At 53.2% G+C, this 140,735-nt stretch overlaps 4 protein-coding genes across 10 annotated transcripts; 1 reads left to right on the top strand and 3 right to left on the bottom strand.

Moving 5' to 3' along the window:
• Nucleotides 1-36,030: 36,030 nt before the first annotated feature.
• Nucleotides 36,031-37,498, bottom strand: FOXL1 (forkhead box L1). The gene has a single exon (XM_059999260.1). It carries the CDS (start codon nt 37,248-37,250, stop codon nt 36,213-36,215), a length of 1,038 nt encoding a protein of 345 aa, XP_059855243.1. The 5' UTR covers nt 37,251-37,498; the 3' UTR covers nt 36,031-36,212.
• Nucleotides 37,499-46,567: 9,069 nt separating this feature from the next.
• Nucleotides 46,568-48,373, bottom strand: FOXC2 (forkhead box C2). Its single transcript, XM_059999096.1, has one exon. The coding sequence runs from the start codon at nt 48,172-48,174 to the stop codon at nt 46,669-46,671; it is 1,506 nt and encodes a 501-aa protein (XP_059855079.1). The 5' UTR covers nt 48,175-48,373; the 3' UTR covers nt 46,568-46,668.
• Nucleotides 48,374-54,998: 6,625 nt separating this feature from the next.
• On the top strand, nt 54,999-113,067 carry MTHFSD (methenyltetrahydrofolate synthetase domain containing). 7 transcript variants are annotated; one of them, XM_059999318.1, is made up of 8 exons: nt 54,999-55,059; nt 58,459-58,562; nt 59,129-59,242; nt 61,435-61,548; nt 64,248-64,338; nt 67,273-67,385; nt 67,595-67,720; nt 111,453-113,067. In XM_059999318.1, the coding sequence occupies exons 1-8, from the start codon at nt 55,044-55,046 to the stop codon at nt 111,738-111,740; spliced, it is 966 nt and encodes a 321-aa protein (XP_059855301.1). In that variant the 5' UTR covers nt 54,999-55,043; the 3' UTR covers nt 111,741-113,067. The 7 variants fall into 7 exon arrangements, with proteins under 7 accessions (XP_059855301.1, XP_059855297.1, XP_059855298.1 ...); XM_059999314.1 differs by lacking the exons at nt 59,129-59,242; nt 111,453-113,067 and adding exons at nt 59,275-59,388; nt 73,474-78,204; XM_059999315.1 differs by lacking the exon at nt 111,453-113,067 and adding an exon at nt 73,474-78,204 and having other exon boundaries at nt 59,168-59,242.
• Nucleotides 85,455-89,738, bottom strand: FOXF1 (forkhead box F1). The gene is made up of 2 exons (XM_059999312.1): nt 88,743-89,738; nt 85,455-87,302 (listed from the first exon to the last, which is right to left on the bottom strand). The coding sequence occupies exons 1-2, from the start codon at nt 89,707-89,709 to the stop codon at nt 87,142-87,144; spliced, it is 1,128 nt and encodes a 375-aa protein (XP_059855295.1). The 5' UTR covers nt 89,710-89,738; the 3' UTR covers nt 85,455-87,141.
• Nucleotides 113,068-140,735: the final 27,668 nt, after the last annotated feature.

The following is a 140,735-nucleotide window of genomic DNA, read 5'->3' as shown; positions in this document are numbered from 1 at the left end:
TATAACTCTAGTCAAAGCATGAGAAAAGCCCAGTTGACAAACAAACTCAACCTGGGGGACATTCTACAAAACATCCTACCATTCCTCTCTGAAACTGTCAAGATCATGACAGCAAGGAAAGTCTCGGAAATTGTCACAGCCCAGCAGAGGCTAAGGAGACATGATGACTAAATGCAGTGTGGGACCCTGGATGGGACCCTGGGACAGAAAAGGACCTTGTGGGAGAACTGGTGAAATCCAAATAAGGTCTGGAGTTTAGTTAACTGTATGTATCAGTGTTGCTTCTTACTTTTGAAAGTGTGCCATTGTGATGGAAGACAGTAACAGAAGGGGAGACTGGGTGCGAAGATAGTAGCAGAAGGGGAACAGAAGGGGAGACTGGGTGCAGGGTATGTGGGAGCCCTCTGCACTGTCTCAGAAGCTTTTCTGAAAATCTAAAATTGTTCCAAAATAAAACAGCATCAAAATAAAGAAATACCCAGCATCCCTTGCAGTTAGAGGCAGCCAAATGACCCGGTTCTGGCCAACGAGATGTGAACAGATCTCTGTCCACAGACGTGGGTTTCTAGGAAAGCTATCGTGTGCGTGCGTGTTTTGCTTTGTTTTAAATAAAATCTTGGCACACATCTCTTCCCCTTTTCTTATCACCTCCTCCATGCCTGAAATGCAGGCTTAGTGCCTGTACTCAGGACCGAGGGCAGTAAGCCAGAAGGAGACCCAGTTCTTAACAAGCCCGTCAGCCACTGCAGTGTGCTGGACTGCCCATCTTTGGAACCCTTGTCGCACAGGAAAATCAAGCCTCATAGCCTGACTTCATTTGATGAAGCTGGGTTAAGTTTCTGTGATATGCAGAGTCTGCTCTAGTGGATGTTAAGTGGAATCATAGGAAGTTGCCAATAGTTGATTATTCGGACTTACAAAAATGGCAGTTACCAAGTGTGACCTACCATGGGTTATATTTTTTCCAAATGTCATTAAAACATCTTCATCAACTACAAATCTAAATAACAAGCAGTAGCAAACGCCCCTCTCCAGCATTTTTTGGGGGGTGAGCTTTTGGTCTCTTAAGAACCATAAGAATAGATCTTAAATGTCCTGTTTTACCTGGGATGCTGTCACTCTTGAGACTGCAGATGATTCAGTGAGAGATTCTCAGCCTCTTGCCACTGCATGCATTAGATGGCACTGTTGGTGTTTAGAAAAGATTCTTATCTTCCTAGCAGTTTCACTCTTAGGAATATGCCCAAAAGAATTGAAAACAAAGGACTTGAGAAAATACTTGAATATTCATAACAGCGCTATTCATAATAGCCCAAAAGTGGAAACAACTCAAACGTCCAGAAACTGATGAACGGCTAAACCAAATGTGGTCCATCCACACAGTGGAATATTATTCTGCCATATAAAAGGAATGAATTTGTGATACAGGCTACAACACAGATGAACCCTGAAGACATTATGCTCCGTGAAAGAAGCCAGACACAGGAGAACATGTATGATTCCATGTGTCCGAAATGTCCAGGATAGATAAACCAATAGAGACAGAATGCAGACTGGTGATTCCAGGGGCTGGAGGAGGGGAAAACGGGAAGCAACTGCTCAATGAATACAGAGTTTCCCTCTGGGGTGATGAAAATATTTTGGAACTTGATAGAGATGGTGGTTGCACAGTGTTGTGAAAGTACTAAATGGCACTGAACTGCACACTTTAAATGATTGATTTTATGTTTTGTGAATTTTGCCCTAGATTTAAAAAAAAAAAAAAAAAAACCTTTTTTTCAGTGCGTTTAAATACATGATAGAACCAAGATAATAATCCAACAAAATGACTTATAATTGAGATAAAAGAAAATAAGATCAAGCCAGCCAAGGGCAAAAAGCTCTCTGTGCACTGGGTTTGTACCTCCAGTGTGCCAGTTATCTCTTGCTGCAGAGCGAAACCCTCGAAAGTGCAGTGGCTTAAGACAATGACGACATTTATTTTGCTCACACATCTCTGCATCGTGCAGGGTTTGGCAGGGATGGCTCATCTCTACTCCGCTCAGCACCACCCAGGACTGGTCCAGGTGGAGGCTGGAATCGTCTGAAGGTCCTCTGGTTCACCTGGCTGGTGGTCGATGCTGGTGGGGACCTCAGATGGGCCGGGATCAGGACGCTCACATGTGGCCCTTCCGGGTGGCTGTTTGGCTTCCTCAGAGGATGGCAGCTGGGTTCCAAGGCTGAGCATCCCCGGGGGTCCAGGTGGATGCAGCATCACCTTTCATGTCTGAGCCTCAGCTGTCACACAGCATGGCTCACACTACAGTCACCAGCCTGGGCAGATGCAAGAGTAGGGGACGGTCAGCGTCTCAGTGTAGGAAGAGCAGGGGGCTGCGGTAGATGGGTGCAGCCATCCTGGGCGGTGCAGCCTGACACGACCATCATGTTGTAGGTGTTTATACTCTTGCATATGAAGGATTGCCGCGGAAAGGACCCAGAAGAAGCCTAGTTAATAACGTATAACTAGGCATCTAACAGTAGTTTGGAGCTGGTGATGGAGATGGTCTCTGGGTTTTCACCAGAGAGCTTAGAAGTCAGCCCTGCACTCTCACTGACGTTAAAGGATCATGTGGAAACAGTTAGCAAATGTCCAACACTACTGAACTCTGTCATCCGTACGTTAAAAATCTTTCTCATCGGCGGCCTCCCATTTACAGCCATAATGAAGAACCTCTGGGCTAATTATTGCCCAGAGATATTTAGTTGACTCCACATACACTGGTAACTGACTTAAAACATTAAACACATCTGTGTTTACCCCATCAATAACTTTCCTCTCCCCAAAAAGAGAGAAAAGGAGAGTAAGAAAGAAGAAAAAGAAAAAAATTGATCCAAAGTTGTTTGGGTTAAACGCCAGCATTTTCATCTTAGGGATGAAAACCACTTCCTCCGAAGGCCAGACTTCTCACAACGCGTGCTGAGAGTCCGTGGGGAAATGTTTAGGGAGGAGAGAGACCCCCAGATGCTCAGTCTCACCCCATGATGCGACATCCTTCCGAGGCACAGAGAGCGCGGTGGTCCTACTCCTCCCTCAGGATCCCCAGATTTCTGTCCTCATGAGTGGATCCCACAAATCGCCGGGGAGCCTGGATAAGGAAAGGGGTGGAGGGTGGTGCAATGGTACCATGATGCAGCTTGAAAACCCTGAAATGCTGGTAAACCCCATACGCCCAGAGCCCCGGGGCTCCCGCTTCCTCCTCCTCTCCGCAGCTGGAGCCTCAGTGTGTGCGTTTCTCATGGAAGGCCGGCTGCAGGCCGACGTGTGCATGAGAGAAGAGGAAAAGCCTTCTGCTCTGAATTCCTATTAAGGAAAACACCATCCACTTTGTACTATTTGGTGGAAGGTGAGAGGTCAGACAGGGCTCTGACCGCAGGCCAGACGCTTCGGCCGCCTCCTCCTGACACTGAAAACGCAGAGCAGCGATCTCCCCCGATGGTAACTAACCTCACAGAAGTAAGATTGTTAAAGCCCACGTGTGACTATTTCTCATGGCAGAGTGATGACCAGGACGCCCAGTCTGTTGGCGATGATTGTCGCGTGAGCCCCTAGTCTATCAGAGAGGCATTTTCCAAATCTGTGAGAGCAGAGCTTACAAGGAAGATTAAAGAGCTGCAGTGGCCCGATGGTCTGTGGCCGTGCTTACTGCCACCGGGACCCCCCAGAATGGGGGCTGACTGCTGGTTACAGAGGGGGCCTCGTGTGAGGGGAGCTACTTGGAGACTCAAGCTCGGTGCTCGGGTGCCCCCTCCTTGCTTCCTCGGGGTGATCTGTCCCCCAACCCCACCTGGAATGACCATACTTCCTATGGGAGAAACACACCCTGGGCCTGGGTGCTGACTTGGGACGGTCGGTTCTCCAGGAAAGAAGGGAATGCAGGCAGCATCCGCCACCCCCCACTTTCCCCTCCGTGATGTCTCCCAGGGGAGGGCCGCCGTTGAATCTCTCCCACGGCGGGTGATCTTGCTCAGCCCTCAGTGTTTGGACAAGCCCGCCTCACCTGTCCTGGGTTCCTTCTCACCTGTGTCATTACTGTCCAGGTTGATGGGGCTGTGGACGGCCCGAGCCTTTGAGCTCAGGCCACCGTGCCCAGCCCTTTCGTCTGTTCGATTCGATGCTAAGTCTGCCCTGAGCTAGGTTCACGGCGGGGAAAGGGGACCAAGGCAGACACCGTCCAGGACATCCGAAGGCAGGGATCTAGGGAGTCACAGAGATTCAAGCTCTTGCTGATGGGCGAGCGCGGCCAGCAAGGGAAAGGGCTGGGGTGCTGCAGGCAGAGGAACAGCCGTGGAAACTTCTCTCTCTCTGCATCTCTGAGCCTCCTCACCTGGAAAGCGGAGAACGTAGTTACCTGGTCTCCATGCTTCCCTCCTAGTGCCCTGCACCCTCCTCCCCACACTTGAGCTGCAGGGATTCTTTTAAAACCTAAGTCAGACGCTGTTCCCCTGCTCAAAACCCTCCAGTGGTTTCCCCCTTCACTTGGAATTAATGAAGTCTTTGCAAGATCCCACAAACCCTGCTCCCCTCGCCCACTTCCACCTGCCTGTCCGCCACATACCACCCCCCGACCCCCTGCCCACTCTGCTGCAACACACCAACCGTTTGCACACACAGACAGCTGCCTCGGGACCTTTGCACTGGCCGTTCCATCCCCTCTTCCCAAGACACCCTCCATCCTCACGTCCCTCTGACCATGCTCAAATGCCACTCCTCTGAGAGGCTGTCCCGTGCCCCTGTGTGACATCACTGCCCCCCCCACCACCCCGCCCCACCCCCAGTCCCTCTCTATTCCCTGGCCCTGCTTTTGCCTTCCCAGCACTTTTCGCCCCTCGATACGGTGTATCTTTTTCCATTTAGTGTAGGTCCTCCTCTAGTGTGTCGTGGCTGTATCCCCACACCTAGCCCAGAGCTGGGCACGCGGTGGCAGCCCGTGCTTCGTGTGGCCCTCATCGAATCAGGGCTGGTTCTAGATGACCCGTAGAATACTGGGAGGTGACACGGGTGGCTTCTGGACTAGGCCACAGAAGGGCTTGCAGCTTCCCCTGTGGGCTCTCAGAGCACCTGAGCCACCCTGTAGGAAAGGCGGCTTCCTCGCGGCCCAGTGAGAGCACCTACGTGCAGAGGGAGATGCCTCACCCCACTGCCCCAGTTCCCATCATGGAGACAAGGCCTCCGACAAAATGGAGCAGAGACGAGGGGTCCCCACCAGCCCCTGCCCAGTCGCAGACCCGTAAGCGAAAGAAAAGGCACCGTTGTCTTAAGCCGCTAAGTTTCGGGGTTATTTGTTCCGTTGCAGCGATGACCAGAACGTGTCCAGAGAAAGGGCTGTACTCGGATTCTTCTCCCAGGGTAGGCTTCTGGGGATCCCCCGCCAGCTGTGAGGGTCAAAGACCAGCGGGTGCCTGGCGTCCGCCCAGCGCTGCACCCAACAGTCGGGCCGGGCCCGGTCGTGCGTCCAGTTCACGCACCACTCACAGCGCTTGAGCTCGGCTCCTGCCGGCATCTTCAGGGGCCCAAGGCCGTGGGGGGAGGGCGGCTGGGAGGGTGTGGGGGGAGCAGAGACAGTGGGTCTCATCAGGCCTGCAAGATGCTCCGAGCTTCTCCTGGACCCAGGTCGGTAATTAAAATGTCACCAGGGGCGCATCCCATTCACACGAAGTGATGCTTTGTACGGGGTCACAGCAAATTGAAGTCACCTGGCAAGAGGCCCCTGGGGCTCTGGGAAGGCGCCTGTCCCCGGGGCCGCGGGTGGGGGCTCCCGCTCAGCCGTCCACGCCAGCAGCACGGCCTCTACAGAAGTGAGTGGCAGATGTGGGGAGCAGGGGGCCCATGCCTTTAAAGTGGCCGAAAAGTCAGGATTCCAACCCACAGTGGAAAGACATGCAGCAGGGGAGCTGCCAGGGTCGGAGAGTGATTTGGTTCCTTGACAGGAGGCTCCAGAGGAGAAGGCAGATCAAAAGAGGCCATGGACGCCCTGGGGATCTCGGCCTGGGAACGCAGGCGAGCCCTCTGGCATCTCCCGCCCAGACCAGCCTCTGTCTCGGGCTTCAGAGGGCACCCTGGGAACTGGGCTTTTCCTGCCCCATAGCTGACTCTCCTCGGACCCCTCAGGAGGCTTGGGACAGCACGCCCCGTCGTCCAAAGGCTGCTGTCGCCCAAGGCTTATTGCAGACGCCCCAGACACTGCCATGCTCAGCGTCTGCTGTGCATCATCTCATGGCATCCCCACGGAACCCTAGCAGCCCTGTTCCCCAAAGGAGCACCCAGCCCGAGAGGTTGAGGCTCTGCCCCCTGCCCCCGAGTGTAACCCGTGGGCCAGCCTCGGAACGGGGAGACTACCCTTTTGGGAGAAGCCTTGAATCCTGGCAGCGGTGGTGGGGAGTGGCCTGCACTCAGCTCATGACCCTCTCCCCAGACACTGATTAATCCATCTGCCGGCTCGACCTTTCACCTCCAGGGGACTTAACCTCATCTCTCTCCCAGTCCAGGGCCCCAGGACAATTTGGCAGGACCACATCTCACTCTCACGGGGGCCCCCAGGCCTCTGAGATCCACCTGTCTGTACCACATGCACGATGAGAAACACGCTTCACACCTCACCCTGGCAGAACCAGAACAACATTCCTGCTACCCCCGATGTTGTCTGGAATTTTCTATGCTATTCTAGCCTTGTTTATTTCCGTTGTTGTTGAAGTGTAGTTGATTTACAATGTTGTATTAATTTCTGCCGTAGAGTAAAGTGATTCAGTTATACATACATATATATATATATTCTTGTTCATATTCTTTTCCATTATGGTTTATCACAGGATATTGAATATAGTTCCCTGTGCTATACATTAGGACCTTGTTGTTTATGCATTCTATATGTGATAGTTTGCATCTGTTAATCCCAAACTCCCAATCCATCCCTCTTCAACCCCCCCTGCTTGGCAACCACAAGTCTGTTCTCTATGTCTGTGAGTCTGTTTCCGCTTTGCAGATAAGTTCATTTGTGTTGTATTTTAGATTCCACATATAAGTAATATCATATGGTATTTGTCTCTCTTTCTGACTGACTTCACTTAGTTTGATAATCTCTAGGTCCATCCATGTTGCTGCAAATGGCATTATTCCATTCTTTTTTATGGCTGAGTAGTATTCCATTGTATATATGTACTATATCTTCTTTATCCATTCCTCTGTTGGTAGACATTTAGGTTGCTTCCACGTCTTGGCTATTGTGAATAGTGCTGCTGTGAACATATGGGTACGTGTGTCTTTTTGACTTAGAGTTTTCTCCAGATATATGCCCAGGAGTGGGATTGCTGGATCATATGGTAGCTCTGTTTTTACTTTTTTGAGGAACCTCCACACTGTTTTCCATAATGGTTGCACCAATTTACATTCCCACCAACAGTAGACTTGTTTTTTGTTTTTGTTTTTTTGCGGTACACGGGCCTCTCACTGTTGTGGCCTCTCCCGTTGTGGAGCACAGGCTCAGCGGCCATGGCTCACAGGCCCAGCCGCTCCACGGCACGTGGGATCTTCCCAGACCAGGGCACGAACCTGTGTCCCCTGCATCGGCAGGCGGACTCCCAACCACTGCACCACCAGGGAAGCTGTAGACTTGTTTATTGATTCTACAATTCATTATCCCAGTGTTCCAAAAATATGTTCCCGGAAGTTAACATTTTCTTATTGATAAACCCTCCTTTTTGTCATGACTTTTTTCATTTGCTCAATCAATAAATATAAATGTTATTTACACTAAAGAAAGAGTCCTTTACCCCAAAGAGATACTCTGAGAACCACCTAGTTCTCAGAAGTCTAATTTAGCAGAGATTCTGAACTAGGGTGCTCCAACTTTGCAACTCATTGGAGCCACCTGGAGGGTTTTAACCCTCCCAATGTGCAGGTCACAGCCTGACCAATTAAGTCAGAGCCCAGGGGTGCGGTAGGTGGGGCAGGAGGACTGGTTGTTTCTAAGGGTGATTCCAGCGCCCAAGGCAATAGGAAAAAATATTGTTCTCACAATAACTGGGTCTGGGTGGAGCCTGAGACTCTGCATTTCTACAAGCTTGCAGGTGATACTGCTCATCCAGGGACCCCACTTGGAACATCAAGTTTTAAACCCTGGCTGAACACAATAATTACCTGGGGAGCTTTTAGACCCCATCCCAGGGGAATTGAACGTGAGCTTCTGGGTCCCAGAGGCAGCATTCCGTATTTTCCTGAAACTGTGCCCTTGATTCTAATGTGCTTGGGCCAAGGGGTGCAAACGCCTGGCTTTGAATCCCACAGCCGTGGGGCCGGGGATGAGTTCCTTTGTTCTCTGAGCCTCAGTTTCCCTATCTATAAAATAGGGATGGTGTGTGTGTCCTGGGGGCCTTGAATGGGACTTAGACTTGGCCAGGTGGTCTGGTGGGCAGGTGACACCCAACTTTTATTCACCTGGGCTGAGAAGCATGAGGAAGCATCCTGAGAAAACACAGTTCTTACAGAACCTGGAGTTCTTTCTGGAGAGGGAGAGAGAGAGAAATCAGTGAAACAGGTGGGCCACTCTGGGACTGGGCCCGTCGGCCACGTGGAGAGGGTCCTTGTCCCCATAGCATCCTTGGGGATTCTGCCAGGTTCTCTGCCCCCTGGCTCTGCCCTTCTCATGCCCCTGGGTACCCCAGGGCCTTGCCATCCAGGAAGAAACTGGTCTGATGGACAATCAGTTCCTTCCAAGCTTTGGAATCAAAAGACTTAGGCTCAAACCCCAGCCCTGCTGTGTGACCTTGGGCAAGTGACTTAACCTCTCTGGGCTCTCTTCTTCGTCTGTGTAAAATAGGAATGATAAGGATCCCTCTAAGGTCATTGTGAGGTAAAAAGAGGCGTTATGTGCACATGATAAATATTATTATTTTGAATTGTGCTAGCTTGAATGAAATAGGTGTTAAGGAATAGGTAGGATTGTGAGGTCACGTTGGAAAATGGAGAAATTAAAAGGAAAAATATTTTCAACTTTTCAGAAAACATCTAAACGCTCCCGATGGAAATCTGTTTTTCAGCTGTGACAGCACCGCCCCCAGGCTTCCAGTCTCAGCAGAAAAGGGCTGCTTTCTGGAGCTGTGTGCCCTGAAAACAGCGCCCAGGGTTGTCAGAGCCCACATGGGCCACGGGCCTCCGGGAAGTCGGGCTCAATCCAGTCTGACCAGACCTGGGGTGTTTGCCTGGGTGCCCAGGATTGTCTCGACATGGCCTGGCCATGTCCGAGCGTGCGAGGCTCCCCTGTGGGGCCTGACGGCCCCGCTTGGCAGTGGGCTGGGCCGCACGTTGGCGCCAGGACTGAGAGGATGACGAAGTGCTGAAATCTGCCCGAGACAGAGTAGTATCAGATGGTGTGGCTGCCAGCTCCACGCTCCACGCTCAGCGAGCGCATCCTTGGCGACCGACGGGGAGACAGGAGGGCAGGGCTGACAGTTATCAGCTGGGGAGCTGGCCAGACATGGCCCAGGGGCTGAGCTAGCGTGGGTGGTAGAAAGCAGCACTGGACTGGGAGGAAGGCCCCTGCTTCTGTCCGTGTCACTGACCAGGTGATGAGAGAATCGGCCGCGCAGTGAGGAGTGGAGGCCCTGATGTCACATGCGTGTGTGGGCCCTGCTGCACCCTGCCTCAGATGCATGGATGCAGATAGGTGATGGGTTAGACAGATGGATGAATAAACAGGCAATAGAGACAGAGATATATGTAGATGATAGACAGATAGATGATAGATAGGTGACTGATAGATAAATGATTGATAGGCAGATAGATGATAGATACATAGATAGGTGACTGATAGATGATAGACAGATAGATGACAGGTGATTGTTAGATAGATGATAGATAGATATATAGAGAGATGGTAGATACATAGATGATAGATAGATAGGTGATAGATATATAGATGATAGTTACATAGCTAAATAGATAGATGATAAATAGATGATAGATAATAGACAGATAGATGATAGACATATAGATGATAGATCATAGATAGATAGATGATAGAGATGGGTGGGTAGAAATGGATGACAGATAATATAGATAGATGTAGATAGGGCAACTGGGAAATTTTGAGCAGTTACTTGGTATCTGATTATTTTGAAGAATTATTGTTCATTTTTCAGGTGTGAAAATGGTCCTGTACAGAGAGTAGACCCATGGCTAGGCCTGGCCAGTCAAATTCCTGCATGAATTTTATGTATATATGCTGAGGAGAGAGCGGCTTCCACTTACCTCTTGGATCTCCAGGACCCAGCGAATAGCAGGAAAGAGAAAAATAAAACAAGATCACCGTGCAGCACAGGTTTGCTGTCCACCAGGCACTCACTTGGGGCAGAGAAACGGATGAACAAGGCAGGGGTTTGTGCTCGATGAGACTGAAAATTCCGTTCCTCAGTTACACCAGCCCCATTTCAGTGCTCTAAGAGCCACACGTGTCAACCCCTGGGACAGTGAGGTTCTGGAATGTTCCATCGTAGCAGACTGTTCTTCTGGACGGCGCTGTGTTAGGGAGTGTGAGAATAGGTGCAGCTCTTGTGAGGGCAGCGAGCTAAGAGGTGTTGCCGCGCAAGGTGGGAGTGAGCAGGGCTGTGGGCAGCGGCGACGGTGGGCAGCTCTGGCCGGTGTGTGGGCGCCCCGGCTGCCATCCCGCTGAGAGCATGCAGGAGAGTCCCTGGGCTTCCAGGCCCCGCATCCTGCATGGAGAGGAGCGTTAGTCAGCTACTCCCTCCTACTCCTTCACCACGAGGGCAGCTTTTGTTAACCCGCCCGCCAGCATCCTACTGTTTATTGGCTTCCCGAGTTAGACTCACTGTGTCCAGGGCGGCTCCAGGTCTGCATCTGGCATTTCCTCTTCAAGTTTCAGTGCGTGGCCCAGTGTCTCTCCCCAAATTTCCACCCCCAGCTGCCCCTATCCTCGTGCCCGGCGTGCAAAGCGGGCCAACTATGCCACTGGTTCCCCTCTGGGGGCTGAGAACCACGAGCAGCCCGAGCCCTGCTCAACTCCAGCCCGTCACTCACCCTCCAGACCCGCCCCCCAAGCTGCCTGGACCAAGCCCTGGCCCCCACGGCCTGCTTCTGTCCAGGACTCCAACTCCCAGATGACCTAAATCTACCCAAACCATTTTGTCGTTTTAGTACAGAGGACACCAAGGATGGCCCTTTCTACAATGAGCCACTGTGCTGCTTGAGCTGAAATGGCTCTTCTGAAGCCGAGGTGGGTCCACTCGGGAGGAAGGGAGATTTTCTGCTCAGCGTGGACTCAATGCCCACATCCTGGGCTTCACGTCACTCTCACATCATTTGAGATTTGAGGTAGTTTTTTCTCTTGGCTAAATGTTTATTGTGGAATTGATGGAAGCTGCCTGTCTGCAATGACTTCTAAGGCGTCTGGGCTCCAAATGGCTGTTGGTAAAAGATTTGTTGGGGACATGGAAGGTTTTGGACAATTCCGACTCTGTGGCTCAGTTTCTCCAGTCGCCTGGCCGGCACGGGTCTGGAAGGAGTAATGTAAATGTCAGCTGGGAGCTGTTGATGAAATAGATCAAACAAAGCCCCTGGGAAGGTTTGCCGGGGTCGGGAAGCAGAATGACTTTCAGTGGCTGGACGCTGGGTGATGCAGGTGCGACTGTAGAATCTGAGAGCGTGGTGCTGGGCAGCAGGTGGCCAGAGACCAGGAGCTCCAGCAGGTGGGCAGGGTGCCAGCCCAGCAGTAGGAGGACGGATGCCAGCGGCAGTGAGGTTTGGGTGCACCTTGCAGGGTCTCCTGTGATGCTGGATTCAGGGACAGGAGCCCAGAGCCTGGAAGGACTGAGAAAAGTCAAACAGAGCCCCAAGCCTGGGAAAGATAGAGCATCAGGCCAGGACGTGGGCTCATAGTAACAAGGCAGAAAGACACACGCTCAGTCAGGAACCCTGGTGGACCCATGGACACAGGGAAGAAGCTAAGAGCCCAGTTGCTGGAAATTGTTTGCCACAGAAAGATTCTGAAATGATTGTGGCTGCCAACTGAAGCCCTGCCAGGCTGTTTACAAACCCAGAAGTATACACGCCCCTGTGGGGCCCACACTCCTCCCTCACGGCACTGGAGCACGTGGGCTCTAGTCTCAGGCAGGAACTGCCCTCATGGAGGCAGAATGCCTGCCTGAGTACCAGGCTTGCATCCTATCTCCCTGAGCTACCCCAGTCAGAGAAATTTTTTGGTTGCCCAGTATATATAAAAGTTGTGTTTAGGGCTTCCCTGGTGGCGCAGTGGTTGAGGGTCCGCCTGCCGATGCAGGGGACGTGGGTTCGTGCCCCGGTCTGGGAAGATCCCACATGCTGCGGAGCGGCTGGGCCCGTGAGCCATGGCCGCTGAGCCTGCGCGTCTGGAGCCTGTGCTCCGCAGCGGGAGAGGCCACAACAATGAGAGGCCCGCGTACTGCAAAAAAAAAAAAAAGTTGTGTTTACACTATACCGTGGTCCATTAAGTGTACAGTAGCATTATGTCTCAAACACAACATTCATACCTTAATTTTTAAAAATTTGTTGCTAAAAAAGTCTAACCATGAACCTTCACCGAGTCATAGTAGTAACACCTACAGTCACTGATCACAACTCACCATAACAAATATAATAACAATGAAAACGTTTGAAATACTGTGAGAATTACCAAAACGTGACACAGAGACATGAAGTAAGCAAATGCTGTTGGGAAAATGGCGCCAATGGACTTGCCTGATGCAGGGTTGCCACAAACCAGCAACTTGTAAAAAACTGGAAGTGAGATAAAGCAAAGTGCAGTAGAACAAGGTGTGCCGGGACTTCCCTGGTGGCGCAGTGGTTAAGAATCCGCCTGCCAATGCAGGGGACACGTGTTAGAGCCCTGGTCCAGGAAGATCCCACATGCCGTGGAGCAACTAAGCCCGTGTGCCACAACTACTGAGCCTGTGCTGTAGAGCCTGCGAGCCGCAACTACTGAAGCCCACACACCTAGAGCCTGTGCTCTGCAACAAGAGAAGCCACCGCAACGAGAAGCCCACGCACCACAACGAAGAGTAGCCCCTGCTCGCTGCAACCAGAGAAAGCTCATGTGCAGCAATGAAGACCCAGTGCAGCCAAAAATAAATAAATTTAAAACAAAACAAAACAAGGTGTGCCTATACTGAGCAGGCAAAACAACAAATGTCGATCTTGTCCTGGGGCCAGGCCACCCTGCACTCTACTCCTCCAGTCTCTGACGTGGTGGGGGACACTTGTTCACCTTCCTGTGATGTTAGGAGCACTCGCTGGACATGTTTTGGGGCAGTGGACATGGATTCCCGCCTCGTGTACCACAGGGCTGGAAGACAGGGAGCTACACTTCTCCACAGACGAGAAGCTCTCACACAAGGTTTGGAAGGCAGAAGCCACCCGTGTTTCTCTGGCAGCCGCGGAGGATGCATCTGGCAAGTGCACGTTTTTGTAGCTGCCTCTGTGTTTCCTTGCCAGCCCGCTGCTCGGGCCCACAAGGCAGCCCTGTCAGCAAGGCCTTCCTGCAGTTTTCTGACCGCTGGGCAACAGCCCCAGCCCGTCGAGGCTTTGAATTCCACTCACAGTGACAAACCTGCAAGCTGGATACAACCTCTCCTGACATCCCTCCGCCAGGCTCTCTGAAGGTTTGATTCCCTAATGCCCTACACCCAGTCACTTCCCTTTGAAATGCCTAGTATTGCTTCAGTTTTCCTAACAGGACCCTGACTGTAACAGTGAACTCTGGTGGAAAATTTTAAGAAGCTCTCATCTACCCAAACATCTCTTTTTCTGAGGCGAAAACGGTGGTCCATGGGGAAGACATTCTGTCACAGTCACCAGTTTGAAGACTCGCTCCTTGAATCCTCACAGCCCAGAACCAGGGCCACCAGCCACGTGGCTACTTAGATGTAAATGAGTTACAATTGAAGCAGATTTAAAATGCAGCTCCTCACGTGCCGTCTCCACATTCTAAGTGCTTGGCGGCTACCATACGGGAGACCACGCACATGTATATTCTATTAGAGAACATTCCCGTCGCTGCAGAAAGTTCTTTTGGACAGTGCTGTTCTAGGCAATCATCTATAAATCTCTGCCCCTTTTGTAGAAGCACTAGAGGGGTGACTCCTTCCAAATCACTTGTGTTAAAAATGGAAAAACTGAAACCCAGATTCAGATAGTGACTCAAGATTTCCCAGGAGCCCGACAAGGCCAGATCTTACTTCCCTCCACTAATTTGAGTCATCTGGTGGTTCAAATCAAAAATGTTTATTTTCATGTCAAATACGACACTAATCCAGGAAACAATTTTCAGTCATTAAAAACACCACACAAACAAACAAACAAAAAAACCATTAAGAATGGTAAAAGAAAAACAAATAAGTGGTTATTCTTATAAATGACTCATTAGCATTGATTTTTCAATGGATTCAACCAATTGCCTTTTAAATAATATGGTGCTTGGTTTCTTTTGATCATTATTATTCCCAAATCAAACCATGTTTTGTATCTGATTCAGATTCAAGATTCTAAGTAGGACTTAATTCTTCTCTTTCGCTTTTTTTTTTTTTTTTTTTTGGCCACACCGTGCAGCCCCTGGGATCTTAGTTCCCCACCAGGGATTGAAGCCGTACCCCCTGCATTTGTGAGCATGGAGTCTTAACCCTAAGTAGGGCTTTAAATGGGATGTTGGCAACAATGTCTGTAAGAGCCGAGTGATGGAAACCAGGGTTCATTCTGTGAATCATGGCACACGTCTGTTTTCTACGAGTTGGTCACTGGGGGATAAATCCCTTCCTGATAAAAGGATTTAACTGGGTAATTTTTTCAAATCACTGTGGGAGCATGTTTTCTTGGAAGGAACCATGAGTGTTTTGTATGTAGGAGTAGTTATTTCTTAGAAGACCTTTTCCTCTTTAAGCCTTTCTGGAACAGATGTCTAGGCTCTGACCACCTGGGAGTCCAGGGGATGCCCCACTGGCAGGCAGTGAAGAATACGATGGGACACGGCGTCTGGGGTCCCTGAAATGGGAGTTCCGAAAAGAGCGAATAGAACCTTAAAGGAGAGCAATGTGCTTTTCCTCAACATAAGGTTTCCTCCCCCAAAACAGCGTCAGAGACTGTCGGAAGCTGGGCATCCTTCCAAAGGTTAGAGACGGGGCCAAAACATATCATTTTAGCCTTTTCGGATGGCCATTTCTGTCTCGGAAATGTTAAATACTGTCTCACCACGGTTGCCAAAGCCCATCCCTTGAGCACAGCCCGGCGGGTAAGCTTCTGGGGACCAGGGCTGAGAGGCAGACAGGAGTGCTCACGTGCGTCAACTCCGAGCCGGCGGTGCAGCCTGCAGGGCTCGCTGGAGGCTCAGAGGTTCAGGAGAAGCGTGCTGGGTGGGAAAGGCCTGAGCAGCAGGCCTGTATTTGCCGGCTCACGGGTAAACGTATCTGCGGTCTTTTCCTGTCTTCAGTACTTACTACGTTCCTTGCGTAGGGAATCCTGCCTCTCTTTCGAAGCATCAGATGCTTGCCCACTGAGGGAGCTGAAGCACTGCGGAAGTTCACGGCAGAAGGGCGCCTGACCGCGGAGGAGTTTTGAACTAAGCACGGCTCTTTCTCCAGCCTCTGGGGCAGCTTCCTGGCAGGGCCAGCGGCCACCTCTGCTGCAGCAGAGGCTGCCAGTGCCCTGCCCTCGCGCCCTCACCCTGCCTGAACATCCAACGGCTTCCCAGAGCAATCTCCTGAGCCCTGCCTGAAGGCGCCCCTGGCCACAGCCCTCCTCTCCGAGCTCATATCAGGCCAACCCTTTCTATCTCTAAAATGGTCACTCTGGCAACTCGTCTGAAATAGTGTTTGCTCACACCTCCTACCAACCCCGGGAGGCAAGCTCTATGATTCCCACTTTCCAGCAGGGGTGGAGGAGAGGCTTAAGGAGGTGACTTGGCCAGGGTCACATAACCGGAAGACAACAGAGCTGTGGCATCGTCCCAGGTCCCCCGGCTCCAGATGCAGCGCTCTGCTGCTCCACGCAAACCCCAGAGGGGGCGGGCCCCTAGAACCTCGTGGGCCTTGTCACCGTGACCGACAACATATGGCCAGGACTGAGTCAGGAGAGGGAACATTTGTCTGTGCTCGTCCTACAGTCACATCAGCTGCCTTGTCCTCGGGCAGTGGCTGTACCATCTGAGTAGACACAACAAACTTTTAATAACTCCACAGCTCTAAACCAGAAGTATATTTTTACTCTTGTGAGTCAGCCATTTATTTGTCAATAATGACCAGTAAAGGAAAAGGCCCAGGGGCCGTTTATAAACAGACCGTAGACCCTAGAGACCTCCCAGGGGAGCCGAACTGTCGAGAAATGCCCTGGTCCCTGCAAACGGTTCCACAGGAACAGACAAGCACTGGGAGCCGCCTGGGAAGTGGGTTGCGGGGGTGCCAGAGGTGGAGGAGATGTTCGCAGGAGACAGCTTAGTGACAGCACGTGGGCCTCGGGCAGACCTGCATCCCAGCTCCACTTGGGACCCTTCGGGCAGAGTGATTAGCTCTGCTGGGTCCCGGCTGCATCATCTGCGAAGCGGGCAAGATGATGCCAGCCTCTCAGGGCTTCGTGGAGATCAGAGATCAGGTCCATAGCGGGCAGTGCTCGAATGTCACTCGTGACGGTGAACAGGGTGCTGGCGGTGACTGGGAAGGGGGATTTGATCAGTATTCATTCTCCAAAAAGGAACCGCGTTAGCTGAACACCTACTGCGTGCCAGCTGCTCACCACGTATTGGGAGAGGAAGACGTGTGTGAATGCAGCCCCTCTGCAAAGAGTAAGAAGTAGAGGAACAAGAGTTCTGTCTCGCTGGGACGCTGCCCGGCGGGACAGAGCTCAAAGGGCACACGGCCCATGACCAAGCAATTTCTTTTGCTGAGTATATCCCCAGTTGAATCTAGGACTGTGTTCTACAAGAAGGCATGTACAAGAACACTCAGTTACTCCCAACACTCAAGAAATTCAAACAACCCAAGCTCCCACCAGCAGTAGAACGAAGAGGTCGCGGTTTCTTCCTCTAGGGGAATATTACACGGCAGTGAAAACGGACCAACCACTGCCACAAACAACCACGTGGATGAGTCCCCATCACAGCACCGAGGGAAGGAAGGCAGACACAAGAGCACATGCTGTTTGAATCAATTTATACAACAGTCGAGAACAGAAAAAACGAACTGATGGTGATGGAAGTCAAAAGGGCAGTTATCTCTAGGGTGGGGGGTGTTGACTGGGAAAGGGCACAAGGGAACTTTCTGGGTGACAGAAATATTCCAAATCGTAACCTGAGAGGTGATCAAAAGAGTGTCCACATGTCTAAAATTTTATGGATATTGTATATATATATATTTTTTTTTAAGAGTAAGATATAGTCATAAAAATATCAAGACTGGAACTAGAGAGAGCCCGCGTGCAGCAATGAAGACCCAATGCAGCCAAAAATAAATTAATTAAATAAACAAATTAAAAAAATATATATCAAGACTGGAACCTACCTAAGAGACCACCTTGTGATGCAAACTCAAAAGTCTACAAGGGCCAGGAAGATAATAAGAGTCACTGACATGGGCCAGGTGTAAGGCAACAGACACTAGGCTGCTGAGGTTGCTACCAAGGATAAGATCTGTGAGATACAGTGTGTTTTAAAATATGTTTCTTTGAACCAAAGAAAACGGCCAAGCTCTCATGCCCCCAGCCATCGGCTGCAAGTCTGAGGCCTCTGTATGCAATCCTTCACTCCCCAGTCGGGAGTGCAGGGCCCCAGAGACACCACTGGCACAGCTGAGTGGTGGAAAGAGAGTGAGCCTCTTTCAAACACTGTGAAACAGGCAGCAGGCTGCGGTGCAGGGGCCCGGGCTGGGAAGTTAAAAGGTCCCGTTTCCATCCGAAAGACCTAAGACTCCTGGAGGAGGTCGCTTAGCCTTGCTTAGTGCCTCCATTGCTTTATCAGATGGGTGGTTCTTGAGTATCACCTGCTTGGCTATAGAAACTGCATCTTACATCTTTGCCATTCCACCGGGGTGCCCAGCTCATTGTCGGTGCTCAGCAAACATTGCTTGGTCAAATTAATCAATCAGTCATTCGGGACCACATCAAAGGGACGTGATGAGAAAAAGGGGTAAATAGGAGAATACTCGGTAAGGTTATCAAAATGCAAGGCGCTAGCTGGAAGTCTGTCACAGGAAGCCAGCTGTTAGCAACAGTGATGCTGAGGACGCTTGGATTCAGATGCTGGTCTAGGACTAGAACTTCTCCCTCTGAAGCAATTCAGGTTGGCCATCGCAAAGCGATTAGACCTGTCCCTAATCTGTTTGCAGACATCCTGTTTGTCCAATATGTGCTTTTAAATGTAATTTTACCAGATGTATTTCATTAGGACTCTTTTGGTTGAAAGTGACAAAAACACAACACACCCTGGCTTAGGTAAATTGGCTTAAGAGTTTTTCGGTTCCTCTAATCAAATATCTGGGGCAGAGGGAGCCTCAGGGACTCCAAGGCTGTTCTCCCCTCCCACCCCCGACATTTTCTCTTGTTTATTCCAAGAAAAAAGAAGCCACCAAACTGATATTCTCCTCCTTGATATAGTCGAATGGTGTGGGAGAGAACTGAAAAGGGGGAAACCTTCTCACTGGGTGACTTTCGGGTCAGCTCCATCCACCCACCAAAGGTGGGAACCACATCTGCAGGCACCTCCAGGCTCCCATCTTGCTCAGAGAAAGAGCACGTGCTTCCCCGCTCCAGTGAGGAAAACCCCTGTGGTAGACTCTGATCGGCCCAACAGGAGTCACATGTCCGAAGCTGGGCCCAATCACTGTGGCCCAGAGGTGGAGTCTGATGCAGACGGAACTACTGGAGGAATCCTGGGCCGCCAGCCCCAATTATTTCTGGTCCTTCAGACAAGGATTTGTGGGGTTTTTTTTAGTCTCTACCCAAGCACCTGCTTTTCTTCCTGTTATAGTTCCAGAAGGACGGTGAGTGAATGGGGGCATCAAGAAGAGAGGGTAAAGACTGTTGAAGAAGGGGGAGAGGAGAAGAGAGAAGAAATGGTGTCTGGAGGGGTGCGAAATAGACGATTAAATTATGCGTAATAATTATTGTTTACAAGGCATCACTTTCCTCATCTCTTTGTTCCTCCACCAGAACCCTGGGAGGTGAGGCCGGGGTTCGGGGCAGGGATTGCGTCCCACTCCACGGGGGAGACAGCCTGCAGGGAGGTGAAGTGGCTGCCTGCATTTACTGGTTAGATTACGAAGAAGGGGAGGAAAAGGACCCAGAGTTTCTCGCTGCGTCCCCCAGATCTCCCGCTGCTCCTGCACTGCTTGCCAAACGTCAGCCAGCACCGGGAGTGCGAGGCTTCGCCAAAGCACAGAGCACCGTTCCACGATGTCATTAACGTTTTCCTTTAAGTCGACCCTCGCTTTTTACTGTAAAAGTAAGCTTTGAAGTATGGCTGACGATGGACAGTCCGTATCTCTTGATGTGTAGATCGTAAACAAATCAGGTACAAGAAAAGCAAAGCAATGCTGTTCGGCGCTAGCTAGATATTGTTACCTGGCCACGGCTCCACCCCCAGGCCTTCATCTGCCTTCCTTACGTGAGAAGATTGGCAGGTGTTAGAGGGAAGAAAGACCACGGCCCCACCGACTGAGACGCTCCTTAATGCCACCAAATGGCGCGGAGGAGAACGGAAAGGGGGAAAGCTTTCTCACTGGGTGACTCATGACGTGTTAACACTCAAAATCACATTTGGAAAAGCATGCTTATGATGGTTGTGTGTTCATTTTCAGGATATCTCTGCTTTCTCCTGTGCCCTCATTCCTTCCGGGTCTTAGTACATAATGGAACAGGGTCCTGCCACTGCAGCATTTGATGTCTTGTAACTGTGGCACCGAATAAGTAAAACAAAAATGTACGTGTGTGTGTGTGTGTGTGTGTGTGTGAGAGAGAGAGAGAGAGAGAGAGAGATGGGGGGGAGTAATACTCAGAGAATGGAGTTAAATATAGGGCCAAAGGGGATATTTCAAGGTACAAAAAAGGAAATATTAAGCCTATCAAAATGTAAAATATTGTTCTACTGGAATTGACTCTGGAGTTTTTCAAAAACATAAACTCTAAGAACTTGCATTTTTAGGGGAAGAGAAACTTGTTAAATACAAGAATATAATCAGAAAAATCCAAAATGTGGGAAATGCCATGTGATAGATGACCTATTTCTTCAACAAATAAATTGCCAACAGAAAAAAAGAAGAGAGAAACCAAAGGACTAAAAGCCACCAAATGCAATGGATGGCTTCATTTAGATCCTGATTCAAAGAACCCAGTTTTTCTAACTTATGAGAAAATAGGGGGAAATTAATCAGGATTTTTATGACATTTAGGAATTTATTGCCAATTTGTGATCAGGGTATTGTGGACTTTTAAAGAGTCTTTCCTTATGTTCTAGAGACATGGACAGAACTGTAGAAGAATGAAATGATAGAAAATCCAGGATTCATCTCAAAGTCAAGGTTGATACTGAGCTGATAAGGGCTGAGGCGTGGTGAGTAATACATGAGGACATTCTCTGTTCTTGTATATGTTTTAAAGGTTCCATTATAAAAAGCTTAAAATAAATCAGGCTTTATAAACATGTAAGTAAGTCCCTCCTAAGTTATATTCTCCTAAAATGTGTGGAGCCCAGTCCTCAGAAACATCTTCCAGGCTGCCCTTCTCTGGGCTGCTAGAATCAAGGTGCTACAGTAAAAGGAGCCATCATTCTTGTCCCTCACCCAGCCAGCGGCATGGCTCCTGGACACAGGCGGTGGGACCCTGGCCCTGGCTTTAGGGGAGGAGGTCCTGACCAGTCTTCAAAGGAGGCAGGTGTTGCCCGTTTCACAGCCCACTGAGAATTCACAGTTCTCTAATTGTGAACCAAACATGAACCTTTTTTCAGCTAGGGAGCTCATTTATGCTTGGCAAACGGCAACATCTCATTTCAAAGCCAGGAAGGGAGGACTTTAAAAGATTTAAAACCCAACTCCAAAAGCTCCTTGGACATCAAATAGCTTTTTTGAAACAAGGTTTTGATGAGTTAAGAGCAAATGAATCAGAAACATATGGATTAAATTCCCCTTAAAATCCACATGGGTTTAAAAAATGAAGGGGAATGGGGCTTGGCAAATATCTTTTTCAGTTTTATCAAACCCCAAGCATTTTAAAAACAGTGTGAGATGGTTGGCAAATCCAAAATGCAGCTGAATTCATCCAATGCTAACAGCACATCTTGGGAAAGGATCTGCTGAACAAGTTGGGGACGCCACGCCAGGGTGGCTGTTAGCTTCTCCTCCATCCAACGAGGACAGGCCTCCCCTCCACACACCGGAAGGCTGTGAGCTGAAGCTCCGGCTAACAGTGCCATAAAGGGGTTCTGGTCTTTGTAGCCGCCGTTCTTCTCGATAACTGCCTTAAAGGAGATGAAGGGAAATTGCAAAGGGCAGCATTTGCATACTGTTCAGGTCCCCACCCCCAATTAGAGACTCCCTCCAAACCCACCCTGTGGCCATCTATGGGGAACCCAAAGGGCGCTCAGCAAAAGGAAGTAATGTAGTCACAGCTCTGTGTCCGAGATGGGGCCTCTCCCTCAGGCTCTGGACAGAGACCAAGCACGTGTTCTTTAAGTCCCTCTAGAGCGAGGCCTGTGGTCAGGCATGTGCTCAGGGGTCCCCCTCTGCGCTCAAGTGTGGACACCCCAAGCAGGTGACAACAGGGCAGCCCTCAGCCAGCCCTCGAGGCACCTCCTTTATGTCACAGGGCACAGGGCCCCCTGGGCTCACGTGTCAGGATACCCAGCAGCAACGCAGGGGGGTGGGCGATTCCCAGGCCACACACAGGCCGCATCTCAGATCACGTGTTGCACAACCAGAAGGCATTCTAGAGCACAACTGACGATGAGAATCCTTGTGGATGGAGTCCCGAGAGGGGTGCAAAAGTGCATCGGTGGCCCCCATGTTCCTAGAATAAGCACTCGTTCTCGGCATGCACGTCAGTGCTGTCTACGGGGTGGCGCCTAGTCCATCACATTTACGGAGGACCCGCTAAAGAGGTGGGTGGGAAGAGCGGTGCGAGAATGGACTCAGGGCCGGCCTGCATCCCGCGCAGAGCCGTGCAATGCTGAGTTACCTACCGAGCCCCTCTGTGGCCCAGCTGGCTCGTCTATAAGACGAGGGTGCTCACAGCTCCCATCTGAGCGTGTGGCTGGAGGGACTGCACGAGTTTCTACACGAAGGCTGTCGGCGTTGGTCTAGCCCAGGGGACGCGTGCAGTCAGCGCCCACTGTTGTGGTTGTTACGCTGAGCCAGTCCCTGCAGATAAATGACCTCACCCCGCTCCATCCTCACCGCTGCCCTGGTGTCATTATCCCATTTGAGGGATGAGAAATCTGAGGCTCCGAGAGGCTGAATAACTTGCTAACAAGGAGCAAAGCCAGATTTCCAGTCCGGATAGGCCTGGTTCCAGGGCCATCTGGAGCCCAGAAGGCGCCTCTCCTCCAAGATGCACGGGCTGGATGTTCAGCCTTAGCTCGGCCCCTCGGCCAGCTCTGAGCAGTGGACAAGCTGCGTGACCAGTCACCACTGGCCTGTCTGAATCCAAAGCCTCCCACTCCTGTTAGCCAAGGAGAGGCCGCCCCCGCCCTGACCTCCAGCGCAGAGGCCAAGCCCTGCTCTGTGTCCTCCCCGCTGGGTAACCGTGAGCAAGTTCGTTTACTGAGCCTCAATCCCCTCATCTGTAAAATGGGCCTGTGGTTGGTATTTACATCACAAGGCTGGAAAAAATAACTGACAGAGGCCTCTGCTGCTCTCGCTTGGCAGAGTTCCCAGCACTTGCTAGCTGCCCGACAATTACGGAGGCTCTGGACTGTGTCGTCACCCACCCTCCAGCCTCCACCTCCACCTCCAGAAGGACAAGATGTCTCCATAAGAGAGTCCTTCGAAGGCAGCTTCCTTTCTACAACCCAGCATCATGCCTCCCAGAACCTGTCTGGTGTCAAGGCACAGAAACACGACGAAATGCCGGGGCTGCGGTTGTCTGCGTGTCTCCACTGACGTTTTGGGGTTGGCCTTCGTGGTCGTTTCGCTCGTGAACGTGCAGACGGCTGCATCTCATCACCTTAAGATCCAGTACCGAACGAATCGCTACAATTCTAAGACGCCACCAAAGACGGGATCCTACAGACGGCCCAGCGTGATGGGTAATGGGCTCAACCGTGGTTTTCCCATCTGCAAAATGGAGCCACTAACACCTGCTTCTATGGGACAGTACCAGGAACACAGTAAGTGCTCAATAAGTGGTCTTCCCACCATGGGAGACTCCATTCCAATCCCCAGTCCAGTTTCACGCCAAGAGCCAAGAAAACCGTAAATCAAGCCATAACCCATAGGCGCAGGGGCTGTGTCCGTCCCCTGCGCTTTCTTAAGATGAAAACAAGGCTTGCTTCGCTATGTCAGGATCACAGACCTCTTACGCTTTTAAAACCCGAAGAGGAGACTCAGGGCCTTTGAAGCCAACGTAAATACAACTGTTTAACAGCTTATTTTAACTATCCAATGGGAACCCAGTTGCTTAAATGGATTCACGTTGCCAGCAATCTCTTTTTGCGACATGGTATTTGTTAGAAATCAGGATTTTACTTAACTAAATGTCCTGCGGTCGCTCCGCTTTGTTTCTTAACAGGGCTGTCTTTATGTGAGTTTTCTTTGGCTTCCCAATAGAAGAGTAACAGATTCCTTTTGAAGTTTTTTATTGATGAATGAGCCGCTATAAATAACCCTCCGTGGCAGCCGCCCGATCTCTGAAGTTTACTCTGGAATAATAGTAGCAGAGGGAATGAAGGGCAGTTCACGGCAGCGTGTCATGAAATACTTTAATGGGCTTCATACTGTTTAACTTAATCTTTACAGATGTAAAAACAGAAATACAATTATTTTAACAACTATTATTACATATTGCTTTGCTAATGAAAACAAAGCCTGGGAAGCACTCGGAGACACCGAAGGGATCCTCAGGAAGCTGTGCTGGGTGCTGGCGGGGATCCCCGCAATCTGGGGACAGACGGGGAGTCAGTGATGGAGATTCCTGATCCCCCCAAAGGCTCTTTGTGCCGTCCCACTTGGCCACACGCAGCCACGCACACGCAAACACACACACGCACGTCCTGATCGTGTGGTCGTACAGAGTGCAGCTTCTTGGAGCTGATTTCAGGCTCGGCTCTACGGTATGAATTATGGGGCCCGTGGAGAATTTCTGTTGCTGGGAAAGACAACCGCTTGCTCTTAATGGAGCTCGAAGGGCTCTTCCTGTTTCTCACAGTCCCCAGCTGCCACTCCACCTCCTTGATCCTAGCCCTCCCCGCCCCCACCCACACAACTCCAGCTTCCAAGGAGCATCCTCTCACCAGAGGGGACTGGGATACGCCTCACTCGCCAACCCATAAATCCAGAGGTCACGCCTGCAGCTTGAACGTTCTCCCTGCTCCTCTGGGAAGTCGCGGAGATTAAATATGGAACCCCTGGGTCTGGTGCACAGTGCTGTAAAGACCGCCCCCCTCTTTGATTCTTCGGGGAGGTCTTTGCCTACAGAGGCGCGTCCAGAGTCGAGACAGGCATTTTTCTCATGAGCTGCAGCCTAAGCCCCCCTGCCCTCCAGACTGGGAGCCGGGCGCCCCCACGGGACCCTCCACTATGTAACTCTGTGCCCTGGGGAATTCACTTCCCCTCCCCGCTCCTCGGTGGGGTCCTCGCCAGGAAAACCAGGAGATTGCCTGAATTCTGAACCCTTTGGGAAATAACAGGATTGGGCCGAGAGAAGTCAAAAAGATTTATTTTGAAAGCTCAGCTGGAGACTGTGGGTTGTATCCGTGGTGAGCAACAGACTTGCCCGCTACTCAGTGGCCCCTCTGGACGCTCGAAGCTCCACCCCATAGTTGGGGTGGGGAGTGGGCAGACCCCTGAGAGCAAAGTAGAGGGCAGCTCACTCCCATGGGGACAAAGCCAGGCTGGGGCCCCGGATGCCTGCCTAGCTCTACGCATGTTTACCCGTCTGATAAGCCCCACCACCCGCCCGTCCTGGGCCGAGTGAGTAAAGGAGTAGAGAACAGTCTGGATGGAAAGAAGCATCGGGAGTCGGACGAGTGCCTTCACATTATTGTCCTACAAATATTCACTGTCTGTTACACACCAAGCACTGGGTTACAGCAAGCTGAGGGACGCCCGCTCTGGCAAGAGAGTCAGGCGTGGAAAAGGTGCAGTCCCGTTGACAGACATTTTTTGGACGCCTGCTAAGTAGCAGGCACTGGGCTGGACAGATAGGAAAAAAGGGGCAAAACAGAAAATGATGGAACCTTTGCCCTCATGGAGCACGTCGCATCGTGGGGAGGGACAGATGCGAAACTCATCACTGGGCAGATAATGACCTAATTGCAGTTGGGATAAGTAATCTGAAGAGCTGCAGAATTCTATAAAAGTGTGTGAAAGGGCAACCAAAGAGAATCTGAAGCCGTACCGTCCAGCGGGGCTGCGGCTAAGTACGCACGCGTCGCTCTTGAGTTCCAGAAATGCGGCTCATCTCAATTAAGATGTACCATTAGTGCAGGATACACACCGGATTTCCAAGACTTGGTGCCAGAAAGATGTGAAGCATGTCGGTAATTTTTTATGTTAAGTTCACACCGAAATGAGAATGTCTTGGAGAGGTGGGGTTAAATAAAATAGATTCCCCAAAATGAACTTCACCTGTTTCCTTTCCATGTTTCGTATTTAAGGTGGCTACTAAAATTGTTAAGTTAGTCTTTTTTGGCTCACTGGCCTAGAAGATCCAAATATACGTCCCTGATCAAGAAGCTTTCTATGGCCCTTTGGCTTGAAAATCCCAGAGAGATGGGAAGGAGACAGAAATGTGTCTACGCCACTAGCTCTGTCCTTTGGGTGTGGAGATCTCACAAAGGGAACAGACGGGGTTTCTCAAACCTCAGGGCTATAGAGTCGGATAATCCTCCGTTGTGAGGGGCTGTTCTGTGCTTTGTCGGCTGTCCAACAGCATCCCTCAACACCCTAGATGCCATTAGCACCCCTCCCCTGGTTATGACCACCCAGACTGTCTCCAGACGTTGCCAACTGCCCCAGGGGGTAAGATTGCCCCCAGTTGAGAACCAGCCTACTAGACCAATGCTGGACCAGATGAGGTCAATGGTTATTCCACATTAGAATCACCAGGTGGTCATGCAACCCGCCCAGGCCAGAGGCCCTAGCATCTCTGGGAGTGGAGTCTGGGAAGCACATTTTGTTAAGCTCCCTGAATGGTTCTGATGTGCAGACCTGACTGAGAACCTCATATAGGATGCTGCCTGACAGGCAGTGTGTTCCCTGCCTGCGTCCTTCACTTTAAGAGGCGAGGAGGTGTTTGCCCTGTAGGCCCACTCCTTTCACACCCGGTCAGCTGATGCTGAAGGGCAGCTGCGAGTTTTAAAGACAGGTATGCTTGGGTCTGTTATTTTGACAAGGATTCGCTCTGCGACCTGGGAGCGCACTAGTCAAATGCCACTGGTGAACTGGACACAGTAATCCCCAGCTCCCAGGGTCATCTCAAAATGAAAGAGACTGTGCACGTAGAGCCCTCAGGACAGAGCTCGACAGCTGCTCAGAGCCGGAGAGCCTGAGTCCAAGCCCAGCCCTGCCGTGTGTGGGTTACGAGACGCTGGGAAGTGACTAAGCCCTCTACGCCTGCTGCCTCACCTGTTAAGGAGGGAAAACTACCGTCCCTAGCTCACAGGGCCTGGGGAGAAGTGAGTGAGTAATAATACATGCCAAGTACTGTCCTTAGACCAGTCCCCCCAGAGACCCAGTGCTCAGCAAACACTAAATACCAGTCCCCCGCAGAGACCGAGTGCTCAGCAAATACTAAAATGATGATTAGCCCCTCGTAGGTCTTAGCACTTTTTGGGTAACTTAAGCTTTTACTGCAAACTCTCGTTCAGTTACACAGAAAGAATTTGCAAGTAGCTCACAGGATCTTTGCAAAGTGGATTCCAAGCTGAGTTCCCAGGAGCGCATCCCTGCCAGTACGGCAGGGCTGGCCACCACGGAAGCGCCCACCTCCAGTAGGATCCAAGGGCTTCAAGTTCTGGGCGGCTCTCACGGCTCCAGGTCCCAGGACCACTCCCGTGGTCCGCAGCATCGAAGCAGGTACACTACGCCCTCCTCCCTGCCCACCTGGCCCCCAAGGTCACACCCGTGTGTCTGGTGGTGGGCCCCATCCTAGCACACAGACGAGTGGGGGGTTCCTTCTTTGCTTCTTATATTTGAAAGACCGGCTTGAAAGAATGGGGATCTCTCAGGAAGTGGAGAGTGTTTAAAAGATTTTGAGTAACCATAAATGTCAACAGTGCATCGGCTGGTGCCTGTCAATTTGCTTTGCTGGTCTTCCCCACCTGAGTATAAGCCCCTCGAGGACGGGACCGGGGTCTGGTCCACTTGTATGTGGCTAAGGTGTGTCGCACGCCTGGCACTTAATGACTATTTGGTGGATGGAGAATGACAGGCTGTTCTGATGACAGAGGCTCTTGGAACAAGTTCCCGATCACGGGGAAACAAACGCTTTTACTCCTTCGTGCGTATCCTTAAATGCATGTGCTTCCTTCACCCCAGGCTGAACGTGGGGGGAGATCTGTGAGACGCTAGCTTGTGCAGCGAAGATGTTGCGAAAGAGAGCCGGAGCTTAGGAACAAATGACCTGAATGTTTGACTCGGGTTCTCCCATCAACACCCAGCCTTGATGCCTCCTCCAGCAAGTTGGGAGACTCAAGGCAGCCTCACAGGGTTGCTGAAATGATCCAAAGCGGTGATGTGCTCAGTACCTTCTCCCCAGATGGTGTGCGAGGAGGCAGGGAGGCCGTGAGCCCTGATGAATGTCAGCAGCTGGGCTGCCTCATTCAACCCGAAACCCACTTCTCTGTTTCTTCTTGCCCAGAGGTTTTTCTGAATAATCCAGGCACTTGACCTTAAGCCTTCCCTTACTGATACCAAAACCACTGCTTCCCGACGCCAGCTGCACACTAGGATTATTGCGGGGGGTGGGGGAGGTCATCCTAAAAAACCATCTGGGGCTATGACCCGGCCGTCAGCATTTTTTTTAAAGACCCCCTGGGGATTCCGGTGCTTAGCGCAGGTAGAGATCCACTCGTCCAAACAGACAGCAGAAGTCGAGTTCTCACTCGCAGCTCTACCCGTAACTGCTGGAAGCATGAAAACCAATCAAAGAATGGATCTTAGGTGCTGGCGTGGCTCCCCCATGATGGGGAGGGAGGGGACAGCAAGAGCGCAGATTGGGTCTGTGGACCAGCGGTCATGTGGTGGGAGTCTCTGTCCCCATCCTTGGTCCCGACCTCATGGCAGGGGGTCAAAAAGAACCTCGGTGCTGGCCATGTGCTCCAGGACTAACTCTGAGCCTGACTAGCCAGGTGCCTTAGGACAAGACACCTGTCTCTCTGAGAGAGTGTGTGTGTGTATACGTATCTGTGCCCTTGTGTGTGTAAACAGAGATCGTGGTGGTGCCATAGGTGGTTAAATTTAAATGAGAAAAGGGCTATAAAAATTTTTGCACAAAATAAGTCTCTTTCACCTCCCTGTGCATTTCTTTGCACCTTCCCATGAATCTATAATTATTTCAAAATAAAAGGTGTTAATAAATAAATAAACAGATCTATTTTCACCTCATCTTGGTGTGGCCAGGCTGTCAGCAATTAAAGGAGCGTGGCGTAAGAGGCCTTACAGCACCTCCCTGGCACTCTGCGTGTGCAAAAAAGCTCTATGGTGATGGCGGTGGTGATGATGATGGTGATGGTGGCAGCAGTGATGAAGTAGAGAACAATTTGTATATATACATACCGATCTAATATCACTGGTATATCTATGGTTGATACAGATATATATATATATATAGTCTAGGGGGTAAGTACCAACCATAATCTCTGGTGGTGGGATTATTACAGGTGGTCATGGGATCACACATTGGTTCTCTTTTTAGTACTCTTCTAAATATTCCACACTTCTTGCGTGAACACATATAACTTCTACGAGTGTTTTAGTGGAGGCAGCTCTACCCGAAGAAATAGAAAAAGGATGCTTTCGTCCATGGAGAGAAGCCGAGAGTCTATTTTGACCAAGTGGAAATTGAGTACAAATGTGGATAAATAAGAAGAAAGAGTAAGAGATGAACAACCTGCTTTGCACGATTCCTTCACGCCCAGAGACCCGCCTGATGACGTCGGTACCTCGCTACGGTGGCTCGCAACCCTGGCTGCAGAGCAGACTCCCCTGAGGAGCTTATAGAAACACGCCACCTGGTCCCACCAGAGGCCAACGGAATGGGAGCCCTTGGGAACAGGACACAAGCACCGGGACGTCATCCTGCAACAGAGGGGTGGGCACACGGCCCCCTGGGTTTGTCCTCACCCCGTGTGGAAGGCCAGTGAACCCCCGGAACAGACAGCAGAGACAAGAAATGAAACGCACTGGAAATAGATGTATTTCTCCTTAATCCCGTCTTCCTTATGTCACTGAGTGGCCCTTATTCAGATGCTGAGCTGTCCCTAGCCTGACAGTTTCTCCCATGCCCACCCCACCCCCGTCCTAGAGCCCCATGCCCAAGGAAGGGAAGGAGAAGCCACTCGCAGGGTGCTCCGGGCACCCGCAAGAGCCCAACGTGAATTATTCATCACCCCCACCTCACATCATGCTCTCAAGATGGAGCCCGCAGAGCCGACACAAAGTCCAAAAATGTGGGAAAGTTTATTTATTTCTCTAAAACATTCCTGATTTGTAATGTGCTTTCTAAAAATGTTCTCGCTGACCCAGCCCCTGCTATATTTAGCCACAGCATTTAAAGAAATGTTCCTTACACTTTATAAGGCGGGCTATGAGACTCATGAATTTAGGAAAAGCTGCTCCCCAGTCTGGTCCCTTTGTCCCCGGGAGAGGGGTGGAGCCTCTCCTTCATCAACAGGCGTGGTCTTGGTGCTGGGGTGGGGGGAGGGCAGAAATGAAGAGTTTTATTCATTCCCAAGGCCCCTGAGTTCACTGTGGCTGGACGGCCAGCCCTGGGAAGCTCCTTGTAAGCTCCTGGGCAAGGCGAAGAAACACCAAAGGACTCGCCCTCCCGGGCTCGTGAAAATCGCCCTCCTGTGGTTTCCTAGGATCCCCTGCCGCGTGTGGCGGCTTACTTTGCTTTTGGTTTTGTGTTCAAACGATTGGATCATCTCAAGAGATATAACACTGCGAGGAAGAGACGAAAATGGCTGCCAGCCTGCCCGGGAGGAAGAGCTGAAGAAGTTGGCCCAGGAGGAGTGACGGGATACGAGCCGCGTTGTGGGCTGGCAAATGGGCTTGTAAAACAAGAGTGTTTAGATTAGAGGCTGCGTCTATATACAGAGACAAGACCTCCCATTGACCGAATGCCTCCCACAGGCCAGATATTGTATGTGTATATATTAACTAATTTAATTCTGACAGCTGCCCAATGCAGAAGGCATTATGATTAGTCCCATTTTGCAGACGAGAACTGGGTCAGGTGCTGTCCTAGGAATTTACACCCATCATTAAATTTACTCCTTTCAACAGCTTGATGAGGCAGTTACTAACGTTGCCCCCATTTGTACAGGTGAGAGAGTTAAGGCACAGAAGGGTTAAGTCATTTTGCTGATGTCACACAGCAAGTCAGAGCAGAGCTGGGTTATTATTCTCTGTCTGGCGGGCTCACTCTTGACAAGGCTAACGTACCCCTCCCCACCTTCATCTGAACTTCAAATTACTGAATGGTAATGAGTCAATAAGACATTAATGAGAGGGGGTTTCCTCACTAGTAGGTGTGTCTAGAGAGACCTGTGGAACAGTAGAAGGTGGCCACTACCTGGGAAAGAACTGTGGTCCCAGGATGCTGGGGAGACAGGACATGTGTCATATTCACCTTGCACAGTATGAGGACCTGAGTCAGGCTTTAAACCTGGTGTTGTCCAAGGTGACATGGTCTTGTGGACAGCAGGGCGTCTTCCCCACTCTTCCCAGAGTGCCTGACCTTCGGCCGAGACACTTCCTTTGTGTCCCTTCCCTGGACTCCGGCTGGAGGACGCCCTCCCCAGCGTGTGGGACACACATTCTGGAAGAGTAACACGGCATCAGTTGCGCTCCTCGCACTAGCCAGGAAGGAGTAACTTTGTTTTAAATGCTCAGCAAATGGATACAAACTAGGTGCAGTCATCGCAGCCCCCAGCAACTCAGCAAGTCCTTTCCAGGCTCAGAGGTGAGAAGGCGGAGACTGTACGGCCAGGGCCAGGGCCCTCAGGAGCTAAATCCAGACTCCGCCCACCCAAGAGGCTCTCAGGCGAGGGTCTAGAACCACCTTCTCCCGGAAGCTTGCCAGACGGGAGAATCCAATCTCTGAGAATGCCAGGTGCAGCCGCCGGTATTGTCCCAGACATCCTGGTCTTGGCCCTTGGACGTCAACAGTGTGGTCCGGGCAGCTGCCCACCAACTGGCCCCAGAGGCAGGACCCTCCACTGTGCTGGCTGTGCTCTGTTTGCCTCGGTCCCAGCCTGGTGCGTTCTCTACCCCTCTCTGCCCCAGCAGGCTGAGCCCTGTGGACTGTATCACCTGGGCTCCCTGTAGGCTGGACTCCTGTAGGCTGGACTCCTGGTGGGGTTTAGCCGATCAGAGGCATCAACGTGAGGCTGGAAGGCAGAAGAGGAGAGAAGTCGGGTCATTCTCCTCAGCTCCTGCCCGCACCAGCACTGCGGTCCCATCTACACTCACTCCACCTGCTCCCCTGTAAGTAGTCCCTCCAACCAGGTCTTTTCCAGTGGTTCATCTAAGTAGGTTTCTGTTTCCTGCTGGAACCCTGGTTCACGCCAATGGGAAGAGGAGGTTGAGACTGAATCTTTGCCCCAGTGCCTACCCTTTGCCCGCCCCTATCACTGCCAGGGTAAATAAAGACACCTGAGTTGATAATGTCCCCCCAACCCCCAGTACTTAGGATAGGCCCTCCCACCTCCCTCTCTCCAGCCACCTTCCAGGGGAAGAAGTGAATTTTCCACTTGGTCTGCCCACCACAGTGTACACCCTGGGTTTGAATCCACATCTGGCCTATGAGCCACTTGTGTGGTTTTCCCAGGGCAGTTGGCAACTGGACGCCACTGGAAGAGACAGACCCTCCCAGTTGGGCCCAGGCCCCACCACTCCCTGTGGACCCCTCTAGGTCACTGTACAATCTATGGGATCTGTCTGACCCTGCAGAACCCCGAGTCTGGGGCGTCTGGATAAAGACAAGTGTAGACGAGAACTTGACACTTGGCTATTCAGGCATAAAAACTGCTTGAAATGTGGATAAAAAGAATTTTACTTTTCCAACAAACTCATGTTCTTCAATTTTAATAATAAACTTGGTTTATTATCATGTGGGTTTTTTTGTTTGTTTGTTTGTTTTTTTGCAGTACGCGGGCCTCTCACTGTTGTGGCCTCTCCCGTTGGGGAGCACAGGCTCCGGACGCGCAGGCTCGGTGGCCATGGCTCACGGGCCCAGCCGCTCCGCGGCATGTGGGATCTTCCCGGACCGGGGCACGAACCCGCGTCCTCTGCATCGGCAGGCGGACTCCCAACCACTGCGCCACCAGGGAAGCCTCTCATGTGTATTTTTGACTCGATGGAACAACCCCTGCATCATGGAAACAAGACCCCAGCCGCCATGAACATGGGAAGTACACCGAGTCGTGGCTCTCACATGGGTGCAGCCCGGGCGGATGGGCTCTGGCCTTCAGCTGTAACAATATCATCACATGTGGCTAATTCATTAACCCACACATGCATAGACGCTGACCACTCTTCACGAAATGGTAGAGACCATGGGGTGGGCCTCTTTCCAGAGAGATGTGGCTGTATTGGAAAATGGCAAGACACATCCTGTTCCAATTCTGGAAAACCTTATGGGGCGTGTAAGACCCAGGAGGCCATCAGCCTCCACAAGAGCCAGGTAACATCCATGAGCAGACAAAGCAAAAGGCCTCTTTGAAGCCCCTTGCAAAAGTTGGGAAGGTAAAGGTCTCAGGTGGGTATGTCTTCCAAGATTCTTTTGTAAAGTCCTTGTTAGTTTCACTATGATAGTGCAAAAAACTAAATTATTCCTTGTTCAAATTATATAGAAAAACAAAATCTTTCCCAAAGTACCAATACTTGTGTAAATCTAAAGGAATTCAGCACTTGATCTGAGTTTATCTGTCCCAGCTATGCAATGAAGGTGAATTTCTGACCATTTGTGTGTGTAGAACATATATACACACATGCATGTATGTATATACATACACACATGTATACATATATGTACACATACACATTTATCACTGCACATACACCTGCCATATCCCCTATTATGATCAGTGTACTCATAAGTGTGTGTGTTTCTGTGTATGTATGTGTGTGTGTGTGTGTGTGTGTGTGTGTGTGTGTGTAATCAAGGCTTAAACCAACGATCATCTACAGGAACCAGAATCTGTTCCCTTTGTTTAGAGAACACTGAGGCATACTTCAGATTGCCAAAGAACAGAATGATTTGGTTGCTTTTAGTTTACTTGAAATCTAGGTGATTTTGTTTTTATTAAGAGTAGAAACCTTGCCTTGCTCTCATTGATCCGTAATTTGGAGCACATGACTAAACTGGAACATTAGAACAGCTGTTTGGATTGCTAAGTGCCACAGCCCCTCTCTCTCTCCAGTAGGAAGGAAAACACATGGAATTGTAGAGAATCCACAGAAATGACCCCCCTGTCCGTTTCTCTTTGCTTTCCTAAACCAGATGAATGTGGGGATTAGGTAACAGAATTCCTCTTTATGTATGTATAAACACCCTTACAAAGTAATACATACTCCTGCCTTTTTTTTCTTTGCCATAAAAATAATGTTTGTGGAACTTTTTGGAACTGTAACTCTAAGATAAATGACAGTATTTTTTAAAATGACAGTATTCGATTATTTGCTTCTCCAGAAAACAGGCATCATAACTTAACAAAACACACGAGATCTCAAATCAAACATAAAAAGAAAACATTAAAAATACATCCTACACAGCAGAATCTTCATCTTATTGCTGACATTCAGGCAGCATCCACCAGTCCTGGGGTTTTCAGCTCCTACCCTCCAGTGCATGTTTGTGTACCCTCCCTCGGAAGCCAGAGCCTCCAGAGACACTGTTGGGGTTCCGAGATATAATCCCAGGCTCCCCTTTCTTATTACACTGTTTGTTTATCCCCCCCCCCCCACAGTAATCCATTGAACCAGTCACTGAGAGGTTAATGAAAAAACAACTTTATTCACAGAGGCTGAGACTTCGGGATAACAAAATATCGAATGACGGCCCTTCCACCACATTTTAAGTCAATCACAGTGATCCTGGATCTCAACAATAGGATCTCATCAAAGTTCTTCACATCAAGGACCCTGAAGCTCGGCCGCCAAAGTGTTCCCACCAGCCCAGGCAGAAAGCGGTCGTGGATGCACGTGTGGGTCGGTAGCACACGCCTTCAGGATGAATTCTCAGTAAGTCGGCTCTGTGCCTACTAGTTACTAAATTATTCTGCCTGTCCAAAATATCCAACATATTAACCAACAGGCTCTCCTGATGTAAAGTTTGTGTTCATTTTTATATGTCCTGGAAACTGCTCTAAAAAATGCAGAGACTGTCTCCACCTCCCTCCAAGAACTCACGGCTTATTGTGCTTTTCCCACATCAGATAAAATTAAAGTAACTTGGAGGTTCAGGAAATCAAGTTTCAGAACCACCAAAACAACCCAAAGAGAGATACCATAAGAGGTTAGATGCATTTCCCAAAAGTTTCAAGCTGTACCGGGCTGTGAAAAATCTCAATTTTCGTAACCAGATCTTTGTCTCAGCCCCCTGCCTTCCCGCCCACCCCTCACACCAGACTTCCAGTCACCTCCATAGGTGTTTATTTAGCTGCAAGCTCTGGGCCTGCCTGGTTGGGGCTTAGAGGGAGGAGCCAGTTGCAGTCGGCTGGGAAGCCTCCCACCAAGCCTCCTGTTCCTTGGGGTCCAGAGAGCCGCCTCCACAGACACCAGTGGGCTCCCTTACTCTTGCTGGCACTAACCCATCTCTCCCTCTACTCGCTTTCCGTGTGTTTGTTTCACCCAGCTCTTTTGATTAAAAGTAGTCCTTCACTACACAATTCTGGAAAATGTAGCAACGGTCAAGCCTAGATCTTGAAAAAAAAAACATGGAAGTGGAAAATCTTCCGCTGTCTTAGACATCTTCGCTCCCCCTCACACACTTCCGGTGTCTCCAAAAATCTTTCGACCCTTAAACAAAAAAGCAAAGAGATAGGAGGCTGGCTATTGCTGGTAACATGCGTTGGAGAACATGTGTATTGATTAACAAGCTATCATAATGCAACAAAATGCTAAATGATACAGAGTGCACTTTCGTAATAGAAGTTGTTAATACAGATGTTTTCAGAGGGCAATCCTTACAGTAAGAATAATCAAGCATTTTAGCCAAAGAATATAGCATGTTCCTTTTACTATCTAGAAAGGAAAAGAGAAAAATTCTCCCTGGACTTCAGGGACAAACCCAGCTGTGAACACCCATCACCCCGACGAGCTCAAAGCCAAGGCCCAGGCCACAGTGACAACCGAGCCGGTGATGGTCAGACCGTGGCTCTCAGATAGGAAGGACCACACTGCGGCCATGTATCTGCCCTCGGGTTGTCTGCGCCTTCCCGTTCCCCAGACACGCAGGGCCTGTCTGGGTAGCCAGTGGGACCGACCTAAGGTCAAGGCATTTTCCTGCTCCCACAGTAGGAGGTCTGAGATGCCCAAGTCCCAGCGTGGGCAATGTCTTTTAAATCTCCGAAGCTGCTCCGGGTTCTGGGAAGGTCCGCCTTGCAGGAGGCAGGGGAGTGTGCCCATCCCTGCGCAGAGGTTGCTAATACTTCCCAGGAGTCGGCAGAGGAAATCATTTTTTAAAAAACACGCGACTTCTTCCTCCAGCGGTGGGAGTCCTGGTTGCTCACAAGAAGCTCAGACCAGGGCAGGGGAAAGATCAGGCACTGTTTGCTTTACTGGAAATGAAGCACCGTGTCGGGGAGCTGCAGAGGGAAATAGGAGAGGAAAGGGATCCCGAGCTGGTAAAAGCCGCCCTGGACGTGCGGGTCGAGCATCAGGGAAGCGTTGAAAGGTGGACGGAGGCCGGAGGAGGTGGCCAGAAGCGAGGCGCCCAGACAGCCGCCGGGCCCCTGCTTGGCGCCCCCCGGGAGCTCGCCCCCTCCAGCCGGCTTTTGCCCCTGCCGTCCCGCCAGGATGCTGTCTATGCTGAAGCTCTTGGACTTGTCCGAGCTCTTCGGAGAGCTGCGGGAGGCGGGGCGCGGAGGGGACCGCGAGCCATCCACCGTGCGCGCGGGCTGGCTGGCGGCCACGGCCGCTGCGCCCTGGAGCGCGTCGCCTGCGTCCCCAGAGGGCGACGCGGGCCTGGGCCAGTGGAGGGACGCCGGAGGAGAGGAGCCTTCCCGGAGGGGCGAGGGGCGCGCAGGCGCTCCCTCGTGGATGGGGGTCGCGGAGCGGGGGCGCGCTCCCCCTCTCCCCACCTCCGGCTGCGCTTCTGCGCCGCGCTCCTGCAGCTCGGCGCGGGCCCGCTTGGCCTCCGGGGCTCCGGGGCCCGGCTTGGGCTTCCTCTTCCGGCGCCGGTAGTTGCCATTCTCGAACATATCCAGGCAGCGAGGGTCCAGCGTCCAGTAGCTGCCCTTGCCGGGCCGTCCTTTCTCGCGGGGCACCTTGACGAAGCAGTCGTTGAGCGAGAGGTTGTGGCGGATGCTGTTCTGCCAGCCCTGTCGGTTATCCTGGTAGAAAGGGAAGCGGTCCATGATGAACTGGTAGATGCCGTTGAGTGTGACCCTCTGCTCAGGCGCATCCTGGATCGCCATGGCTATGAGCGCGATGTAGCTGTAGGGCGGCTTCTGGGGGGGCTCCACCCGGCCCGAGGCCGCCAGAGCGGCCGCGGGGGCGAAGGCCAGAGGCAGCCCGGGTCTCTCGGGGCCGTACAGATAGAGCATGGGAGAGGCGGCCAGAGCAGGCAGCCGGGGACTGAAGAGGTGGCTCATGGCGAGTGGGAGCCCGCGCTGCGCTCCGGCGTCGCAGGCGACCCAGGCGGCTTAGGGACTGTGCCCCGCGCCGCAAGGGCCCTCCAGGGGAGCCTGCCCTGCGCCTGCCTCCCGCTCTGCCGCTCTCCCCGGCGGCTCGGGGCTCTGTCCCTTCTTCATGGCTTTAAAAATGTTAAATAATTGTTGTAAGTTTGCTATTATATGTTGACTTAGCGCTGGAAAATAAATTGTCTATGATAAACAGTCGCTGTGTTCTCAGCCCACCCACATTAATTAAAATTTCATTGCTGAAAAACTCCAAGCTTTTCCCTCCACGTGTCTTTTTGATACCAGCCAATCGGTTTCGGGGTTATTCCTTCATTTGTTTATAGAATTAGTCTGTTGATAAGTCCGCCCACCCAAGTTGAATCAAGCTGTGTTTATTTGGAAAAATTTCCGGGCACCCAATATATAAACGCACTGATCTGATGTTTGAAATATCACGTCCACCCCTTGACGCTGTAAGCACACACAGTCAGTGAGGCAGGATGTGGATAGCGGTGGCTCAGAGCGGGGTCTGCCAGGCCAGGAAGGAGAGGTGCGGGGGGAGGGGCGCAGGGGTGAGTTTTACCTCTGGCCTGGGGGAGCCCCGAAGTCCCATGGCCTCCCACAAAAGATCTTTTCTTCTCCCAGGCTTAGTAGGAAATGTAGAGATGACACAGTCTCATAAAATGCCTTCTGAGGTCTTTTAAGAGCTCTTAGATATTTTGGCGGGGGAGAGGAGATAGACGGGAGTCTGATTAGAAGAGGATGCAGCCCTCCTTGGAGAGATCCTTGGGATGCCCCAGAGGAGCTGGGGGGTGGAGGCGTACTCCCTGGGGGCCTAGCATCCCGAAAGGGGCAAACCTCGGGGCTCCCTGGGGACCTGGGGAAGAGGACTCCAGGAGCCCAGTTTCTCCCGAAGCCAGTGGCACAGGGCACTGAGAGTTGGAGAGGGCGTGCAGTACCAGGTCCATAGCTTAGTTGGGGAGGTTTCAAAGTAAACCCTTTTGGAGAGCTGAGGGGGAGAGACTAAGATCTTTCTGATGGGCCTGAGATTGCGAGGAGGAGCACCATAAAAGGGGAACTTGGCAGCTGGTGCAGCAGAGCTGGTATTTGTGAATGCGGGTCTCTTGCTTTATATTCTGTGCTTTCCTGTTTATAACAAGGAGGGGGTTATAACAACTTTACAAGTGCACGCAGCTGGCCCGTGATTACATTAAGCGTTTGGGAAGCCTGCTCGCTCTCCCGCCGCTCCCCTCCCCACTCACCCTGGGGTGTAAGCACTCCCCACCCGGTCTCATTTTACATTTAGCCACGTCCCGGTTTGAATCAAAAAGCCTGAATGATGCTGACTTAGAAGGAGGTGTCTCCCCCTACTCCACCGCCTTGGAGGGGTGGCACGTAACGTGACTAGTGCCTGTTTTACGATCTTTGCTGAATATATTTTAAAAGAAAGAAAGAAAAAGCTTGGGATAACTGAATTAACGTTTCTTGAGTCAACCGTGTGGATGCCAAAGAGAAGGCAGAGGAGTGAGGACGGCAGGTGAGGGTTGTAACGGCCCTCGAGGCTCCACGGCAATTGGGAAGACACGCACTAAACCTGCGTTAATGAGGGAGGGGCCTGTCTGCTGCTGCTGTCACAGAGAGGCGACCCTATGCTGGGGACCGGCTGCCACTGCTCAGGTCACCCCTGAACACGGAAAAGCAGGGAGAATCCCACTCTGAAATGCGGAATCCAGAAAGTAACCCATGTGTTTGGGGGTTCCGAATAGACTACAGGGGACCCGGTACGTTTGAAATACCAAAAAGGAAGTCACGGTCAGGGTCGAAAAACCGGTTTGGGGGCAGGCGGGGCTTGAGGGACAGCCAGGTCAGGCCCTGGGACACAACCAGGCCTCCGTCCCCAGCGCTGCAATTCTAACTTATGCCCAGTGTCCCGCCTGGCCTGGTCCCGGCTTTGGTCTTGAGGATGGCCCTCTAGCCAAGAGGGGGCGGGGCGCTACCTTCTCTCTGGATCCCTGGCTTTCCTCGGAGCCCCCCTTTCAACCCTGGGATGGAAAAACAACCTCAATGTCGGCGCTTTTGCAACGCACGGGTACCACAGTCCCCGGAGTCACCCAACCCCTCCAGACCAGAGCGCCCCCTGCAAGCTCAAGTTTGGATCTAGCCTCGGTGCCGGCTCGAACAGACCCAGAGCCAGACCCAGAGCAAGAGACAAACCGGTGTTACTGCGCGGAGCCCCCACCTCCGCTCCCGGAGCCCTTCCTGGAGTTTCCCAGGCACCCAAAGTCCAGCACGTACATCCTTGCCTTTCCGGAAAGGCGCGCCACCGCAGCGCTCCTTCTAAACTCTAAGGCAAATCGGAGCTTGAATTCGTACAATAATAAACACCGACCAATTTGGGCATGGGCGGGACGCAGGCGGAGACACGCGCAGCTGGTGGGCAGGGCACTGATAGTAAAGAAAAAACAACCCCAGTTCTAGTCGCGGTCTGGAGAGGCGAGCCCCACGTGCTTGCAGCAGTTAGCAACCTCTCTGAGAGGTTTCAGCCGCAGGACTCCGGCAGGGCTCCCTAACCCGGCTCCGGCAGGGGGAAGAATCCTGGGCTCTCAGGTGAAGTGTGTAACTTGAGCTTAGGAGGGGACGCTGCAGGAAGGAGCCCCGCGCTGCGGCTTATTTCCGGGGAGCGCAGGGAACAAGCACCGAGTGTCCGAGTGTGGATGCGCCCTCGTGCGGAAGCTCTGTCGGGTGAGGACCTATCGGAGGCTCGGTGGGGGGACCAGCTGAGCCTAGGAGACAGCCGGGCAGACCGGGTGACTCAGAGAGCCAGATGGAGACGCCGAAAGTTCCCTGCAGGTTCATAGGTCTTCACATCCCAGAAAAGCACATTCATCTCTGAAGTCAGTGGGAGTGCGTCTTCCAGATTGCACGAAAGCCCTGAAATCATGCTTCCGGAAGGACCGTGGCAGTTCCAGCTCTGGGGCCCAAGCACAAATTGGGTTCAGTGTGGGATGAGGGCAGAAAGTACCATTCCCAGCCCCCTGGCAGAAAGCCTGCTCCTTGGGCAGGCCAGGCACTAGCCTGGACCAAAGAGGCCTCACAATAAAAGTCTTCGGAGGAGAGACAGGAGTTCCTCCCATGCCCCGCTCCCATCTACCCTTCTTCTGCTTCACCGGTAAATAAAGAGCAGACATTCAAGCTAACAATGATCTGCGCCATATTCCCAAATATCTGCCTCACTTTTCTACGTGTGAAGATAGTTAACGAATTGTATATATATTTGAATGAATGAATGATTCACTCATTCAGTTGAATGAACGAATGATTCTACCATATGTTTGAGAAGAGTGAGGATGGAAGGATGCAAGGTCACCTTAATGACAAAATGTGGGCGAGGATGATGATAATAAGGGTAATACGAATAACTAACTATGTCTTGAACACTACTGTGTGCTGGCACCGTTCTAAGTGCTTTCCTTGTATTGTTACTCCATCCTCACAGTAACCCTAAGAAACAGAAACATTTATCGTTCCCATTCTGCAGATCAGGCAACTGAGGCCAGGAAGTTAACTCACCTCAGGTCTCCTAGGAGGAAGTGTTCCAAACACAGGAAGACAATCGCATTATAATAGCTACTGTGTGTGGTTCTTGAGAACCCTGGCAGCATCTATGGAAGATGCGAGGATGGATTCACCCATTTTACAGATGGTGAAACTGAGGCCGGGCACGGAACACCGGAAAACAACGGAGGTAGTAAACGGAACAGGGATTGGAACCCACACGGTGTCCTCCAAAGGGGGATTCTCTGAGGTCTGACACCCTCAGGTGAGCACAGAAGCTGAGTAATGTGTGTCTGGAGTAATCAAAGGGCAAGGGGACCCTCTGGAGAGGAGGGATGAGTGCCCCACCTCCAGAGCTGGGAGATTTGGGGCATTGTAAGTAGGAGACCCAGAGTCCTCACATCCTGCCAAAACCCAGGACACCCTCTCCTTCCCTACCCTCCTCTTCCACTTTGAAGGAATCTTAGAGCAGTGTCTTCTGCTTCTCTCAGGGGAAGTGAGCCATAAAGGTAATGGTTGGCCAGTCAGCTGATGCTGATTGAAGCCCAGAGAAAAGGGGCAGTTAGGGCCCGGGCACCACCCTGCCCAAGCACATCAGCATTTAGCCTGATATATGCAGTTAAGTGAGACCAAAGAATCCTTGCTCTTCTGTTATCCAGGTAAATCCTAATAGCTAGCAGCCCCTACCATGGACTGGGTGTTATCGAAGCACGTTCCCCAGGGGTGTTGGGTTCCTTAATCCTCACGATAACCCTATTTGATGATCCTGTCATTTTTTCAGTTGAGAAATGGGCTCAGAGAGCCTGAGGTAGCATGCCCCAGGTCACGGGCACCCTCAGTCGGCCTGTGCGCGGTAGGGCCCGAGGTGGTGCCTGTGGATTTGGCTTAGAGAGAAAATCTCCATCGGGGAACCCACCTGGAAAAATAACATGAGGGCAGAGAGAGCGCCCAGAGGGGCTGCTGGAAAGGGAAGGTCCAGGATCAAGGGCCACCGAGCCTCCGTGAGGTCAGAACGGCCTCCCTGGCCTCCATGACCTCCCAGCCTGGGTGGGCCTATGGAGTGAGCACAAAGCCCTCCCTGGGCTCCCCAACTCCATTCCCTTAAAGGGACCATCAATGCCAGCAAGTCCATCGAGCTGTCCACCCACCCCCTTCCCCTGTTCCAGCCTTCACACACTCACAGCCCCAGCATAAAGTCCCCACGGACCTGACCCAGGAAGAAACGCAGCGCCAGAGAGGCACCTTCAAGAATCCACCTCTACCCAAGCTATGTCTGTCTGCTTCTGCTGCAGAACAGAAACGTTGCAAAAGCCAGAGAGGGAAAGGCTTGCATAAGTGGAGGCGGTGGCGTCTTCCCAGGTGCAGCCGCGGCTGCCCAGCCTTCCCAACTCCCTGAAACTTTCCACCCCCTTCCCTACATGCCTATGTCAAAAAGCAAACATTTCAAATGCCTTGGTGAGCTGAGGCCGGGCAAAGAAGGAGGCAGGCAGGCAATGCTTCTCAGCGTTTGGGAAAGCATTTCAAGTATGTGGTGCTAACAGGCACTGGGGGGTGGCTCTGACCAGGGGGTCCCGCTGGCCTGGAGTCTGCCCCCCACTCCCCAGCCACCCCTGGCCTGGCTGCACCCAAAGGCGGCCCTACTCTCCACTCATCCACTCCCACCACGCCCTGACCGACTGGCACGAGCACGTGGTCCCGAGGACGCAGGCACACATCCCCTGAGACGCCCGCCCGGTGCGGGCTCGCAGACCCCAGTGCATTCTACTTATTCGTCACGGGAGTCTCTTCTCGGTGTCACTCTCTGCACTCACCTCAGCTTTATGGTTATCAATAAATCTCCATTGGCCAACCTGGCCCAACACCCCCGTCCAGATTTCTGGATTGGGGCTGGGGCTGAGGATGGAGGAGGCGAGTCCTCGGCCACTGGGGACCTGGGAGCTCTGCTCTGTGCTTTGAGTGAAGCTCACAAGCCTCTCCCAGGCCCAGAGGTGATCCCACCCACCCCCCAGGCAGTCTTGGGGTAAAGGGCAGGAGATGGACCTGGGAAGATTTATGAGCCAAATGCTGAAGTTCCCAGGACCCTGCATGTTCTTCTCCCACTAACTTCTGATATTCACGTCTTGCGAGCAGAGCAGGGGAGTGGGGATAAGCGAGGGCCCATCGCAGGAGCTGGCGATGCAGGAAAAAACATGCCCGCTGCCCTGAAATGCCCTTGCACTCACCTGCTCATTTTAGATGAGAAGGCCAAGGCGAGGGAGGGAAGGACTTTGTTCACACAGCGAGATGTGGTCCTCTAACCCCTAGCCCACTGCTCCAGCAACTCGAGGATGCGTGGCGCTACCGATTTTGGCGTCCTCGAGGACAAGCCACTTGAACCAGAGCAGTGAGGGCTGCCGGGCCACAGACCCAAGACTGGCCGTGGGAGAAGCCCAACTTTCGGCCTCTCTCCCTGAAAGCAGTGAGCCTGGGTGTCTCTCCGAGTCTTACAAGAAGCATGGCTCCTCCAGTTGCGGCCTCTCCAGGGCTAAGAACAACGTGCAGGATGCCCAAAGGCCACTGGGTCTCTTTGGCGGCCTTTATCTGTCAAAACTGGACCCTGGTTAGAGACACAGTCCACCCAGCCAAGGCCAGTCGGGGACGCAGGGTTATCTCTGTGGGAAACGGCCTCTGTTGTAGTGGTCGGGTCACTTCCATTTTATTTGCTGTATCTTTGAGACCTGCCCGGCTGTATCTTACTGGGTCAGGAAGAAACGTGGTTATCAGACGCAGCTTCACGCAAACTGCGTTCGGTGGACCACAGAGCCGCCTTAGCAAGGAGTCCCGGCAGACCTCAATCCGGCCCTTCCAGCCCCGACCTCCTTTCCCCTTTTCCTGAAAGGCCCTGGGCCTCCCGAGGAGAGCGGCGGAGGAAGGAGCGGCGAGCGGATGGAGACGTGGAGCCGGGACACCCCGCGCAGTCTCTGCGCGACGGGGGCAGACGCGTAGGGTGGCGCGAAGACCAGCAAGGGAGCCGGCGGCGCCTGGCCTCCACGCTCAGTCCCGGCGTCCGGTCTTTCCCACTCCGCGGAGCAACGGACGCCCCAGGCCACTGAGTCCCGAAGCTTCTCGGGCTGCTGCAGGCCGAGACTGAGACTGGCTCCGAGCGCAGGGCCTCCCCCCCCCACCGCCCACCCCACACGCGGCCGGCCTCCAGGCGCTTCCCGAACTCCCGGCCTCCTCGGCCCAGGGCCTGACTCGCTTCCATTCTGCCGCCTCCACAGGCCTGGATAACTCCTCCAACAGTCCCCAGGTGGCCACGTTCCCCGGGGAATGGAAGGGCCCCTCGCCGTGGCCTCCGTGAGCTACCCGCTCAGGTGAGCGGCCCACGCACAGCGGGGACTTCTTTAAGAGGCTTTCCCAAAGTTAGGAGACCCCAGCGCCCTGTCAAGGGCAGATCAGATCTCTGACCCCGTGGTTCCATTTCTCTCTCCACTGTTTTCCATGTGTCTCTGAGACCTCCTCTGAGTTCTAAATCTTAAGGTGAGGGCAGGCTTTCAGGGAGGACTCTGAAATATCTGGGGAAGCAGAAAGCCAGCTAGAACACTCTCCTCGAGGGGAGCAAAGTGAAACCCCAGTGCCCGAGTCGGCAGTGAGCGATCTGCAGCCTCATTCTGCAGCTCAGAGAATGGTCTCAGGGGTCTCTCCCTCCCTCTCTCTGGTGCATCCCACTCAACTGAGCACCAAGGACCCGGGGGCTCACCACTCCTACGGTCATGAAAAGGAATAAAATGCAATCTTTAAGTCTTAGCCAGGTGCCACCTCTGGGGCCACAGATTGAAAGAAGCTGTGTTGCACATATGGGGGAAATTATTATGCTCAAACTTCCCCCAATTCGATTTCAGCATAACACAGAGACAAACTGCCGTGTTAAAAACAACATAACGCCCAGGTTACATTCAAGGCTACTGCATCCAGCAAGATCACCTTCTGGAAAATCATCATCTCCTGAAGTGGTAAGTTCACAGGAGCTGCACTCTAGGCAAGGTACAGAGTGCCTTCTCACCTGCTGGGCTGGGAAACTCATTCCCAACTTGGAGCTCTGGACCCCAAAGTCACACACAGAGACCAAGAGGGGAGTTGCGTGTTTTGGTCAGTGAAACAGAGAGTGACGCCATGCCCCCTCCCCTGCGCAGCCGCACCTCACAAAGGCTGCATGGCTATTTAAAATTTGAAGGACAAGGTATCAAAATTGGAAAGAAAAATAATCTATTATTTAAAGTCCTGGAAAAGTTGACAAATTTAAAACTCTAAAAGCACTGTAAATTATTTTTGAAGTGCGACGAGGCTTGAAAATTTTTCACTGCAGTAGGGTAAACATTTAGAAATCAAATCCAGAAGTGAAGAGGTCAAAGATTCACCTCTGATCTGGTCACCGCCAGGGATGGTCATTAAATGGTACAGAATCAATCCCCTTTGGATTTCCGCCATCCGGGTTCAAATTCTTTTCTGGAGAACTATTAAAGTGGGGAAGGAAGTCCGTATTTTAGGAAACTGAGGAAAAGCAGGACTCCCCCTGGTTTGTTGTCAGCGAATGGAAAATGTTTATCCTCCTCTCCCTCACCTCCTAAATTGGAGATGGCTGGACACTGGGATGGAATGGCACTGTTTGTTTTGACTATTGGCATGTCTTTCTGCGTTTAACAAAATGCATTACAGCAAATGTCATTACGGCTCACAGCCCTTCAGGCAGCAACGTCCAAGCAGGACTGTTTCTTGATTGCCTCAGTCAGGGTGGGATTCTGAACTAATCGAAAGCCTTTTGTGACACTGGCGGGACAACAGGGGAGTCCCCCAGTCTTCTGTGATCATCTGTAGATGTCTATACATTTACCCACCTGTGTAACAAAAATAATCAAAACAGGTGGATTTGTGAACACACCTGGTTTTTAAAAATTCGAGCATACAAACACACTGTCCGGACTTTGGGCAGAAAAACAACATGGGTTTATTTTAAGGCAAGTACAACAATTAAGACCACATAAGACAAACACAGGTCAAGTTAAATTTTTAGTGTTTTTTTTTTCTTTTAGGAATGCTGGGGGAGGAATCTACTATACAACACCATCACACTTTGTAAATAAAAAGTATCAGATACTTGACTTTATCCGCCAACAACAACAAAAAATAAATTATTTTCTTGTTTTGTAAAAGACCTACAACTGGGAGAAGAATTATATCTCATAATTGTACAGGGGGGGAACCCCGCATAGGTTTCTTGAATTTTCACTTTGGCAGTTAGAAATGGTCGGGCAAGATGAGAAATTATCCAGTGAACTCAACTTTAAATATTATATTAATGGCTCTGAAAAACAACAAAAAAACAGCCTGATTACAAATCCACACATTTGTACAGCACGGTTAGAGAAATTTAAAATTACACACAGCACATACATAATCTATAGAGACCCCCATAGACCTATGGGGGTCTCTACAGAGAATCATTACTGGATCGCTATGGGATTTGGTCCATAAGTTATAATTTTTGAAACCCCGAGTGGAGCAGTGAGCACAGCCATCCTGGAAGGGGAGGGGGATTTTAAAATCATTATTCATTTCGTTGGGCCGCGTCCCTGTACTGGGGCCTCTTGGGATCTCAGAAACGGGGCGGCGAATTAAAGTTACCTGCAGCTTCGCAGAGGGCTGAGGCTGGCGCGCGCGCTCTGTGCTCCCGGGTCTGCGGAAAAAGCGGTGGGCAAGTTTGGGTTCTTTTTGCGTCTCCGCAGCCTGAACTGTTTGAGAGGGTCGCGTCTGGGAGGCGAAGCCAGAGCGGGCCAGGGCAGAGGAGGGCCGGGGCAGGTCAGTATTTCGTGCAGTCATAGGAATATGGAGCTGCGTGGCGGTAGAGAGAAGGCGTAGATCTGTAGGGCAGCTGACAGCTCGCGTTGCTGCTCACCTGGGGTTCCCCGAGGGTCGAGTTCTCAATCCCCAGCCGGTGGGAGTTGAACATCTCCCTGACGTTAGGGAAAGTCTGCTGCTGGGCTGCGAACGTGTGGCCGGAGAGGTGGTTGAGGTCCCCGCTGTGGTTCAGATACCAGGACGCCGCCTGGGCCGCGGCGGCCCCGGGCTGCGGCGCCGGCTGGGGCTGGGGAGCCGGCGGGGGCGGCGGCGCCTGCGGGTGGTGGTGGCCGTGATGCTGGTGGTGATGGCCGGCGGCGGCGAGCGCGCCCTCCTGGCCGGCGGCGAGGTTGAGGGCGCTCAGGGGCGATGTGGGGCCGCTCGGGTGGTCCGAGAGGGCCTCGTCCAGCGCGGGCGGGACGCACATGTGCGCCGGCCGCTCGGCCCCGGTGTACAGGCTCATGGCGCGCATGCTGCACTGGTAGCCCCCGGCGCCCGCAGCCTCCAGGCCCTGCGCGCACGGCTGGCCGTAGGCAGCGGGCGGCGCGGCGGCGTAGGGCAGAGCCAGCGGCGGCACCACCAGGCCCGCGCGCCCGGCCGCGGGGCTCAGCTCGCCGCCCGGCGGCGACGTTCGCAGCGTCATGATATTCTCCACGCTGAAGCCGGGCAGCCCGTTGGGCGCGCCTGCGTGGTGCTCCGGCAGCGAGCCGTCGGGGGAGCCGGCGGGCGTAGAGGCCGCGCTGCGTGGGCTGCCCTGCAGCGCACTCTCGGGGCTCAGCGTCTCCACCTTGGTGATGACCGGCAGCGCCGGCGACGCCGCCTCGCTCTTGATCACCACCTTCTTCTCGGCCTCCTTGGGGGCGTCCGCTAGTGGGGGGGCGGCCGGGGCGCCCTTGGACGCCGCCGGGGGCGGCTCCTTGAGGTGGGCCCGCTCCTCCTTCTCCTTGGGCACGTCCTTCTTCTTGAAGCGCCGCCGGCGCCGCAGGAAGCTGCCGTTCTCGAACATGTTGTAGGAGTCCGGGTCCAGGGTCCAGTAGCTGCCCTTGCCAGGTTTCTTGTCGTCGCGGGGGACCTTGACGAAGCACTCGTTGAGCGAGAGGTTGTGGCGGATGCTGTTCTGCCAGCCCTGCTTGTTCTCCCGGTAGAAGGGAAAGCGATCCATGATGAACTGGTAGATGCCGTTCAGGGTGATCTTCTTCTCGGGCGCGTTCTGGATCGCCATGGTTATGAGCGCGATGTAGCTGTAGGGCGGCTTCACGAGGTCCTTGGGCGCCGCGGGCTGGTGGTGGTGGTAGGGCGCGTAGGAGCGGCCCATGCCCGCGCCGTACTGCTCCGGGTGCCCCGAGTAGACACCCATGGGGCTGGCCATGCCTCCGTAGCTGCCCGCCGCCCGGTAGTAATTCTGCTCGCTCAAGTAGGGCACCACTCCCAGGGCGTTGGGGTCGGACACAGAGTAGCGCGCCTGCATGCTGCGTCCGAGACGGCTAGCCACCGCCTGCGCGCACGGACCGCGAGGAAGGCCCTACGAGAGCGAGCGCGAGCGAGAGAGCGCGAGAGGGAGGAAGGGAGCCGGCGGGGGGGAGCCCCGGGCGCCTAGAAGCCTCAGGGGTGAGCTGGAGGAGGCGCCGGGAAGGGGCGCCCGCCTTTGGGCCGGGAAGGGCGCTCTCTTTCAGCGGACCGGGCGGAGCAGCATCCTGGAGGGCGCGCCCGGGCGAACGCAGCGCCGGCCCCCGCTCGCTCGCCCGCTCGCTCTCGGGACTCGGCGGGTGGCAGCCCGGGCGGGCGGCCGGGGACGGAGCGGAGACGCCGCGCGCGCGGTGGACCGAGGCTGGCCCCTCGGTCCGCGTCAGGAAGGGGAAGGCGGCTCTCCAAGCCCCCCCAGCAAATCGGCAGCCCTGAGGGTCGGAGAGCCGGGGTCCAGAGTGCTACCCTGCCGAGCCCGGAAAAAGAGGCGAAGTCCCTTTTAGGGAATGGGAAAAGTTTCAAAAGTCTTCTTGCTGAAAGCGAGTTTTTACTTTCCTCCAGCCACGCCCCCTCCGGGAACTTTGGACCAATAACCCGGCCGCTCTGGGGACTTGGCACCAATCAGGACGAGGAGCGCCGGAATCCGTCGGCTCTAAGACCCAGCCGCGCAAAACCAGACTTCTGCAGCTCAGTCTTAACTTGAAAAGATTTTTTAAAAAGTTATATCTTATTAAAATTTATTTTATTATCACATTTTGGTTAATGGGCCCACGTGCCCAGAGCAAAAGAAAAAAACAAAAAAACCCCGACGCTCCTTCGCAGATAAAAGTCAGTTTGAGATATAAAATCGAATTGATTAATGTAGTCCAGTATCTCCCCAAAGACCTTGTAAGTAGCAAAGAACCTGGGACTATTTTTCTTATTAATGAGTGATGAGGCAAATAATTAGATTTCCTAATTATCGGGGTCCAGGTGTAATGGCTTCCAAGTAAACGTGCTGGACTGGAATGGAGGAGCCTCCGCTGTATGTTGTCATTATTTAAGCAAATAATTAACAATCAACGGGAAGTTTCCAGGTTCAGGGCAGTCAAGAATAACCTATAAAGGTTTTAGAGGCAAATTATAGAAACCGAGTGCCCTTCACCCCAACCTGAGGAGGCAGGCCGAGGCGTCTATAGGGGAAAGGCGAAGTGGGGAAAGTAGCGACATCTTGACGATATAATCCTCTAAATTCGCCGTGGATTCAGTAAATCATCCACGACATCGGGAGCCGTTTTGTGGGGTTTGGGGAAGAGAGTGAAATAATTCTGTTCATTTCCCCCTTTCCCCTCCCGCGTAGACGCTTGCAGCCCACCAACTCCAGCTTCGCAGCGTGTCTCCCTTTTCCCAGAGATAAATTCCCTTTTGACAGGCTGACTCCCGCGCTCCCCGAAGATGGGAACAATGCACCAGCCACCCGGCCCCGGGAAAGCCGGGTTCCTCTGCGCGCGAGGAGAAACCCGAGCCGCACCCCGCGCCCTGCACTCTGAGCCCTGCGCTCCGCGCTCTGCGCTCCGCTGGGGCTTCGCGCTGGACGCGCGTCCGTTAGAGCGGGTTCCCGACCGGCGCCCCGCCGGCTGGAACCCACAACCCTGGGCGCAGCTCTTGCTTCCAGTTCCTGGAGAAGCCCCTTGGGATTCTCCAAGTTAACTTTCTGTATTTCAGTCTTTTCTGTTTGGCTGTTGTTTGATAAGGTGATTTGGGCACTGGGGCTCCGCGAGAGGATGGGGTAAGCGATTGCAAATGGTTAAAGACACCTCCGGAGATGGTATTATTCGGGATATCGACCTGGAGCGACTCGGAGATCCTCGCCCTTCAAAGCTTTCTCCTTCTCTCTAGGAGTCCCAGAAACTTTGTTTATTTGTGGACTGAGTATTTATTTCTTCAACACCTCGAATAATCAGGTCCCCCTCCGCTCGCTTCCCCGAAGGGGCAGGACATCTATAAGACGGGCTAAATGCTGGTCAGAATTCTTCTGGAAGTTGTCGGTCTGGTTGGGAAGGGAAGAAGACTTCGGATAAAACTTTTGTATTTCGGAATTCCTTTTCCCCTCCTCACTCTCCCATCAGTTGTTTATTAGATTCCCAGGAAAAGGGTTTGAGAGAATCTACGGTCAGTCTTATCTTTGGGGGAGGTGAGTAGAACGCACTGGGGATACTTCATTCATTTTCAATAACAGAACAAAAGAAAAACATTTATATGCATTATCTTTGAATGGTATTATCTCCTGATAAATTCAAAATCAAAGGGAAAGTACAAAATAGTTTCCTATTACCTCGAATATTCTGCTTCTGAAACATTCGCTATATTTTTTTATGGGTGCTCTGGGTTCTTTCTCTAACTTGATTTTTTGGGGGGCAACGAAGTAAAATAAACTGCCCAGTCCTCAGCTCACAGGTGAATGGTTTGAGCGTTCTCCGCAACCCTCCAACTCCCACTACAACTTTATTATTTTTTCATACCTCCAGTATTTTCACATCCATTAAAAAAAACCCCAAAAAAACCAAAAAAACCTCTAGCAAAAAGTGTCTTTCTCCTGGAGTACGTGACAGGCAGCCCGAGTTCTCACAATTTTACTGGAAGTGCAAACTATTGATCAAGAAACACTCCTCAGTCTGTAGACTTCCTGAAGGAATATTATTTACTCTGCTTTTACGAGGTGCTTTAAGAAAAAAAGCCTTATCACAGCACAGGGCAAAAACCAAAATAGCTAAGGACCACGGAAAATAAATTCCAAAATGGCAGTTTTTGCCTGAGTTTATATTTACAAGGGTGTCCAGGTTTAAACCAATGACATCTGAAAAGAACTAGGCTGAATGGCCTAAATTATTACCCCCCCCCCAAAAAAAAGAGTGGGATGGGAAGGGAAAAAATCCTTATAATCAAGACAGAAAAGGTGAGAGAGACATTTTCCTTTGCCCCTGGAATTAGGTTTCTTCTCCGCTCGGTAGGACTCCGGGAGAGATGTTTGTTCAGGTTATTAAAACAACACCTTCCACACACCTGGACTTTGCAAAAACCATGTTTCCGATCTTTTCTTTTTCCTGCCAAGGTATTTTGGATTGGGGGCTGCTGATTTCTTCCTTTCTTGACCTTGCTGTCAGTGAGCCGAAAGCCAAATCGGGCCCCAGAGAGCCCTGTGCATTAGTAGAATAATAAGCGACGATAAAGGCAGAAGATATTCAAGTCACTCCCCCACCCCCGGCCCCGCGCCCCACCGCACAGAGTCCTTGCCTGGGCGCCGCGGGCTCCTGCACCTGGAAGCGGCTCGGGCGGACCTGCGGTGTTGGCGCCACCTTGAGGCCCATCAGGGAACTACTCTTGAAATAGTGGGGCGGGGTGGGGGGGAAACTCAACCATTCTGGTTACAATGGAGGTGCTGACACCTTATGGATGCACCTTAGCATTGCATGGCAGGAATAAAGTTCAAAATCTCTGAGGGAGAAAGGTAAATAAACTGTGCGCGGCGAGTCGATCAAGAAAATACAAAACATTTTCCACGGTTTTGCGATGTGTCAAGAACATGATGTGTTGGAAAACAGAAGTGTCTTTGAAACTGCTTGGGGAGCAAGAAATCCCCTCTAGGGAGACTCGCTGAGGTTTTAAGCAAATAAAACCTGCGCCTCTTAGGTGTCTACAAGTCTGGCTATATTCTTGCCAGAGTTGTTAACAAATTGCTCTCCTCGTGTCTTCCCAGGACAGCTGTCTTTCTGCCCGATGTGTGGCGTGAGTTTCAGGGAACTCATCAAAAATGTTTGGGCTGCACGTGTGTGCCTGACATTGGCTTTAACAACCCTTAACTTTAACCAAAGTTAAGGGAGACTTACAACACCTCTGCAGCCGCTTCTGCTTTTGAGGAACAACAGATCAGACAAGTGAAAGGATTTTTGTGTCTCTCCTCACTATTTTCAATACATTTCTCTCCTGGGCTCATGAGGTTTTAGGGAAAGGGACCAGAAATGAGAGCCGTCTCAGTCTTCCGAAAGCTACTTGGGATCTGATGAACCCTTGAGTTCATCAGAGCCAATGCTGCTTCTTAGAAATCCATTGCAATCCAGCTCCTAGAAATTTTTTCCAGGACAAAAAGTGTGTGCCTGATGAAAACTGTCCAAACCACCGTTCACAAATGGTAGCACCATCAACAACAAAATAACGGGTAAGGACTGTTCTTGGTTAAAAGATTAAAGAAACTGAACAACTAAATGCAATATTTAATCCTAGATGGAGGAAATTTTTTAAAAACACTAATAGAGGAGAATACCTGGGGAAGTTTGAATACCATGTGTGTATTAGGTAATAATTTTTTATCAAGGTTAAAATTCTTGAGTGTGATAATTATATGTGGTCAAGTGAGAACATGTCTTGTTTTTAAAAGATGCATGTCAAAATATTTAGAGCTGATATTCATCATCTCTGCAACTTTTAAAAGATTCAACCAAGGGGGAGGGTGTGGACAGAGAGGAGAAGGAAAGAGAAAGTTATCTAAAATGTACTAAAATGCGGACAATTGCTGAACCCATGGTATGTGGGTATTCATTGTTTATTGGTCTTGCAATTTCTCTCTAAGTTTGAAATTTTTCAAAATTAAAGAAAAAGATTGGGAGAAAACCATCTTTGTTACTCTGGATATTTAAAAAGGGATGTGACACAGAGCAAACATCTTTCCATGGAAGGAAATTAGGGTTTCCGTATTGCAAACACTAATGTAGGGGCCTAATTTGGCCCCTCTCCTTGTGTTCTAGAAGTTTCTGGAAAATAATCTTGAACAACCATGGAGTTTATCACATTAACTTGTGGTTGTTTTAAAAAAATAACAACCAAACGCTGATTGTCTAAGGAGCTTATCTATCTGTATAATTCAAGCATCACCACAATTAATACCATCAAAATTGTAAGAAATCCAATAGAGTACTGTAGATGTTTCTGAAACAGAATATTAAAGATATACATATGTTTCTTCTTAAAGAGAGTCAATTGCATACCTCTTTCTGCTGCCCGTTTCATGCCAGTTCTATACAGTTGCCCTCATGCATGTTGCTATGCAATTGGTTGGCTTACACAGTGTATCAGTCAGTTGAGGCTGGTGTATGCTGCAGTAACAAACAACCGGAGTCTCACTGACTTCATCTTGAGCCAACCCCAGCTGGGTGTCACTCAGGAGCCTGGGTTTTCAAAGGCTGCCCCTCCTGTCACCTTGGCAGGGGCAGGAGAGGCAGATTCTGCCCTGGGAATTAAGTGTCCAAGTGACACATGGCACTTCTGTTCACAACTCATCGGCCTGGACAGATCATGTGGCCCCAACACACCCCTGGGGCAGGGAGTTCAGTCTTCTCTGGACCCAGGCAGATGGGTGAGCTGACTTTTGTTTAGCAGTCTCATGTCTGCCACACATGTCCTACCTCTCCAGGCAGCTAGTGACTCTGTCTTGTTTCTCTCTGCAGCCCCAGTGCCTGGCAGGGTACCTTGGGGCATAATAGTACACAAGAAGTGTTTATTGAACGAACGTATGACTTGTCCAAGACTTTCCTCCCTAATAAATAAGGGAAAATATAACGCATGCATACTGTGTGCCAAGATGTTCTGCCTGTGACATCTCATTTAATCCTCTTTTGGGGTAGGTACTGTTAATATCACCATTTTACAGGGGAGGAACCTTAGGTTTAGAGATCTTAAGTAACCACAAATTTTCAGCTACAAGTGAGAGAATCAGGATCTCTTAACCCATTAATTTGCTGCCTCTTTAAGATTAGGGTTAGCGTCTTGGAAATTAGAGTCAACTTAAAACGTTAAAATACAAACTTCTATATAAATAAAAATAGTCTATATGGAAACATACATTTATGTAATTTCATAACTATATATACACAGTCAATAGCGTATGCACGAAGGCATGACTTCTGAACACATGACTCAATGTCTATGAAATTTTAGCTTCTTATACCACCACCTTGCAAACTTAATTAACCCGGTAGGGTAAAAGGATTCATTATCAGAGTCTGCAAGAAGCGACTGCTCTCTGGGAGGTGCAGACAGGGCTTTGATTTTTGGACAGGGCAGGGAGAGAAAGAGGTGAGGAGGCTATATGCTTTTCACCGAATTTGCAGACTGTGGGATGTGTGTTCTGAGCCCCAGAGAATACACCAGACTTGAAATCACCATCCTGCCTGAAAGTGACCACCGGGTCTCACGGTGACGATAAGCAAGGGAGGCCCTAGGGGGCCTGTAAAGGACCGAATGAAGCAGAGCGGCTCCCCAGGGGGAAGGGAATCTTCTAGCTTCTCGGGAGCCAGCCTTTTTTATTAGAATTATTTATTTGTTTAGCACTTTAGGAGGGGTGTGTGTGTGTGTGTGTATAGATGATGCAGGGGGAAGTCAGGAAACAGAAAATAAACTGTGGCATTTAACGTTTGTAGGGTCTCACAGGAGAGGGATCGCGGCATGGAGGAGCAATCCAGGCCGGCTTCCCGGAGTAGGGGGCCTCTGGGGAATAGAAGAGGAGGTAGCTGTGTTTGAATTGGCAGTGGGCTCCGACAGGCCAGGGGTTGTTCACTCGGTAGCTCCCCAGCGCCCGGCAAACGCGCGTCGGAGCAGGGCCTCTGTGCTTGGCCTGCTCGGAGAACAAACCCTCAGGCCCCACGCCCACCTCCCTTCGCAAGGCCCGCGGAACCGCATGCGCATGCGCGCCGCGGAACGTTCCCACCAGGCCTCCGCGGCTACGCCACCGCCCCCACCCCCACCCCACGCCAGTGCGCAGGCGCTTGGAGGGCGCGCGCAGGTGTCGTCACTTCGTGCCGGACTCCGCTGGGTGAGGTGTCGCGCACTGACGGCGTCGCCATGGAGCCGAGGGCGGGTGAGGGGCCGCCGGAGGGACCACCTGAGAGACGGGCGGGGAGGCGGAGGGGCCACTGAGAGACGGGCGGGGAGGCGGAGGGGCCGCTGAGAGACGGGCGGGGACGCGGAGGGGCCGCTGAGAGACGGGCGGAGACGCGGAGGGGCCGCTGAGAGACGGGCCGGGACGCGGAGGGGCCGCTGAGAGACGGGCGTGGACGCGGAGGGGCCGCTGAGAGACGGGCGTGGACGCGGAGGGGTCCTCGGGGATTGGGCAGACGGGACGTGGAGGGGCGGGCGGGGTCTCAGAGGGGTCGGAGCCGGGTGCGGGGTCGAACCTGCGGCGGGTTGGGACCCGGATACCCGACACTGTCAGTGGAGCAGGTGGGAAGAGGAAGGGAGGCCATCTTCTGGGTACGTGGTACTGTCCGTGCGTCCCCGTGAGATGTGTCTCCCGTATCACGTCCTCTTTACAGCAGGAGAAGCGGAGGCTCACAGCTGCTGGCGGGGGCACGACTGGAAGCCAGTTTAACCTAAACGCTGGGGTGCTGCATCACAGACCTCTTAACGGATGGTTTCCGAGACCTAGGCTGTCCCAGGCCCTTCCCTAGGCCTCGGGGAGGCTCGCCCCAGAGCCCCTGAGCTTTGGTTACTCATTGCAGAATTGCCTGGCAAAGGTGTTACCAAGGCCGTTGGCGCCCCAGGGTCTGTTAAAGCCCGGTTCGACGACCGTGAATAAATCCCCTCCTCCCTTACTGTCCGGGTAGCATGGAAACAGCACAGTAAACAGGTGCCGATAGTTCAGTGGGATGGTGACAAAGACCTTTGGAGATGCCAGCAGTGACCTCAGGGCTAGAGATAGAAGGAACGAGACCCAGGCTGACCTGTTGGGCAGTTACGAACAGGGTTCATGCATTTCTCACATTAATATATGTCGCCTTTTATTATTCTAATTATTTCCCATGTTTTGGTAACTTCCCAAGGGCAAGAACCTGCCCTTTTGTTCTCTCCCTCCCCTTGCGATTAGCCCAGTGCTTTCTAAATGGGAGTCACTGGGATGTTTGTGATTTATTGACTGTGGAGTAAGGGCCCCAATGCCTATATCTCTTGTGTCCCACACAGCACTGTGCACAGTGTTGGGGATATCATTGGATGTCTGGGTTGTTAGTGAAAGTGATAAATATAGTAGCCTTTTAATAGTTGTGTCGATGTAATGGTTTCTGTTGGAAAAAACAAGCAGTGAGCGTGCTCTGGGTTCCTCAACGGGGGAGGGTCCTAAAGGAGGGACGTCTGTCTGTGACCCAGCACTCAGAATACTTTCTGGGGGAGGTGGCGTCTCAGCTAGGCCTGAAGGGACAGGAAGGGGAGAACCTGGGAGGGGAGGGGAGGGGAGGAGGTACAAAGGCCTGAAAAAGACAGGGGGACAGGTGTGTGGGGCTAGGGGCCGACATGGTTGGGCCACTTTTTGAATTCGATGTGAGAGTGACAGGAGATGAGGCTGAAGTGGCGGGCAGAGCTTTGCAACTCATTCCACACCCTGTGCCAGGGATCCTCGGGCCACTGGAACAGCATGGAGGGGAGACTTCCTGGAGGTGGTGCCGAAGCTGGGCCTTGAAGAGTGAGGGTTTGCCTGAGGGACAGGGAGTAGAACAGACTTTCCAGCAGAGACCAGCAAATGCAGAGCTCCCAGCAGGAAAGAGCAAGCCAAGTGCTGGAAACTGCCTGCATGGCCCTACCCAGGCCAGCAGTAGCGTAGCCTTGGCCTGCGTCCGTGGAGATGCGTGTACACTCGAGTCTGCATTCTTCATTTCTGCAGTGGTTCAGAAGCACAGCTGGGGTCAAGAGGCACCAGCAGTGTTGGCAGGAAGTCCAGGAGGCTCTGGGGCCTGGCTGTGAAGGGCCTGGCATGGCTGTGGTTCCAGGGGAGTCTGTGTCTAGCCTGTGGGCATAAGCAGTGGAAACCTTTGGCTCTGGCCCTGAACACCTTAAAACTACACGTAGGGGTTTAACAAATGGCTATAAAATGGGCAAGGGCTGTAAGGCAACAAGGTTGGAAACCACCTGTTGCCCATCAGTCTTGAGTAAAATTTGACCTGCCCCCATCGTGGAAAACTGGGCAGCTGCAGAAAAGGATGAGGGTGCTTTTGTATACCGTAGGGACCAGTCTGCAGGACAGTAAGTAGATAGCAGAGTTGAAAGCAGTGTATGTAGCTGCGTGTATAGCGCACCCTCTTAGGGAAAGAGGATGAGGGCACGAATGGAGTGTCTCCAGGGAGAAGTCTGAGATGCCTGGGGAAGAATTCACTAGAACAAATAGGTGCACTGATTGCTTTGGGGGAAGGGACCAGGTACTCAGCAGACTGTGAGGAGACAGGCTCTTCATTATAGATGCCTTTGTATGTTTTAAAGCTCCATTTACAAAAGAATTAAGCTTTTACAATGTAATTGATTCACAAGAGTCAAAGCCACACAATTGCTCAATGTTTATGGCTAGAAGCCAGCTGCCAGCCACATCCCACCCCCCAGGGTGGTGGCTCCCAGCTCTCTGGGCTGCTCCCTTGTGTCACTTTTGAGCAGCCTCCACTCCAGCAGGGGAGACTGAGGACTTGAGAGGTTGAACCTGCCCCTGTTTCCTGCCTGGGTGATGAGAGGTGCCCCGTCACACCAAAGTGATTTGAAACAGACTTCTGTATGAGTGCAGGGATATCCTTTCGGACAAAGGAAAACAAAAATTCAGTGACTGTCTTAAAATTGTTTATATGCATGTGCTGATTTTATTTTTTCCTGCTTAACTGGAAACTGCTTTTCGTGGTTCTCCATTCCAGGAGGGGCACGTGGTTGGTGTGGATTTTCTTGGGACTTTCCCAGTCACGTCCTTAAGGAATATTTGTTGCCTAAAAATCCATTACCAAAGCGAGGTCTGGAATAAAGAGTCCCACAATAAAGGGGGCTGTAGTTGGTAATCCAGAATAGTAGCTGGGTTACGAGTCACTTAGGTCTAAGAGAAGCGAACAGGACTTACAGCAGGAGTGAAGTAATCACAGCCGTCTCAAGACCGATAGACTGAGACTGAGATCGCAGAGACTTAGCAGAACTGGTATCTCCGCGTGAGGGGTTAGGAATGCTTGGGTCCATGGCTTGGCTTGCGTTTGTTCTCCCGCCGCTACAGGTTCATAGAACTGGCTTAATTAACACTTGGGTTACGTTGCATTTACACTGTGTTTGGACTATAGCAGTTTATTGAGGTGGAAAAACTTACCACTGACCCTAGTTTTTCGACGTAGGGATCAGAAGCCCTAGGTTCTGTCTGGCGGGGCAGAGCTGGGGGTGCAGCGGGAGCGGGCGAGCGCTGGGCCCTGGGACTGCTGCGCTGTGGGCTTCCTGTCTGTGGGTTTATCAGTCACACCCTTTACTGCCATAGGTGTTTCCAAACAGGACATTCGTGAGCAGATTTGGGACTACATGGAGGCACGAAATCTAGCTGATTTCCCCCGGCCTGTTCGTCACAGGATTCCCAACTTCAAGGTACTGAAGCATTCCTGGAGCATTCACAGTGAAAGCAGGATACCCCTAGATGAGTAACAGTGGTAATACAGTTACCTTCCTGCTTCACGGCGGATTGGAACTCGGTGAACAGTGAGTGGTGTGAAAGCTGAACCAGCTGGCCGGGTGTTCTTATGCCTTGAGATGTCCTTCATCGTGTTACTTAACCTTCACTCTCGAGCACCTCGTGCCTTTCTGTGCAGGGTTGGTGGGTGGGTCGCATCTTGCCATGAGGAGGTGCTAAGGCAACTGTTCCCCGTTTGGTACAGAGTGAAATATTTCTCCTGGCTGGAAGCATTCGATGGTTGTGGTGCCTTTTCACACAGTTGGTTCCTAAGGAGTGACGTGCTCTGAGAGGGAGCCCCAGCCAGCGAGGCTGGCTTCTCAGCCCTTTCTACCTGGCTGCTTCCTTAGACATTTCTCGGGTGACCCCAGACCTGGTCTCAGAATCGGCCCCCGCGCCTGTCTGGGGGAGATGCTGGAGCATCAGGCTGAGGGTGGCCCAGGGTGGTGGCCTCTTAGTAACGTGCACTTGCATTTAAAAACAGGGTGCTTCTCGGGCCGCTGAGCATTTCCCACGTTTGCAGGCGTTCAAAATGGCCAGAACCATTAAAGTCAACCCTGACGCACCCCAGAAAAATGCCCGCTTCTTCGTCCTCAACGTAAGTGCACCTCTGTCTATCTGCCTAACCAGGGCTCTTATCTGGCTTGCCAAAACATCAAAGACCTCGCGGTTTTTGCCAGAACGCAGGAGGTTAAAGTGGACCCTGATAAACCGCTGGAAGGCGTCCGGCTGCTGGCGCTGCAGGTAATCCCATTCCCTGAGCCTGAGCCCTGGCTACTGAGCGGCCCACTTCCCCAGGGGGCTGGCAAATGTGCACAGTCCCACATTTGGAAAGATGGTGCTTCTGACAACTCCTTGGAGTTGTTTTTTCCAGGACGGTCCAGAGCTCTTCCCTTGTCTGTCGGTCTAGAAGTCCTGAACATCTCTGAATTAAAAGAGAAAAGACTTTGAAACCCTGACTTTGAGGCATCCCAATTCTAATGTACCTCTCCAGAAGCGAACGATTACAATATATTTCATCTGCTACATTTGTAATACTATAATTCTTCGAAACTTGATAACCCATGAGTAAGAGATCTGAGAAATGAGTCCCCAAAATGTATGAATTAGAACAGTGTTTCTTAACGTAGATATAATAGGCCCCTTTTCAAGAGGAAAAATTCCCCCAGGGTTGCTTCAATTTATTATAATTTAATAAGTATAAACATAAAACTTGCTATAAATTATAAGGCTCAGGATCTTATGTGACTGTAAAACCAAAGTAAACATGTAAATTACATATAAACCAAACTATGAAAGCAGTAAAATTCAGATAACATCACTCATTTAAGGTAATGGATGATGTTGTTTTGCCGAAACAAAACACCGTTTACAGTGAGTATAGTGCTGCGTGTGGCAGTGCGGGGTCTGTGGGATTCTGCTGTATGCCACCAGGCCTCGGGTGGTGACTCAGTTTCCCTATAACTCCTGAGAATCCTCGCTCTGCGGGCGCGTTTCATCCTGTGTGGGAAAGTGCATACCTCGGCAGGCAGGGGCAGCGCGATGCCTACGGCCGCAGATCACACCTGGGGGCACAGCTTCCCAGGCTTGACCCCAGACCTTCATTCGGTTCTAGAACCTGTTCATAGTAAACGCCCTGATGGAGCTTTGAGATCCCTGGGCCTGAGCACACGGCTGTAAGTCAGCACCCCTGAGGAGCTCTGGAGACTCTTGCCAGTGTCCGCTTCTGAGTCAGGCTCGAGTGGAACTGTACTTTGCTGAGGCTCAGAGCTCCCCGGGGCACTCTGGTGTACAGCCGAGGGGTGATCAGAGTAGTGTGCGGTATACCAGGATCTGGAGACTGCAAATAAAACCACCACCTCTGTCACACTCAAAAGGAGAGCAGCACGTACTCGTTACTTTTGCTGAAATACTCTTCTCGGGGTTGAAAACCTTTTTTTAATAAGCCAGACTGTGTTTTTATAGGTCTTTTGTTGGTCTCAGGCTGTCATCTCCTGCACAAAAAGTAAAACATGTGATTTTTTACATGAAGGAGTTTATAAATTTTATGATTGCCTCATGGCCCACCCCTGAATACTCTGCAGCGCTGTCCTTGGGCCTTGTTTCTCCAACTTTCTTGCGTGTCAGGATTACCGGCTGGGCTTGTTAAAGCAGGTTGCTGGGCCCCACAGAGCTTCTGATCACTTCTGACAGGTGTCCAGGGGCTGCTGATGCTGCTGGCCAGGGGCCCCCACTTTGAAAACCCCTGCCCTGGGGCTCGCAGTAGGTATTTGAGAACTAAATAGAAGAAGACGGTTATCAACACAGGTCAATATAAAATACTAATTGTAATGAGCACTGATCTCTCAGACTGTGATTTATTGAGCAGCAAACTAGATACAAGTGCTTGACGGGGTAATGTTTTTAATGTGGCTGTGTAATGCCAGCTTCAAGATAAAACATCCCTGTACCTGGATAGTGCTTAATGCTGGGAGCAGAAGGCCCAGGAAGGTCGTCAGGATTTGCATGGTCATTTTCACCTGTAAGCATTGTGAATGGCAAGTAGAGTTGAGTCAGCGAGTTTTACAAACCCCCTGCCCCTTTATTCTGAGGCGGGGTAGTGCAGCTGCTCTACGTAAAGTGGGCCCCCTGTATTATTCACTTGGGTTTGCAAAACAACTCATCTCCTTGGCACACACCCCAAAATGCAGGTAATAGTAATTTGCTTCTGTTCCTGAAATGTTAAAAGTATACACAAGAAAGTTCCCATCTTAAATTTTGTAATTTATTGATTGTCTTTTCTTTTAAAAGAGCAAAAAAACATTGTTGGTTCCAACACCACGACTGAGAACGGGGTTGTTTAATAAGATCACACCACCCCCCGGGGCAACTAAAGACATCTTGAGAAAATGTGCCACCTCTCAGGTAAGTGTGAAAAGCAACACCGGCCACAGGGAAGAGCCGTTCTCAGCCGTGGCTTCTGGTGAGTTAGAACAGTGTAAATGCGCCAGAGCTGAAATCTGTGTTTAGCAAAGCCAAATGAAGAGTGATGTTAAGTGTTCAGCAATCTCGTCATTACAGGAGCCAAGCAGAAAAACTGCCTGTAACTCGGGTTTTCTCTTGCACTAAGCTGAGAAATAGTAAATTCCCCCGTTAATTAAGAAAAGGGAAAGCCAGTTTTCCAGTACTCTGACGCCCTCTGGTGTTAACTTTTGATGCTGTTCAGTGCCCTGTAGCATTTTCTCAGATGCCACCAGAGCAAATGGGGACACGGGGTAGAATTTCCAAAATATGTTCAATTGGAAATTGCCTCAGCAAGTGCTAAAGTAATAACGGCTTTAGTGATTTAGCAGTATGATTTTCTTCACTACCTCACGATGCCATAAAACCAGTGTGTAAATGTCACATTAGACTGCCTTATAATGGAATTTGTCTAGTATCTTAGAGATGAAGAAATAGAATCTGGTGACTTTTCAGAGTTCTAGAGTTGACCCCAGGTCATTTGATTCCTAATCCGGTGGGAAGAAGAAATAGGGCATCAAGATATTCCTTTTAAAAAGGGATTTTCCACTTAAGTCTAGTGTATAAAAAGTGAATGCTTTATCGTTATTTATTGATAACCTGTCTTATTGCAAAAATAGAATTCGATGTGGCATACAAAAATATATATAATAAAGTAAGATAATAAAATACATGTAGGAAAAAGAACAAAGGGAAAATAAATGCAGAAAAATAAGAGATAACCGTGGTTCTGGTCAATGTTCAAAGTGGCCACCCCGTGATCCTTTGCAGTTGGTGGTTGTGGCCACAGATCTGAGCCCATACTTCCGCGAGCTGGCAGGGAATGTGATCTGTTATAATTGGTAGGTTCCGGACAGTAAGAGCAGCCCCTTTCCACGTATTGAGGTCCAGGTCAGACATGGCCGTGGTGCTGGTGTAGTGGTCTGTGTCACCCTTAACAGCATCCCACTCCCCTCCGAAGGGTGACCGACATGGGGCTCGTTGCCAGGAGGCCCTGTGAGGTGCCGGCACTGGCTGGTCCTGGCCAGGGTAAAGCCAGACCAGCTCTCACAACTGAGCTTGCATACAGATTGAACTGTGTTTGGGCTCTGTTACATCATCAGATACCGGATGGAAATCAGAGATCCAGGGCCATGAACCTCAGAATGACAGAGCGCGGGTAGAAAAAACCAAAGATTTTTGTTTTCTTTGTGGCAGAGGAAAAATGGCAAAGGAGAGAGAGAGACCCTTAAAGCCACGTCTAACGCAGATGCAAATTTAGTACGATTATTATTTAGGTTGCCAAAGCTTAGTGGTGAAATGCCGCCACCGTGCGTGTCACTGTAGGAGACTGTGATGTAGGCTTACTTCATGGCAGATAAAACTCTGAGTCTGTCCCTCAGCCCCCTGCCACGGCCACACCCCAGCCACCTGTGTGTGCCATCGTGGTCTTTGTATTTACTCTGACTCAGGAGTGTTCTGGTAACCACCCCAGGGGGCAGGCAGAAAGGTCTGTTAACTGCCTCATAAGTCCCTCTGCCCATCCGGTGACTCTTGGTTGAATAGAACAGGATCTTGGAGAGTCAGGGTGACTCCTGGTTGCTCACGCTGTGTCTGGTCAGACTGAGCAGGTGAGGCTGAGCCCCCGAGAGAAGAGGGGGCCTGACAGGTTACAACACAGAAAACCCCAGGCAGGTGCGTGCTCCCCAAGGCTGCCAGGCACCAAGCGCCCCGAAACAGGCTTGAGGACATGGGCCGTGGGCAAGAGACCTGCCTGCGTGGCCGCTGTGAGCTTAACGAAGGACACGCTTTCCTGCAGTGGGCACTGCGGGCCGATGACTGCGGTTTGATAGCTGGGAGGCCCCAATCATGGTACCGCTGCTGCCGGGTGCTGGGCCGTGCAGCACCCTCCTCTGGTTTCCGAGATTCCCCTGTCGCCCGTTATCAGAGTCATGGCCACAGGAGCCTCCCTGTGCTTTGCACCAGGCCGCCATTAGTCAGCATAAGTGGGTGTGCTTTGGGTGCTCTTTGGTTGAATAATTAATATGTTAGGAGTGACCAGCTGTTCACGCAGAGCGAGGCCTCCAGCGTTTCACAGTGAACTAATATGTCACACACGCTTAATGGCCATGTCTTACATGCTAGACGCTTTACCTGTGCTCTGTCATTTCATTCCAACATGTCGGATGAGGCAGGGCTGGTGTCCCTGTCTTACAGAGGAAGAGGCTGAAGCTCAGAGAGTTTCCTCCTGCTGAGGCCACAGCGGAGAGGGACCTGGAGCCGGTTCCTTGTGACTCCCGAGCCTGTATTCTAATCACTGGGCTCTCCTGCCTCTTGGAGGAAAATGATTTGTTGAACATTATGAAATGAATATCCTAGTCATTGTGCTGTCAGTTCCTCCTGATGTCTTTCCTGGGGAAGAATTGTGGGGAATTGTCTTAAAATGGTTCTGATCCATGGTTTTCCTGAGCTGCTGCTTCCGTGATGCTGCGTATTTGCTGTGGGGTGGTGCACGTGCTTGCTTCCCTCGGGAGGCTGTTCAGACCCTGAGTGCATCCCCCCGCGGGTTATGAGACGGGTGGCCTCTCTGCCAGGGAGCTTTCAGGCCGCGTGTCTGTCCGCAGGGTGTGAGGAACTACAGCACTCCCGTGGGCTTGGATTCCAGGGTCCTTGTGGACTTAGTGGTCGTGGGGTCCGTGGCTGTTTCTGAAAAAGGTAAGATTAAGAACAGAAACTCTCGGATGTGACCACTTACCCTGCAGCCTGCTGTTCCCCCAGCGCTCCGGTCGCCTTTCAGACGTTGATGGTGAGTGATTTCAGCTTTCTGGACGCGTGCCTGGCGTGCATAACCACTGCGTCTATCGCCCATTTTGAAGAATTAACTCGGTCCCTCCCACTCTCAGTCCCACTCAACACCTTTACAGCATTTTCACTTTTCATAACAGGAAAAATAAAGTGAGATAATCTCTCTTCAGGTGGTGAAAGATTTCCCCTCTGTTCTTAAGTTAACTGGAACTGGAGCTGAACTTATTTGCAGTGCGTCAGTAAATAGTTGTTTTTGGAGAGCCTCCAGTAAGTGGAGAAACGTTGGGTTCTGAAGCTCTTTTTTGTTGTGACGCAGCAGCCTCCTGGACGGTGCGGGGTGTCCTGAGCCTGCCTCTGAGGCCTGGAGCTTCACCCCGCAAGCCTGTGAGCAGGGACAGGGTGGGTCACTATGCCAGCCTCTGCCCTGGGCTGAGCCGCCCTCAGGACTCATCTCTGGGGTTCCCTAGGGCCTCTTCCTCTCTGCCCTGCTCTGCCCCAGGCCCACCTGGGTGCTGTTGGAAACGAGCTGCTGATTCTGCAGCAGGATGAGCACATTGCAGAGCTGCGCTCGTGTGGTGTGATTGGGACCCCCACCCTCACCAGGAAAGCCTTCTCTCTCCTCCCTTCCCGCCAACAGAATGTCCTGAGATGCTCATCCTCAGATCTCCCTTTGGAAGTTAGTCGGCCAAAGCCAAGTTCTTCCTTCAGTAGAGGTTGGCGAGCAGTGCTCTAAATCATTCGTTCTGAACCCTGAGCGTCGTGTTTTAAATGTTGGCCTTTAATACCATCACCTTAAACTTACTCTTTTCCCAGCTCCTGCTCTGAGCTACTGTGTGAGATGCTTAGGAGTGACATGTTACAGGTCTTTATTCCTTGTTTGCCTTGTATTCACAGTTACAGATAGATGCTTTACCTGTGTCCTCAGGGACGGGTACACGTGAGCACACGTGTGCCCACTGTGTGCCACATGCCAGGCCGGCACTGAGTGGACTCTGCTGTGGGTCCTCAGTGGGTGGGTGGAGCAGACATGAGAGCTGAGCTACAATACGACGTGCTCAGTGCTGGAAACAGAAGCCGGGGTGGACGTAGGCGGGCTCAGAGGAGGGACTCGCCAGCTTGGAGCACGGTGACCTCAGAAGAGGCCTCAGGGTTGGCTCCTGCGTGCCAGGTGTGTTCGAGGCAGGCGGGGCAGGACGGGGAGAGGGAGTGCCGTGGTCACGTAGCATAGCCCTCTAGTATCTGGGGCTGTCCTTCCAGAGACCAGAGGCCAGATGCCGGGAACTGGGCTGTACTCTTTTGGCAATGGGAAGTTAGCAACGATTTCTTCTTTTAAAAGGATGTCAGGAGTTTTCTTTTTAATTCAGGATGTATGAAAAAGAAAACAATGTTTTGTAACTGTCACTGTTTAGATAACCCCCTAATTAAAACAACAAAATCACCATGCATGTGTTTAAAAAAGGGGGATAGCACAGAAAGCGTTGCCTGGCCACTTTCCCTCTGCCTGTCCCCGATGCCCACAGAAGTATCAGCTTGTGTGGCGTGAGATACAGGCATCTCGAGTGTTCTGTGTGTGGGCTGCACGTTCATCCTGGTTCTGTTTCCGCACTGACAGTGCGCTGTGCCCTGCTGCTGCTGCGTCTGTGTCTCCAAGGGCTCTGCCCGTCAGCACAGAGCTCAGCCTCCTCCTGTCCATCAGCCCTGACTGATATATATTTAAGTTATCTCCAGTGTTTGTTTCAGTCTTTCCCTTGCAAATACCGCCAGAATGAGGTGTCGTCTTATCGTATGCTCTAGGGGTACCTTTGAGGACCACCTGTGGGGTGATTCCTAGGAGAGGAATTACCGGACCAAAGGGTTTTTAAATCCTGATGGATGTTGCCGAACTACCCACCAGAAAGTGTGCCCACCTCACGTCCCCACCCCTCTGCGTGCCTCTCTCCCTCTTCTGTGAATAACTAGAATTATCCCACCTCAGTTTAGCGTCTGATAGTGAACAGTGGTATTTGAGTCGCCTCTTCATTTGCATCTGGTTTGGGTGAGCTTGAACGTTTCTCCTGTGTTCACTGTCCGTCCGCCCGTCTCTCTCTGGACTCTTTGTACCCTTTGCTGTTCTGCTATTGAATTGTCTTCCTCTTGCTTCTTAGTGTGCCCGGTTGAAGGCTTTTCATTGTAAAAGGAGCTCAGTCAGGGCTGAATCTTACAGGACGTGTGAGTGATGGCGCGTACACACTTGCTGACGATGCTGACGTTACACAGAAGTCAGAGCTCCCGGCTGGCCTGGGCGTCCTGCCGAGCAGAGTAGCTGGACTCTGCGGGGAGCTGGCAGCGTGCTAACGTCCCCTGTCCGCTGTCCTGCGTTCTTTTCTCCTGCTTCGCTTGTCCTTCAGCCTCAGAGGATGAACCCTTTTCTTGCGCCGCATTTGTGAATTTGAAAATAGCACTAGTGCTGCTTAAACCGCCTCCTTCCAAGCTGTGGGGCTGCGCTGGGTGAGTCCGTAGTGCTTTTACAAGGCAAGGCTGTGCTGTCTCACAGCCACGTCCCTGATCTAGACTTCCTGCTTTCGCTCCATGATGAAAAAGATTTGCCTTTAGTAGGAATTTGTCCTTAGTGTTTTTAAAAACTACTGTTTCACTACTTGTAGACGTAAAGCTCCCATAAATGCAAGCGCAGTTTCCTTGGTAAAGGAGAGGTCTGTGTTGAGAAGGCTCCACGCTCACTTCACTGTGCGTGAACTGCTGTGTGTGGCTCTTCCTCTGTAACGCCTCTGAGTCCGCGAGGAGAAGCGTAATCCTGCATGGTTCCCCAGACCCCACAGAGACGTTGATTCTCTGCGTTGTTCTTAGGCTGGAGAATTGGGAAGGGAGAAGGCTATGCCGACCTTGAATACGCCATGATGGTGTCGATGGGAGCGGCCAGCCAGGGGACGCCAGTGGTCACCATCGTCCACGACTGCCAGGTGCTTCCTGGGAACAGGCCAGCAGGGTGTCCGCCTTCACTCCATGCCGTGTCGGGCATGGCGTCGCTCAGCCAGGCTGGATTCGCCGGTGTGGCAGCTCGGCCTTGCCCATGATGGGTTTGGGGGACATCGTACTTCCACCAGCGGTGCAGCCAACACAGCCGGGGCCGTATCCCTGTCCGCTCCTTCACCCGCTTCTGTTTGACCAGGTTGTCGACATACCTGAAACACTCCTTGAGGATCACGACCTCACCGTGGACTATATTCTCACTCCAACTCGAGTCATCACCACGGGGTGTGAGCGCCCCAAGCCAACTGGAATCGTGTGGTCCAAGGTGGGTCACCGTGCTGTGGAGCGAGGCCCGTGGCTTATAGGCACCTCCTCTTTCCCTGCGTTCTCTGTCTGGCGTGGCGGCTGTCCCCAGGCCTGCATGGCTGTGCGCTAGAGTCACCCACGAGTTTCTGAACATTTCTGCTTCTGAATCACGGTCTCCAAGCATGGGCTGGAGCATCTACTTTGCAAACCTGCTGGTTCTGACGAGCAGGCAGGGTTCAAGGTCTCTACACGACACCAGCTCTAGGCAGCGGGAAGTGACCAACTCAACTAGGAGAGCTGATGCCTTGAGTCTGTTTGCCCGCTGGCTTTCACTGCTAAGAGCTGTCTTCTGCCGTCCCAGCTCTGCATGGTCCTAATCATCAGTCTGTCCTTTTGCAAACCCAGATTTTCTTACTGCTGTCTGCATCTCCATGCAGAACCGAATTGGGTAGGAGGCAGTACCCAAAGCCTTCATAAGCTGATGCCGTGGTGACTTGCATCTCCAGAACAGGCAGTGGCATGGACCGCAGAGTGGTCTGCAATTGGAGTTTGACCCCAGAAGCCAACCTGTGGGTTTTGATGCCATCTGCTGGTAAATAGCCAGAATTGCTGAGAAAACTGGAGAAGTTGTGCTCTGTTTGCATTGAAACTCCTGATCAGCTTAGCATGTTTGTCCCTGTTTCACATTCCTTAAACCTGAGTCATCCAGAGCTGGAAGGCCTCCTTCCTGGGGGCCTGGGAGTCAGCAGCATCCACCTCCCCTCCGAGGATGAGCCCTGTGCTCTCACCGCAGCCTGAGGGCTTCCCCACAGATGCCCGCGCTCCTGCCAGGAGAGCCCCTGAGGAGAGCAGAGGGGAGCACATGAGACCCTGAGCTGGGGTGTGGGGCAGTCCACGTGCACCCTGAGCACCGGGGAGAAGGTGCAGCATCCTTCACGACTATGAAAGCGTCTCTCGGGACAGTTAGAACTTGGGCTTCCCCAGAATTCAGGCCCACAGCCTCCCTTTGAATGGCGACTGGCGTACAGGCCGTGGGAGCGAGGTGGCTGTGCTCAGAGGTGAGCACGCGGTCTGGGGAGGATACATCACAGGCGCGGCCACAGCGAGGCTGCAGGTGCCCTGGGGCCAGCACTTCATAGCTGAGGGCCAGCTGCAGCTCAGGCTGGGAGGATTCTGGGGGCCTCTCCGGGGAGAGAGAGTTGGTTGCCTTGGAGAATAGCCGTGGTTACAGTCTGCAGATTTTAACAAGAAAAATACAAAGAAAGCAACAAATTAGGTTATCAGTTGTGTTAGATGAATATAATCCCTCTGAGATGAAAGGAAACCAAGTTCAACCACAGCTTCCTGAGACATGTCAGCCTGCTGATCGGGATGTCGGCTTACTCATCCTCTTCCCTCTTCCCGAAGGATGCTCATGCTTAGTGAGGCCTTGGCAAGAGTCCCTAGCTTGTAAAAGGCCATTTCTTACTTTGGGTCCTGTGTTCTCATTTCTGCAGTGCAGAGCGATGGGTCCTGTGAAGGCAAGGACTCTCTCCAGCCCCTGGGGTTTCTGTCTTGGGCTTGCTCTGTGTGCAGCCAGAGTGCGTTTTCATTGACTTTGGGGACAAAGTCCCTAATTCCACTGAAGATTTTTGTTTGTTTGTTTTTGCGGTACGCGGGCCTCTCACTGCTGTGGCCTCTCCCGTTGCGGAGCACAGGTTCCATATGCGCAGGCTCAGCGGCCATGGCTCACGGGCCCAGCCGCTCCGCGGCGTGTGGGATCCTCCTGGACCGGGGCACGAACCCGTGTCCCCTGCATCGGCAGGCGGACTCTCAACCACTGCGCCGCCAGGGAAGCCCTGCGCTGAAGATTTGAGGAGGTGGTGGGGGCAGCTCAGTGCTGTTTCAGGGTGGCTCTTTGTCTGGCACATACCGGTAAATCCTTCTGTGATGCTCTACCCAGAGACTCGTCATGTAGGGATCAGACTCTAGGAGTTTGCCTCTTGTCTTTATCATTGGAATATCTGGAGTCCCTTTTTTTCTAAACACTGTAGCCCTCCCAGATGCAATGTTTTGAAATAGGTACCAAATGTGATGCTTTTTTTTTTTTAACTCATTCTTAATACGCAAAGACTGTACAGCATTTGATTTTCCAGCCTTTGCTCTAGCTTCTCAAGAAATGTGAGTACTGCCCCAGCCAATAGACTGATCTGATATGGACTCTGTTTCCAGCTCCAGTCACTTCAGACAGTGGGTCTCCTCGACCCACCTTCTAAGTCTTGCAAGAGACTAACGTGATTTTTATGGAAGTTGTAGTTCTCATTAGAAATACTTCTGGTGTTTCTGTTTAACTTTGCCAGCAGCTGCTCCAGCACATCCTGGCGTTATAGAATGAGATCATCCCTCCCCAGCACCTTATCTTCTGGTCAAGTGAAGTGAGAACCAGAAAGAAAAGCAATTTATCCCAGAGTGTAGCCCGGCGTGTGGCGGAGGGAGGTCAGAGCCAAGTGTCTTCTTCTTGGGCTGGCAGCAGATGCGTCGAGAGTCAGATTTCTGATTGTATTGGGCTTAGCGAGCATTTCTAGGGGACAGGTTTAATTTAATCTCTAAAGGGAACATATATTTAGAAATGACTGCCGTCTGCATGCTTCAGCAAAAAGGGATCGTAGCGCACAGAAAAAATCAATTTTGCTTTACACTTGCTTTTTAAATGGTATGATTAGTTACAGAAGGGCATACATTTTTTTGCTTGATTAACAAGCAAAATCTTCCATTTCACATGGCAAATAGACAAAACCTAACAAATGTTCCTAATTGCCAGCCAGGAAAAATAGAGAGCCGCGGTGTGGGTCCCGTGTGGGTGTCCAGCCCGTCCACTCGGCTCTCAGAAGCTTGTTGGCTGTAGGGCCACCATCAACCTACGCCATCCCGTGAGGAGCACATAGGTGGCAAATGGCTGGGAAAGTGGCAGAGGCCCCCTCATGGTCAGGGAGGTTTGTCCTTTAGAGCTCGCGGGGTGGGAGTGGCGTGGAGAGGGAGCTGACACTGGGCTTTGTTGTTCCAAAGGACATACCGCTCTCAGGACGAGCAGTTTTACGTAAAAGCCTCGCGTTTCTGTTTCTGTTTCCAAAGATGCCTTGGTGTTTGCCAGCGTGGCGGTGCTGTGGGCTCAGTTCACAGTGTGTGCTGGCAGGCTTTCCTTATCCTGCAGCTGATTGCAGTTTGCATGTGCGCCAGCTTGGGATCAGGTAGCTCCCGGGGACGTGCACAGAAGGATGCGTGTTTGCTTCACACACGTTTTAGGGTGGATGTCTGCTGCCTGAGCGTGGAGCCTCACCCCGTGGGTCAGGCTTCATGAGAACACGCACCTCTGCCTGAGGCAGCCCTGTGGGTCCACTGGGCACTTCAGGGGTGCTCATCTGGCCACAGTGGGCCCAGCGGATGCACGGTGTTTCCCAGGAGGTGTGGCCTGGTGGCTCCCGCTGCTGGTGCTTGGACTGGGGTAACGTTTAGTTCTCTCATACAAGGACATAGTCACACTTTTTCTCTGATTGTAATTACAGTTTTAAATTTGATCATTCTTTCTCAATGCTAGATCCAGTAACTTAAGAAGTCCCCAAGAATCTAATTATGACCAGTTTAAGTCTGCTCCTAGGTACTTTGAAAGAATGCAAGAATGTGAACTCCTTACGAAGGCAGACGAGGGACGTGGCAGGGAGTTGGGTTGGCCTGACTCGCATTGTCTTTGGGATTCTTTGGGAACTGGAGCCTCTGGAGGACTGGTCTGTGAGTTTAACCACCTGCAGATGAGTCAGTTCAGGAGATGGCAGAGGGTCAAGTGGAGGAAGATTCCCTTTGATCAGGAAGAGTGGCTCCGTCTTGTGGGTGTCTCCGAGGCATAGACGTGGTTTTTGTTTCTCTCTTTGTATCTGAACAATGGGAAACATGAGAAGGAGGGAGTTTTTCTTTGCGCTAAGAGTGTGCTCTGTTCTGAAGACCCGAGTGGTCGGGTGCCCCCGCAAGGCTCCTGACTTGGCTGTGCCGGGGACAAGGGCAGCATCTGGCTGGGGAGAGCTCTGACCCCCAGGCAGGGCTTTGCTGCGGGGGAGAGCCATCATCTGCACAGCACTGGGAGAGACGACCAGGACGAAGTTGGTGAGGGTTAGCAGCCTGCAGGTTTGCGAGAAGATACGTGCCGTGCTTAGGTGTTCGTGTTTCTTTAAATCTTATTCTGATCCGTTGATTCTCAACCTGGGACCTGTGTGCCTCTTGCGGATTGTAGGTCCGGGAACAAGTGCTGGGAAATTGTACAGAGACTTGTGGTGGAGCCCTTCTTGGGAGGGAACCCCAGCTTCTCTCCAGGGTCCCTGACACCCTGACAAGGATAAGAACCATTGCCCTAAGTTACATAGGCTTCTGAATATATTGAGAACACTGGTGCTAGTTGAACTATTTTTGTAGAAAAGTTACAGCTGTCTGCCTTGTGTGCTGATCTGTGTTCTGATGGACCCACATCTGTGGGAAGCCCGTGCTTGGACCATTGCTTGCCTCTTGGTGACTGATTTTTTTTTTTTTTTTTTTTTCCTGCCACGCTGCACAGCTGTGTGGGATCTTAGTTCCCCAACCAGGGATTGAACCCATGCCCTCAGCGGTGGAATCATGGAGTCCTAACCACTGGACTGCCAGGGAATTCCCTTGGTGACTGATCATTTACATGCTTTGTGCCCCAAACAAGACAGAAAGCATCTCTAAAGAATGAATTATTGAAAAGAACTAAGCATGGCTTTCTGTTTCATTTCTGCCTTGGGATTCCTTAAGAGACATGAAGCACTTCTGCCCAGGCTCAGCCCCCAGTGCCCCTGCCCCACAGGACGGAGCCGTGGGTGTCCTGTTCAGGCTTCACCTCGAGTATTGGGGCGCTTCTGTCACCGCCATTGCCATGGGTGCTCAGGAAACACTTGCTGATCAATTTGACCAAAAAGCCAAAAGTGTCTTTTGTGTAAAAGTCTTTCTCTTTGAGATGTAACATTGTATGTGGGATTCGTCATTTTGTAGCCTGATCACCCTTTGCTAGAAAGTGTTCTCCATGTAGCATTCTGTTTCACATTCGCCTTGTCTGTGCTTTTTCCCGGAGGTCTGGATGGGTTTGGCCCTTAATGAAGGGGTGCGAGGTGGGGGGTGGGGGGAGGCTGAGAAGGAGATCCCCACGGCCCCATTAAAGACCTCCTCCCACCCAAAGGCGTAGGTTGGGGAGGAGACGGGTGTGGAAGCAGAAACCGCCCCATTATCCTGGGGTCCCCAGGGCGGTTGCCATCTGTGACCCTGTAACCCTCATACCAGTGATCTTAGCTCCTCCCCTTTTTTCTTTTAAGATTTTTTTTTTTTGATGTGAACTTAAAGTCTTTATTGAATTTGTTACAGTATTGCTTCTCTTTTATGTTTTGGTTTTTTGGCGGTGAGGCATGTCACATCCACACCCCCTGCCTTGGAAGGCCAAGTCCCAACCACTGGGCCGCCGGGGAAGCCCCTAGCTCTTCGCCTTCTGCGCAGGAAGCCGTGGTTGGCTGCCCTCTGGGCCCCCAGGAAGATGGAGAAAGCCGTCCGGTTCCTGCAGCGGCCACGGCCTGTCTGGCAGACGCAGAGTGGCAGATGGAGATGGCTGGCCTGAGTGGACGGAGGCTTCCACGAGCATGTGGGGCAGAGGCCCCTGAGTGACTGCTTTCTCCTCCCTTGTCACCAAGTCATGGTCCCTTTTGGACACCTCAAGAATCTGGAACTGCCTTGCTTTTTCAGATCAGCTGTGAGATGATGGGGAAAATGCCAGTCCTCAGAAGCCTGCACTGCCGAGAGGAGCAGGCCGGGAAGGACGTCACCCTTCGGGACACACACCGGGGCCTGCCGCGTGCCCGGGCCGCCCTGAGCACCGTCAGAAGCCCGCGGGAGCTGCCCTCGCTGGAATCGGGCTCCTGGCAGGGGGACGATGTGCCTTCCAGCACTGTTTACGTTGGGAACCTCCCCCGGGACGCCCGGGTGAGTGAGCTGAAGCGAGCCCTCAGCGCACGGGGCGCGGCGCCCTCACGGCTCACTTGGCAGGGGCCGCAGCGCGGGGCCTTCCTCCACTACCGGGACCCGGCCGAGGCCTGGCAGGCCATCTCCCGCTTGCAGGGCTTCTGTCTGGGCGCCAACACAGTGAGGGTGGCGCTGGCCAGGCATCAGGGGGCCAGTGGCCCGGCGGGCGGCCGCACTGGAGAGCCGCACCCTGACCCGTGACAACATCCCGCTCCAGCCCCGGCGAGCTTCAGGACCCGGCACAGCGGGATGTGGTGGAGCTGTGCTGCACGAGCTGCCTTGAGTTCAGTCCTCTCCCGGAAGTCAGAGCTTCAGCCTGGTGTCTCCTGAGGAGCAGGGAAGTCAGCCGTAATATATTCCCGTCTTCTGAAGGCAGAAAGGTCCATGTTCAGGCTTTGGCTTATCCTGGGCCTTCAGCCTGCTGGGTGTCTCAGCCCTGCTGGTGTCTTGGTTTAGGGGACTGAGTGGGCAATAAACAAGTTGGAGTAAATGCTGACTGCAGTTTAGGGGAGTCTGTGTTTTGAACTTGAGAGGCGTGGGAGATTAAGAGAAGGCGGGCAGAGGACCAGCTGCAGAGGCGTGGCGGCTCAGAACAAGAAGATATCCTTGTGTTCCTGGCTCCTTGGCCTGGCACTGCTAGAAGGGAAAAGATGCGCTCAGCTTGCAGAAGCCAGGTGGTTCAGTCCCCTGGGTACAGACTGCTTGTCACACCTCAGTCCTGGTGTCGGAGATGGAGGCCAATCTGACGTGGACCCTCGGCTGTGTGGTCTCACCTCTGTCCCCTCCTTACCTTTCCAGCCAGGCTCCTCCCCCGGGGTGAACACCTCTGCTCTCGGCCAGCTGCCCCTGAACAGCAGGGAGCCTGTGTCTAGGAAATCCTGGCTGTCAGTGAGTTGTCCCAGCCGACGTCACGGACGAGGCCAGACACATGCTCACACACTCATTTGTCCACTGTCATATGTTTTCTGTCCCTCCATTTCTCTGTTCCTGGAAATCAAGCTGGATTTTGGCCGAACTGTGCTTCCTAAACGGAAGTGCTTTTGCAGTGATCCTGGGTGAAAAGTCAAGATGAGCATTTAAGTGGAGATTTCATTTTTTTTTTCAAATGTATATGCACGGGGCATTTTTATTTTTCCACCAGAGGGTCTTACTGAGCATGTTTTAAACCCATTATTATGCCTCAAGGGGCAGGCCTTGCCTGCACTTTGAAGATAAGGTTCTCAAGGCTCTCAGTCTCCCTTTGAAAAAGCATTTTCTCATTGGTTTTACAGTGAAAATGCGGTGGAGACTTTGGAAAGAGAATTGATCCTTAGATTTGCTCGGTTAAATGCAGACTCCACATTGACATGAGCAAAACCAGGGGGTAGAATATCTTAACACAGGGCAGTCCAGGCCGTAGGGCCTCTGGGCTCACTCTTTCTCTGCCCAACCCCTGTCCCTTGGCTGGTTTCGTTTTGTCACTTGTGTTCAGCTTGGCCATCCCAGGCTGACTGACCGCCCAGTCCAGAGTAGCGACCTGATATCTGAACTCCTTGCTCCGTTCCGGTTGGTTTTCCCGTTTTTTCCAGAATGCCTCCTGTCTTTGGCATGTTCTTGTTCAGTTTTGGTTGATGTTTCTATCCTTGACTTGCTACCGTTGGAGTAGTGCTACAGGAGGGCAGGAAGTGAGTCTGTCCCTGCCTTTACTCCCCACTTTGCCCCAGCCCCAGCCGTGAGAACCACCTGCTGATACAGAGCAACTCAGGAGCAATGCAAATGGGAAGGGCTCCGTCAGAGCCAAGGGGGAGGCTGGGTCCGGGCCTCAGCCCTGGGGGCTGGTGTCTGGTGAGTCTGGTGCCAGCACCTTAGACTGTTGAGTTGTGCCCATCAGGGATGATCCCTCCGGGTTGAGCCAGAGTGCTGGGTTTTCTGTCACTTTCAGCTGAAATAATCCAGATGTATTGATACACAGATGATCTGAATGCATTCATCATTTTTTTATATTTGTGGACAGTAGGTTAGTATGAGGGAAACTAGGACCAAGGGCCTGAAATACAAGCCCTCCAGATGTGTCACCTGCGCGCCTCCCCTCCATTCGCCTCGGGCAGCCCCAGAGCCGCAGTTCTCAGCGCCGCCAGGAGGGGCCCTCAGGGACCCTGCTTTTCGTTCTCAGAGTTCTTGAGTATTTGTCAGCATCATAATTGTATAGTTCGCATATTAGAAAGTAATGGAAACTGAGCGCTTGACAAGTTGCTGAGACTGTATGAACCCCTTTTAAGTGGATTCGTCACGATTCGTGGGTCGCGTCTTGTGTTTTCCTGAGTGGCGCTGCAGTTTTGCTTGCAGATGCGAGGAGATTCCTGCCACCCTCAACTCTGCATGGCGAGCGCTGGCCCTGGGGCTTCACTGTGTCTGCTGACGGTTCCTATGTTGTCGGCAAGTCATGGCGCCTCTCCGGGCATTGGCGTCCTCATCTTTACAAAGAGAGGGTTGAGCATGTTTGTTTCTAAGGCCTGAACGGTTGTAACGTTCTGTTTCTTTTAAGGCTCACTGCTCACCGTCACTTAGATTTTTTCTGTTTATAAAAGTAAACTTATCCATTCTGGAAATTTGGGGATATCAGAAGTACAAAGAGTGTCACCCCTCACTCCACCACTTAAGCAGCCTTGACACTGCCTCTGATTTACGTCCAGTCTCTCCTCTGTGCAGTTGTAAAACGTAGCTAGGATTAACAGCATGAGCTTCAGAATCACACAGGTTCGGCCGAGAGCATCAGTGTTGCTGCTGCCTGGTACCTCCTGTCTGAACTTCCACGTGCTCAACTGTGAGTGGGCATAGGGATAGGACCTCCTCTAGATTTGTTGTTTTGAAGGGTGAATAAAGCAGCTTGGATTTACTTCTAAGTCATACCACACGTAAAAGTAAATTCCAGGCTAATTAAATATCTAAACATAAAAGTGAAGGAATTTGGAAATAATAAAAGAATGTTTTCTAATGTTGGGTTAGTAAAGGATGGGCGGGGCCCTGAATTTAAGGAGGAACTTATTCCTGGTCCTCTCCTGGAATGTCAGGGTTTGGTGGGTATGGAATCCAAACGAGCCGTCCAGGATGAGCTGTCTGCGGGCTGCTTCTCCAAGCGACGGCATTCACCAGTGTTTTTAAGCATCGAAATTTCTGTGTGTTCTTTTCTAAAATTTGTCACTATGCATAAATGATTTTATTTAGTATTACTTAAGTCGTTTGGGGAATGTTAAGATAAATAAGCTTTACAACATGTGTCTCCTACTTCTAAAATCGGCCTCTGGACTGGGTGACTGTTACAAATGGCAACAGCTGCTCTCAGAAAGTGCAATGGGCTTGTTCGGGGCTCCAGACCCAGGCAGAGGTAAAGCGGGTACTTGGACCCTGGCCTCTGCCCCAGGAACGCTGCCGGCTTCTCTGCATTACGGTTGGCCCTCAACACCTGCGGGTTCTGCACCAACCGTGGGTTCACCCAACTGCAAATACTGAGTCCTGGATGTGGAACCCATGGATGTGGAGGGCCGACTGTATTACACAACTGGATATAAGCGACTTGAGCATCGGTGGATTTTGGTATCTACGGAGGCTCCTGGAAACAGTCCCCCACAGATACCAAGGGTTGACTGTACTTCCTCTACCAGCAGAGGAGCAGGGATAGCGCTGTTCACACCCCACCCTCCCCAACCCAGCCAGCAGCCCCTAAGCGGCCAGGGCGTGTGGGAGCCAGCCCTCCTAGACTCTTAGGGGAGGGGTTCTGTAGGTCTGCCCTCCCATTGTCCTTCGGCCATCATTTGGCCTTCCTGGTTCCCATCCAGCGACGCACACAGACCTCCCCCAGATGCCGCATGAGGAGAAAGAAACACGATGACACAAGACTGCAAATAGAAAAGGCTGAGAATAAAACTACCCAAGAAAAGAGAGCCCGTGTAGCTAAAACAACAAAAGAGTTTATGTTTGGTGAAGAGATACTGGCGAGAAGATAAAATGTCAGATGAGAGCAACATTTAAAAAGAAACAGTAATCGGGTCCAGGGATGGTAAACATGAGGCAAATCCAGGTCTCCGTCCACACCCACACCCACACCCACACCAGGCCCTTCCTGGCCAAGCCTGAGAAGGCTTTGCCCTGGATTTTAAGGAACTGGGGCCAGACGATCGCTATGAGGTGAAGCTTTCTGCCTTTTTGCCGGAGGAGCAAAACTGAGGATCCTTCCCTTCACCTCGTTTTCCTGGGGAGCATTGCCACCTCTCACCACCTGCCTCCCCCCCACAGGCTCCCAGGAAGCACCTGGCTTGCAGAGGACTCTTCCAAAACTTCACGTCTGCCTCTCACACCCCCTGCACTCAGCAGAAAGAGCTGAATGGGTATTGCTGACCTCACTTCCCCTGTATCTGGGTCTAACCCCAACCAATGTTCCAAATACAGTAGATACTGTGGACTCTCTAGTCATTTTCAAAATGGTTTTTTTTAGGGGGTGGGGTGGGGCGGGGCTATCCTGGGGAAGTCTGTCTTCAAGATAAATCTGACACAAAACTCCATGCATAAAAGCAGGAAGAAGAGATTGGTGTGTAGGTGAATTTACAGTCACCTCCCGCAGTATTCTTCAACGGGCGCTGCCTACCTGAGCCCCCAGCTGTTCTGCAGCTGAGAGTGGGGTGCCGACCTCAGCTGGGTTGGCTTCTGTCTTCTGGTGATAACGGTCTTCTGTCTTCACTCCTGATGGTAATGGCTCAAATTTATTGAGCTGTTTAAAATGCTGTGGAAGTTGTGAAGTGTTGGCCCAAGGTTATTCAACAGCCCCATTGAGCGAAGGGGTCTGTGCAGATCCCCGTGGATCTGGGCCCTAGGGCAGCTGGGTGTACACTGCTGGCTGGCACGCGGAGGCTGAGGACCTGGCAGTTTCCCCCTCATCTTCTTGGGACGCTTGTCCTCAGAGCCTGGTCCCCACGCTGTGAGGAAGCCCGAGTTGCCTGGGCCGGGGCCTAGCAGAGGAGTGCGTACCACCACCTCACCGTCCTCGTGGGTGTGCCACCTTGAAAGTCGGTCCCCAAGCCCAGGTGAGGCGTCTCAGCTGACGCCTCCTGGAGCAGACAAGGGCTGTTGCCACTGCGCCCCGCCCAGATTGCAGTCAGGAGTGAAATGAATCCTTTCTGCTGCTTTAAGTTTAGAGGGTGATTTGTTCTTTATTAATAATCAGTGGCATAATTTCATTTATAACAATGTTACTATGTGAATTATATGATGCACTTATAAATACACATTACTGGAGATACAATTTAGAAATACAAATTATATAGATGCGCAAGTGTGTGATTTCACCTGACCCTCACAGTCGCTTCTGAGAGAAGCAGGTGACAGACGGGTAACTGGCCCACAGTCCCCCAGCTTTGGTAGTGAAGCCAGGAGTCGGGTTGTAGCTCATTGTAGACTAGGCCAGAGTTATCTTCTTTCACTGTGGGTCACCTTCACCTTGCCACCTAAGGTAGAAAGAGGCACACAAAACCGTGTCATTTTCTAGAAGAGAGATGCAGGGTGGGGTGATACCCCCAGGTGCACACATGCTAGTGGCAGAGACACCCCTGGGGCTGGGGCTGCTCAGTTCAGGAGCCTGCAGGAGAGTCTCCAGGCAGGGGGCGGTGGGTTTTGTCCACTCTCCGTTGCATCTGTCCTGCTGCCTTCAGTTCTGATGTGCACGTCACTAGGTAGCTGCCCCTGTTGGAAGCCCTCAGTCTGAGGGTCACCAGGCCAGCTTTCCGTCTGTTGCTTGAAATGGCCCCGTATTTTATTGCACGTGTAGATGAGGCAGCTGAGGCACCGAGTTGTGATGGCTTGTTCCCCGGTGCGTGGCGGAGCCCCTCTTGTCCCCTACCACGCCCTGCCCTGCGAGTCCCACTTGCTTTGCCAGGCCTTGTCGTCATCCTAGGTTTTCACTGGAGACTGCCTGGGCGATCTTTCAAACAAGCAGAGACTTCTGAATAGCGGAACCCACACTCCTGTTCCTCCAGTGGGGCAGGATTTCTTCTTGTGAATGGAATTCTTTATTTCCAACGTCCATAAATCACAAAAGTTATAATGGGAGCTGACATGTGACCATGTAATGTGGACATTTTGCACTTTGGATGTTTTGGAAGCAATAAACTCAGACCCTGAAGTGCTGAGTTGTGAGCAAACTAAACATCCCTGCCTGCCTCGGAGGGTGGATTAACTCACTTAACCCTTAGAAGAATCCCGTGAAGCAGGTGTTGTTACGTTCCCATTTTCTAGGTGAGAAAGATGTGGCTCCCAGAGGTTATCTGACTTGTTCAGGTCACACAGCAGAGCTGACCTTCAGTCCCAGGGCCTCTCCCCACCATCAAGGGAGAAGCCTGTCCGTCGTCATCTCTTGACTACCAACAGGCCTCCGAGGTAGCTGGGAGCCAGGGTGGCCCATGGGGACACCAGAGACAATTGATTTAGTGGTGGAGGCACGTGGTGTTGAAGCCACACCCGCCAGGGTTGGCAGTGAATCCAGCTCCGACGGGCCCTTGCTGTGCCACCTCAGGTGGAGTGCTTGCCCTCTCGGTTTCTTCACCTGTAAGCCCTTCATAGATTTTCTAATCACTTAATCCTTTGAGAGGAGTTCTCCTACCATCACCCCCATTTTAAAGATGGGGAAGCTGAGGCATAGTGGGGAGGCACCGGCCCGAGCTCACAGTTGGGAAGCAGTGGAGTTGGGACTCAAACTCAGGCTCTCTGACTCCCAGGGTCTCAATCCTGGGCTCATCGCCTGCTTTTCCAGGGTCGGCAGGTCTCCGTGTGTGCAGGGAGACGTCTCCTGGAGCCGACACGCTGTCTCGAGGGGTGGGTTTGAAGCCATGTTTGCTTTCTTCCTTTCACCTTTCTACAGTTTATTTTATTTTAAATAAGCCCTATCATTTGTGTAATTAGGAAAAGACTAAATTCATTTAGTTTAGCTGTCTCCCAAAAAACGCCAGCTGCACCTTAACAAAGGTCAGAGACCCTGAAACATCAGAATCAGGTTTATCTGTGCACAGCCTCTGTCCACGTTCAGGTGAAATCAATTTTCCTCAGTGGGTCCCTGCTGTTATCCCAACAAAAACGGCGAGGTGGACAGCAGGTGGCGCTGTCCCCTCAGAAACAGCCAGGGGCGGAATCCCTGGGACCGTTCAGGTGCTAGGCTGCCTCCTCTCCTAGGGAGGGTCCCCTGCCCCGAGCTCTCTGCCCAGGGAAGGCTTCTGACCATTTGGACAGAGATGGCCCAGCCCTCCCTGCTTCACCCCAAGCTGTGACCCCGCAAAGGTGTTACAGCAGGATCCAGAAACAGGGTGTGCTGAACTATGGGGCTGGCTTTGGTGGAAATTTCCAAATGCAGAAACGTTGTCTCCTTTTCCAGGGGACATCTGCGGGCCCGGCATGCCCCGTGGTCGTGAACCCTGACACAGCAGGGTTCATGGAGCCCGTGCCTCCTCCCTGGTGTGATGCCGTGGTTTTAATGACATAAGCCTGGGGAGGCTTATCACCACCGTTACTCCTCAGACCACTGTCCAGCTGCGGCGTTTCTCCCTGGGCTGCCACCCCACTGACACAGTGAACTGCAGGAAATCAGCCGCAGGGCACAGTCTACACCGGCCCCAGTGCCTCTGTCCGCTCTGGACAGGCTCACCCTTCGGGGTCCCCAGACAGCCCGTGCTGTAGGAGTCGGAGGGGACCTTGGTGGCCACGCCCACACGGGGGTCTTGAACAGCACCAGCCTTCTGCCTCCGCTGGGGGCTTGGGTTGCCTTGGCCTTGGTGACGTTGCCTCTTTAGGGTGTTGACACGACCGACCCCAAGTATCCTGGTGCTGTTGACCCGTGTCAGCAGGGGTGTGTCAGCCGCTGAATCTTGTCTGACCCGATGGCAGAGGGCAGTGGGTACTCAGTGTCCCTGAATGAGTGAATCTGTGCCAGATGCTTCCTCTGTCCTGTGTTTCGTGCGAACGGTATTTTACACTTGCAGAGTCCGTTGTCCCTCTTCCCCTGCCTATCCCCAGAGCACAGAGATCAAGACAGTTAAGGGCCCATGATTTGTCTCGGTCCCACAATAAGTCAGTGCGCCATCGTGAGTGGACGTGGCTTGCCAGCGGGAGATGCTAAACAAGGGGCTCCCTCCTTAAAACAGCCCAGAACTCTGAGCTCTTGGTACCCAGAAGATTCCAGAGGCAGAGCAGGAGGGCGCAGCCACATATGCTGCCCCAGCTGGCCTCTCTTCCTTGAGCTTCATCTTTTGTTTGAGTTTTTCTCCGTTGGACTGAGGGGCCCAAGGAAGTGAAGGGATCTCTCATGGAGGTCCGTGGTGGGAACCTACGAAAACCAGGTCCACTGTCCCAGAGAGGAGGTGAAAGTCAGGGGTCTGAGCTGGGGCTGCTAGGAGGGCCTCCCCCCCCCATCCAGATGCAGGCAGGGGGATCAGAGGGACCCCAGTCCCTTGTGCTGCCCCTGACCATTGCCATCTCCCCGGAAGAGGCAGGAGGCTGGCAGAGGCTGGGTCACGGACCACACTTCAGCTTCCCTCTTTTATCACTAGGCCTCATGGCTGGAGGAAAATGGGTGTCCAGGAGCCATGGGGCACAGTGGTTAGGGACATGGACTTTGTGGTCAGAAAGTCCTGGGTCTGAGTCCAAATTCCACCTCTTACCAGCAGTGTCTTGATAACGTCCCCTAACCTCTCTGAGCTCATTTCTGAATCTGGAGTCGAGAGCAGTAAGTCGTAGGACCTGCCTGAGAGGGCTGCCGAGAAGGTGGACAGAGGTGGTGTGGAGAGAGGACGGCCGCGTGGCCAGCGCAAGGCGCCTCCTGCACAAACCCGAGCCCCGCGTCTGCTCGCCTGGGCGCCAAGTGCCCCCCATCAGCTGCTGCTTAGGATCACAGCTGGCTGGGCCACTGGGCGGGAGGGGGCAGCAGAGGCCACAATGAGACTCCTTCACCGGGGTTTTCTCAGGAGCCCAGAGAATGCTGGACGAGAGACTCTAAACTTCGCACCCATCAGGACCACCTGGACATCTGCGAGCCTGTGGATTCCCGGGTCCCACCTCCAGAGATTCTAATCCAGTGACTGTCAGCACCTGCCCCTGTGCAGTGTGCAGTGTGAGCAGACACCCCTAGTATTTCTGATGCGGGCAGTTCCTGGGCCGCACTCTGAACCACCCTCAGAAGTGAAGCCCTTGAGCGCAGGGTTAGGAGATCCTGGGGAGGGTCCACATCGGAACCGAACTCCTGACTCAGCCCCACGTTAGAATTCCATCTTTGGAGCCAAGTGGGACGTCTTTCTTCTCCCTGGGAACGGAGGGAAAGTCCAGGTGCGTCATACTGGAAGATGGGGCGTCCAGCGGTTCCCAAGCTGGTTGCCCGAGTCCCTGAGCAGGAGGCCTTGTAGAATATGGGTTCTTGCAACTCGTTTGACACCCACCCCACACTCCAGGGGAGGAGGATAAGTAATGCGCACCTCATAGCCATTCCTGGCTGGGCGTCCTGGGGCTAGGCTGTCCTCTTGCTCCTGGCAGGTGTCACCTCGCTGACCACTGAGGTGAGGAGAACCGAGGCTCCGAGGTAACATGTCTCACCCAGGTCTAGTGGTGCTGGAGCTGGGACTCTAGCTCCATCTCTGCACTGCTTCCAGGAGAGCTGCAGGCGGGGAGCCACTCCCCTCCCTGTCCCTAGCCCTCCAGCCCCAAAGGGCAAAGAAAACGGCAGGACCAGGCAGGCACTTCCCCTTCGGAAGCACGCACCCTGAGTGCCGACTGGTCGCTAGGCCTGCAGCTCGCGTCTGCCAGGGGCTGGGGAGCCGGGACACTGCGCCAAGGCGCCGCTGCTGCTGCTGCCGCCGCTTGGGGCTGCGATGGCCTGCAGCCGAGGTTCAGCTGTGTCCCAGCCGTCGGCCCTGCGCAGGGAACTGCCACGGGAGGTGTAATCCACGAACAGAAGCCCTGTCGTGAACATCCTGGCCGCTGCCCCACCTCCTGGCCTATTTTGGGGAGTATTCATACCCTTGGGGTATTTTGACTGCGGTGTTCCAGGACAGACCCCCGAAAGATGTGTGCAGAACTTTGAATTAATTCTCTCGAAAATGTCCCTAAGCTAGAATGATACCCCTTTATGCACCCAGGGCGTGTGATTTTGCACCGGACTCAGAAGCGCCTTTGCATTTTAAGCTGGTAACTTGCACAAGCCCTGCACGCTTTTGTGTTGGCACCGGGGGTGGGGGCTTCATCCCCGTGGTCCCTGTGCGAGCCAGGCCGAAATGGGCCTTGGGGAAGACTCGAGTGAACGTGGTCTTGCGCAGGGGCAGCGGGCGGCTTCGTGAAATCTTGGTCCTGGGCGTGGAGGCAATTATGCCTGTAGAATCTGACCCTTTCGGGTGTGCCTGGAGCCACACTCTCCCCGCGGGGAAGGCTGGACTTTGCTCTCATCCCCAGGCTCCAGGTCAGGCCCCAGGCAGGCCAGGCCCATCCCTGATCCCTGGGCTGGTTTTCCTGCACAGGCCCCTCTGGGTGCGTCCCACCTGGCCTGGCCCAGACGTGGGCACGCCGGGAGATCTTGCTGAAATGAAGGCGCTCCGGGGGAGATGAACAGGAGACCGGGGTTCGCCGCCGCCCCCCATCCTCCACTCTGGTCCGGCGGCGCCAAAGCCACGTGCTACCAGGGCGCACCAAGGGGCCAGGGGAGTGGGTGCGGGGGCTGGAGACGCTGCCCGAGAAGACAGGGAGCGCGCCGACTGGGCTGGCATTGGGTTTCTCCTAATCAGCCCCACTTCCCCGGAGCCTCCATCCTAATTGGGGCGCAGGCTCCGATGGAGGAAGCAGGGGGCCCCACGCCTGCCTGCCTGCCTCCCTGCCAAGATTGTCTGGAGCCCCAGCACGGCGTTCCTGCACTGGAGGCCTGGGGGCTTTTCTCTGGCCCCGTTCTGGGCACCAACGGGAGGCAGGGGGTGCGGAGAGGTGGCCTCTGCCCCGGAAGACAGTGCCTCCTCCGCCCTCCATGAAGCTGCTCCCAGCCCGCTGCCCGGGCCCAAGACCCCGAGGGACGGAGTCGCCGGCTTTTTCCTGTGCCCTTTATCTCGGTTTTATAGACAGCTGTTAGTTTGGGGCATTAATTGCTTGGGCGAGTTTATTGATAATTTTGATGTAACAGAGCACCGGAGAAATTGCCCTCACGTCCAGAATGTCAGATTTGAGAAGAACCAGGTTCAGAGGCTCACGACCCCACGACGCGGAGAAGCTGTGGTGGGTCTTGAACGGCTGCACCGACAATGTGACTTTATTGTGTTTGTTTTCCTAGGTAGCTGGGAATTGGAATAGAAGGAGGGTCAGTAGGGGAGACAGACTTTTTAAAATGGATTTTTCCCCTAATGATTTAGGGGGAAATGTAAGCAGATTGGAAACATGCCTATCACCTTGCTCTCCCACCAACAGCCTTTTTCCTGCTCAAATTTTACTCGCTTCTCCATTGGGGAAAACCAAGTGCAGGGCACACACACACACACACAAAAATCCTACCAAAAAATAAAACAAAACCTTAAAAGGTGTTCCATGATTTATAACAGCTAGAATATGCGAACAGTAAAGTCTGAAACTCAAAGTACAATTCTCATTGGTCTTGGAGTGGCCAAAACAAAAATATAAAATATTTTACGTATATACATATATATATATATATATATATACGTATATATATGTTTTTTTCCCTGGGGGAGGGACAACTATAGTTTTTCTTTAAACGTTTGCTTATTTCTTTAAAACAAGAAACGACATATCGAGGGGCAGAGGGCTCTTCTTAAAAAACAGAAGCCAAGAAAAAGAGTTACTCTCGTCCAGATTTCACCTCAGCGTGAAATGAAGAGTGAAAAGAGAAGGATTAGCCAAGAAATAAAAAAGAAGAAAAAAGGATTAAGAGTCATCCATACTTTAAATTTAAAAAAAAAAAAAAAAGGCTGGCGATCCCAGGCTCGTTTCTGTCTGTATTTGGAAGATATTCTCCAATCCCAATAAAATACTCATGCGATTTTATTTCTAGTTGATACAATATTAAAGGCCATGTACAAATGTTATACATTTTTATTTTTGTTCTTTTTTAGGAAAAAATACACAAAAGGCAAAAACATCCTCAAATTGTCATTTTTATACAGTGCAGAAGGAAATTTAAAATACGTGTCACAAACGCTGCACCCCAGCAGCCAAAATGCTAAAAAAAAAAGGGGGGGCCTTCATTTTATATATATATATATTTATTTATTTATATAAAACATATGGAAATTTGTCTTTACACAGATCGGACTTAGTTTCAAATTTACAATGGATACCTAAAAAAAAAATCTACGCGGCAAATATTGCCAACAAAGTTACACCATTAATACTGATAAACGGAGGAGCCTATGCGGTGTTTCGATTATTAGGGAAAGAAAGTAGAATAAATAACAGGATGAGCCTTGCTATCGTTTTTTTAAAAGTGCCTTAACCTTTCTGCGTCACCGCAATCCTGAATCCGAGCGCTCAGCGGGCCTTCCCGGTCCCCGCGGCGCCGTGTTTTCCTCACTCTCCCACCAGAAGGTTTACAGTAGAGATCAGGAGACAGCCAGGTCTCGGGAGAAAAACACCGACCAAAAAAGTCAAAATAAAGTTAGAAACCAAACCAAAAACACTGAAGAGAAGGATGGAGAGGAAGGCGGAGGGGGACGGCAGCAGAGGCCCGAGAGCCGCCGCTTCTGGGCTCCTGGTTTCTTTCCTAAGACGAGCAGTGGCTTCAGAAATGCAAGTTATTCGCACAAGGATCCACCTGTGGTTGGTTGGAGGACTTCTGAGGTGGGGAGGGAGAAGGCGATTTCTTGCCCCCCCCTTCCCTGCAAAAGATGGCTCTGAAAGGAGACGCGCATTCCAAGACATTCTTTCAAAAAAAATTAAAAAAGATAAATACTCAACCAAAAAATAAAAGTATTTGATAATGACGGTCTCACACGTTTGCCTTTCTCCTTCCCCGACTTTTGCCATTGGAGGGGAAGAGGGGGAGAGACCTCAGCAGAATGCTTGTTTAGATGTTGAGGGTTTTTCCCCAACACAGCACCTTCTCAGCCGGTTTCAATAGGATCAAAAATAGATATTTATTTTTCAACAGCTGCAGTCAGATCAGGCCCCACCACCACCATGTTAAAGAAACTGTTGAGCGGGTGGCGGGGAGGTGCCGACAGCGGGGCTCCGTCGTTGCCTCGGGGATTCCTTTCCCGAATAATCCGGTCGGGGAGGGGTCAAACCCTTTTCTTCTGCCGACGGTTATACCTCGAAAATAAAGCAGTTTCTGGCGATGGGTTCCGAAGTCCCAGTGCTCGGCCAGCCCCTGCCCGGAGGGCCCCGGGGGCTGTGGCCTCACATCACGCACGGCTTGATGTCTTGGTAGGTGACCTGCTGGTGGTAGTAAGAGCCGCCGCCGGCTGAGTGCATGGACGAGGATGCCATTGTGTTGAAAGAGAAGACGAACTCCTTTCGGTCACACATGCTGGGCGACTGCGAGTGATACCGCGGGATGCCTGCAGGGCAGGGCGACAGGAAAGGGGACGTTAAAGGGTTAGCCTCCGGAGGCCAGAGTTCCAGGTGGAGAAGCACCTTTGCCCGAGGGGTGCACGGGGCAGGCTTGCCCGGCTCGGGCGCAGGGCTGGAGGCCTCTCCTCCACAGCGCCTCCCCATGTCTGAGTTCCCGGTCTCCGTAGGGCCGGCGCCCAAAGGGAAGATCCCCAGACACTGGCAAGGATCCCTGCTCCCCTGAGCGCCTGCTGGCTGGGCCTCTCCCACCTTGGACACCGAGCCTGGGCCGGGGCCTTCCAGAGGCTGACGGGGGAAGTGGTGAGAGGGGCCGAGATGCGCCAACAGAGAAGGTCCAGCGGCCTCCACTTTCAGGGCAGCCTGGGGCCTGTGCCTGGGGCTGGGCAGCCACCTTCCAACCCCAAAGGCTGCGGTGGCCCCAGAGCAGCCAGCCAGGCCGGCAGGGGCCAACACGGGGGCCAAGGGTGGCTTCTCCAGAGGAAGGACCCTTTGAGAACCGAGCCTCTGGGACAGCTGGAGCCCGCCTGGAGTTCGAAGCCGCCCAAGCTGGGCAACCCGGTGCAGAGGGCCCCTCCAGCCTCCAGGCCCGGCTCCTCCCCCCACAGGCTGCTGACAGCTGACTCCTGGCAGGCCCCTGCTTGGGTCACTCCAAGCTCTTCTCAGAACCAGGCCCAGAAGGCTGCTAGCGGGTGCCGAGATGGAGGGTTCAGAAGGGAAGATTGCTGTGCACCTTCCTGCTCGGAGGATTGGGGGTGGGGCGGTACCTGGAGACCTGAAAACCTGGCTCCTGAGAAACAGGCTGTGTGGGGGGCCTGCAACTCTCACCCTTCATCGGGTCCCCTCTCTGCCTCTGTCACCACAAAATGCCCCGACTCAATGTTCGCGTGGCCCAGGCCTGATTCCTGAAAGGCCGGGCTCTGAGCCTCTGAGCAGGCGTGCAGCCCGGCCGGCTTTGGGCCTAACTCTTCCGTCCTGCCCGGCTCAGAGCAGAGGCGGCTCTCCCGCAGCTTTTCTGGGGCGAGTGGGGAGAGTGAGCCAGCTGTCCGGGGCTGGGCCTGGCTCCATCCCGGGAACTTGCTGAGGTGTGAGGGGGCTAAGGGACCTGAGAGGACTTAGAATATTGGAGTCTAATAAGTCTTTTTGGTGAGGACGGGGCCTACCTGGCCAGGCTGGGGCAGCCAGCAGCTGGGAGTTGAAACAGAAAAGGAGAGAAAACGACATCTTAGTCTATACTGGGGGCTCCAGGCTGCACTCGCGTCTCAAATGGGGGGAGGTGGGGCTGAGAGGCACCCTGGGGAGCTTGGCACCGCACAGAAGTGGCCGCAGGCTGTGGCCCAGGGCGGTCAGCAGCTTCTGGGGGCTGGGTCTGCAGTGCACTCACAGATGTGCTCCCCTCAGGACTGGGACAGTTCAACCTCCCCACTCACCTTGCAGCTCAGCTGGGGTGTTGTGACTGTTCTGGTGCAGATACGGCTGGTCCAGGGAATGCGTGGAGAGGCTGCCGGACAGGGGGTTGGCCGCGGGGTTGCAGGGGGACAGGGGCTGCTGCTTGATGTAGGAGGCGCTGCTGTTGAGCGCCGCGGAGGCGGAGGGCGGCCAGGCGGCCGCCGAGCCTGAGTAGACGGCGTGGGGCTCCATGACCCCACCGGCGGCCGCGGGCAGCAGTGGGGAAGCAGGCACCGAGCTGTCGTGGTGCGGGTACTCGCCGGCCGCCGCGGCGCCGCAGCTGCCCATGTACGAGTGGCCACCGTTGGCGGGCAGGTGGGGCACCGAGTGGCTGGGCAAAGCCATGCCGTCCACGTTGCCCGGCAAGTGGCCGTTCATCATGCCCAGACCTCCCTCCAGCGCCAGGCTGTTGGGCGGGCACGAGAGGCCGCCGGCGGAGCCCTGGAAGCTGTAGGTGTCCGGGAGGTGGTTGAAGCCGAGCCCGTTCATCATGCTGTACATGGGCTTGAGCGCCTGGCATTTCCTTCGGAAGCCGCGCGGCCGCCGCCGAAAGGAGCCCTCCTCGAACATGAACTCACTGGCCGGGTCGATGGTCCAGTAGTGGCCCTTGCCCGGCCGCCCGAGGCCCTTGGGCAGCTTGATGAAGCACTCATTGAGCGAGAGGTTGTGGCGCACCGAGTTCTTCCAGCCCTGGTAGGAGCCGCGGAAGAAGGGGAAGCGGCTCTGCAGGAACTGGTAGATCTCGCTGAGTGTCAGGCGCTTGGTGGGCGAGCTCTGGATGGCCATGACGATGAGCGCGATGTACGAGTAGGGCGGCTTCTCGGGGCGCCGGATGCCGGCGTTGGTCTTCTTGGCCTTGGACGGGCCGGACGACGCGGGGTCCATGGCCGCGCCGCCTCCCCCGCCGCCGCCGTGCGGTGGCTGCTGCTTCTCGGGCGCCGAAGACATCGGGTGGCTGCTGCCGCCGCCGCCGCTGCCGCTGCTGCTCTGCGCCGCTGACGAGCCGGGAGGAGGAGGAGGAGGAGGAAGAGGAGGGGGAGGGGGAGGAGGGCAAGGGGGAGGGGGCTGCGCGCGCGGGGCTGGCTGCACCTCTGCCGTCATCGGCGGCCACTTCTCCCGAGCGAGCCTCGGCGCGCCCTCCCCCGCCCGCTCGCTCGCTCGCTCGCTCGCTCGTCCTCCCCGAGGAGCTGATGGATCCGCGGGCGGTTGGCGCAGAGCCCCCTCTCTCTCCAGCTGCCTCCTCCCCCCACCTACTCTCCTCCCTCTTTCCCTCTCGCCCTCCCACAAGGGAAGGAGCCGAGCAGAGGCTGAGAGCAGGCTGTCTGCAGCCTGGGCGGAGGCCGCTAGGAAGCCCCCCACCGGTTTTGCGGGGGAGGCACCACCTCTCGGGCCGGTGGCCGTGCGCCCCCGCGGGGAGCAGCGCTCGGTCCCCACCACCCGCGGCGCTCGGCTCCACGACTCCAGCCGAGGCCGCCCTCTCTGCCTTGTCTCTCGGCGGCGTCTCGCGGGCCGGCGTAAGACCCTCCAGGAGTTCCCTCCCCTCCCTGCCCCCCTCCGGCCCCCGCGGTGGTGGGCGCTTAAAGGGCCCCCACCTTCGCCTCCCAGCGTCCGCCTGCAGAACCCGCCCCGCCTCCACCAACCTGGCGAGCAAGTGTTAAAGCGCCCTCGGCCCGCGGTTCAGCCCAGCTGCGCGCAGGCCCCCCGCCTTCCCTGCCCGGCCCGCGCGGAGGAAAACGCACCCCGGGTCCCGGGCCTTCCCCGACGCGTACTGCTCGGTGGCAAATCGCAACTGCAGTGGCGGCCGTGGCCGCCGGGTCGTGACCATCGCGGACGCAGCCGGTTCGGCTACGGGTCCCCGCGGCCGGCGGGCGTGTGTTCCCGCGAGGGACCGCCTACCCACTCTCCCCGCCCCGGGAAGGACTGCGCCGCGCCCGGGACTTTTCGGACTCGCCCAGCCCGGCGCGAGCGGGCGGGCAGCCGATGGAGCCGAGCGCGGGCGGAAAACGAAAGCGCAGGGCGGGTCGCTGCCGCTTTGTCTCCGGCGCCGCAGGCTGTTCGGGGAGCGAGTGAGAACCTCTGGCCTTGCGGAGACCAACATCTCACGGGCTTCCCGAACAGGCGGCCACGCTCATTCACTTACTTGTGCACTCGTGCACACACATGCATACACTGATGCACATGCAAACCCGGTAAATTTCGCAGACTCAGACGTGCAAACTCACACCCACGCGTTCGTTCCCACTCACGCGCACACGGCGCTCAGGCATGTGCGTGCCCACTCGTGCGCTCACTCACGCGCACACAAAAGGCCCACAGGAGCTTCAGTTCGCACCTACTCCCACTCATGTGCACACTAGCCACGCTGATCTAAGCTCACACATAACTCAGTTGACCCCCCCCCCCAGCATACACACTGAAAACCCGCCTATTTGGCCCCGCAGTCCCTGTGTCCCCGCTTCCCAAGAGCAGGTTCCGATTTCTCGCAGATGGTAAAGGCCCTGGCAGGAAGTTTATACGGTTCAACGTAAACACATTCTGGGGGATTCTTTAATAATAATAATAGAGAATTCCGCGTGCGCGGGGGGAGTTGGCCTAATGCCCCTGTGGGCTCGGCCTGCCGCCGCCGCGGGGGCCTCTGACATTGAGCGCCAGGCCAGGTTCCGGAAAGCAGTCTGCGCGGGCGGGGAGCATGGGCCCGGGCGGCCCTCGCGCGCCGGGCTGCCCGCAGCGGGGGGCTCGCACGCAGCCTTACCCCGCCAACCTCCCGGCGCTGGGGTGCGGGCTAGGACGGGGTAGGGGGGACGGTGGCGCCGAGCGCAGGATGGCGCAGGAGCCGGGCGCAACGCCGCACGCGGGGACCCAGGTGAGTGCTGTTCGCTCGCAGACTTCGGAGGAGGGAGGCGAGGGGTGTTTTCGCGGGTCGTCGCCAGGAGCCAGGACGCCGTGCTGCGGCGCGAGCTGGGGCGAGAGGCGTGTGCCGGGCTCGGAGTGTGGCCCCGCGGCGCTTTTCAAAGCCCACCGGCCTCTCGGGTTTCTCGGGCCTCCTTGTCAACCCGCTGACGCCCCTCCTCGCTCCGACGCCTTCAGCTTCGGCGGTAGACGCCTCGTCGCCTTCGGGACGCCTGGCACGTCCATGCGAGGAGCTGGGGGTCTCGGCGGCGTAGCCTGCCCTGGCGGAGCGCGCTCGCGGGAGACTAGAAAGCCAGCTTCTCTGCGCTGCGCTTTCGCTCGGCTCCCCCGGCCTCGGCTCCGCACGCAGGCAGGGGTCGGTCGGCAGGGGAAGGGTGAGTGTGGGATGTGACCGCGTCGTGTGCGGTTGTCTTCGCGCAGGTAGACGCGCGCTGGCAGACCCACTCCCACTTCCCAGAGCCCACCCAGCATCCACCGACCGCAGGCATCCTGAGCACCGCGCACAGCCTCGGCCTCCATACGTCAGAGAACACCCCTCACACAGCTCAGGCGCCCCAACCCTTGCACGAGCGCTCTGGCCTGCCCACCGCCGAGGACACACTTTCGGTTACGTGCACACACTCCTGCGCTGCGCGTTCGCCCACGCACAGCCCGCCGCACATGCACACGCAATCGCACGCACGGCCGCTCCACTCGCGCGCGCACACGTCCACGCACACGCAATCTCACATTTCTCTCTCCATCACTTTTTTTTTTTCTTTTTCCCGCCAGACGGCAGCTGCAGGGTAGGAGGCCCCGCGGCGCTGGGAGGGAAGTTCCCGAGAAGGGGTCACTACTACCAGCTGCCAGGAGCACATCTGGCCTTTAGAAGAGAGGCTATTGGGGGAGGTTGCCCCACTCCCAAGGCAGCGAGGGGTGCAACGCAAAGCCCCGAGGCTCCCAGAAAGTGATAGTAACCCCTCCCTTTCTCTCGCTCCTCCCCCACTGACAGGACGCTCCAAAATGAGGGGGCTCTATAGAGCATGAAGTTGGGGCCCCTTTTTCCAGTAGCCCCCTTCCCTCTTAGGCCCTCTCTAGTTGGGAGAGGGCTACAGATTCCGTCTTCAGCTAACCCACAGATCAGTTTCCCTCACTCCTGCCCATCACTGTTTCTCAGCGGCTCCCTTTGCAGGCTCCTGTGTGTTTTGGGGTGGGAAAGCTCCGGCCTTCCTGGGAGGAAGTGTGGAGTCAGGGCCCCGCCTGGCCTCCACTTACCCCGAGGTCTAACAGTAGAATAGACTTTGCCGGGGAAGGCCAGCAGTTGCTGTGCCCAGGGAGAGGCTGAACGGCCTCCGAGCCTCAGGAATGCGGCAGACAGAGGCTCTCCCCCAACCCCGCATCTCCACTGGGGCAGGAGGTAAAGTGGAGGGGAATGAGTTCCAGCTGTGTGATTTGGAGGTCCCCCCCGCCCCCAGTTCTGGAAAGAGCCACAGCCATGGCAAGGAGGGCTTTCCCAGGTGGCCGGAGACTAAGCTCTCGCCTCTTAAGATGCCCTGAGAGGTCGCTCCTGATCCTGTCTTTGGGGGATGGAGAAACCGAGGCCCTGGCCTGGGTCAGCCAGCGCTGCCGAGCGGAGCATCTCTCTGTGGTTTGCTCCGCCTTCAGGGGCTGACTGTCATCGAATTTTACCCTCCCAGATGCCTCGTTACAGGCCGAGAGTGGAGAGAGAGGGGTGTCTAGAGATGCTTCTGTTGCCCCCTACCCCTGGCTTTCCAGGCTCAAGGGCCCTGAGACCCACTGGAGAACTGACGGTGATAAAATAATAACCACCGCCACACACACATGACGATAATAGGATTTATCGATTGCTGGCCATGCACCCGGTATTGAGCTAAGACTTATAAACGCCTCTCAGATGTTCTTGATGTTTCTCTGGGCTGTGAATCCCTTTGATAAACTGTTGAAAACTAAAACCCTACGCCCACCCCTTCCAGAGGAAAGATACCTGCGACATTTGTAGAGTGATTTTCAAGGTTTTGCCAAATGCCTGGAGCCCACCCGTGAATCCCCAGCCTCCCATCCACGAAGCCAGGACTGTGGTTAAACACCCCAAGGATACTTGCTTAACCTTCACAGATGACCCTACCAGGTCAATATTATCCCTCCCTTTACAGATGGGCTCAGTGACATTGCCCCACGTCCTAGGTCACGCTGCAGAGGCAGGACACAAATCCAGGTCTGAGCAGGACCGGGGTTAAGCCTCCGGAGCACAGGGCAGAGACTGTCTACGTGCAGACTCACAACCGTGGTCCGAATTTGAGTCCAGCCTCCACTATGTAGTGATGTTGCATAAGCCATTTATGCATTTGTTCCTTGTCTTTTTTTGGCAGGGAGTGGGAGGGTGGGATTTATTGGGTGATTTTTTTCCCCAGCTTTATTGAGATACAATTAACTCATCGGGTATGTTTCAGGTGTGCAGAGTGTTGATTTGATACATTTATATGTTGCAAAATGACACCATCCCATCACGTAGTTACCATTTCTTTCTTTTCTTTTTTTGGGGGGGAGTGAGAACGTAAAAGATCTCTCTTAGCAACGTTTAAGTATATGATACAGTGTTGTTAGCTGTAATCCCCACGCTGTAACTTAGTGTCTTCATCTAAAAAATGGGACGAATAATGGCGTCTATTTCTTAGGGCTGTTGGGAGGATTGGACAAGACTGTGCAGAGAAAGACAGGCTCTCCAAACAGACAGAAACAAACAAAACCCCCAGGGGCCCAGCTCCAGGGACTGTCGGAGAAAACGCAGACAGGGATTCGGGCAGCTCTCTGCTCTTAGCGCAGAGATCTATCAAGAACACCCACCCATCCCAAATCCAATCTGCGCTCCAGCGCCGGCCCCAGGAACCCCAAAATGGGGAGGGGGGTGTAAAAACAGACACGCCTGCCATGTCTCCCACTCCCCGAACCCAAGGTATTTTTACTGGCTAATTGCTTAAGTGAAGCCGCCCGGGCCGAGAGCGCGCCGTAACCCGAGCAGGGAACCAGATCCAGCTCGGATTGTGCCCGGGCCGGCAGCGCGGGCGCGGGCGGGGGCGGGGGCGGCCGCCGACCACCCACCGCGAGGGCAGCCGCCCTGCTCTGCATTAGCGCCGGCCCGCACCTCCCTCGTCCCCGCTCCCTCGAACCCCTTCCCCGGCGACGTCCAAAGGCGACAGAAGGTAGCGCGGGCCGGGCCCCAGACCAAGGTGGGCGTTTGGCAGTAAAGGAAGCCTCTTGGCTTGCGGACGTCGGTGGGGGATCAGGGGTGGGAGGTTTGTGGTGAAAATGCGGCCCTGGGGACAGGAGACTGTGGGGAGAAGCGTCAGAGTCAGGAGGAGAGGGCACCCTCTCCCCAGTTACAGGGCGATCTGTGCACAGAGTAAGTGGGGTATTTCTCTGCAGACTCTGGAGGTGCACACGTATCGCGCGTGCCAATGTGCAGAATATTGTCCAGAGAGCAGGAACTATAGAACTAGAGAGGCACCGGGTAGTGCCCCGTAAGTGTGATCGTGTCAGGTGGGTGTACAATGCAAGGCCTGTGTGCACGGAATAGCACAAGGTGTGCAAATGTAACTGTTTCCTGTGCTGAACATTATTAGGGTGTGGGTACCGCATAGTGGCTTCATGCGTAATGAATGTTTTAAGATGTGAATAATATGACACGTTGTGTGTGCAGAATATTTGAGGGCAATAAGAAGTGTCCTGTACACCAAATATTCTAAAGTGTGTGTAGTATGTAGCAGGTTACGCACGCTGGGGTGTGTACAGCATCACGTATTCTGGACAGAATACTGTAGGCTCTGCGGACCATATGATATAGAACTACGTGGACTGTTGTAAGGTGTGTGCGTGATATAATGGGTTGTATTGGACATGATATAGTGGTTTCACACGCACATCGTAAAGTACGGCGCGGTGCCTGTGCGCACCCGGGCAGCGTTTCGCAAGGAGAGGGGTCTGCGCTGTGACGCTGTGTCTGCCCGAGCGTCAGGCAGTGCGTTTGCAGTGGAGCATGGTGGCGTGAGTAGAACACCGTCAGGAGGTCTGCACGCAGCCAAGCATGCAATAATACAAGTACAGAGCTCACACATCCGACGGTCATGGAGGCCTGACCTTGTGCCCTCGCTAGGCACCTCAAGGCCACCACTCGCTCAGTAACCCCCACCATAACCCTGGGAGGCAGGTTCTGTTCTGATCTCAGGTCCCAGGGAAGTGAGTGATTCTCCTACTCTGTTTTTGTAGTGACAGAGCAACTTTCCTGCCCTGTGTCGTGCCGGGAAGGGAGGGCTGTCCTCGTCGGCATGGCATGGTGTGGGGACGTGGGGACGATTTACCTTCTGTGCGGGTCTTTGAGAGGCTGTGAGCTCAGAACCGTGTAAGCCTCTGTCTGCAGCCAGCACAGAAAAGACGCAGAGACAAGGAACGTGGGCAGAATGAGCACTAGAAGGGACCCCAAGTCCTGGGGAGCCCCAGCGCCCTCAGAAGGCCATTGGGGAGGCTCCTGCTCTGTGCTGCACACCCACACCTCGGGGTGCTGTCCCTGCTTGTGCCCGTTGCTGCCAGCCAAGCTCTAAACTAAGGCAGTCCTGTTGTCTCCTCTTGTCAATGGCAAGTCAGATTCTGGGGCCCCTTAGAGTGTTCCTGGGGCTACCCCACAGTGGGGAGGAGAGAGAGCCCTACCCTCTGGCTTCACTGGCCCGGCCACACCCTGCTCGACACAGATGCGGCTCCGAAACGGCACCTGTGGGGACCACTAGGGCCATGCTTGGGGAGCAGCTGAGGCAAGGGTTATCCCTGACCCAGGTCCTGGCGGTTCATCTCTCCTGTCAGCTGTACATTAGGGAGAGGTTCATATTTTGGTCCAAAAAAAAAAAAAAAAAGAGCCTCGTCTTTGTGCTGCTGCAGCCCTGCGATTGCCCCTCCACTTGGCCTTTTACCCAAAAGCACGCATTTTCCATGACGTTCTTCAATGAAATATTTGACAACATTGCAGCCCAGGAATTTACAGCCCTCTTCCCCTCGAGATTTTTGGGAGTTTTCTGGCATTAGCAGTGCATACTGCTCTAAGGAACAGGGAGCGCTCCGGGGACGCTGCGTGTCCTGGGGCTCCCTCCCCGGTGCCTGGCCTGGCTGCAGCCCTCCTTCCCGCGGGGGCACGCTCCAAAGCCTCCGATGTGTCTTTATCCCCGGTGCCTGGACAGCTGCTCTCAAAAAGATGTCGAGAAGACGTTCACTCCATCATGGGGGGGGTGTGAGGGAGGGAGTGGGTCCCAGATCTTGTTTCTGAGCAAAGGACCCACACGGAGGGAGAAAAAGAGGCATCTCCCAAGAGGTACGGCTGAGAGAAAGCGACTGGTCCTCAACACTTACTGCGGGGGGGCGCCCCGTGGAAATAACTCCTCTGGGGGCAAGGGGAGCGGATAGTGTAGAGAGAGACGATGAAAATGAGTGAGTTTCCAAAAAAAAAAACCAAAAGATATTTTCTATTTCTCAGGTTCAAGGGGGAGATAAAACAACACACACCACCTTCGGGGATCAGGGGGTTTAGAAGAGGGTGAGATGAGGAAATGAGGGCCAGGCTAAGTAGGGACGGGGCGGGAGTGTGCTCGGATTGGGTCCTTAATCAGAAGCAGCAATTTGCCCCCAGAATCCTGGCAGCGTGCGCACCCAAAATGTGCCTGTTGGTCTCCCTGATAGCTTGTGATGCTCTATGTCCACTTAGAGGGTGTGGGAAATACGAAAACAAGTGTTATCTCTAGGGAGAAAACAGAATCCGCGCAGCCCAGAGTGCCTGCGGGAAGAGGGACTTCACCTGCCTGAGCGCGGCCCAGAGCCCCGGGTTTGCTGAGGAAATGGAGGTGACGGACGTGCTCTTTCCACGCCTCCCCCGCACCCCAGGTTGGGTTTGGGCCCTTTTGTCCCAGCCGGGTCGTTTCCGGGCTGCCCCAGGGACCCCCGGGAGGATTTGCACGTGGGCGTGCCGGCTTGCACAGCCTCCCCGGTCTGTCTTGTGCACGATCGGAGAGCCAGCTGTGTGTGTGACACGGGGAAGGCGACACAGCTCCCGGGCAGTCAGAGCTGAGTAGAGTGCCCTGTGGACGCAGAACAGAGGCACAGGTGTCCAGGAGACACGGAGACCCTCCTCCACCCCAGAGAGACCCCAAGGTATCTGGTCACCAGAACCCAGAGATGCCTGGGTCAAACAGGCAGAGGGCGAAGCCCCAGGAGACTGACGCGGATTGTGAGAGAAGCAGGGACTCCCACAAAGCCTGGGGTGATAGAGAGAAAACCAACTCACCCAGAGGCACACAGGGAGGGATCCCCGCGGTCTGCTTGGGGAGGAGGTGGGCAGGGAGCTCCAGAGTGGAAAGGAGTGTGTGTAAGAGGGAAGGAGAGACAGAAAGAGACAGAGGTGTGTGTGTGTGTGTGTGTGTGTGTGTGTGTGTGTGTGTGTGTGTGTCTGAAGGCACAGCCCCAGGTGACTGGACACCTCTCTCTGGGGCTCCAGCATTGGGCGGGCAGTGGCCACTCTGACATGGAAGTTCTTCTGTGTCCAGTTTTCCGAGGAGCAGGTCCCAGACCTCAGCCCACTTAGCCCTGGGGTGGGGCTTTCCCAAGAGAGTCGGGAAGGGTCCCTGTGAGGCCCTTGTCAGTGTCCCTGGGGCCATGTGGGAGGAAAGCCAGAGGAGGCGGCCAGGCGCAGCGAGGAACCAGGAGAGCCTTTGCAAATGATTTAATCTCTGGGTGCCTTTGTTTTTCCTTATCTTAAAATGGGGAGAAAGTCAGTACCCATCCATGGAGCGGCCTGAGAGCCAGAGGAGAAAGGCAGAAGAGCTCTGAGCACGGTCCAGGAGGGGGCTAAGGCAGGGGGATATAAATGCGAACCAGGGCAAACTTCTTAAACAAATAAATAAGACTGTACTGAGACTTGGCTTCCATTGTTGTGTGACCCAGGGCTGGTGGCCTTACCTCTCTGTGCCTTGGTCTCCTCATCTGCAGAACGAGAACATTGACAGTAGCTCCTTCTGGGTAGTTAGCAAATTGTGAATAATTCTTAGCCTGGTTGTTGTTATTGGGGGTGTTCCCTCATCCCTGGTGTTTGGGGTGCTGGGGCTGAGATCCTGTGGGGCTTAGCTTGACAGGACCAAGCTTTGGTGGAGTGAACTCAAATAGGGGAATCAGCTCACCCGAGACTTGGGGCAAGTCCCCTCCCCTGGGCACTCTGGTTTGCCCTCACCCCTAGGTGGCGTGGAAGAGAACATAGCTCAAAATCCTGGCACCTACTTCACAGAGCAGAGCATCAGGTTGGGTTGGAGGGGAGCCTCCTCTGGCCCTCTGACAGCTCAGAGCCAACTTGCTGCCACACGGGAGGGTGGTGAAGTCTCAGGGGCGCACCCCGCCCCTCCACCCGCCAGGCGTGGTCCCGGGTCACCCTCTGCAGACAACAGAGCCCACTGAGGGCTCCCATCCCGCTTGGGGTGGCCTCTGGAGCAGGGGCCCGGCAGCCAAAGGCCTGGGTTAGAATCCCACCTTTCTGCCCCGGCTGCTGTGCGGCCTCTGCGCAGCTTAGTGACCTCTCTGAGCCCCTCTTCTCATTTGCGTGATGGTGAAAATAAAGATATCCCCGCCCTCGGGCCGCTGTGAAGACTAAATAAGAACAGCGTTACTTTAGAGAACCATTGAGCGCCTGCTGTGTACCAGCACCGGGCTAAGGAGCTGCAGTGCTGAGCCCATTTCGCAGACCCGAGAGCAAGAGGCAAACGGCGAGGGCTCCGTAAACGTGGCTTTGCTTTAAGACACTTCTCTCCTCCTTCCGAGGGCACCTGTGGGGTCCCAACTCCGGGCTGCCATTGGCAACTCCAGGAAGGAGAGGGGAGACCGTTGGCTCCTGACCCGGAGGCTCTGCTTCACGTCCCCCTGCCCCAGCTTTCCACCCTGCGTAATAACAGAACAGTAGTCTCCAGCCTTTGGGGCTCTGCCCTGTAACCCCCGCGTGGGGCAAGGGGGCTCCGAATCACTTCCACCACACCCGCCCCAACCCGATCCCACCCGCTTCCTGGCACTGCTCCCCAGCCGCCCAGTTTCTGAGAAACGCCAGGGACGGAGAGCGGCGGGGCCTGGCCTGGACATCTGCACTCCTCCAGGGCGTCTGTTTTGCTGGGAGTGGGGGCTTATTGAGACCCTCGACTGCCCTCCCGCAGGGTGTTCAGGGTAAGTCTTCAGGGCCACTCTTTTTGTGGACTTACATTGGGGCAGGAGGACTTGGGGAAAGGCAGACATTGGAGCGCCGCGGCTGAGCTCCTTGGGGACCGTTGGGGTCCCCGTCCCCCCAGGAGCAGACCTCCAGTGGGATCCCTTGGCGGTGGCGGTCCTGACCAGCCCAGGCAGTAGGTCTCAACCTGGGACAACTGCAGAGCTGCCCCAGCACCACTCCTTGCCTTTTAAAATGTGCTGTGTCTAGGGGCTTCCCTGGTGGCGCAGTGGTTGAGAGTCCGCCTGCCGATGCAGGCGATGCGGGTTCGTGCCCCGGCCTGGGAAGATCCCACATGCCGCGGAGCGGCTGGGCCCGTGAGCCATGGCCGCTGAGCCTGTGCGTCCGGAGCCTGTGCTCCGCAACGGGAGAGGCCACAACAGTGAGAGGCCCGCGTATCACAACAAAAATTAAAAAATAAATAAGTAAAATAAAATGTGCTGTGTCCCTTTAGGCTGTACTTATTTTTGCATCTCCGTCAATGCTCACCTTCCTACCGGCAGCTACCTGCCCCGTCGAATTTAAAAATCAAACAGAGGTGCAAAGATGAAGTAGTCACTCACACTTTCTGGTTCTTTTATTTTGAAACATGTTTTCTCAATGCTCGAGAGACACCAAATCTGGGAACGATTTGATCACACACAGGTCCTAGCATGGGTTCGTTTTTAAAACTAATTTCCTTGGGGCACTCGGTTTGCATTTAAGCACTTCATTTCTGTACTCCAGCACCAATTAATTTTTATCCTGGGTACTTTTCTTAATAATTAGAAATCAATTACATGCAAAACGTCTCTATAGCCCTGACATGGGAAGACCCGCTATCTTAAAAAGTGTAAACCTCAAAATATTTTAAACATTTTGTTATATTCCCAAGGTCAAAATCGATCTTTCTATCTCCGTTCTCCTCCCACCTCCCTTTTTCCTGTCAAAGTTTGAGAATCAGTTAGGTCCACGTGGCAGCTGCAGGCAAAGCTTCCACGAGGTCATTCCCACCCCACCCCTAAATTGGGCGAAGACCTATTTAACTCGCCATGAAAACTAACTCATTAGGAGTCAGATTTGCCCTTTTTAAGAGACCGCTAATGAGTATCCTAACACCCCCTTCGCCATCGCCTCCACGTTTTCTCCGCGTTCCTTGCAAAGCAGCGTTTTCTGAAGAACGTAGCTTCAGGCCGGCTGCCTGCCCTTCACCGCCGCCTACCTGCCCTAACTTCTTTCTCTCTCTCTCCTTTTTAAGCAGCCGAGACTCACTCTGGCTTTGCGAATCTGATTCGAGCACTGTCTAGTCACCTCCCAGAAAATAACTGTGGAAGGCTGGCGTTCGGCCGAGACGGCGCTCTCACTCGCGCAGGAAGCCGAGAACGCGTTTCCCTCCGTGCGGACCCGGGCCCACGGGGCTCCGCGTCGCGCACGTCACCCCTCGGGGTCGGGGCCGCCCCGGCTGCGACGTGGCTCCGCGTCCACCGAGGCCCCGGCGGCGGCGGCGGCGGCGGCGGGAGCGTCCCAGGCAGTCCCGGCTGGTTACTGCCGCTCTCGTTCTGCGACGAAGCAATTATTTTAACCGTGGTTTGGGCTAATGATGGGTTCTGCTTGCTTGAATACGGTGTTTATTTTACCTCGACCATCCCCGGGGAGGGGGCGTGCGCCCGAGCGCGGGACGCTGGAATTGCAAATCCGAAAACTCTCGGGCTGGGGTAGGGTCTTGGGAGGTGGGGTCGGTGAGCTCCCTTTTCTCGCTCGCTTGGCCCTGCCTGGGTGGGAGCCGAGGGGGAGGATTCAGCCTTCTCCTGCGGGCGTCTAAGCGGAGAGGCCGGGGGCTGGGGCACCGGGGCGCGCCCGGGACTCGCGCTCGTGGAGAGGTGCCTTCTGGAAGCCAAGCACGCGCGCGTCTCCGGGCCCCGTCGCCTCCCTTTGACCGTGGTGGGGACTGCCCAGTTTCGGATACCGCGGGCACTGGGCGCACGAAGGGAGAGGGGCGGATGAGAAGGGTGTCCGCGCTGGACTGCGGATACTACCTAGGGTGCCGCTAGAGAGTGAGACGCCCGGGTCAGACTCTAAGGCTCATGAAACTGGGGTACCTCGAAGTGTTTTTTTTTTTCTTTTCCTTTTTTTCCTGCAAAACCGGGAAATGCACTTAAAGTGCATAATTGCTTGGGACGTGTCTATAGTGTATAGTTGCTTGGGACGTGTCTATAGTGCATAATTGCTTGGGACGTGTCTATAGTGTATAGTTGCTTGGGACGTGTCTATACGGGTAATGGGAAATAGCGGAGACCAAAAATTATGTGGTAACGTTAGGTAACAGGAAAAAAACATCAAAGGTCTACTCCTTGGACAATTCCAACTACGTTGTTTGGGGCCTGAATTATACGGGGAAGTGGCTCTGTTCTTGACCTGCCTGTGCCCGCAGAGACGGAGACTGGAGCCGGGGCCTGGACCAGTCGGGGAGGTTTCCCCTTGCCGTCTCCAAGACCCTGTCGAATTTTAATTCGTGCGGGTGCGGGGCCCGAAATGGGCGCACAGAGCGGGGTGGAAGAGAGCGAAGCTCAGACCCACGACTCCGGGCTGATTCTCGGTGAGCTCTGATTTGGGGCGGGGCGCGCGGGAGGAGACCCCGCTGGCGCAAGGACAGCTTGCACACGCGGACGTGGGGAGCGGAGGGGCGAGGACTGCGTGGACGCGGACGCGGGAGGCCAGAGCACCAGGAGAGCCGCCAGATGGTCACCGCGACCGTTTACGCTGACGGCAGAGACTACCCCATGTTATTGCTCTTCCTTCACCAGGAGCCCACCCCAGGCCAGAAGTCCCAGGCGGTAGGCCCACCTCCACCCCCGCCCCCGGCTCCTTCGTCCACCCCTCCAGGCGTCCAGCTGAATGGAGGCCGTGCGGGTTCCAATTCAATTAGCTCGCTGCGAGGCCGCCGCCGGCGACCACCTCCTCCTGAAATTAGGGCCTTGCGGGCGAGGGCGGGGGCGAGGGCGAGGGCGGGGGCTGGGCAGGTAAAGAGCAACCAATTTGCCCCGAGGCTTTATCAACAAGTGGCTTAACTAGGAATTTACATTGACAACTCAGCACCTCCGTCGGGACTCTGGTGGCGGCCAGCCGGGATGACAGGCTGAACTGTGGGGGGCCGGCCCGAGATCCGGGAGGCCCCAAGCTTCAAAGCCACCCAAAGGCGGCCTCCGCCTGGGCCCCGCGCGCCGCGTGGATGGCGCGGACCCGGGCGCCCCCGGCGCGCCGCGAGGGCAGGGGTCCCGGTCGGCGGGCGAGCGCGGGCCGGTGGGCGCTGGGCCGTCTTTCCCGGCAAAGTAGGTGGCCGTGTATATTTTTGTTCAAGTGGTGTTTATGTTAATGAAAAAAGGGATGGAATTACAAACAGCCCGCCGATGGAGCTTCAGCCGCCGGGGCCTCGCGGTGCTCGCATCCCAGGTCCAATCAAAGGGCGTGCGCCCTGGGCCGCTCGGACTCTTAGCAGGACCCCGTCCTCTTTCTTCTAACTGGATGAAATTGTCATGTCTCCTCCCCCCACGGTGCAAAATCGGGACTCTCTTTGTTATCATCCCCCCCCCCCCCCGCCCCCGCCGTCCGCAGTAGCACAATTAGGTTTCTGGGTAAGAAAAACCCTAATTTAAGTTCTTCGACGCCCGTTTCTAAGAGCACCCAGACAGTTCCTCTGCGACAGTCAGGGGGTAAACGCAGCCTCCAGCCTCCCTCTGCCACCAGCCTTTCCCTTGTCTCTTTTCTTTTCAAATAATATAATTACCCCAGGCTTTGACGTTTGTTTCCTGGCCGGGATTTTTTTTTTTTTTTTTCTGGGGAGAAGCAGTTGGCTTTCCAAAGGCCACCCCAGTTCCCCCATCCCAAGAGAGTTTTTCTCCTCTCTTTTTCAACACCCACTGCCCACTTTTCTTCCGTTGCCTCAGAGGACGGCATGTGCTGGCTTTCGCCTCCTTTTCTTTAGCTGAATGAAAACTGGAGTAGGAAAAGCAGGACCCCGCTGGAGAGATCCCCCGACCCGCAGCCATCAGGAGGGATTCCACTGCTCGGGGGGCAGCGGGCAGCGGCGGCCATGGCCGAGGCCAGGTGCGGTGGACCAGGGCAGCGGGACTGATGTGGGCTCTGCACCCCTTGGGGATCACAGCCGCGCGCGTCCTCTTGGAAACACCCCCAGCCCCTCTCCAAACACCGTGCATCGGGAGACTGGCAACTGTGTAACCAAATGGAGAACTCAAGGCCTTGTCTAATCTCCTAGAGGACATTGGGCTGGGAGAGTCTAGTTTCCCAGTAGATCCCCGCAGCTCTCCACCACGCTCTACTTGTGGAGATGCTGTGCTCCTACCTTTGGGGACCAGTTCAGCCCACTCCCAGTCCTGTGTGCAGGGTGCTGGGCCGCTGCAGATGCCAGGCAGTGGCCTAGAGAACACCACGCCTGGGCTTCCAGCCTGGTAGGCGGGAGCTCCCAGCAGCATCCAGGAGCCACTTTCCCTGGTTCTGAACCTCTGCTTCCCAGGTGCTACAAAGTCCACAGACAACACTCAGATAGGCTCTGGAGGCCAGGCTCACCCCGACCCAGCAATCCGCCTGGCACCCTAGCAGTAAAGAAGTCGTGGGAGCCGAAGAAACAAAACTCTTTCAGGAAGAGAAAAATAGGGAGATGATTACTTGGCCCTTAGAGATGTGCAGATAGAGGCTTCCTCAAGGGAAGGGGCAGACCCTGGTGTACTTCCCGGGTCTTAGGTCGAGCTGGTGGGGGGTGCGGATCTTAACTCAAGACCAAAGGATCTTGGGGTGGGAGGTGCAAAACTAGGTGTGTGGAAAAGCAGCCCATAGCTTTCAGTGCTGTGCAGAGTCCCTTACACACTCCCTCTCAAATAAGAACCACCAAGATCGAATAAATTGGGCGCAAGTCACAGTTATCGACACTCCCTTCTTTCAAGCAGTTGTCATTTGTCAGAGCCCTCCATTCAGCTGACACTCCCTTGATGGCTTTTGTAGCCTTGACATTGAGCAGCGGAGAGAAAAATCCAAGAGGCACGACTGGGTGCACCCTGCACTACCACAGGCCGGAATCTGCCCCCGCTCCTCCCTCCGGGGCGTGGAGGTCACAAGCCACGTTTTTTCATGCAGAAGCACCGGCCCATCGCCCACAGGCAGGTTGCTTCGCGGAGCCCCTCCTGACTTGCAGCCCAGCTCCGGGTCGCATCACCAAGTCGTCTGCCTGCTCGAGTTTCTTTCTTTCGATAGCCTTCAGCAGGTGCCAGGGCGCCCTCGTTCCCGGGTCCCGTCTCTCCCCTCGCCCTCACCAGCCAGGACAGATACAGAGGCATGTGCCGGGGACACTTGAAACCGGTGTCTAGTCTGTGGCGATCGGTGGTGACTCTTGTCCCAAGCCTAACGCCCAGCAAACCGGCCTTGCATTCTGCCAAGGGGGAGGGGGGCGGTGGTGGGAGGGTAGGAGTGGCTTTTTTCTAGGCGACTTTGGAAAGCAGGGTGCAGGCGGAAAGAGGGAGTTAGTCGCAAGAGGGCCGCTCTCCAGGGTCAGCAGCCGCCGGAATCCACCCACACCCAAGGGTTCCAGGGCGGCCCTGGCCAGGGACCGCATGGCCGCACTGGGCTCCGGAGCCTTCACCCTCCTTTGCGTCTCAGGCGCCGGGGGAGCCCCTTTCTCCGACGCACCACTTTCTCCGGGACTGGCGGATGCCAGAAGCAGAGCCCTGAACTTGCCTGCGAGCTGGCGGGGGCCCCTTCTGCACGTCCCAGCCATTTATTCCATCCTGCAATTAAACCCGAGGTCAAATGTCTCCTTAACGACGCTATCAGGCCAGGGGCTCATTACGGCGTATATTTAGGCGTAAACTACGGGTTAGCGAGGGGGAGATGAACATTATTGTGTTCTGGGAATGAATCCTTTGAGCAGAAACCGGAGCTGTTATTTACCAGAGAGAACTAAGTACAGGCTCCGGCTTCTAGGCGACCCCAGGCGGGACAAGCTGTGCTCGCAGGCCCTCCCCGCCTTCACCTGCGCGCCCCTGCCGCAGGCCTGCCACTGGCTCCCTGGGGCCAGAAAGGCACGGCCTCAGGGTGCCCCGAGCCGCCGCACAGCAACATCGAAGGTGCCCATGGAATGGTCTGGAGCTTGGTGGGGTCGGAACATGTGGCTTCTAGAGTGATTCTGTTTCTCCTGTGCAGCCTTAGGTGGCTTACCTGACTTCTCTGCGCCTCAGTAGCCTCATCTGTAAAATGGGGGAGAAGTCATGCCTTCTCTCTAGCGGCTCAGGAGAATTAAATCTGACCCAGGGGGCAGTTTAGCAAGTGATGGCCGAGAGAAGAATCATGAGGATGCTGATGAAAAGCAACTTTATAGGCTGCTGGGATGCATTATGAAAGCACTTATGTAAGGCTGGGGGAGACTTGGAGTCCAGGGTTGGACGGAACCCAGTTTGAATGAAGCCCAGACCATCACCAGCTGTGCCCACTGGCTTGAGTAGCTTATTTTCCATGTCCAGGCCCTGGGGTCCTCATCTTTGAATGCTGCCTGACCAGAGTTGCCAACAGTAGCTGAGATGCTGCTATATCCAGTGCAGAGCTTTACAGGAGGGAAGATGCTCAAACATTATCTCACTTCCTGCCCCCCCCACCCCCCAATCCGGGATGTCAGGGTGGCCCTGGTTGGAACCAGAAGCTTCTGTATACGCTGGAGATGCTCAAGTTGGCCCCTGCAGTGCACGGGAGACGGAGATTGTGTGGGTCAAAACCACCCCACATTTAGCCTCTCAGGAAATGACCAAGTGACCCACGGGCTACAAATATTTGGACAGATGAGACAAGGGAGTCCCCAGTCTAAATGTTTGCCCGAGGCTTCCGAGGAGGCAGATTAATTGTGAGGCTGCTGGGCCCCCTTCCCAGGCCGGGCAGGTGTGGCCTAGAGGAAAGTGGCCGTGGCCCCTCTCCCCTGCTGGCCAAGGCCCAACTTCCCCGGCCTCCAGGCTGGGCAGCACACCAAACTCCCCATCCCTCCCCATGGACGTCCTGCCCAGAGATTCTGAGAGTGCCTGCCAGATATTAGATGTGGGTTGTGTTGGGGCAAGAGCAGGTCCCCCAGACCTTCCTGATGAGCACACACACGTGCAACAAACAGATCCCCTACTCTGCCTCCTTAGGGCAGACCCTCACCGTCCTGGTGCTGTCCTGTCAGCTCAGCCAGCCCCCTTCTCCCAGGCGGCCTGTCTGACATGAGATTGCAGGGAGTCCTGGGGGTCCTCCTGGACTTCCGTCCTGGAAAGGGGAGGGCACCAACGCTCTCCATCTTTACGAATCATGGCCGATTCCAGAGGTGTTTGCAGTTCCGAGAGGGAAGTGCTGGATGGCAGTGCTGGTGCCGTGCTGTCCCTCACAGCTCTGCTCACTGTATTACCCAGGAACTCCACAGGGCAGAGACGGCAAAGAATGACGCGGGTGGTAAAGGCATAAATGCACCCGCGGATGTGTCCACACATAGTCATTGGCCTCAGGTGGGTCCTGAGTCAGTGCCTTAGACAGGCTGCGGTTGCCTTGGAGACAGGCTCAGCGCACAGGGCTGGGCTCCGCGCTGCCATTCAGGTCGTGTCGCTGGGAGGGTCTCCCTCCGAGACGACGAATGCCCTCAGCCTGACACGCTCTTGGAAGCACAGCGCCCGCCTGCCACTCACAGCGGAGACTCTGCTGCCCAACAGCGTTTATTTCATTAGAAGCGTGTTTACTGTCCGGCGAGCCGGCTGCTCCGGTGGAGAGCCCGACCTACAACATCCAGTCCTCCAGTTGTGCTCTCCAGGCCTTTGAAACGGCAGTTCCTGCACAAACTAAGTTCTTTCTGTTCAAAAAGGGTGTTTCTATGCTTTCTTTCCCTGTGAGAGTGAGATTGAATGCCTGCCTGTGTCAGGCTCGCTCAAGCGGCGGAGGAGATAGCAGAAGATCCGGAAGGATTAGGCTAAGCAGACGACGTTTTCCCGTCGGGATCACGTTTTGGTGTGCTCTCTCGGGTTAGCACTGGTTTCAGCAGCTGACGTGTAGGGAGACCGACACCGGCCAGGGGAGCCTTCATCTCAGGAAACCAGGACCATGGTCCCAGGACACTTCCTGTGCATCAGGCACCATGCAGGCACCGTGTTCTATGATCTCATGTAGTCCCCAAACAGCCTTGTGAGAGAGACTTGGAGATCACCGTTCCCATCCTGCAGATGGGGTCATGGAGGGCCAGAGAAGGCCTGGCTTGTCCACCCACAGAGTTCTGAGCAGTAGAGCCAGGGGCCAGCACAGCATCCTGCACCAGAGCCTCATTCCCAGGGGTCCTGGCTGTCCACTCATCACCACCGACACTGACCCCAAGATGCAGGGTTAGGAGCTGTAGGCGGTGGTGCAGGAGTTTGGGGCCTGGTGTGGGTAGGTATTAAAATAAATGGCCAGAAAATAAATAGCATTCTGAACATGTTTGAATTCGGACCACCCTAGAATCGCTCCTGAAGTTCTAAAAATTGCTGAGTGCGTCCGCGGATGTTCTTATTTGCGTCTTAGTGTCTGTGAGGCATCTGGAGCATGTTTTTTTTTTTTTTTTTTTTTTTTTTTTGCGGTACGCGGGCCTCTCACTGCTGCGGCCCCTCCGGTTGCGGAGCACAGGCTCCGGACACACAGGCTCAGCGGCCATGGCTCACGGGCCCAGCCGCTCCGCAGCATGTGGGATCTTCCCGGACTGGGGCACGAACCCGTGTCCCCTGCATCGGCAGGCGGACTCTCAACCACTGCGCCACCAGGGAAGCCCCCTGGCCTTCTTCTTTTAAACCATGTCATGTAGCAGAACTAAAGAGTTTCGTAGTTGCTGTTGTACATAATCATCGGAGCAGCCGGTCAACCAGGTCTTGTAGTAAACACATGGGTAGGAAGGTGAACAGTCCGGGGAGCCACCTGGACATTCCAAATATCTGGGTGCTTCTCAGTCTTGTGGCGGAGTTTCTAGGTGGTGGGCTGCAGTCTCCTGTTTTTCTCAGGTCGTCCTGGGATCTGCTGAGCTGTCTGTAATGCGGTGACTGGCTATTGCATCGTCACGCCCTCTCCATGTGTTCAGACATCCCAGCCACGGCAGGTGATAAAATGATACCCTCCAAGTGTTTTATACAGACTGGGACTTAACACAGGGGCTTCGGGGCTTCCAAAATGATCAGGTGGCCTGTAACTCCTACAGGCCATAGGTTTTAGTGGGCCCTCCAGAGCTGACCTGCCAAGAGCTACCTGGCAGGAGGTTGCCACTGGTTCTGCCGAATTCAAGAACAGCTATGCCTGCCATCCAGGATCAGGAAGTCACCGCCCATTGCCTCCTGCCCCCTCAGGGTGGGTGACTGGAGGCTGGGACACTGCCACACCTGCAGAGCCCAGCAGGAGCCGGATCTGCTCCAGGCTGCCTTCCTTCTGCCTCTGGCTGCATCTCATTGGCTGTATCTCATTCCCAGCCAGCCCTTGGGCTACAAGGGAGTATGGGAAATGTAGTTCTTTATTTTCTGGACCAGGAAGATACGTGTGAAAAGGGGAGTGGATGCTGGGAGCCAGCCAATCACCTGCAGCAACACAAGTCCCTCCCTCCCTCTGGGTCCAGAGAGGGCTCTGTTCGTAGCACTGGCCGAGCACTAGTCCAGCTGCCTGTGATCCGCTGGAGGTGTTGGCGTCTGTCTCCCTGTCCATCATCAAAGCCCACGCTAGTTCTGTATCATCACTCCGTCCACTATCCACCCACGTATTCATTCAGGGGATATTTACCAGGCACCAGGCATTGCCGTGGTGGTGAACAAGGAGCTTCCATTCTGCTTGGCAGGCCGTTAGCAACAAGAAATGACACATCAGCAGAAAAGCTAATTTCAGATGGAGCGAAGTGCAGTGAAGGAGTAAAACCAGGAGTGCGGTGGAGTGATGGGAAAGGAGGGCTCAGCTGAAGTGAGCCGAGGCCTGATGACAGGGAGTGGGACAGACAGTAGTCAGCGTGTGCAAAGGCCCTGAGGTGGCGGCAGTGGGCGGACTTCTGGGATCCACCAGGAGGCCAGGGTGCCTGGGGCTGGGGGGAGTAGAAAGCAGAGAAGGCTGAGAAAGTAGAAAAAGAGTGGGGAAAGGTGGGCAGCGGCCAGGTGATCCTGCCCGTCTGGTGGGACACAGAAAGTAGATTTTATCCTAAATGTGATGGTCGACTGTTGAAGGTTTTTGGCAAAGAAAATGGCTTGATCTGTGGGTGGTTTTAAAACACATCTGCAAATTCTTCGACGCCTCTTCTCCCAGAAGGGATGGAAGGTCTGTATGCCCCTCTCTGGAACCTGGGTGGGACTTTGAGGCTGCGTGAACAATAGGATGTGGTGGAAGTGAGGTGTGTGATGTCCAGGGCCAGGGGAGCAAGGGGGCAACTTTTGTCTGCCTCTCTCGGGACACACGCCTTGAACCTGGAATGGCCTTGAAGGGGGTCGGCTCCTCAGAAGCCCCGTGCTGGAGAGGCCACGTGAAGAGGCCACATGAAGATCAGAGGGCCCGGAGCCCCCTCGACTCCAGCCCCCACTGTTCCAGGCTCCCAGCCCAGGGGCCAGACATGTGAATGAGGAGCCTGCAGACGACCCCGCCCGGCCCCCACGGCACCTCGACCACATGAGAGAGCCTAGCTAGAGCCATTCCAGCCCAGCCCCGCTCGGGTTCCCCACCCACAGACACGGGGAAAAATAATAAAGCCACTGCGTTTTGGCATAATTTGCTGTGCAGCAGATTACCCGAGAAAAGTCTGATTTACATTTTTCAAGTAAACTTTGTATTGAAATATAACCTCTGTACAGAGAAGTCCACAGATCGGCCCGATGAGTTTTCTCAAAGGCAACGCACCCTGCAAGCAGCGTGCAGATCAAGACCCAGCAGCCCATCCCCCAGGAGTCCCTTGTGCCCCCTGCCGGTCACTGCCACCCTGCAATGCACTGAAAGTCCCTGTCCCCCAGATTCCTGTGTTGAAATCCTTACCCCAGCGTCATGGAGTCGGGAGGCGGGGCCTGTGGGAGGTGACCAGGCTGCTCTCCTCCCTCAGGGGTGCCTGGGACACCGCGGTGTATGCGCTCCGTGGAACAGAGCAGCAGAGAGAGTCCTGCCTTGCGCGAACCCTGTACAAATGGATCATAGGGGCCGTGCTCCTTCGACCCGGTGTCTTCACTCCGCGTCGTGTGTCTGCACTCACCCAGGTTGTTGCAGGGAGCCGTGCACAGCTCCTTCACCTCCATTGCTACGCGGCAACCCATCGTGTGGTCGGACCCAGGCTGTGTATTCCTGCTGCTGTTGAGGGACGTCACGGACTTGGTTCCAGTTTGCGTCCATCACCCATAGGGCTGTTGTGAATGTCTGGGATGTGCCTTTTGGTGGATGTATGTGTGCATTTCTAGTGGATATTGTTTCCACGTCTCTTAACGCGTAAGAGACCATCCTAAATGTAGTGGCTTAAAACAATAACCGTTTTCTTCTTTCTCAGGATTCTGTGGATGGACTGGGCTCAGCCGGGCAGTTCTTCCGCCCTGTGATGCTCCAGGGCATCACCTGGGCTGCACGACCGAGCTGGCCTCTCTCCCAGCCGGTGCTGGGAGCCCAGCTGAAACTTTGGGTCAGAGTACCTCAGTTCTCCTCCCTGTGGCCTCACCATGAGGTCCAGCTTCTAATGATAGGTGCCTGGATTCCAAGAGGAGGGAAGGAGAGGCTTCCAGCCTTTTTAGGACCTGGGCTCAGATGTCCCAGACCATCATCCTATCGGCCAGAGCAGTGAGAGGCCCAGCCAGGCTCCAGAGAGGGAAATAAGGTCCATTTCTGGATGGAGGACTGTCCTGCACCTCCAGGCTGGTGACGTTGTTGGGGACCACCTTTGGAGCTCATGAGTGAATGGCGGGTTGATCGGCACTCGAGCAGGACCGCTCCGGTCGCTGTGGGGAGTGGATCGTGTGCTCAGAGTGCACCAGGACTTAAGGATCCCCTCAGGGCCCTTCTCGCCTTGACCTCAGCCTCCACATTAAAGGTCGGCCATCTCGGGGCCCCTGGATGTGAGCGGAGAGCGAGTGAGAGTCCAGACCCCTGTGGCCTGCGTCCTGACCGGCGGCTGGGGAGCTGTGCTGAATTTGGTCCCCGGCTCCTGCCTCTGGCTTGGGCTCCCAAGGGCACGCCCTCCTCTGTAAATCAGACTCCTCTGTAGAAACGGCCCACACTTTACCCCCAACCCAGATCCCGCAGTTCAGCACCAGCGTGGGCATAAACTAACTCTGACGTTTGTCCAGCGTGGAGCACTTAGGCTGTTCGTCAGCGTGGGGCTTGGGGAACCTGGAACTGGGGGTGACCTAGGTGTCCCTCTCTAGGGGAACAGACTGGACCACAGCGGTATGTGCGTGTGGTAGGCCGCCGTGCAGCACTGAAACCGTGCAATGAAGCTGCTCACGGCAGCATGAACAGATTTGAAGCAAATGACCCTTAGGGCCAGGGCGGAGACAGTGTAGTGCCGTGAGCGTGAGCTCCGCCTCTGGAGCTATAATACGAGGGTTCAAATCCCCGCTCCCCCACTGACCGTGACCTTGGGCAAGTTACTTACCTCCCTGGGTGTTTACATCCTCAAAAATATGCAGGAAGGTGGACTCACTGCACGGATGGCTGCCACTCGCCTTCCCCAAGGGCAGCCCCCAAAAACAGGACAGGGAGAGAGGGGCGCAGTTACGATGCTGAGTGCTCGCCGGAAGTACGGAGAACCACTGCTTAGTGATGGTAGCTCAGACCTGCTGGAGACGGCACAGCGGAGCAGATTCACGCCTGTTGTCTTGGTCGTTTATCCAGCTTAGACAAAGATGGGCAAAGACGGTTTTGTTTTAAAAAAGATAGAGAAAGACACACAGACCGGAGAACACCACGCAGAGCAGGACACAGAGAGACACAGGGAGAGGCCACGTGACGACGACAGAGGCAGAGACTGGAGTGAGGCGTCTATATGCCAAGGATCACTGGTAACACCACGGCTGGGGGGAGAGGCCTGGGATGCTTCCTCCCAAGCAGACCGACCCTATGCACACCTGGACTCCTGCCTCTGGAACTGTGAGGGAATCCATTTCTGTTGTTTTAAGACCCCCAGTTAGTGGTACTTTGTTATGGCAGTCCCAGGAAACTCATACAGATTTAAGTATCTAATTGTTTGTATATATGTGTACTTGTTAAATAAAAGATATTTATAAATCATTGAGCAGTGAATTAAATTCATTACATTGTATTGTTAAAAAAAATGATGTTATCTATACATTTTCTATGCTTGTAAAGAAAAAATCCAAGCCTACAGAGGGTTCCTCTTGTTTTAATTATTTCATTCCTTTAAACAACAAACAATGTGGCTAGAGTAAACAGAAATTTTCTTTGTGTGTGAAACAGAAAGGGTAAACCGTCCCTCCAGCATGCAGACAGGGCTCAGCCTCTAGACAGAGTCATGGGTGTGGCAACGCCTGTGGAGTTTGGGGGTCTGCCCGTTTCGTGGGAAGGGAGTGGGGCCTTTTCCGAGAAACTCTCCCGGCGCACTCGGTCCCCAGGCAGCCACGCCAGCCGCTCCCCAACTGGCTCAGGGTGCAAGCCGGGTTCGAGGGCTGCGCTGTCTCCCCGCAACCAGGAGCTCCCACCCTCCAGGCAGGACTCTACTGCTTGTGAGCCCATCTGTCCCTGAGTCTCGGGGCACGCCAGTCGGAACCTCCAGCGGTTGGCCCTTCTGTGTGGAGCAAACAGCATCTGTGCCTTTGAAAACTCACCAGCGCTCCTGGAATTCCCCCACAGGCCTCTTGTCTGCAGTCTGGCCTGAAGGTGGGAAGGTTTCAGAAAATTCCAAGGAAATGACTGTTACTGTTAAGAGTCAGAAGTGGTGCTAACAGGATGCTGAGGGCCTGTCTTCTTGCCTTGAAGACCAGGCCAGGCCACCCAAGCAGGATACCCCAGGAGCATGGCTTGATGGAGCAAGACACAGGAACTCTTTGTATTGGGTCAGAATGACGGGGACTCGTCAGAGACCCCTGACGATTCTTTCCTGCTTGCTCTCTACTGGGTCCTGTTAGGTTCCTGAAATGGACTTGCAGTAAAACTAATGATTACATAGCTGTTCACCAGTTTCTAAAGCTGTTTCTGGGTATAATTATGAACATCACCAATAGGGAGACAGAAAAGGGCGCCAACATATTCTAAGTCCATAGCGCACCAGGCTCTTCTTTTAATTTTCCCAACTTGAGTCAGAATGACCCCATTTTACATTTGGGGAAACTGAAGCTCAGAGAAGTTAAGGAGCTTGCCCAAGGCCACACAGTGAAGACAGGACTTGTCTGGGCTTTGAACCCAGGTCTCTTTGATTCATGGGCAGATTGCAGGTCCCAGAGACACGCGTCACAATCTCTCGCATTCCACACGCTCCTCTAGACCTTGCCGCCCTCCTCCCATCAAGGGTAGAGTTGGAGCGTGTCCCTTTGATTCTGGGCAGGCTCTGTGACCACCCCGACCAGAAGGGGACAGCAGAAGGGAGGGGATGTGATTTCCAAGGCTTTGGGACACTCGTTCCTGGAACTCAACCACCGTGCTCTGAGGAAGCGCAGGCAGCCTGTGAGAGCCCCACATGGAGAGGACCCAAGGTCCCCCGGCCCATAGCCCTGGCCGCGCTCTCCGCCACGTGGGGGGCTGCGCCATCTTGGAAGTGGGTCCTGCAGCCCAGTAACCGTCCCTGCTGAGCCCTTAGCCCAGGTCGCCTACTGAATAAATGACTGTTGTCTTAGGCCGCTGCCTTTCAGGATGGTCTGTTACACTGGAAAAAAAGACTAAAGATGCGGAAGCCCACTCCACTCCAGTGCCCTCCACGGCCCCCGGTTGACCCTGTGGCCCTCTGCTCTGCATTGCGTTCTCACAGGCAGAAGCAGGAGAAGCAGAAACCAAGGACAGAGGTCCCAGAAGGTTCATGTCTGGAAGGTCGAGACCCACAAAAGTATCTTAACGTCAAAAGGAAAAGCACATTTAACTTCTGTTCTCAGCGAAAGCTGGATGAAGGAGAGAAAGGCTGGACGCTTGGGGCAGAGGGTTCTCCACCTGGAAACACGTTTTCTCCCTCTCTCTGAATCTGATGACCCTGCATAAAGACACATGTTGTAAAAATAGCTCCGTATCATGGTGCATTTGATTTGCGATCATTCCGTCTAGGTTAAGGTATCAGATTTATTTTTATGTTAGGGCATCAGCTTCTAAAATGAATTTATGTTTGTAAAACGTAAGGGTTAGGTGTATTTTCCATCAGAGCCGTATTTTGGGTGGGCAAATATTTTTTTAAAAAATCAGGTGTTGGAATCAGGTAGCTATGAAAACAAGTGCCGTCTTTGCCCACAGCCAACACGGGCGGTCCCAGGGCAGAGGTCCCTGGAAGGGCACACGTGGCGGTGGAGTGGAGTTCTCATAATCCTTTGATGGCAGCAGACTGCCCGTCTTGGGACTGCACCTCATTCCCGTGACACTAAGTCTTTATCCTCACAGGGCCCCTAATGGCCAGTCTGGACAACCTAGTGCTGGACAGCTGGGTCTGTTAGGCCGCAAACAAACCCTCAGAAATAGCCACCCAGTTTTACTGGGCTGTCACCGTGTAGCACTGTGGCACTGCGCTAAGAGCCTTGTGTTTCATTCATCCTCATTTTTGTCGAGAGGAAACAGGCTCAGAGAGTCACACAGCTCGGAAACAGCAAGCCACGCCCAGAGCCCAACCGACTGACTCTGCAGCTCTGTATCATAACAGGCCCTCCAGGCGACTCTGCTGCACTCAAGGTTAGAACACGGGTTTCGGGAGTTGAGTCTTCACTGGAGGAAGCATCTTGATTGTCCCCAGTACGGCCCTAGGTTGTCCCTTCCCAAGGCCTTGTTGTTTGCTCTTCCTTAAATTCCTGACATGCCCTTCCATGAGCTAACCCCCTTCTTCCCCACAGCCCACACACACTGTCACTCCATTTAGGATGCACTTGGCTGTACGTCACAGAAAAACTGGCTTCAGCAATGAGGACATGTACGTTTCTCACATGAAGCATCTGCTGGTGGGTGGGCCAGGTCAGATGTGGTGTCTCAGTGCTGTCCTCTGTCACTGAGGACCCAGATTTCTCCATCCTTGTGCTCTGCCGTCTTCTGCACGTTGGTGCTTGCCTTCTCACCTCATGGTTATAAGATGGCTGCCATAGCTCAAACATCACATCCTTCCTCCCACATCCCAAAGAAGAAAGAAGGGGGCAAGTGGAAAAGACACTTCGCTTTTGTAAGGGAAGGGAAGCTTTCTAAGGAGCCCAGCCAAGATATACAGCGGGGTGATTCATTTGGTTCACATCGTAGTCAAGAGCTCAGATGCTGGAGACAGACTGGGTGCAAACCCCTGCTTCACCACTTACTAGTTGTGTGACTGTGGGCAAGTTATGCCACCCCCACCCTGTGCCTGTTTTCCCCTTTATAAAACGGGGCCAACTCGGGGGGGTTATGAGGATTAAAGGAGCAGGATATGTGAAATGCAGGTGCAGGGTAAGCTGTCACTGCGTCCTCAGCTTCATCGGCCTTCTTGCGACACAGAGATTGGTGTGCAAAGGGGCGCAGAGCAGAGGCGTAAGGGGCCTGGTCCGAGAGCCCTGCGAGTTCCACACCACCTGCCGCCCTGAGCTGTCTCGCATGGACTTCTTTTTCAAGCGTGTGAGCATGGGGCAGGAAAGCTCTGTTTGTTGCAGCCACTGTGCTGGGGTCTCTCGTAGCAGCTTTATGTGACTTGGAACTGAATGTGTGTTAAATCTGACCCCTTGTGCCCTTCCGCGAGAGGCAGCAGTTCACCCCAGGAAGGATTAGCATGTCACGGTAGGAGTGCAAAGAGAAAGGCTTCCACTTCCAAAACAGGCCCTTGGGGTCTGCGGCGCCCTGATGGTCGGGAGGCTGCGTTTCCTGCGTTCTAATCACCGCTCTTACACTTCAAGAGGCAAGACCCCCGAGGCAGGCTGTGGGGTCACCTGAGCCCAGGTAGCGGGGCTCCCTGCCCACACCCGAGGGCAAGCCAGGGAAGAGTGAAGAGCCCACCTGGCGGGGGACCAGGGTTCTCAGGGTCGACGCCCATGCGGTGCGGGCTGGTAGATGCAGTTGAAGCAGGGTCTGAGAACTTTGGGGCTGGGAGCAATGACCCTGGGTCGCTCACCCCATGCTTTTTACATGGAACCACACATCCTCAGCAGAAAGGAGACGAGACCTCCGAGGCGGCTGAGAAAAGTGGTAGCCACAGTGTCTGAGTGTCCTGTGGGCCCTGAAACAAATGACTACAAACAGGATGATGTAAAACAACAGAAATTATTCTAGCGAAGGCCAGAAGTCTGCAATCAGGGTGTCGGCGGGCCGTGCTCCCTCCAAAGGCTCTAGGGGACGGAGGGCCCACCCCGCCTCTTCCGGATCCTGGTGGCTTCAGGCGTCCTTGGCTTCTGGCTGATGGCCAAGTCCCTGCCTCCGTCCACACATGGCCTCCGCTCTCCTCTCTGTCTTCTATAAGGACACTTTTGTCTCTCATAAGGACACTGTCACAGGATTTAGGGCCTACCCAAATCCACGGTGATCTCATCTTAAGATGGTTTCTTTTTTTCTTTCTTTTTAAAAATAAATTTATTTATTTATTTATTTTTGGCCACGTTGGGTCTTCGTTGCTGTGCACAGGCTTTCTCTAGTTGCGGCGAGCAGGGGCTACTCTGTTGCGGTGCGCGGGCTTCTCATTGCGGTGCCTTCTCTTGTTGCGGAGCATGGGCTCTAGAGCGCAGGCTTCGGTGGTTGTGGCGCACGGGCTCAGTTGCTCTGCGGCATGTGGGATCTTCCTGGACCAGGGCTCAAACCTGTGTCCCCTGCTTTGGCAGGCGGATTCTTAACCACTGCGCCACCAGGGAAGTCCCCATCTCAAGATTCTTAACCCACACATGCAAAGACCCTTTCTCCAATTGAGGTCACCTTCCCAGGTTTCAGAGGTTACGACACGGACATTTCTTTTTCGGGGCCACCACCAACCAGCAGTAGCTGTTCAAAGACCCTCACCTGCACTGAGGTAGTGGCAGTTGTAGCAAGAAACTGTCCCATTTCATTTGCTCGGAAAGCAAAACTGGAGCGTGGAGCGGGGAGGAGAGGATGGAAGATGTGTTCTCGGGTGTGGGCTCGGCTGCTGCGGTAAAGGTCCGGATGACATGTGTCTAAACGAGGGAGAATGTAATTCTCGCCCGTGGGCGGTGTCCCACACAGCGCGTGCGACTGAGAGGTTGGTCCACAGTGTCAGGACCAGAATTGCCGTCTTTCTGGTGTGTCTGCCAACCATAGGCTGCTGCTTGCATACGCATGATTCTCCCCACAAGCAAGCCTGCTTCTGGGCAGGGGAAGGACGCAAGGGCAGCGTCGAGGGGAGAGCACGCCCAGAGCTAGTGTTGAGGTCGGTGTACACGGGCACGGCCCGGGGGGTTCCTTATGGTCGGCGTGTGTTTTGATTTCTCAGGGACTGTCTCTGCTGCTTGTTCCCTGTTTGGACTGCAGCCCCAGGAACTTATGTGTATCACTTGCACTCGCATCCCATTGGCCAGCGCCTGGTCATGTGACCACAGCTAGCTGCAAGGTAGCCTGGAAGCGTATTCTTTATTGGAGGTGGCCATTTGCTGGGTGGAAAATTCGATTACCGTGAGAGAAGAGGGAAATGAGATACTGGTTGCCAGTGACCGTCTCTGCAAAGGAGGGGACTGGCATTCTGGGGACGGGCTCAGCTTTTCCTGACTCTTCGGCTGCCTGGGAATTGCTGGAGGAAGGCTGATGGGTCTTTGCCTGGGAAAGTCCTAGATCTTTACGGTGTCCTGGATCCTGGGGCACAGCAGCTATGGGCCATCGCTGGCTTAGCTTTGTTCCGTGTGCACTGGCTGACACCCCCAGCGTGGCAAGGGTCCAGCTCTGTCGTTTGAGATGTGGACCCGCTCCCAGCCTGTGAGCGTGAGGGGAAGTGCATTGAGCGTACACTTAGATGCCAGGCACTGCCCTAGGCATTTCCCCGTGCATTATGGTTAGTTGAGAAGCTGTAGGAGCTTCTGGCCAAAGCCCTCTGCAAAATGGGATGCAGACATTCTTCCAGAGCAGCTTATCCAAGGCCTTTGGGGGCCTGCAGGCAGCTCCCAGTGCAATTCTTCTCTAGGACGTTATGCAGCCCAGCAGGTTCAGTGACGTTACTGTCCACAGGAAGATGAGGCTACCTCCTTTCCTTGGCAATGTCCCACTTGCATTGTTTGTTTCGGAGCTTCCTGCCGGACCCCAAAACCAAACACCCTCCACCCTACTGTCTTCGAGGCTCAGTGAGAATGGAAAATGAAATTGCCCTTTGTGAGAGATGGGGCTTTTCCTTCGTCGTCCTATTCCAGCTCACCCCTCCCTTCGTTCACTCAGCAAGTAACAGTTAAGAGCCACTTACTGAGTCCCTTCCAGGGGCCAGGCCCTGGGCCAGAATTTGCCAGACATCCTCTCCATGGCCAGTGAGTGTGTGAGATCGTGGCTAGGCAGACACAGGTGCAACAGTATGATGCGTAACCATCGTGTTAAAAACAGTGTGGATTGTCCAAAAATGACACGAAAGCGCGTCCAGCCTCACTAGGACTTGTGGGGAAATGCAAATAAAAAATTCAACGAGCCCCACCTCTGGATATATTTCCAAAAGACTTGACGGCAGTGTGTTGAAGAGCTATTTGCACGCCCACGTTTATAGCAGCACTATTCACAGTAGCCAAGAGGTGGAAGCAGCCCCAGTGTCCATCAGCGGACGGATGGATAGGCAAATGTTGTCCGTCCCCACGATGGGATATTATTCAGCCGTAAAGAGGAAGGAGATTCCCACATGTGCTACAACATAGGTGAACCTTGAGGGCATCACGCTAAGTGAAACGAGCCAGTCACAAAAGGGCAAGTCCTGTAGGATGCCACTTACACGAGGTCCCTAGAGGATCCCATTCATAGAGATGGAAAGTACCATGGTGGGTGCCGGGAGCTGGGGCAGGGGAGATGGGAGTTCAATGGGGTTTCAGTCTGGAAAGACGAAAAAGTTAAGGAGATCTGTTTCACAAGAATGTGAATGTGCTTACTACTCCTCAACTGTACACCTAAAAACGGTTAAGATGGTATGTTATGTGTCTTTTTACTACAACTACAAAAGAAAAACCAAGTTAACATTTTTTACCCATTGGATTACGTATGTTAATGGTGGGAGTGTCAGTCACTAAACTCTCTAGGGAAAGTAATCACGTCCTTAACATTTTAAATTCACGTTTCGTTTGATGCCCCAGTCCCTCACTTGGAAATCTCCAGAAACAAAGAAGGTGGCTGGTTGGCGTAAATAAGGTCCTTGGAGTCCATCAGCCCTGTGCCCGGCACTCAAGACATAGCTGTGGCTACAGCTGTTACAGCGACAAGGTAGTGATGAGAGGGTCCTCCTGCCCCCACCCCGCAGGCAAGGGTCTCCAGAGCAACAGAACGAATCGGATAAATATATAGGAGGGATACATTATACATACGGGATATAGAAAGAGACGTGCTTCAGGGAGTTGGCTCGTGCCATCGCAGAGACCAGCAAGTCTGAAACCTGTAGGGCAGGCCGGAAGCTCAGGCAGGAGTTGATGCTGCTGTCTCCAGGCAGAATTTCTTCTTCTCTGGGAAACCTCAGTTTTGCTCTTAAGGCCGTCACCTGATTGGATGAGGCCCACCCACATGATCCAGGGTCTCCTCTTAAAGCCAATTGACTGTGGATTCTGTCCACATCTCCCAGACACCTTTGGAGCAACACCTAGATGAGTGTTTGGTTGAATAACTGGGTGCTACAGCCTGGCCAAGTCCACACGTAAACCAGACCATCGCAGGGGCAGATCACACTGCGCTTGGCTGGGTCCCTCTTTCCCTGCAGACCCCGGGCTCTGGGGACCAGGCAGGGCTGTGAGCAGCTCTGGTTGGTTCTATTTGCTCAGCCCATCCAGTCAGAATTATCTTAAGGGATTGGCTGAAACATTGAGGTTTTAACCAATCATTCTCCATGTCCGAGTTTGTCAATTCGACCAAAAAAAAGATCCGAGTCTCCACCATTTGCTGGCCTTTCTGCCACCAGGCAATTTGACATGTGGACAGCCTTCTCATTAAAGGTGGACCCTGCCCATGGGTTGGTGGTGGGGCCATCACGCAGATGCAGGAAGCGAGAATAACCATAGCCATGCTTCCTGAGCACTTATTATGCACCAGGAGGCTTTAACCACTTTACAAGTATTAACTCCTTTAATTATACAGCTAGATGCTGTGATTATACCCACTTTAAAGATGAGGAAACTGAGGACCCCAAAGGCTAAGTTACCTGCTCAGGGTCATGTGGCTAATACACGGAGGAGTCAGGATTCCAACCCAGATCCTCTGGCTCCAGAATGCATTGTCCTGAGCCTATAGCATGTGCCATCCTAGGATGTCACTATCTGTCCATTTGTCAGGCTTGGGAGGTGACAGCTGTGGGCAGGACACACATCTGGGAGCCTCAGCCCCGACCCAAAGTTCCTCTTTGGACAAACACAAACTTCATTTCTCTCTTGAGGATGCATCTCCTTATCCAAAGCAGGACTTAATCCCCCCGTCTCTTCTCTGGAATGTTTCGAGAATTTGTGTCTGTCAAACGCTTTGGAGAAACATGAAAAGAATTTTTTAAATGCCAGGTCTTCTTTTTTTTTTTTTTTTAAATCAATTATAGATTTGCCTTTGGGGGTAACCCTATAACAACCTAAAATCCCAAACTCTCATCCCACTGGAGCGAACAAAAATAATCGCTCCGTTAGGTTTTCAGCGATCGCTTAGGATTTCATATTCACGGGCACCAAGGAGAGAAGTGGGATCTGGGGAGGAATTCTGGAGCCTCGAGCCCTGCGCGTTCCCGACTCGGCGCTGCACGGCCGCAGAGCCAGCTTGTTTGCAAGCAGCGTTTGCACAGGCAAAGCACTTCTGACAGGTCCTCTTGAGGGGGTCTGGTAACTAGACGCTCTGCAAACTGGAAGAAATTAGCCCCGACCACAGCCCATCCAACAGATCCATATTTAATAATACTTCCCAAATGTGTGAAGCACTTAGTTTTAGAATAACAGGAAGACGGGAATCGCCTGGAAGCGCGGATTTGAATTTCATCCTGGCTGTCACATCCTCCCGGGAAGCCCTGCTTTCTCTGGCCAGTGAAGAGTGGCGGGCACAGCCCCATCCAGCCGCCCAGCGTTCCCCCACCTTGGGGCTGGCATGTCTCAGGGAGGGTGACATCCCCGGGCCTTGCATCCTGGCCTGGTGTGCTTGTGTAAGGCGCCCATGATCCAGCCAGGCCCGGAAACGTGAGCGCCTCCACGGGGTCCACCGGGCCACGGAAACCACCACAGAATCGCTGCCTGCCTTCTGCTCTGCTCCGTAGAGCTGCCCGCCTCGTGGCAGCTCCAGGAGGCCCTTCTGACAAGAGAGCATTGTGACTGGGGTCTGACCCCTCCCTGTCACAAAGGGGCCTTTCACGGCTGTGATCTGGGGGGTGGGGTGGGGACCGCACACCCTCTCTTCAGCCAGCTCTGGGCACGGCAGCCCCGGCTCACCGAGCGGTACCTGGAACCAGCCCTCATCTGGAATCAGACCCTTTATTTGATTTCCAACAAGGAGCCCTCCTGACGGCGGCAAACTTGTTTGTCCAGGAGAGAAGTGGTTGGCTGTTTACTGCAACAGAGATGATATAGGAGGCTCACAGATCCCGCTGTCTGAAAAGCGATTTCCTTCTCGAAGAAAGGCTCCATTTGGATGGATGGATGGATTTCTGGTGTCAGCGGTTTCGGAAGGATACAAAAGAGATGGACGGCCCCGTTACGTGCGGGGAGCTTGGCGCCTTGGGGGAAGGATGGGAGGGAAAGAAACTTCGCGCTCTGTCCTTCGGGCCCTTGGAGTATTGACCCACCTGAACAAATAGCTAATTCACAAATGTCTGCATCCTGCAAAAGGCGTCTCAGAGAGGGAGGGTGGGCGTGGACCCCGGCTGGGCGCGTGGAGAGCACGGCGCGCTGTGCGTGTGCCCGTGCTGGGGATCTCAGATGTAATTGCTTTCAGCAGAACACGGCCCTGCTGTGTAATTAAGCCGCGGGGGCTGCGGGCTCCCAGAGTTTAAGTGATTTCATGTGCATCTGGTGATTATGCCGCTCGCCTCGGATAAAAGCGCTGCTTTATTTTCACCTACAAAATGGTTCCCAGAGAGGACTGGGCGGCAGCAGTGCCTGCCCACCTCGGCGCTGGGGCTGGCAGCTCCTTCCCGGTGGTGGTGCCAGTGGGGAGATCAGGGAGAGGAGCTGCGGGGACTCCCGCCACCCTTCGCCGGGATGACCGCACCGGCCCCGGGTCGACCTGGATGGACTGGGCCGGCGTGTTCCTCCTTGCGGGACACACTCGTCAAAGCCAAGGTTTTATTGCGGGAGACATGCGTGTCCCTGCTCTTCGATCCACCTCTATTTTTATCATTAAGAATGATCAAAATGACCCAAAATGCAAGTAAAGGAAAGCCGGGCAGGAGGGAGACTGCCAGAGTGTGATGCAACTTTACCCCTTCAGCCCAGGAAACCCGCAGAGAGAAGGATGGGTCACGAGAGATTTTGAAATGGGATGGGCACCCTGACCAGGCATCTGGGGCCGGGGGAAGAGCATGGACCGGCTTCTATCCCTACCTAAAAAAGTCTAACCCACAGTTCAGAATGTTTTCATTTTCAAGATAATTTTCAAAAAATTATTCTGTTCCCCCTCATTGTCTGATAATGCCCTCTGGCTGTGTGGCCTCAGGCAAATTAACTTCTCTGAGCCATTTCATTTTTTTAATGTGTAAAATAGGATAATAATACCTACCTCCTCTGGGGGAGTTGTTGCAAGGATGGAATATGTGTCATGAGGTATAAATCTATTGACCTGGTAAGAATGGGAATAACGTATCGTTAAGTGAGAAAGGAAAATCGCGTGACAATAGCAGATACTAGGCATGCACTAGGCACTGTATACATCCTCACAACAATACTATGAGGCGGGTACTATTATTAATCCCATTTGGTAATTGAGGAAACACAGAGAAGCCAAGCAACCTGCCCCAAAACACACAGCTGTAAGTGGCCTAGCCAGGATCTGAGCCCTAAACCACTGTAGTGCCCCACCTCGACTTTGTAAACACAAACCTCAATAAAACGCCATATGTTTATGTCAACGTGGAGAAAAATGTGAGAGGACGCAGCAATCCACGCAGGTCACCTTGGAGCAGAAGTGGGGGTGAAACCACAGCTGGGAACGGGGAGGTTATTAATTGTTCGTGTGAATAGTCTTCTGTTAGTTGTCATTTTAAAGATGAATTTAATAAAGCACTTTTTGAAAAGACAGTGAGGCTTTGCCTGACTTCTCAAGTCTTTGAGTCTGTTCGTTTGGCATCGTATGACACTGGTACAGACAGCACAGGGGCCGTTTTGCCATCGGAGTTGGTTGTCAGAACAACAACGGTATGGGCTTAGCGTTACCAGGATCCGGCCTGAGTTTCTTTGCTTCTGGCTCAACCATCCCAGTTCTCGGCAGGGAAAGGGCACAGTGGCTGTTCCATTAAGACTCGGCGTGGGGGCTTCCCTGGTGGCGCAGTGGTTGAGAGTCCGCCTGCCGGTGCAGGGGACACGGGTTCGTGCCCCGGTTCGGGAAGATCCCACATGCCGCAGAGCGGCTGGGCCCGTGAGCCATGGCCGCTGAGCCTGCGCGTCCGGAGCCTGTGCTCCGCAACGGGAGAGGCCACAGCAGTGAGAGGCCCGCGTACCGCAAAAAAAAAAAAAAAAGACTCGGCGTGTGCGCCCAGCAGCGCTGCAGCTCCAGTGGGGAGACAGAGCAACTGCTGATAAACGCCAGCTCTCCAGGGATTTTGTGTGATTTCCCAGTGAAATCTCCCAAAGGGCAGCCTTTTCTCTAACTGAGCTGCTTACCCTCGCTAAGACGGCGAGGTCTCGGTTCTTTGTGGTGCCGTGCATGAAATGAGCAACTCCCTTGAGTTTTGTGAGCTGGGGTTCAGGATTCTTAGTCTCCTGGTGTCTCAGCTTGGACCCCTAAGAAGCAGAGCCTGCGCCAGGAGCTGGGCGGGGTGGGTTACTTGGGCGGGGGGCTCCTGGGCAGTAGGTATGAGGGAGTGTGGAGACTGGAACAGGGAAGGAATGAAGGATGCCTTAACGCACGAGGAGCAAGCATGGTTCCACTGCAGACCCCCGAGAAACCTGGCGGACTCACCTCGCCCCCGGGACGCAGGAGAGCTGGGGCGATTGTCCACAGCCCACTGGTTGAGGGGCACCCCGGGCATCAGCCTCCCCGCACTTTGCAGCTGCTCCTGTACAGGGCTGAGCAACCCCCTTGGGGACAGAGAAAGCCCCCGCCCTGCCCCCTCCAGGTGGGTCAGATGAGGCACAGGTGTTTGAGGTGGGACGTTTTCAGGGAGCTGGGTAGTGTACCTGCTGCTGCAGGTACAGTCAGGTGGGCCAAAAGGATTTGGGCCGATTAATCAACCACCACCTGCCCTCCCATATATTCATACATAAAAGATGCTGGTTCATTGAAAACCTTCTCTCACTCCTACTGCCTCGATCTTCAAGAAATATGTCTCAGGGAATAAAAGTACTGCTAATTCTCTAAGGAGTATTATCATTAAAATTACTAATAATGTACCTGTAATAGTTAGAGTTGGATTAAAATTAAGAGATGCATTATAGCAATTGCTAAAATCAGTGCTTCTCAAATTTTAATCTGCACATGGATCAGCCAGGAATCTTGTTTAAAATGCAGATTCTAATCCAGTAGGTCTGGGGTTGGGTTAAGATTCTGTATTTCTAACCAGCTCCCAGGTGTCACGGCTGCTGGTGCGTGGATAACACTTTGAGTAGCAAGGGTTTAAATGAGTTAAAAGTTTCTCTTTCATGAAAATCCTGGGAGACAGTCTGGGCCAGTATGCTTTTCTCTATGTAGTCCTCAGGGACCAGGCTCCTCCCATCTTGTTGCTGTAATGTAAGCAACCTCCACTCCGAAGGTCCAGTCAATAGCCCAAGATGGCTGCTTCAATTCCAGCCATCTCACCTACATTCCAGTTAGCAGTAGAGAGGGGGATGAAGAGAGGCCAAGTAGTTGTGGTTTTATAAATTTAAGCTTTCTGTAGATCCACGTGCATTTGTAATGAACAATAAATAGAAATCTCATGTACCCTTCACCTAGTTTCCCCCAATGGCAACACCTTGAAAAGCAATATTACAATATCACAATCAGGATATTGACATTAATATACTCCTCCAATCTAATTCAGATTTCTGCAGTTTTACGTATGTGTGTATGTAGTTCTGTGCAATTTTATCACCTGTGTATGGTTGTGTATCCACCACAGTCAAGATACAGAACAGTTCCATCACCATAAGTATCTCCTGTTGCCCTTTTATAGCCACACCCACATCCCTCCCATCTGCATCTCTGGTCCTTAGCTTCTGGTTGCCAGGTGCAAACGATTTTGGCCAGGGTTCTTTTTCTTTTTTTTTCTTTTAGTAAATTTATTTATTTATTTTTGGCTGCATTGGGTCTTTGTTGCTGGGCACGGGCTTTCTCTAGTTGCAGCGAGCGGGGGCTACTCTTCATTGCCAGTGCATGACTTCTCATTGCAGTGGCTTCTCTTGTTGAGGAGCACGGGCTCCAGGCACGGGAGCTTCAGTAGTAGCTGTGGGTCGCAGGCTCTGTAGTTGTGGCTCACAGGCTCTAGTGCGCAGGCTCAGTAATTGTGGCGCACAGGCTTAGTTGCTCCGCGGCATGTGGGATCTTCCCTGACCAGGTCTCGAACCGTGTCCCCTGCATCGGCAGGCGGATTCTTAACCACTACGCCTGGGAAGCCTCTGGCCAGCGTTCTTGATTCCTATCAGCATGGTAGTTTTTTCTGTCCTTGAACTCCATGTAATGGAATCACAGAGCACGTACTCTGTGTCCAGCTGCTTTTCGTCAGCACGCTTTTGAGCTTCATCCTTCATGCTGTGTGCATCAGGAAGGTTTTTGGTTTTTTTTTTTAATTGCCTCTCATTCCATTACTTAAATAAACTGTAATGTGTATGTCCATTCACCTGTTGAGTCATTTGGCTGGCTTCCACTTTTTGGCTATTATGAATAAAGCTGCTATAAAAATTTGCATACTTGCCCTTTTAGGGACATCTGTTTTCAGTTATTTTGGGTAAATGTTCAGGAATGGAATTGCTGGGTTGAAAGGTAGACATATGTCCTACTCAATAAGACACCACCAAGCTGGTTTCCAAAGTGGTTGCATTTGGTGTTGTCAGTGGATTTAATTTTAGCTCCGTCTGCAGTGCTATCTCACTATGGTATTGATTTGCATTGCTGATGGCTAATTATGTTGAGCATCTTTTCATGTGATAAATGGCCATTTGTATATCTTCTTCTATGAAGTGTCTGTTCAAATAGTTTGTGCATCCTAAACCTTGAATTATCTTTTTTTATTACTGAGTTGTAGGAGTTCCTGTATTCCGGATGTGATCCTTCATTAGACGTATGTTTTGCAAGTATTTTCTCGCAATCTGTAGCTTCCCTATTCATGTTCTTAATGGTGTCTCTTAAAGAGCAAAGGTTTTAAATTTTGGTGCAGTACAGTTTAGCAAGTTTTAATTTGGTTAGTGCTTTCTGCGTTCTCTCTAATAAATTGTATGTTATCTATGCATCTTGGCTATGTTTAGGTATACGATTCATCCAAATTTTTGTGTGTGGTGTCAGAGAGGTGTCAAGTTCATTTCTTCTCCCTAAGGATATCGAGTTGTTCCAGCAGCATGTTAAAAGGATCATCCTTTCCCCCACTGAGTTAATAATAATTATTGATATTGACGGTTCGTGTTTTCTCTGTTTTTTGCTTGATCCCTTGAGTTAGAGGCTTATCAATTGTATTAATCTTTTCAAAGAAACAACTTTCGCCTTTTAATGTTTTTCTGTTACTGAAGTATTTTTATTTCCTTGATGTCTGCTCTTTATTATTTTAGTCTGCTTCCTTTTACTTACACACTTTTACTTACTTATTCTTCTGTTTGTAGCTTTCTAACTTGGTTGTTTAGACCACTAACTTCAAACTTTTCTTCTTTACCAACAAACATAGGCATCAAACCTATACCTTTCTCTCTAAGGATCACTTTAGCTGAGTGCTGCAAATCATAATATGCTTTGCTTTCATCGTCATTCATTACAAAATATTTCATAATTTCCCCTGTGATTTGTTCTGTGACACATGGGTTGTTTAGAAGTGTGTTCCTTAATTTCCAAGTATTTGGGGATTTTTTCCAGACATCCCATTGTGTTTATTTCTCATTTAATTCCACTGTGGTCGGAGGATACATTCTGTGTGTCAGTCCTCTACAACGGATGGCAACTTGTTTCGTGGTCCAGCGTGTGGTCTGTCTTGGTGAACATTTCACGTGCTCTCATCCTACAGCTGTTGAGTGAATATTCTGTACGTTCAATTCGGTCAAGGTGGCTCAGAGCGTTTATATTTGTACTGATTTCTTTTGTCTACTCATTGTTTCTGTTACTGAGAAGGAGATTTTAAAATCCCCAATTACGACCGTGGAGTTTTGGGGTTTTGCCTTTTTTATTTACTGTATAATTTTGCTTAATGATATTTTGAAGCTCTGTCCTTAAATGCATAGACATTTACCTATTCACTTAGATTTATATATATTTATTAATCACTATATATACAATACATGATCTATACATGTATGTCTATACCACGCATACATATATACCATATGTAAATATATATACAGTATAAATACTGACACGGCAGGTATGTATTTATATGTGTGTATATATGTATATACGTGTGTGTGTCTATGTGTGTATATATGTATATACGTGTGTGTGTCTATGTGTGTATATATACATATGCATGGCTTACTCTCACCTCTGTGGCCCACCTGTCCAGTTTCAGCGCCTCCTCCCCTGGGGGACCCCCACTCTTATTCTTGCAGAGTTCCTTTACGCACACAGAAGGAGATGCAGACGTGTGCGATACTTTTCTCCCTACGCGCTGCCGCGATGGGGCGTGGCCAGCATGATAGGTCTTGGCGCTGCTCGCGTGTCAGTCCATGACCGCTTCCTTGTGACGGCTCGTGTCACCAGCCCCACTGAGGGACCTTTGGCTCCTTACAGTCACCGCCTGTCACAGCGCTGCCTCTCTGTCCTGCTTCCAGGTCCCTCACTGCCCCTTGGTCCGCTCGCCACACACCTGCCCAGGAAGTGGGCAGGCAAACAGAGCTCCCCGTCTCCTCCAGAGGTGAGGCAGGGGACTGTACGCACCCCACATGTAGCACTTCCTTCTCTCACAGATGGGGGCCTCCCCCTCCAGGAGGCTCTGCCTTCGCCCACCCCCACCCCTTCCGGTGCATGAAGCTACCCCGCAGCGGCCAATGAACAAGGCTTGTGTAAGAAGTCCTTTTATGCAAACACCCTGAAACCGGCGATGGCATTTTGCAGCTACTGCTTCTGTCTTGGGCACTATAGTCTAGTGATCAAAAGCCTGGCCCCAGCTCTGCCACCAGCTTGCTGGGTGCCATTGGTAGTACTCGGCTGTGGGACACTGGGGTGGTAACAGCTGGCATGTTGAGGGGTTGCTTGTCCTCTGAAGAGCACTGCATATTTAATCGCTTTCACCTGACCGGTCACACTACTTTCTCCGTGGGTCTTTCTGAGGCACAGAGAGGTTAAGTTTTTTGCCCAAGGTCACACAGCTCAGTAGAGCTAGGAAACCAGCAACCTGGTTTCAGGCTATTAGGACAGTTAAACCTATCAGGGAACAGAAAGCATTTAGACAAGGACCTGGTGCCCAGTTTGGGCTCATTAAGTATTAGCTCTTGTCATCATTACTCGCCCAAGGAATTGGAATGTGGCTGGTATTGCCTGGGTTAAAGAGGAGGCAGAACTGGAAAATCCCAGGCACACTTGGAAAAGCCAGACGTTCACATTCACCCCATACAACTTTGAAACGCACTAGGTCCACGGGGCAGAGCGGGGAAGAACAGCTGCCGTTGGCATCAGGTGGGGAGCGCCGGTGAGGGGGTGAACCTGGGTCACCCAGTTATTGAAAGCCCAGCTGAAGCCTCACTTCCCATCCATCGCGCTAGTGCAGGACGCCGTCGACATGAAATGTGCAAACGATTTAGAGTCCCTTTGCTTTTCTCTGCGGCAGAGAGAGAAGCAAAGAAGTTAGCAAACTTGTTTTGGCAGAGGAAAAAACATAAAACGCCCAAACCACAGAATTCTCAAAAATATTGCTAAGCACTAATTTCGCTAACATGTTAGACAGCCTTTCGGATCTAGGCGGACCTGTGCCTCGGCTGGAAGCGGTTCCCGAAAGCCATGTGATCCCACATCCACCCTGGGCATGTGGGGATGATGAGGAAATCAGCTCCGGCCTGCCCTTCCCGTCCAGCCAAGTCGAGCGGGGCATTCCCGAGCGCATGAGCCCAGGACCCACCCGGAAGATGCCGCTGGTCTGCAAAAGTCCCAGCCCGCCCGCCCTGCCCTCCTGAATTACATGCCCTCGACACATTGTCAGACCAAACCCACTCCCCAGGTCAAAGTCACAGACCCAGAAAGACAACTTCAGGGTGCGACAGAGCTCCCTGTTGGCACATCCCCCCCTCGTTCAAGGTCAGCATCTCTATCGAAAACAGGGAGGCAGATAGGATAGCATCCCTGTTAAGAAGGTAATGAGTCACAAATGCTATTTCGATGGTTTTCTTTGAAAGACGTACACATAACCAAACCAATTTTAATTAAAGATCTTGTCTTTGTAATCAGGCAGCCACAAATGAAGGCAAAACTGCTTTCATGTGGAATAATATACAAAGAGCCGAACAAGTTTTCCCATAAAAAGGCAGGGTGGGTTTTTGTTTTGTTTTTTTTCAAATAAGAAAATAGTTTGTTCCTAGCAATACGGGGGATGCCAAAAAAAAAAAAAAAGCTATCTTTTGCAAAGTATAAAATTTTGAATTGCCCTCATTCCCCCCTTGGAAGCCACTTGTTGGTGTTAAACCAGTTGGAACGTTTGCCAAATTCACATCCCATCTGGGAGTATCCTACCCTTTGAGATTAGACATGTGATCCTGATCCTTCAGCCAAAAACGCAGTCGAAAACCAAATAAACGTACCTGCAAGTACACCTAAGGCGCAAATGGTGGAGACGTGATGGTAACACACCACAGTGCGTATTTCTGCAGAAGAAAGAACCTGGATATCACAAATGATATTTTGATTTTTAGTTTTAAATGACACCAGAATTGAAATACTTCTACTAAATACATCCTCCGAAACCAGCAAGGAGATAATCGTTTTCAGTGAACTATGCCCTTAATTTAATAATCCACGGAGGAAAATGCATCCGAGGTGGTCCGGGCATGGCCGCTCATTCCTGCTTCTTGAATCATGTCTTTACTAAGGAGAGTCTCAGGGTGGACGCCTGTGGCCCGTCCTGCAGACCACCGCCCCACGTCAGGCTGAGCATGTCTTCGGACGTGGCTGGATGCCCTCTGGCTAAGGAAGGCTGGAAGGGCAGAGGTCATCTTGAGGCCCCTTGGCACCCCTAATGCGGGGAGCAAGAGGCCACCGGGCCACTGTCTGCTGAACTGGACGACCCTTGGGACAGCAGGACCACGTTGACTCCTGGGGGCTTCCTTAGCATCTTCGGATGAGTGACTGTCTTTGCTGGTCACTCAAACCTGGAACTTTGTTATCTGGCGATAAGCAGAACACATGATGGGGAATAGATGATACTAGCAAAGTTTTAAACGCAGTGTAGCTTCTGTGCTGTCTGAGTGACAAAACTCACGCCAGCAGCTGCTGATGCTGCCGGGTGGATGGGCACCCGGATGCTGGGCAGTGTCTCACAGCCAACCTGGACAGGTGTGCAGTCTCTGTGACCCGCTCACTTGCTGTCACGTCCCACGTAGGAGCTGGCCTGTCACCCTGTTTGATCAAGTCCTGGTTCCGAGAATAGCAAATCAGCTTTCATTATTATTCTGTTTGGGGAGGGCCTGATACGAGGCAGAAGACACGGTCCTCTCTTCTTGCCCCCGGGCCATGTGTTCCAGGTGCGTTTCGCAGACCAGCGGGGGTTGGGGAGCCCACAGATGCACGCCCTCCTTGGCCAGGAGAGCTGGTGGCTCAGCACAAAGCGGGTGCTCTGGACGTACTGGCCACCCTCGTTCTCGTTCTCCAAGGCACAGGGCCACGTAGAATTCTGGGGAAAAGTGGAATTTTCCCCACTTCGACTCCTGGGGAAAAGTGTGGGTTTGGGAGTCAGACAGCTGAGGCTGCTTCCGCCTCTAGCTTCGTAGCTCTGGGACAGTGTCTCATCTGTACACGGCAGAGGCAGCAGCCTGGCCTAAATTTTTCGTATTGATCACATGCCAGAGACTTGGGAGGAGAGTGGACCTGCTTACACGAATGGACTACACCGACTGTCCTGCAAGAGCACAGTAGCCTCTGAGACACAGGAGTGCTTTTGTGAGTGGAGTGCTCTCTGCTCTGAAAGTCGTTGTTGTGCCTCTCCTCCCTCAAGGTTCTTTCCTGCGCCCACATTCTAGGCTGTTCTAGGCTCTCTTCCCAGAATGCCTTGGAGTGTCCTGGGACAGAGCTGGACACAGGGGTGACCACAGAGACGGAGTCTGCCCCTCGATGACCTAGCTGGTGTGCGGCTGGGATGGTTTCCCCGAGCCTGGCAGTGGAATGGCTTCGCTTTGCCTCCTCTCTCCACCCCCGCCCTCCCCCGTAAGGCACTGGGGACTTGCTGGCAATGAGGAAAGAAGGGGACTGGCTGAACCTAAGGAGAGGAGGGCACTGACCATTCAGACAAGGGACATGTGGACCACGGTGCTAAGGAGACGGAACCGCAAGTCATCAAGCTCTGAGCTGACCCGAGAAGCCGTTCCTGGACGATCAATTATGAACGTCTTTGTGAGCCTACTGTCAGCTGTTTACTAGTCTTCAAAATCAGACAGCAACGTTTCAACCTTGGCGGCAGGCAAAATGACCTCGCATTTGTCGTAGTAATGAACTTCTTCCTTTGAATCAAGGACAACATCTTTTAAGGCCTTGTCTGCATTTCACAGATTCAGAGCAGGGGGTCCCCACCTCCCTGAAGGACCCAGTGCTTCCGCAGACACACTGAGCTTCCTCAGGCCTTCCTTCTTCCTGAAATCCGCCTCCCCCAACCCCGTCAACCTGCCTTCCCCAGGCCAACACACCCTGCAGGTTGCAGCCACGCACAGCTGCCTCTGATCCCCAAGACCAGGCCACGGGTCCCCTCTGTTGTAGCCAAGGCTGCACGCCCCTGTTGTAGTGTCATCACTTGTTTTGTAGGTTTTGAATATCTTCGGCTGGAAACAATAGAAACCCAAAGCAACAGTCGCTTAAAGAAGGCAGATTTGTTTTTCTTTTTTCTTTTTCACACCAAAGTCTGGAGTAAGGCAGGTCAGGGCTGGCGTGGTGCCGCTCCTTCATAACGTCCTGAGGACGTGGCCTCTTCTGTTTGATTAACCTACCACATGGGACCTCTTTGCCCAAAGCCACCTTGCTCAAGATGGCCACTTCAGCAGCTCCATCCCAGCCAGCAGGAAAGAAGATCTTCGAGAGGAGAGGGCAGAAAGCTGGGATCAACTGTGTTGTTCAAAGGAAGGTCCACCACACTCTGCTTAATCTGATTGGCCACAATGTAATCACATGGCCACATCTAGCTGCAAGGGAGGCTGGGAAATGTAGTTTTAATTGTGGCTGAACACATGCCAGCTAAACTCAGGGCTCTGTTACTTTGGGGGGTGGGGAGAACAGGGTGACAAATAGGGGAGGAGAGCAGCCGTCTTGTCCACGTCACCTCTTTATTCCTAGTGCTCAGCGTAGAGACGGATTGTTCGATATTCTCAGTAAATAAGTGATGCTTGAACGAGTGAATGAACCAGTGGCTGGCAGCGGGACCCGGACGTGCGCTCCACTCTGGGGGGCGCCTCGTGGGACTGCAGGCCCAGGGCACTCTTGGCTCAGCTGCTGGGCAGCCCCAGAGAGCAGTGTTCTGAGTGTGGGTGTAAAGGGGGTGAGGAAGCTTTGATTTCATAGATGCCCAGGGAAGCGGGCAGGGGGTGTGAGCAGGCCTGCAGGGAAAGGGTCATCTCAGCATCCGGCTGGGGGACTCCAGTGAGGGTCCCTCATTGCCTCTCCTCTGCTCCTCTCCCATCTAAGTGCCCGGCTGTCCTCTCCGACTTCTGGGGTCTGAGCCTGGCACAGAGTTTCAGCAGGTAACTCCACCCGGCTGTCTGCATTTGATTTTTCCCGTGTCACTGGGGCCCAGCTCTGCCGACAGCTGTGCGGCAGGATCATCTTTTCCAACCCAATTAGCAGCAGACCCCCCAGACACCAGGGAGACCCGAGGCAGTTCCCTTCCCACAACGAAGCTCGCTGCGGCGGAGTTAGGCTGCTTGGTGTCTGGAAGGAGGGGAAGGGACAGGGAGAAAGGAAGGAGGCGAACCGATACTCCGGCGGGGGGAGAGGGAGGATGCTCCTGGACTTGGCCCGACCAAGAATGAAAGAGGCAGGAAAGGCCGAACCACCCACGCACTTCCCCCATATGGCGTCGCAGCTGTGACTCCTTAAGCTCCACTTGGGGCCCAAACACGCAGAGGACTCACGTTCCTTTCTTTCCTGGCAAGAAAATGATGAGGGGCCTTCGTCTGCATCCTCCGTCCTCACCTGGAGGGGAGCGAGGAGAGAGAAATCTCCTGAGAGCAGCAGGGATTTGCAGCTGTCGCATCCAAGCCCCTCCTTCTGGAAGGAGAAACTGAGGCTCCGAGGGGGGCACGCATTGCCCGAGGTGCCAGGAGAGCTGGGACCAGCCCCGGGACCTCCTGCCTTCCAGTCACTGGTGTCCCGATAGGTTTCCCAGAAGGGCCTGTTTTGCACCATTTGTCACCTTGCCTCAATTATGCCTGGACCAAGAAGAGCACGCAGTACCGGATGTCGGGAATTTACCCCAATTTCCCACTGGGAGGCTCAGAGTACCTTGTTTCATAATTTCCTCCCCCCGTTTACAGCATCGGGGGGAGGCCTCCTCCTGGGATCAGGCATTCCTTCTCTGGATGAGGAAACCGAGGGACGGGCCAGCTGATGAGCGCATCCGCAGAAAGATGCCCTCATCAGGAGACGTCCCGCTCTTGGACACTCGCTGAGGCTGGTCCGGGTCCCCAGAGGCTGCCTGTGGCGTTGTTCTCGCGCGGCTTCTGCACCCCCAGAGCTCGCTCTTAGCTGACGGTGTGCATCAAAGTCACTAAGATGGCGTCACCAAGAACAGAGCCTCTTTTGAGTCCCAAAGAACCGAATGACCCCCAGACTGAGAGTGAGCTGGGCTGAGGACGTGAACAAGCCCGGGTCCCAGCCGGGGTGGGACTGGGTGACTGCAGACACTCCGAGCGTCAGAGGAATCCCGTTTAAAACGAGGGCTGGGATTATGTGCCGCTCACCTTCCTGCCCTGGCATCCCATTATTTATTTATTTTTTAGTTCCACGTCCAATGCAAACGTGCTCCAGACCCACAAGTCTGGTCTGGCCTCCCCCATCAGCAGTGGATACCGTGGTGCGGAGCCCCCCACCCTGTGTGCCTTCCTAAGGGCAGGGTGGGTTGCCCGGCAAGTCTCCTGGTTTGGGGGACCCGCTCGTGAACTTGGCCCCTTGCTAATTATCCCTCCCAGTTACTCGGCCTGATAACTGTTGCGTTTGGAAACAAATGACACACTTTTCCTACATCTGCTCCAAATTTGTCTCTCAGAAATTAGAGAATTTAGTTATGCGGTATTACATGGCAATCCGGGCTGGGCCTCAGAGTATGGAACTGATTGGATATTCCGCCCAGAATAAGAGGAGTTTCGAGCTCTTTCCAGGAAATTGAGTGGAACACGCAAACTGACATCCAATATTAAATATTATATTTGTATAGTTGTTCTGTAGAGTTCCCTGGCATCCAACATCTGGGAGCGAAATTTATAAATGGAGAAACTGAATACCTGGTTAGAACGATGCTCATCAGAGCTAAGAAATTAAAATATTACTGTGTGCACTCCAAGGCAGTCCGCTTATAAAGGTAGAGCTATTAAAATATGATTAGCTGAACCATATTTTGTCTCAAAAATGTCATACACCATTAAAGTTGAAAAGACTTTGATGCAAATACCCCTGGCAAAGGCTTTGCCCCGTCAGCAGCAACGCGCTCGGGAATGTCCACTACAAATATACAGTCCTGCTGAGGGAGGGGGCGGCTGCCGGGGCAGCAGGACGCCCAGTACCTAGGGACTGGGGCTCCCAGGCTGAGGAGCGTCTCACTGTGCGACGTTTCAGGCCGGGGTCCCCAGAGTTCGAGGGGCAGCTGCAGGACTGGGTGCAAAATTGAAGGGAGTGCCAAAAATCTCGGTAATCAAGATGAGTTAAGATTTTGGTATAATAGTAAAAAACAGAATAAAACGGACAAACAAACAAAAAGCCACCTGGCATACTACTGCCTACTGCCTGGCCTGTTCTTGTGAATAAAATTTGATTGGAACTGGGGCCAAGATGAGGGTGTGGCCGGCGAGGCAGTGTCACGCCAACTCAGGATCAGATTCTGTCCTTCCTTGAAATTTGATATTTTGTCCATCGTGGATTTTTTGAAAATTCATTTTGAGACTTTTGGCCTCCATTTAAATGTTGGGCCCAAGGCAAATGCCTTACTCCCTTCCCATGGCCCCAGCCCTGGCCAGGGGAGTCGTTCTGGGTAGTGATGCCCCCATGCCCATGCCCCAGCCAAGGTCCCTACGCTCAAGCTGGGCAGGTTGTTACTCTGAGGAACCCCCATGCCTGTGCTTGGAGCAGGTGGAGAAGACTCCTCCAGCCCCGGGAAATGGCTGTTGCCCAGCCCGCTTCTCATCAGCCGGACTGAGCTGAGCTACGGCCTCGGTCTGCATGTCGCTGCCCCTTCTCTCTCTGTGGGCTACAAAAATGGGGCAGGGGTGGTAGCCTCTTGGCCAGGGTCCCCACGAGGTGACCGTGCTCGGACTCCCATGCCCGCAGAGGGCATGATGCAAGGAGCACGAAGACCCAGATGTGCACCAAAGGGCGGGCATTCTCTCTGGGAGAACCTGACCTCTCCCAAAGGTCACCTGCCCCGTTTGACCCCCTGCTGTGAAAGTTTTAGAGTGAAAACCAGTGAAGGCGATGCCCCTTCCAGCCCCACCCTAACCCCTGGCACCGCTCGGGGGCTCTGAACACTGTCCTTCAGCTGCTGGCTTTAGGGGACTGCCAACATGACCACCCACTGCTTGCGGCCTTGGTGTGCGGCCTTCAGGGTCCTGGAAAGCCAGCAATGGACCCTTGGGTGACTTAGGACCACCCAAGGGGTGGGGGAGGGTATCCCAGATCTGGTGCGCAGCAGACCAAGGCCCACCCATCATCGGGTGGGACACCACACTGTGTCCTGGGGACACTTCCAATCCGGGGAAGGAGCGCGCTGGCCAAGCCAAGTTTCCTGAACGCTCCTCTTGCCATCTCCATGGGAAACTGCTTGAAAAGATACAGATTCCCGGGACTTCCCTGGTGGCGCAGCGGTGAAAAGTACACCTGCCGACGCAGGGGACACGGGTTCGAGCCCTGCTCCTGGAAGGTCCCACATGCTGCAGAGCAGCTAAGCCCGTGCGCCACAGCTACGGAGCCTGCGCTCTAGAGCCCGCGAGCCACAACTAGGGAAAGCCCGCGCCAGGCAAGGAAGACCCTACACAGCCAAAAATAAATAAATAAAATAAATCAATAGTAAAAGATACGGATTCCCAGGCCCCACCCCAGACCTACTGAGTCAGGCGTCAGCCAGGGTGTAGGAATGTTCATCTGTGACCCCCTCCCAGGTGGCTCCGATGCCCACAACTTAGAACCAAGCACAATACCCACCCTGCCATTGTGAATTCTTGGGAGGGGTTATTTTAAAATACCATTTCCTGCGCCCAACCCAGACCATCCGAATCCAAAGCTCTGGGCGTCACCTTAGGCATCTCTAGCTTGCTGAACTCTCTGGATGATTCTAGAGTTCTCAATCAGCCAGGACTGAGAGGGTTTGAGCCGGAGGGTTTTCCCTGGGCAAAGCCCGCCGCCCATCACCCACCATCACCATTAAGAGAAGAGAAGGGCTTGTGCCGGAGCAGCTCAGGGAAGGATGGCTGGGCCACAGCTGATGCACCTCATCTGGGCAGACAGCCGTCAAAACGCGGGTTGATAGAGAGAGTCGTCGAAGAAAACTGTATCTGGGGACGTTGGGCAAGGCACCGTGATTCGGTAGGCTGGTTTCCCTTCAAACCACTGAGGCCTGGAACGGGCCCAGATATAATAGAACTGACCGTGCTGCCCACTTAGGATGCAGACCACGCAGCCTCGTAAACGGCCTGAGAGACCCATAAACTGAAGGGACAGCCCCGTCCACACCCCGTCATTTGTTTGGCTTTGGCAGAGGCAAGAGTTCATGCCTGGCGCTATTATTATTATTATGGTTTTTATGGTGATTCATCTCCCACAGTTCGGCCTTCCCCTCACTGCTGTGAAGGAAACCTCTCTGACGTCTGTGTTGCCACTAACATTCGTCAGGGTGGCTGGAGACCCTGGGCCTGACTGGGGCCATGGTCACTGGGTTCAGGCTGCTTGGAGGGCTGACCTGTCTTTGTCCTCTGGGGTCTCAGCCTTCTGTGTATGGCGCTCGGTGGGTGTCGGCTTCACTGGTGAAGGGCCCTGAATCCATCAGGAGCGTTGCCTCTGGCTGAACTGGGCAGCCCTGTGGCCAGACTGTGCCCTTACTTAGCCACCAGCCCGAGGAGGAAGAGAAGTTGAGTTAACCTCAAACATTGCACAAAACTAGGCACATCAGATGTGGGGCGAGACTGCCTGGACTCAAACCCAAGCTCTGACACAGACCTGCTGGGTGTCCTTGGACATCACTTAAGAACTCTCCATGGGCCTCAGTTTCCCCATCTGTGAAGTGGGAATCATAACCATAGGGTTGTTTTAAATATAAAACAGATCCAGCCTCTCAGAGCCATCTTGCAACAGTAAGTGAGCAGAAAGGTAACTTACCAGGTGTCTGTCCACGTAGCCATACCTCTATCCATTTTTTTTTTTCATTTTTTTTTATAGGCATCAGACTTCACCTCTGGGGTCCAATTATTTAACCTGAATGCCTCTGTTTAAGGTTTTAACAATGCACATTTGCAGTCCCTACAGAAATGCAGCTGGCCCTTGGTAACCTGACGGGCAGAGTCAGAATCTACAAATTTCTAGGCAGATAAAAAGAAGGAGGGACTCCAGGGCACTCCAGGGCGAGGGACCTTCAGGAGCAGAGGTGCCACCACAAAGGACTGGGCCTGCTGAGGGCAGAGGCTGAACGCCACAAAACCGGCTCATCAGAGCCTCAGGCAGGACAGTTGCAGAGCTGTCCCCGGGGTGCCGTCCTTGGCACCTTCCTGGGTGCTGCTGTAGCCGGCAGATCAGTGGCTCCACTCACCGGTGCCCAAAAGGCCTGTGGGAAAATTGGCCCTTGCTCTTTGAGAAAAAGCCAGCCTGGGGGCAGTGGGTGGAATGGTGTTCCCCAACTTTATTATGGAAATGTCCAGACATGCAGAAAAGTTAGAAGGCGTGTACAGTAACCACCCACACCTGGATTCTCCAGGCCACACCTTACTCTTCTTCCTCACCTGTCCATCCCTCCACCCATCCCTCCATCCATCCATCCATCCATCCGTCCGTCCATCCATCCATCCGTCCATCCATCCTCCCATCCATCCACCCATCCATCCATCCATCCATCCGTCCATCCATCTCTCCTCTCATCCACCTAATTACCCATCCATCCATGCATCATCTATCCATTCATCCATGTCAAAAGCATTTACCCAGAACATCATCATTAGTTACCATATCCCCCTCATTTAATCCCCATGACAACTCTCCCAGACAGGTACTGTTATTATCTTCCTTGGACACGTGAGGAAACCGAGGCACAGCCACTTGTCCAAGGTCACAGAGCTCCCACAGGCAGTGCTAGGATTTGACTCCAGGCCCAGGGACCTGCCCACAGCAGTGCGGGGGGCTGTATGGCTCCTCCCCTCGTAGGGCCCTGGCAGTTCCAAAGGGTTAAGAGCGGAAGTGGGTGACGCCTCCCTCACTTATGGAACTGTGACCTCAGAGTGTGACATCATTGCCCCCAAGTTTTAGAAAGCCCCCCAAGCCTGGGAGTTTTTCTCCTTGGGGAGCTGGGGTTTGGCCTCACGCCCATATAGAATCCAGGGAGGGTCAGCTTTGAGACCGGCTTTGGGGACTCTTCCTGGAAGGAGCATGTCCCATCCACCAGAGTCTCGTGCAGTCTGTCGTGTCTGGGAACAAAACCACATTTCCTGTGTTTACCGAAGCTGCTCTGTGGGATGAGCGAAGCCCCAGGTCACCCGGGCCAGGCACATTCCGCGGGGACCAGCCACCCAGGAAGCAGTCAGGGTGGGGGGTGGAGGGCACGGCGGTGGGTGTTGGGCGGGGGCCCGGCAGGCGCCGGCCGTCGGAACATTAGCCCCGGGACGGCTGGGTGCCCTCGGGGTACACCTGAGCC

Source organism: Delphinus delphis, chromosome 20 (assembly GCF_949987515.2).
Source record: "Delphinus delphis chromosome 20, mDelDel1.2, whole genome shotgun sequence".
Lineage (NCBI taxonomy): Eukaryota > Metazoa > Chordata > Mammalia > Artiodactyla > Delphinidae > Delphinus > Delphinus delphis.
The sequence above is the reverse complement of the archived record's forward strand: the minus strand, read 5'-3'. Positions and strand labels throughout refer to the sequence as shown.

Excerpts from the sequence above, each read along its gene's own strand:
- FOXL1 (XM_059999260.1), bottom strand. The coding sequence starts at position 37,250 with ATGAGCCACCTCTTCAGTCCCCGGCTGCCTGCTCTGGCCGCCTCTCCC.
- FOXC2 (XM_059999096.1), bottom strand. The coding sequence starts at position 48,174 with ATGCAGGCGCGCTACTCTGTGTCCGACCCCAACGCCCTGGGAGTGGTG.
- MTHFSD (XM_059999314.1), top strand. Across the intron at positions 67,386-67,594 it reads CCATCGTCCACGACTGCCAG|GTTGTCGACATACCTGAAAC; the intron begins GTGCTTCCTGGG and ends CTGTTTGACCAG. Across the intron at positions 67,721-73,473 it reads CTGGAATCGTGTGGTCCAAG|ATCAGCTGTGAGATGATGGG; the intron begins GTGGGTCACCGT and ends TTGCTTTTTCAG.
- FOXF1 (XM_059999312.1), bottom strand. The coding sequence starts at position 89,709 with ATGTCTTCGGCGCCCGAGAAGCAGCAGCCACCGCACGGCGGCGGCGGG. Across the intron at positions 87,303-88,742 it reads CACCCCAGCTGAGCTGCAAG|GCATCCCGCGGTATCACTCG; the intron begins GTGAGTGGGGAG and ends CCTGCCCTGCAG.